Raw genomic sequence first — 115,613 nt, 5'->3', positions numbered from 1 at the left:
CTTCACCTGCAGAGGAAACACAAATCATTCATGTGCACATCAACTGAGAGCTGCAGAGGTCGTGTCTGATGTGTTGGACTAACATCCATCTGAGACACAGCTTTCATCAGTTCACTACAAAAAGTGTCACAGAGCCGCGTTCAGCCTCCAAATCCTCCATTACTGTAGTCCTACAAAGCAGCAGGTCAAACATGGCTGCAGAGAGCAGCTTTATTTATGTAACAATCTCTTCAGGATCATCAGCAGGGGAGGAGTTAGAGTGGGATGAAAAAAAGCTTCCAGCTGGTCAGACATCATGTCAGGAAGTGATACACACTTTCAGTTTAATCATACTTCATAAAAAATGCCCAAATAAGCACCCAAAGGAGTTCTACAATGTCTGCCATGCTACTGGACATCCGTTTAGAAGGATTTGAGCCAATGAGGTTCCAGATTTCAGCAGCTTTTTGACTAACACAACACATCAATGACAACTTCCTACTGTTGTTATTTGCACTTTTTATTTGTTATCACTGCACACCGTCAGGACTCAGTGAGAGGCTTATTTAAGGGAACAGGAAGTTATTTTAATGTAAACCATTATGTGTTCCACCACATAACATTGCCACCCATTCTATTTGTGTTCAATATTTACTGCTGATGTCTTCCATTTGAAAAGATCTGAAACTAGCAGATCAAATAGATCTGATGAAGAAATGTTGCTGCAGACAACACTTGAAGCCGGAAGTGAAAAACCAAGCAAAAACAGGACTGCATAAATCCATCCTACAGGATTATTGGAGACTGACAGCAGCACTCAGAGGGAACCAGCAGGGGGCGCTGAGTCCTGTTAAATATTCTCCATGAATTCGGGAGAATATTTAACAGACAAACATGAACTCTGATCCTTCATAAAAAAAAACTTCAGAGTCAAACTGGAGTCCAGCATTTGAAGCAGGTTCTCATATCAGGACTCCAGTTTGATGGTTTTACTGCGAGCCTGTTCAGAGTCGACATGAACACTGAGTGTGACTAAACATCACAGCACAGTCACACTTCCTCTGTTAAAGAGGATCAAACAGTGGCAGATGTGTGAGGAACATTTTCTTCAGCACAGTCTGATGAAGACGCCCACACAGACTGATAGTCTGATGTGATGATGTGAGGAGAACAAACCTGCACACTCTGTTTGAAAGGCTCTGAGCTGGATGTTGGAGACTTTGTTGTTGCTTTGGAGTCTTTATCAAACACCAGACGTCAGAGAAAAAACAAGTCTTTGTGTGTTCTCTGCAGAAACACGCTAACAAACAAAGAGCAGCTGCTCTGTGACAAAGAGGAAACCTCAGAGATGATGAGCTCACCCGAAACCCTGGCTGATTTTGACCCACACATTTTCACACCTTGGCTCATGTGATTAGGTAGAGGATCATCAGGGGTCCTTTGTCCCTCTTTGGGGGGAAACTCCCACGGGGTTTAAATCTGGGACTCTCCACCATTTTACCCTAGAACTGAAGAAGCTTCTCGGATGAGAGGTGAAACGTCTTCAAGCAACCTAAAGAAGTCCAGACGCTTTTCTTTCCAATCTCCTTAAAAAACCTCAGAGACTGGAATGAATCAAAGTTGCACTTACTCAGCTTTTTCCCATGAACTTCTTCAATCTGCAACTTTCAGCTGTTTGGACCAGGTCTGTGTAGAAACAGAGAAATTCCTCTGCTTCTTCTCCGTCACCAGTCCTCTGTGTCTGCAGGCTGCATCACATTAAACACTTCACACCATCAAAGAGTCTTATGATCTGGCTCACAGGTCAAAGATCAGCTACCACACTCTGATATATAACCTACACTGTTTATAGCAATTCGCTAATAATTTTCAAAAGTGTACAGCCTGAATGTGGGTGTGTCTGCAAGCTTAAACAATTTAAACATTAAACACTTCAAACAAACTATAAAAGAGTCTGAATCTGCAGCTCACAGGTCAAAGATCAGCTGCTACTCTCTCATGTGACTTTAGATCATCGTACCTTCAACAAATGTGCATCATCATCTTGATCTTTTCACTCTATACACATTTCACTTGTACTTGTGCTCATGATTGAATATATTATCCAGCAGTTACATAAACTTGACTCTATTCATCATATTCCTTCATTTCTGCTGCGTATCAGTGCTCAACAGTTTTTCCACTGCATTCCATAGCTTTATTTTCCAGTCAGCATATGTGACCACTGTATTTCAGATGTTGTAAATAACAGAAGTCATCAATTGGGAATGGTTGGTTATCTCCTGTAGTTGTGTATTAGCTAGCTTTAAGCTCCAGCTAATACACTGTTAGCTAAAATTGAATGTTTTAATTCCTTCCATTTCTCAAATATTCCCTCAGTTCATGGGGATGAGGTAAGTTCAGAGTTTGAAATAATGTACCTAAGATACATGAAATGTTTGACACTCTTTAACTTGTTTTCTCTGAAATGAATGAGATTCTCAGAATCAGAATCAGAATCAGAATCAGAATCAGAAACTTTATTGTCATTGTCATGAGAACAACGAAATTAAGAATGGTCCCCGATCATTGCATCATCCCTAGCAATATCAAAATATAAATAAAACAATAAAATTCAATAAATAAAATAGATAGAATACTTAAAATACTAATAAGATATAACAGTAAAACATTCACATACATTCCCACACACATGCTTCAGACCGTGCATAGATTAACACAAGAGTGGCGTGATGGACATTTTTTTGTAGTATTCAGATGTGTTATTGCAGTTGGATAACAGCTGTGTTTGAGTCTATTAGTCCTTGCTCTGATTGCCCTGTACCGTCTGCCTGAGGGCAACAGTTCGAACAGGGAGTGGCCAGGATGTGAGGTGTCTTTTATGATGTTTTGGGCCTTTTTAAAACAGTGGGCGTTGTGTAGAACTTCCAGTGTGGGGAGAGGGCAGCCAGTGATCTTTTGGGCGGTGTTAATGATCCCTTGGAGTGCTTTCCTCTGAGCCCCTGTGCAGCTAGTGTACCAGATGCATATGCAGTAAGTTAGAACACTCTCAATGGTGGCTCTGTAGAAGGACACCAGCAGTCTCTGTGTGATGTTATTCCTCCTGAGAATTCTCAGGAAGTACAGTCTCTGTTGGGCCTTTTTCAGCAGCTCGGAGGTGTTCACACTCCAGGAAAGGTTCTCCTCTATATTGACTCCCAGGAAGCGGAAGCTTGCCACCCTTTCTACACAGTCCCCATTTATGAATAGTGGTTGGATCTCTGCCTTTTTCCTTCTGAAGTCTATTATGAGTTCTTTGGTTTTTGAAGTGTTGAGGAGGAGGTTATTGGCCTTACACCATGACGTCAGCTGCTCCACCTCGTCTCTGTACGTAGACTCGTCTCCCTTGGAAATGAGCCCCGCCACTGTGGTGTCATCTGCAAATTTCACAAAGATGTTGCTGTGGTGGCGAGGAGTGCAGTCGTGTGTGTAGAGAGAGTAGAGCAGTGGACTGAGCACACAGCCCTGGGGTGAGCCAGTGCTGAGACTCAGGGCTGAGGATGTGTGATGGCCAACTCTGACTCTCTGTCTACGGCCCGAGAGGAAGCTATTGATCCACATGCAGGTGCTGTATGGAAGCCCCAGGTCTTGTAGCTTGGCCACCAGTTTGTGTGGAAGGATGGTGTTAAAAGCTGAGCAGTAATCCACGAAGAGCATCCGCACATAGCTACCATGCTCTTCCAGGTGAGTTAATGCAGCATGGAGTGCATCAGTTACAACACTTACAACGACACATGTTTACCCACACTGAGGAGAGACCTTATCAATGTGACCTGTGTGAGAAGACTTTTAAAGCTAGTTATAGATGAGCTGCCTGTTGATGAAGCAGTTGATGCCGTGTTTCAGGATCCTGTTGCATCAGTTCTATCCCCATCTAATCAACAAGTGGGGCAGACTTCTCTTTGCCCCCATTTCTTTGACTTCCTGCATACATGTAATATTGTGTCCCAGTCACTTCCATTGTGTAACACAATTGACAAATTTGGTTTAGCATTTTCAGGTTCTAACGTCGATGGTCCCTTAGTCAGAACTTGTGACATTTTGTCTCCATTGGTATGTATCTCACTAATAAACTGTAGACCAGCAATAAATGTCAATATAGAGTATCAGATCTGTCATTTTGTCACAGTCTGCCGTGGCAGAGCGTGGGGTTGCGGGGAAAGTATGACCCAAATACAGGACTCTGATGAATGCAGTGTGTTTAATTACAGTGAGGTAAATAGTACACAACAATTGATCCCCATGCGTCCCCGACTCCCGTGCTCTTCATCTCTGCTTCCTAGTGTTCATGTACCCGGTGCTCGCTGCCCCCTCATTTCCGCAATCCTTTTGGAAAATACAGAGGCAGCCATTGGTACATCCACCACAGCAATAAACTCACACTTCTAGCCACAGTTGTGCTGGGAAACTGAAGTCCCACACGACAATCCAGTGTTGATGGGAGCTCAGCAACTCTGCTAAGTAGCTCCCCTGGTGAGGTTGATCAGTTGCAGGATACCAATACACCCACCAACTCACACAAACATGGAAACGAGGGACACATAAACAAGCCCAAGGCAAAACCACCAAATAAAAACCAGTACCCAAACACACGTAGGGCATCATCTTTCACTCGTGTGTTTTTTATTGAATTCTCGCATATACTCCACAACATAACAGGAAATTTCCTTTCAGAATCAGAATCGTGTTTATTGGCCAAGTATATGTGCAGACACATACAAGGAATTTGGTACCGGTAGATAGTGACTCTCAAGCACAGCAATGTAAATCTCACACACACACACACGTGTCTATATATACACATTACACATACGTACACATACATACATACACAAAGCTGTGTAAACCAACTATAAATAACTAATCTAAACTTATATACATAAAATACAGAAATGAAATGAGGTGGAATGAATACTACAGAATGTACATAAGGTGCAGCTGCAGTCTGGCAGTGGGAGCAGTGTGACAGGTCAACTGTTTAGAAGGGAGATGGCGAGGGGAAAGAAACTGTTCCTGTGTCAGGGGGTCCTGGTCTGCAGGCTTCTGTACCGTCTGCCAGAGGGCAGCAGATCAAAAAGTCTGTGTCCAGGGTGTGAGGGGTCTGTGATGATTTTCCCTGCCCGTTTCCTGGTTCTTGAGAGGTACAGGTCCTGGATGGAGGGCAGGGGGGCGCCGATGATCCTTTCTGCTGCCCGTACAGTCCACTGCAGTCTGCGCGTCCTGTTTAGTGGCTGCACCATACCAGACTGTGATGGAGGAGCACAGGACATACTCAATGACTGCAGTGTAGAACTGGATCAGCAGCTCCTGTGGAAGACTGTACTTCCCCAGTTGTCTCAGGAAGTACATCCTCTGCTGGGTCTTTGTGAGGATGGAGTTGATGTTGGTCTCCCACTTCAGGTCCTGGGAGATGGTGGTACCCAGGAACTTGAAGATCTTCACAGTCGACACAGGGCTGTCTGATATGGTGAGGGGGAGCAGAGTTGAGGGATGTCTCCTGAAGTCCACTGTCATCTCTACAGTTTTAAGAGTGTTCAGCTCCAGATTGTGCTGACTGCACCAGAGTACCAGCCGCTCAACTTCCTGCCGGTATGCAGACTCATCACCATCCTGAATGAGGCCAATGACAGTGGTGTCATCTGCAAACTTTAGGAGTTTAACAGCCGAGTTCTTGGAGGTGCAGTCGTTAGTGTAGAGGGAGAACAGTAGTGGTGAGACGACACATCCTTGAGGGGCACCAATACTGAGGGACCGAGTTTCAAAGGTGATCTCCCTCAGCCTCACTTGTTCAATTCAATTCAATTCAATTTTATTTATATAGCGCCAAATCACAACAAAAGTCGCCTCAAGGCGCTTCATAGATACAGAGAAAAACCCAACAATCATATGACCCCCTATGAGCAGCACTTTGGCGACAGTGGGAAGTAAAAACTCCCTTTTAACAGGAAGAAACCTCCAGCAGAACCAGGCTCAGGGAGGGGCGGGGCCATCTGCTGCGACTGGTTGGGGTGAGAGAAGGACGACAGGATAAAGACATGCTGTGGAAGAGAGACAGAGGTTAATAACAGATATGATTCAATGCAGAGAGGTCTATTAATAGATATTGAGTGAGAAAGGTGACTGGAAAGGAAAAACTCAATGCATCATGGGAATCCCCCGGCAGCCTACGTCTATTGCAGCATAACTAAGGGAGGATTCAGGATCACCTGGTCCAGCCCTAACTATATGCTTTAGCAAAAAGGAAAGTTTGAAGCCTAATCTTGAAAGTAGAGATAGTGTCTGTCTCCTGAATCCAAACTGGAAGCTGGTTCCACAGAAGAGGGGCCTGAAAACTGAAGGCTCTGCCTCCCATTCTACGTTTAAATACTCTAAGAACAACAAGTAGGCCTGCAGAGCGAGAGCAAAGAGCTCTAATAGGGTGATATGGTACTACAAGGTCATTAAGATAAGATGGGGCCTGATTATTTAAGACCTTGTATGTGAGGAGCAGGATTTTGAATTCTGGATTTAACAGGAAGCCAAAACAGGAGAAATCTGCTCTCTCTTTCTAGTCCCTGTCAGGACTCTTGCTGCAGCATTTTGGATTAGCTGAAGGCTTTTCAGGGAGTTTTTAGGACTTCCTGATAATAATGAATTACAGTCGTCCAGCCTGGAAGTAATAAATGCATGAACTAGTTTTTCAGCGTCACTCTGAGACAGGATATTTCTAACTTTAGAGATGTTGCACAAATGGAAGAAAGGAGTCTTACATATTTGTTTAATATGTGCATTGAAGGACATGTCCTGGTCAAAAATGACTCCAAGGTTCCTCACAGTGTTACTGGAGGCCAAGGTAATGCCATCCAGAGTAAGAATCTGCTTAGATACCATATTTCTAAGATTTTCAGGGCCGAGTACAATAACCTCAGTTTTATCTGAATTAAGAAGCAGAAAGTTAGCGGCCATCCAGGTCTTTATGTCTTTAAGACATTCCTGCAGTTTAACTCATTGGTGTGTGTTATCTGGCTTCATGGACAGATAGAGCTGGGTGTCATCAGCATAGCAGTGTAAATGTATGCTATGTCTTCTAATGATGCTGCCTAAGGGAAGCATGTATAATGTAAACAGAATTGGTCCTAGCACTGAACCCTGTGGAACTCCATAATTAACCTCAGTGTGTGAAGAGGACTCTCCATTTCCATGAACAAACTGGAGTCTGTTAGATAGATATGATAGAAACCACTGCAGTGCAGTACCTGTAATACCTACAGCATGTTCTAATTGCTCTAATAGGATATTATGGTCAACAGTATCGAATGCTGCACTGAGGTCTAGCAGGACAAGCACAGAGATGAGTCCACTGTCAGAGGCCATAAGAAGATCATTTGTAACTGTCAGGGACCAAGCAGTAAAGCATAAAGGACACAGGTGGTTTTAATTCAAAAAAGGAGTTTTATTGACCCAAAAATATATTTAACAAAGCCAAAACTTAAACAGGCAGACCAATAAAAGAGGTCAACTCAATAGACTAAACTCAAGATAATAATTAACAAAACCTCAAACAAACATATAACAAACTGACCTGCTGAAATGACACACGGGGGAAACTTAAATACTGGTTTAGCTAAACCAAATGACACACACGGGGGAAAACAAGATGGCTGCCATATAACCAACTAATACAAAACAATGAAACAAACATGAAACACCCCCCAGGCAATGAAGCATGTGGTGCAATCCAATTAGGCTGTCAGTGGTACTTCAGGTCTCGCAGCCCTTTGCCACACCTTTTGCCAGACAGGAGAAGCCAACCCCCAGGTAACTCAAACAAAGATAGATGTATTAATATAACATAAAACAGAACTTTGACCTTGCAAGGTTAATATGTGTGCACGCCATATAAACATTGGAAGGTGTGATGGAAAAATAAATACATTTAATAAAGAAACGATATTGAACAATAAATAGAATATTTTAAAGTAGTGACTGTAAATTAAACTAAGGTGAATCAACTGGTGGTGAGGTGTGGAGCTTACCATGTGTGGCATGCCATCACACACCTCCCCTCTTCAGAGCTCTCGCTGGAACAGCGAGAGAGATAGTCAGCAGTAAGGTTCTCCTTGCCTGATACGTGGTGGACAGTGAATCGGAATGGCTGTAAGGCCAGGTACCAGCGGGTAATTCGCCCATTTGTGTCCTTCATCTGCTCAAGCCACTGGAGTGCTTTGTGATCAGTTTCCAAGGTGAAGTCTCTTCCCAGTAGATAGTAGCGGAAGGAGTCCAGGGCCCACTTGATCGCTAAGGTCTCCTTCTCTACTGTGGAATACCGAACTTCCCGTGGAAACAGTTTCCGGCTGATGTAAGCCACTGGATGGCGGCCTTCCATGGTTTCCTGAAGGAGGACAGCTCCCAGGCCCCGATCTGAAGCATCAGTCTGTAATATGAACGGTTCATCAAAGTTGGGACTGTACAAAACCGGTTGCTTACTTAGTGACTGTTGGATGTCATGAAATGCTGCCACTGCCTCCTCTGTCCACTGGATGTAATTGGGAGAGCGTGATCCCGTCAGGTCTGTGAGCAGAGCTGCCCTGTTGGAGAACTGAGGGATGAAACGACGATAGAAACCTGCCATGCCCAAAAAGGATCTCAGCTGCTTCCTTGTTTGGGGCAGGGGGGATGATTCCATGGCCTCGATTTTGCTGACCTGTGGCCTGATAACCCCCTTGCCGATGACATGGCCCAGGTATTCTGTCTCAGCAGCGGCGAAAACACACTTTGACGGATTCAAACTAATACAAAACAAATTAAATTAAACTAAGGTGAATCAACTGGTGGTGAGGTGTGGAGCTTACCATGTGTGGCATGCCATCACAGTAACCTTCACTAAAGCTGTTTCTGTGCTGTGATGAGCTCTGAAACCTGACTGAAACTCTTCAAATAAACCATTCCTCTGCAGATGATCTGTTAGCTGTTTGACAACTACTCTTTCAAGGATGTTTGATATAAAGGAAGGTTGGAGATTGGCCTATAATTAGCTAAGACTGCTGGGTCTAGAGATGCTTTTTGAGTAAAGGTTTAACTACAGCCAGCTTGAAGGCCTGTGGTACATAGCCGATCATTAGAGATAGGTTGATCATATTTAAGATCGAAGAATTAATTAATGGCAGGACTTCTTTGAGCAGCTTTGTAGGAATGGGGTCTAAAAGACACGTTGATGGTTTGGAGGAAGTAATTATTGAAGTTAACTCAGAAAGATCAATTAGAGAAAAAGAGTCTAACTTAACATCAATGGTACTAAGAGTAGCTGTAGATAATATTACATCTGTGGGATGATTACTGGTAATTTTTTCTCTAATGATAAAAATTTTATTTGTGAAGAAGTTCATGAAGTCATTACTAGTTAACGTTAAAGGGATGGTTGGCTCAACAGAGCTCTGACTGTTTGCCTGGCTACAGAGCTGAAGAGAAACCTGGGGTTGTTCTTATTTTCTTCAATCAGTGATGAATAGTAAGATGTTCTGGCTTTGCGGAGGGCTTTCTTATAAAGCAGCAAACTATTTCTCCAGGCTAAATGATGATCCTCTAAATTTGTGACACGCCATTTCCTCTCCAGCTTACGAGTCATCTGCTTTAGGCTACGTGTTTGAGAATTATACCATGGAGTCAGGTACTTCTGATTAGAGACCTTAGTTTTCAAGGAGCTACAGTATCCAGAGTCGTACGTAGTGAGGAGGTGAAATTATTAACAAGATAATCGACCTCTGTTGGAGTAGCGTTCAGATAGCTGCTCTGCTCTATGTTGGTACAGGGCATTGAAGATGATAACAGTGGGTGGATTATATTCTTAAACTTAGTTACAGCGCTTTCAGAAAGACATCTACTGTGATAAAGTCTACTCTCCACTGCTGTGTAATCAATTATTGTAAATGTAAATGTTATCAGGAAATGATCAGACAGGAGAGGGTTTTCAGGAAACACTGTTAAATGTTCAGTTTCTATGCCATATGTTAAAACAAGATCTAGAGTGTGATTAAAGTGGGGTGGCTGTAGCTCAGGTGGCAGAGCAGGTCAGCCACTAATCAGAAGGTCGGTGGTTCAATCCCAGGCTGTCTCCTGGCTGCATGCCAAATATCCTTGGGCAAGATACTAACCCCGTGTTGGCCTGCTGGTGGTGGTCAGAGGGCCCGGTGGCGCCAGTGTCTGGCAGCCTCGCCTCTGTCAGTGCGCCCCAGGGTAACTGTGGCTACAATGTAGCTTGCCATTACCAATGTGTGTGTGAATGGCTGAATGTAGTGTAAAGTGCTTTGGGGTCCTTAGGGACTGAGTAAAGCGCTATACAAATGCAGGCCATTTACCATTAAAGTGGTGGGTGGGTTCTTTTACATTTTGAGAGAAGCCAATTGAGTCTAATAACAGATTCAATGCCATGTTGAGGCTGTCATTTTTAGCATCTACATGGATGTTAAAATCACCCACAATAATTATCTTATCTGAGCTCAGAACTAAATCAGATAAAAAGTCCGAGAAATCAGACAGAAACTCTGTGTAAGGCCCAGGTGGACGATAGATGATAACAAGTAAGACTGGTTTCTGAGTTTTACAGCTGGGGTGGACGAGGCTAAGCATCAGGCTTTCAAATGAATTAAAAGTCTGTCTGGGTCTTTGGTTGATTAATAGGCTGGTGTGAAAAAATTTCCTTTATAAATCCTTTGTAAGGTATACCTGGTCGTTGCTTTAGTTAAGGTCACACAAAGTACGTAACAATTAGTGGATGGTATGTACATAGCCCTGGTGTATGAAGATAGGAACACAGACTGTAAGCTGTGTTCAAGGTCATGAACCACTTTGTGTCCCTTCATTATCACATTTAGTTTACTTATGTATTCATACTATTTCATTAACTTGATTTTTGACTAACCTTTGTTTCTTTTACTTCTTACCTGCCATGATCCCTGGAAGTTGCCAGACAAAAGGTGGTCGACAGGTTTTGAAGCTGTTAAATACAAAAAGGGATAACTGGACCGCACTACCACTTCCTGTTGAATGGGAGAATGTGTGTTTTCTTTAATTAACAACAAAGTATTTGTACTTAATTAAATATTTGAGATTAGGGTTCAGTAGTTTTGATTTTTTTCTTTGGTGTTTAGTTTATTAACAAACCAGACTATACTGCATTGTTTGTTGTTTACAATTGTGTTTTGTTTAGTTACCCCTCGTGTGTCATAGTGGTCTGATCAGCCTTGTGTGTCATTTCATGTTTAATAATAATAATAATAATAATAATACATTTTATTTGAGGGCGCCTTTCAGAAATCCAAGGTCACCTTACAAAAAACACAATTAATAAAAGGAACAGTAGTCATAAAATACATAAAATAAGTTAAAATTACAAAACAGAGCGTGACAACAGATAAAATCAGCATTAAAGCGAATAAGGCAGTTTAAACAGATGTGTTTTGAGCTGTGTCTTAAATACGGAGAGGGAGTCAATATTTCTGAGTGCAGGAGGAAGAGAGTTCCAGAGCCAAGGAGCAGAGCGACTGAAAGCTCTGTTCCTCACAGTGATGAGGTGTGAGGACGGAACAGTAAGATGAATAGCAGATGATGATCTGAGAGGGCGGGAAACAGTGGTGATATGGAGCAGGTCACACAAATATGAAGGAGCAGATTTATGGATACACTTGTATGTAAGAAGTAAGATTTTAAAATTTATCCTGGCTTCTACGGGCAACCAGTGAAGCTGCTGAAGAACTGGGGTAATATGAGCACTTAACGGAGTGCAAGTTATGACCCGAGCTGCAGAATTTTGAAGAAGTTGGAGTTTATGAAGGGACCTTTTAGGGAGACCAAATAGGAGGGAATTACAGTAATCAATACGGGACGTAATAAGACTATGGACAAGGATGGCAGCAGCATGGGGGGTAAGGAAGGGGCGGAGTTGGTGAATATTACGTAAATGGAAGTAAGCAGACCGTGTTATGTAATTAATGTGAGACTGGAATGAAAGAGTATTATCAAGTATGACACCCAAACTCTTAACCTGAGGGGAGGGAAGGGTGGGAGAACTTTCAATGTTAATGGAAAAGCTGTGGGATTTGGTTAAGATAGATGGTGAACCAACAAGTAAAACTTCAGTTTTATTACTGTTTAGTTTGAGGAAATTGGAGGAGAACCAGGATCTAATCTCCATAAGACAGTCCGAGAGGGAGGAAGGTGGGAGGGATGAATTGGGTTTAGAAAGAATGTAGAGCTGGGTGTCATCGGCATAACAGTGAAAATTTATATTATATTTTCGGAATATATGACCAAGAGGAAGCATATAAATAATGAATAAAAGAGGCCCCAATACTGAACCCTGGGGCACACCAGCAGAAACAGGAAAGAGAGCTGAAGAATGGGATTTAAGTTGGATAAACTGAGTGCGGTCTGAGAGATAGGAGGTAAACCAGGCAAGGGGGGTATGACTAATGCCAATGGAAGCTCACCGGTTCAGGAGAATATTGTGAGAAATGGTATCAAACGCCGCACTAAGATCAAGAAGGATGAGGATGGATAGGAGACCAGAATCAGCTGCCATCAGAAGGTCATTGGTAATCCTTAACAGAGCAGTTTCTGTGCTATGATTGGGGCAGAAACCAGATTGAAATTGTTCATAGAGATTATGGTCATTGAGATGTAAATGAAGCTGGGCGGCGACAACTTTTTCAAGAATTTTTGAAATAAAGGGGAGATTTGATATAGGGCGAAGATGATCAAAGTTATTGGGGTCTGCACCAGGCTTTTTGAGATTTGGGAAAACAGAAGCCTTTTTCGGTGCTTCAGGAACAATCCCAGTGTTCAGGGAGGAATGAATAATATTGGTTATGAGAGGAGCTAACGAGGGAAGACAGGCTTTAACTAACACAGTAGGGAGAGGGTCAAGTTGACAGGTGGATGACTTAGATTAAGTCATCCACCTGTCAGGTGAGTTATGTTTGTTTGGGCAGTCATTTGGTTTGTTAAGTTTGCAGTTCAGTTTTGTTTCCTTGACCTCTTTTATGAGCTCAAATTTATTAGTTTTGTAAATATAATTTTTGTAATAATTCCTGTGACGACTCCTGCTCTTGCAGGTCCATCACATATTTGAAGAAAAAGATTTTAAATTCAATATTAGATGTGTCAGCAGTGCAGCAGAATCACAAAACTATGGCCATTTGTTTATGTATTTATTATTATTTATTTTGTATTTCAGCAAAGTATTCAAAGGAAGAGGTTAACAAACAAATGTGGGGGAGTCAGGGAGATGAAAAAAGTGGACAGGAGTGTTGTAATGCTGGGTGTACAGCAAAGGAGAAGGCTTATAGTGAGTAATGAGCACTACAGATGCAATGTTTGTTTTGAGTAGTGGCAGTTATGGTAGATGAGTTTAAATTCCTGGTCTCCCATCCAAAGCAAGGGACTGTGCCCAAGAGTGGTGAAGGAGAGACGCAGGCATGCAGGGTTGAGTGGGTGGAGATGACATCAGGGGCATTCAGGACCTGCTACAATGTATGGTTTGGAGATTGTGACACTGACCAAAGGAGGTGCTGGAGGTGGAATAATAATAATAAATAATAAACTTTATTTATAAAGCACACTTAAAAACCCAGGGTATGCCAAGGTGCTTAACAAGTAAAATAGAGTATAGAAGAGCTGAAGATGTTAAAATTTTCGTTGAGAGTGATCAGGAGGACAAAATCAGTATATCAAATGGACAGCTCAGGTTGAGGGGTTTGGTGACAAAGTAAGAGAAGCAAAACTGAGATTGTCTGGATATGTTCAGAGGAGGGATAGTGGATATATTGGACAAAAGATTCATGCAGGAAGCAAAGAGAAAGCCTTCATAGGAGGTTAGGGATGTAGTGGATGTAGGAGGACAGGCAAAGGGTTTGTGTGACAGAAAAGTATGCTAGGGATCGGGTGGCATAAAGGGAGATGATCTACTGCGTCAACCCTGTGGAGCAGGGAAATTATTTTACTGCTATTGTTAAATAATTGTCATCATTACCATTGCATTAATAATATAATCTGGAGTTTATATTGCATTCAGGGGTTGAACAGTGTGTGTCTTTCAGAAAAGCTAAAAGTCACAGGCTGACAGGAAACAGGTTTGGAGAGTTTTGCAGAAGTGGAAGTTATTTTGAGCAGCAGGCTAAGACGAGGCTTTAACAATGTAACAGATAGCTTTAAGAAGGCCTTAAGCAGTTATGACTATTTTATACACAATGCATATCTGTGCTTATTAAAGAGTTGGAGCTCGGTCAATTAATTGGGGGTCGGAAGCTTTGTTCGGCGCGATGTTCGGACAATCTATTGTGCAAGTGACTTGGAGCCATAGAAGGAATTGCAATACATGCTTACAAAACACTTATATATCAGATCATTTTATATTAAGCTTTTAAGTAGAGGTTCTTGGTTAAAACATTTATTTAATAGAAGACATACACATAGTCTCAGTGAGCCTCTGGTCTAGTGAAAGCTCAGAAGTGCAACAGGTGAATTGAGAAAGAGCATTTGAGGACGAGACACAGACAGTTAAGAGGTGACACAAAGAGCATGTGAGGTCAACACATACACACACATTAGTCAGATTTATTTAGAGGAGAGATTAGTTATGTCTCGACAAGAAAGAGGAACAATTCACTTTAAGATAACGGAAAGTACCAGCCATGAAAATAGAAGATGATCTTCTAGGTGAAAAGTCATTCTGGTGTTGATCTGATCTATGTATAAAATGTATCTGTGACGCATGAAGGGGCGTCAGTAAATCAAACCCTGATGCTATAAAATATCTGTTCATGCTTTGATTAAGTTGAGGACTACTGGCTGTCTGCGTACAGAGTGTCTTCCCACACGTGTGTTCATTAAAATCATTGTTTGACCAAGAGCTTCTGGACCAAGAGTGGTTTGTACTCTCCTTCCTCAATTTTGAACCTTAACAACCCCTAAAGGGAATAGCCAAAAAAAGACGAAGAAAGAAAAAAGACATGACAGCATTGTATGTTTATACACTCGTCTTTGAGTACAGCTAATCTAAGATACTTCATGTGCCTTTTAGAATTCAAGCAATACTTCATCTGTTAGGATGCAAGCCTTCTATAAATGGATCAGATGCTGCAGTTCTGCATGTGTACTAACTGTAATGATTTCTACAGTATTATAGAATGATACAGAAAATGCTTTCATTTTATAAGCTTACATTACACAATTTCCACATTCAATAACACATATTGAAAAAACTATATTTTTACAAAGCTGCTAACAGGGTTACTATAAAATAGTAAAATACAAAGTAACATGGGAAACAAATTCAGCTCACTCGCCATCTAGTGACTGATACCCTTCACTTTATGGATTATCTCTCTTTAACAATGATCTTCAACACAGATATGTGCAGTGTTGGGGAGTGCTGGGGAGTAATGGAATACATGTACCGGCGTTACGTATTTAAAATACAAAATATGAGTAACTGTATTCCATTACAGTTACCGTTTAAAAGGTGATAATTAGAATGCAGTTCCTTTGTTGAAATAAATGGATTACATGGCAGTCTTTTCCTGTTTAATATGTTAGGCTATCCCCTCTCTAATTCTCCAACAAAACACACAATTAGAGGCTCTAATGTAAGTGTCCTGTTAATGTTGGTGGCCTCAGTTACACAATGGACCCGGAGCCAGCGCAATCACCAATTTACATTTAGAGAAGAAAGGGATGGGTGAAATCTGAGCGTGCAATGCAAACTTTGTTTGCCAGCAACCAATCTGCTCTCAGCGTCAAAAGACTCCAACCTAAAGAAATATCTGGAAGTAGGGCTGCCACGATTAGTCGACTAGTCACGATTATGTCGACTATCAAAATCGTCGACGACTGATTTAATAGTCGACGCGTCGTTTGAAGTTTTGTAAGATCACAAAAGACGCAGGAATAAGTAGTAGGATTTAAGAGTGTAATAACGGACAAACAGAAGATGGCAGCACTGCATGTACAAGGATGCCAGCTGCCGTTAAACCCCGAAGAAGAAGAAGCTGTGTCCCAGAATTCATAGCGCAGCCCAGCTCAGTTTCCAACAATGGCGGCAGCTAGTTAGTTTTAATATTACTCTTATTATTCGTTCTGGGTCACAAAATAAACGTTTAACATATTTCAGGCGAGAATGTAGCTGTGTAAACCTCAAATATCTGCTCAGTTTATCAAGACACCACGTATTTTCAAAAGCGCTCCGACGTTTTCGGAGACGCCTGTTACCCACTAGCTCGATAGCTAGCCGGGGGCTAGGCTAACTAGAGCCGCGAGAACACCGGACTCCCGGCTAATAGTTTTCAAACCCACCGCCAGCTTTCTCTCTCAGGTTAAACATGACATATGAGTCACTGAGATAACTTAAAATGTTATCGTTTGGCTTTTTTTAGTATTTTATTTGTTCCTGAGTAAATCGGTTTGGCTGAGACTAAAGTTATAGCAGACAGCTGATTATCAGAAGTGTGAGATGCTCGAGAATTTACTCCGGTGTCCTGTTATATTTTAGATAGCAAGGAGATTATTAAACTTCACCGAAACAATCTGCAAATTTCAATAAAATTTAATAAACTATCATCTTGTCTTTATTTTTAGTTTGCACATACCTTAAACACTTAAAGCTGTAAGCTAATGATAGTTATATAAGAGCAGATGCTGCTGGTGCAATAAGCTGTACGTTTTACGTCCAATGGATGATGATCTGATTGGTCGACTAATCGCAAAAATAATCGGTGACTAGTCGACTATCAAAATAATTGTTTGTGGCAACCCTATCTGGAAGTAAGTTGTTTTTTTTTAAAAAACTAACATTAGCCTACTGCAGCTAGCTTGTTTTAGTTCTGGTAGCTACCTGGATTATGTGTGATTTACTACTATTACTGAAGGCTACTCGTCACCAAGCTAACATTGTTAGCTGGCGTTAGCTGAGGTTAGTTCATAGACAGTTAGACTTGCTGGATAGCATTAACAACCTGCTAGCTGCAAATGTGCACTTCTGAATGCAGTCTATGAACTAACCCCAGCTAATGCCAGCTAGCAATGTTAGCGCGTTTGCGAGTAGCCTTCAGTAATAGTATATTTACGTAGTTGTAAAAAGCATGACAATATTATGTAATCCAAAGTACTTAGAATACATTACTCACACTGAGTAACTTAATAGAATACATTGCAAACAACATTTTGGGGCATGTATCCTGTAATCTGTAGTGGAGTACATTTCAAAAGTAACCTTCCCAACACTGGATATACGTGTGTTAGCATCTCTGCCTCGCTCTTTGTTTACATCATCCTATTCCATCTGACTGTCTTTGCCCCCCTCTGGCATGAGATTCAATTCTTCCTCTTCCTCTTCTTCCAGCGTGCAGTCACTCATTTGGCCCCAAAGTGGAGCCAGTCTGCCCTCTGCTGTCACACCCATTGGCTGAATGATTTGTTCACTGAGTAAGAAACAGCATATACATCATTATAAATGAAAGCTTCTCTTTAACCATACTGTGTGTTCTGCATTATTAACACACTCACCGTGACAGTCTGTTGATCATACTGATGAGGTGACGTGCCTCCTCTTCTTTCTCTTCGTCCGTCATGCCCTCCATTGGATCAGGCTGGTCTGCTTCTACCCGGCCAGTCACCAGGTTAATCTTGGCTTTGGCCTCTCGGTACTCTTCTGTGTCTGAGTCTGAGTCGCTGGAGTACTGGCTGTTACTAGAACTCATTCTACCATTAAGCAGTCCCCGAGCTGCCAACAGCCCTGCAGCATTGCCATATCCAGTATATTTGACAAATCGGCTGACTGTGAAGGGAACACAGAAGAAAGTGTTTCCATATGAAATAATTTCCTACTGTGCAGTGAGTGTTTCCATGTAAGTTTCTGAAATGTGTTTTATCTTTTGTCATATTTATTTATTTATTTTTAATTCACTTTCAATTCTAAAGTGTTCCCTTGTTTTGTGTGTTTGTGTTTGCATTCCTGGCTCCTTTCCAGCCTTGTTAGTATTTCTATTGGTTTTACCTGTGAGTGCCAACAATAAAGCTGCCCTTTGAGCTACTTCCTTTATATTCAGTCCTAAACCTGCCCGTCAGTATGCTTTAATAGGTGTTAATAGGTATTAACAGAAGAGTGGAAGTGATTGAAAAATTAAAGTTATTACAGTTTTCATGGTTTGTTTGTTTGTTTGTTTGTTTGTTTGTTTGTTTGTTTGTTTGTTTGGATCAGGATATCAGGGACAAGATTATAGATCTGCACAAGGCTGGAATCGGATACAAGACCATTAGCAAGAAGCTTGGTGAGGAGGTAACAACTGCTTGTGCAATTAAATGGAAATGGGAGAAATATTAAAGACCATCAATTACCCTCAGTCTGGTGCAAGAGCTTGCTCCATGAGAAAGTTGGTGGATTAGACCAAAAGTACAGGGTGGACCATTTATATGGATACACCGTAATAAAATGGGAATGGTTGGTGATATTAAAGTCCTGTTTGTGGCACATTAGTATATATGAGGGGCAAACTCCTCAAGATGGGTGGTGACCATGGTGGCCATTTAGAAGCCGGCCATCTTGGATACAACTTTTGTTTTTTCAATAGGAAGAGGGCCATGTGACACATCAAACTTATTGGTAATGTCACAAGAAAAACAATGGTGTGCTTGGTTTCAACGTAACTTTATTCTTTCATGAGTTATTTACAAGTTTCTGACCACTTATAAAATGTGTTCAATGTGCTGCCCATTGTGTTGGATTGTCAATGCAACCCTCTTCTCCCACTCTTCACACACTGATAGCAACACCGCAGGAGAAATGCCAGCACAGGCATCCAGTATCTGTAGTTTCAGGTGCTGCACATCTCGTATCTTCACACCATAGACAATTGCCTTCAGATGACCCCAAAGATAAAAGTCTAAGGGGGTCAGATTGGGAGACCTTGGGGGCGATTCAACTGGCCCACGACGACCAATCCACTTTCCAGGAAACTGTTCATCTAGGAATGCTCGGACCTGGCAACCATAATGTGGTGGTGCACCATCTTGCTGGAAAACCTCAGGGAACGCGCCAGCTTCAGTGCATAAAGAGGGAAACACATCATCATGTAGCAATTTCAAATATCCAGTGGCCTTGAGGTTTCCATTGATGAAGAATGGACCCACTATCGTTGTGCCCCATATACCACACCAAACCATCACTTTTGTTGTTCCCACAGTCTTGGAGGGATCCATCCAATGTGGGTTAGTGTCAGACCAACAGCGGTGGTTTTGTTTGTTAACTTCACCATTCACATAAAAGTTTGCCTCATCACTGAACAAAATCTTCTGCGTGAACTGAGGGTCCTGTTCCAATTTTTGTTTTGCCCATTCTGCAAACTCTGTGCGCCGATCTGGGTCATCCTCGCTGAGATGCTGCAGTAGCTGGAGTTTGTAAGGGTGCCATTTGTGAGTAGCTAATATCTGCCGAAGGGATGTTTGACTGATGCCACTCTCCAGTGACATGCAGCGAGTGCTACGCTGTGGGCTCTTGCTGAATGAAGCTAGGACAGACACTGATGTTTCTTCATTAGTGACAGTTTTCTTGCGTCCACATTTTGGCAAATCCAACACTGAACCAGTTTCACGAAACTTAGCAAGCAGTTTGCTGACTGTAGCATGGGAGATGGGTGGTCTCGTAGGGTGTCTTGCACTGAAATCTGCTGCAATGACCCGGTTACTGCATTCACCAGATATCAACACAATTTCGCGTTCAAGTTCCTCACGTGTTAACCTCTTCGACATGTCAATGGCTGTGAACAAAGAGAAACTTGTAAATAACTCATGAAAGAATAAAGTTACGTTGAAACCAAGCACACCATTGTTTTTCTTGTGACATTACCAATAAGTTTGATGTGTCACATGGCCCTCTTCCTATTGAAAAAACAAAAGTTGTATCCAAGATGGATGACTTCTAAATGGCCACCATGGTCACCACCCATCTCGAGGAAAATGGCCCACCCTGTACTTAAGAGGAGCACCAAGGTCTTAGAGAAGACCTCAAGAAGATGTGGAGGGTGAAGGTAACAGTGGTCCCAGTGGTAATCGGAGCACTTGGAGCTAGGTGAGCGGATCCAGCAGATCCCAGGAACAAGTTTGGAGATCTCTGTCCAGAAGAGCGCAGTCCTAGGAACAGCTAACCTACTGCACAGGACCCTCGGCCTCCCAGGCTTCTGGTAGAGGACACAAGCTTGAAGGATAGACTGCCCGCAGGGGCGAGACAGGAATTAAAGAAAGAAAATATATATATATCACAGTGATAGGCATCCAAGAACAGGTCTCCAGTAAAAAGAGTTAGACATAACCAGGCCCCAGATGTTCAGGTACTCCATGAGCATCTGGCAGCACAAATGACCCAGCTGCTAATGGATGAGACACCCAGAATGGCTAACTGAAGGCCACAGTTCTGTTACCCAAGGACCTCCAGAAGCGACCAGAAGGGACCAAATACCAATAGCCTGCCTCAGTACCACATGGAAGCTCCTGTCGGGCACCATAGAGGCTAAGATGAACAGGCACATGGCTCTCAATACATAAGCATGGCATAGAAAGGGATAGGCAGAAACACCAGAGGGGCCAAACATGAGCTGCTGGTAGACCGAGCAGTCGTCCTAGACTGCAGTACCAGACTGAAATGTGCACTGCCTGGACCGACTACAAGACAGCCTATGACTCAATGGCCCACACATGAATCCCCGCATTTCAACTTTATTTAGTTATTTATTTAATTTTGTACTTTTCCGAGTGTTTTGATATTATTAGGATGATTTAAGTTTAACGAGTTAGTTCTGAGTTCATTCTTGCCACGTCTCTGAGTTTGCCCGTCAGACAATCCAGCACATAACAGCAGGGTGCAAGAAGCTAGCAGGCAGGGCATACATGGAACGCCATAACCAAGTGGCCGGCATAGTGTACAGAAACATCTGTGCCGAATATGGCCTGGAAGTCCTGAGGACAAAAGGGTGGTGGAGAATGGTCGAGCTAAGATCCTGTTGGACTTCCAGAAACAGACAGAAAAAAATGGTGATGGCTAACCAACCGGACATAGTGGTGGAAGACAGAAGAAAATGGCCGTAGTGATCGATGTAGCGGTTCAGAATGACAGCAATATCAGGAAGAAGAAACACAAGAAGCTGGAGAAATACCAGGGGCTCTTTTTTTTTTTCCAGAGAAGACACTTTCACCTGCCAACCATTCCATACATAACTGCTTACATCTAATAGTATTGTCTGCTGTTATTGTACTGCTAATTTTAACATTTAACATGTTAACTGAGGCCTGTAAGATCTGAGATGTAGCTCCTCGGTTTTTCTGGAATTTCTCAAAGCTTGTCTGACCTTGGGGTAAATTGGATAGAATGTCAGCTCTTGGGAAGAATAATTCAATTCAATTCAATTTTATTTATATAGCGCCAAATCACAACAACAGTCGCCTCAAGGCGCTTTATATTGTACAGTAGATTGTACAATAAATAATAATAATAATAATCTGCTCTAAGATTACTGCTGATGTTTGTTCTTCTTGGCACTGTGTTAACTCGCACCTGACTGTATAGAGTCCTTTGAAAACTTGACTTTTCCCATCACTACAGTTAGTCTTGCAAACTGCAACTATACCATTTTCTTTGCAGAGCACAAACAGCAGTTCAGCAGCACAATCCTTCACATCTGTGTCAACATGGGTCATTAGGCGGACCAGCTGGCCTCTGAGGGAGCTGTCCTGCTCAGGTCTGATGGCAACATCCCTCAGTGGAGGTAGGATCTATTCCAAATGTTGAGGTTAGATAAAAAATTGCTGATACAGTTTCCATTTTGTACTTTTTTTTTCTTTTTTTTTTACCTTTTGCCGTATGTAGTGACGCGTCTCCCTGTGTACCCGAGAACTCTCAGTCAGTAGATTCAGTACAGGTGTTAGTTTCTCCTTCAGCTTTTGGCCCTGTGTACAATTAAACAGCTTACATATGTCACTAAAGATGAATAAAAACTGGGTAACACTATATAATAATATAGTGTTAATAGTGTGATAACACTATTAAGCAATAGTAAGGAATTAGTAAGTAGGGATGGGTATCAAAAACCGGTTCTTGTTGAGAACCGGTTCCCACTGTTTCAATTCCTTGGAATCGTTTGCCATTTTTGCAAACGATTCCCTTATCGATTCCAGTCGCCCCGAATGACGTCACCACGTTGCGGAGCGTCATTTACCTGGCAGGAAACATGGCGGCTCAAAAGTTTGGTTATACTTTACGAGAACGGATGACAACAGGGCAACTTGCAATACTTGCAAAGTAGATGTTTCATTTAAGGGAGGAAACACGACGAATATGCAAAAGCATTTGCTCACAAAACACGCGATGACCTGAAATGAATGTCGTGTTTTTAATTCCGCTCCGGACTCGTGAATCTCAACCCAGCAGCAGCGGTAACGTTTGCACGTCCTCTCCCGTTAATGCGGCAGGTAAATAATCAACAACAGTGCATATTATGTTAGCGCGATCTGCCTTATTACAAACCTGCCATCACTGTGCATTTAGGTGACCATGATGAGACAGAGTCTGGCTCAGATGCTGGCAGTTCTCGCTGCAGTCTACCGGTAGCGTCTCCTTTCAGGCCGGGATAGACGAATGTCACCGAGCAGTGACTCAGTTTGTGGTCAAAGGCTTGCACACATTTGTCACAGCAGATGATTTTCGGTAAGTGAATGCGTTTAATTGTAGGCAGGGACATTACTGGATATTCTTGTGTAATTGCTACAGAATCATTTATGTTATACTTTGTTATTGCTACAGAAGAATATTTATTTTATTATTTTACATTTACAATTTTTGTTTCCTGGGGACCCTGTGACACCCCACTGAAGAGCCGTAGGCTGGATCTCTTAAGATCTCCCTGTTGGGTTTGTAAGGCCATGTAACTCCAAAATTTCTATCTTGTTCAAAGAGAAGATATAAAACAAAGTTCTAAGCTAATCGACCTTAGTGTCCTCCTTTTTTAAAAAAAAGAATCGATAAGAGAATCGAAAAAGAATCGAATCGTTAAACAGAATCGAAACTGGAATCGGAATCATAAAAATCTTATCAATACCCATCCCTACTAGTAAGTGCTTATCATCACCTCATCATCATTACCTTTATTTATAAAGCACTTTTAAACAACCACAGCTGACACAAAGTGCTGTACAGTGAGAGCAACGACTGACTGACCCCCACATAGAGTGAGTTACAGTCGTCCAGGCAGGAAGAAATAAAAGCATGTATCACCGTTTCAAAGTGCTGCCTCGAAAGAAAGGATTTTACTCCTGCCATTTGCCTTAAATGATAAAAACTGGACTTTACCACTGCTCTGATTTGGTTGTCCAATTTAAAATCACTGTCCAACTTAAAACCAAGGTCGATAACAACAGGTTTAAAATAGACTTCCAGGGGTCCCAAATCAACAGAGGAGGACTCGCAGGAACCACTGGGTCCAAACACCAACACTTCTGTTTTCTTTTCATTTAAATTCATCCTTTATAAAGCATTAGTCCTTCTCAGTGTATCATTTATAAACAGATATAAATGTTTTTTCTTGATTAATAAGCTCATATATAACATGTTCATGTTCAAGTAAATAATTAACAGAGGCACATTTATATATATACAATGATTAATGACATGAGCTCATTGTTGTTCAGTGTGTTAATAGATGTTTTATAAATATTATCTATAAAAAAATATGTAGTTGTTAGGTTAGTATTTTGTGTGACCTCATGTAAAGTGAGGACTATTTTTGGCTTATTTTTAAATGAAAATGAAAGTACCTCAAGATTCAAACAAGTCTCAGCTGTCTTCACAACACAAAATGACACAGACAAAGCACAAAGAGATACAAATTATACAAATATATATTGCCAGATGCAAACGTGACCCACCTGAGGTTTGCAGAATACTGAAATGTAGAAAGGACCAGAGTCTGAATCAGTTTGTAAGAGGTGTTTAAGAGAGAAAGCTACACTGAGCTGGAGCCGCAGCAGTGAAACTTAAATATACTACAACTTGTTCATTTAAGCTAAAATAGGAATAAGGTTATTACAAATCAGTAGTGAAAATTTGACAGAGTTTCACAAACAGGTGTAAAAACCATAAACAAAGCGTTCATCTTATTAAACTGATAATGCAGGAAAATGTCTCTGGGATGTTTAAGAGTTCATTCCTGAGGTTCAACGTTCCTCTGGTTCGTGTTTTGTTAGCTAGTTTTAGTCAAGTCAGCGTCAGGTTCAGTTCCAAAGTGCTCCTGAATTAAGCAGAATAGTTAGGGTGTCTGAGCTCAGCTTAAATGAAAGAAGTAGTGGATGGTCTCTGTCTCGTTCTTCTCGGGGTAAGGATGTGATCAAGTTAAGAGGTGGTTCTCCATCATCAAGGAGAATTATCTGTGTCATGAGAATGTAATGGAAACTACTTTAATGACATTTGGACTTGTTTGTGAAGCTCTGTCAGTTACTCACTACTGATTTTGATAACTTTATTCATATTTTATTTTAAATGAATAAACTTCAGTATATTGAAGTTAAGCTACTTCTAGCTACGTCGCTTCAACTGCTTAGTGTATCTTTGTCACTTAAACCACTCTTAAAAACTCTGGTTCAGCTGTATTACCTCAGATTATAGTGGATTATGTTTGAATCTGCAAATAAATATTTGTTTATTCTTTATCTCTTCATTTTTCTGTTATGAAGATGAGCTGATACTTATTCAAGTCTTGAGTTACTTTTATTTTATTTATAAATGCTTTATAAGGCAAAAGCATTCCTCACTTTAGATGAGGTCACACCAAATATCTACCTAACAGCTACTAACTGTCTGAAGTAACTGTGAAGTACACTATAGAGATGTCCAAATTCATAGTTTCATGGTCCCCATGTCTCTCTGGCTGGCTCACGCTGGCTACGGGTTTTGTTGTTGTTTTTTATGCCTTTTCTCCTCCTCTCTGCCTGGGTGGAGCTCGTTACGGGCTCTCGTTCTTTGCCCACGCACCTGTGTGATTGTCTCCACCTGCTGCTGATCTGGCTGATTTCCCCAGCTGCTATTTAAGGCAGTGGCACAGAGCAGCTCACCGCTGGAACGTTGAACCTCCTGAGTTCGTGCTCTCGGCATTCTCAAAAGATTTCCCTGTGTGTATGTTGCTGTGTAACTAACAGTGAATTCTGTGTGTAGATATCCCCCTTCTGGACCAAATCACGGACCCTTCCTGGGTGTGGCGGCGTGAGTGGAGTTTTGGAGCGAGTGCGGCTGAAGAGGAGTGAGTGTGTGCGGAGGAGCTGTGGCGGTGACTGTGCAGAAGAGGAAACGTGTGTGTGGATTACCCCCTCTCTCCCCTGGAGCCCTGGTCCCCCCTCCCAGCTCACTGTGTATGTGTATATATATATATATATATATATATATATATATATATATATATATATATATATATATATATATATATATATATATATATATATATGGTAGGCCGGAAATGTGAAATTAGACGGTCTAGCCTTCAGATCTGCGTCACCAGCTGTCTCGTTGGAGTTTAATAAACTCGGACGTCTGCTCCTTGCTATCTAAAATATAACAGGACACTGGAGTAAACTCTCGACCATTTCACACTTCTGTTTAATCAGTTTTCTGTTTGACGTTTATTCAGCTGTGTGAAAACTACAACTTTAATCTCAGCCAAACTGATTTACTCAGGAACAAATAAAACACTGAAAAAAGCCAAACAACAACATTTTTAAGTTATCTGAGTGACTTACAGCGGCTTGCAAAAGTATTTTGCCCCCTTGAACTTTCCCACATTTTATCACATTACAGCCACAAACATGAATCAATGTTATTGGAATTCCAGGTGAAAGACCAACACAAAGTGGTGCACACGTGAGAAGTGGAACAAAAATCAGACATGATTCCAAACATTTTTACAAATAAATAACTGCAAAGTGGGGTGTGCGTAATTATTCAGCCCCCTGAGTCAATACTTTGTAGAACCACCTTTTGCTGCAGTTCCAGCTGCCAGACTTTTAGGGTCTGTCTCTACCAGCTTTGCACATCTACAGACTGAAATCTTTGCCCATTCTTCTTTGCAAAACAGCTCCAGCTCAGTCAGATTAGATGGGCAGCGTTTGTGAACAGCAGTTTTCAGATCTTGCCACAGATTCTGGATTGGATTCAGATCTGGACTTTGACTGGGCCGTTCTAACACATGGATATGTTTTGTTTTAAACCATCCCATTGTTGCCCTGGCTTTATGTTTAGGGTCGTCGTCCTGCTGGAAGGTGAACCTCCGCCTCAGTCTCAAGTCTTTTGCAGACTCCAAGAGGTTTTCTTCCAAGACTGCTCTGTATTTGGCTCCATCCATCTTCCCATCAACTCTGACCAGCTTCCCTGTCCCTGCTGAACAGAAGCCCCCCCCCAGAGCATGATGCTGCCACCACCACATTTGACAGTGGGGATGGTGTGTTCAGAGTGATATGCAGTGTTAGTTTTCCGCCACACATAGCGTTTTGCATTTTGGCCAAAAAGTTCCATTTTGGTCTCGTCTGACCAGAGCAGCTTCTTCCACATGTTTGCTGTGTCCCCCACATGGCTTGTGGCAAACTGCAAACGGGACTTCTTATGGTTTTCTGTTAACAATGGCTTTCTTCTTGCCACTCTTCCATTAAGGCCAACTTTGTGCAGTGCACGACTAATAGTTGTCCTATGGACAGATTCCCCCACCTGAGCTGTAGATCTCTGCAGCTCGTCCAGAGTCACCATGGGCCTCTTGGCTGCATTTCTGATCAGCGCTCTCCTTGTTCGGCCTGAGTTTAGGTGGACGGCCTTGTCTTGGTAGGTTTACAGTTGTGCCATACTCCTTCCATTTCTGAATGATGGCTTGAACAGTGCTCCCTGGGATGTTCAAGGCTTGGGAAATCTTTTTGTAGCCTAAGCCTGCTTTAAATGTCTCAATAACTTTATCCCTGACCTGTCTGCTTTGTTCTTTGGACTTCATGGTGTTGTTGCTCCCAATATTCTCTTAGACAACCTCTGAGGCGTCACAGAGCAGCTGTATTTGTACTGACATTAGATCACACACAGGTGCACTCTGTTTAGTCATTAGCACTCATCAGGCAACGTCTATGTGCAACTGACTGCACTCAGACCAAAGGGGGCTGAATAATTACACACATCCCACTTTGCAGCTATTTATTTGTAAAAAATGTTTGGAGTCATGTCTGATTTTCGTTCCACTTCTCACGTGTGCACCACTTTGTGTTGGTCTTTCATGTGGAATTCCAATAAAAGTGATTCATGTTTGTGGCTGTAATGTGACAAAATGTGGGAAAGTTCAAGGGGGCAAAATACTTTTGCAAGTCACTGTAAATATCATTTTTAACCTGAGTAGCGAAAGACCAGGGGGGCTTTTAAAACGATGTGCAGGGAGTTCGCTGTTCTCACCCCAGCTAGCTATCGAGCTGGTGGGTAACAGACGTCTCCGAAAATGTGGGAGCACTTTTGCAAATATGTGATATCTTGATAAACCGAGCAGATATTTGAAGTTTACACGGCTGCTTTCTCACCTGAAAATATCTTTAAAGTTTATTTTGTGACCCAGAAAGATTAATAACAGTAATATTAAAACTTAGTAGTGGCCTCCATTGTTGGAAACCGGAATTGGCTGGGCCACGCTATGAATTCTGGGATATGGTGGGACACGAAGGACACACCCGACCCATCCTTCAAATTCGGGGAATAGGAGGGCACATTAGTCGGCTGCATTCGGAGGAGTCTACGAATTTTGGACAGCCTTCGTCGTGTCGCTGTGACATGCGGCCTCAGGAGGATGCGGCCCATGAATTTGGACACCCACTATGAAAGGAGTATTTATAAAACTCAAAAGCACTGAGGTCATATCTTAGTCATTCTATATATATATATTTGCATTTAAATACTTTAATTATTTACTTAGACTTTATAAATGATGGCATTAACATGTTATATGTTAATGCCATCATCGCTTACTTTATTTGGTAAAGTAAGAGATCCAATTTGGATCGGTTAGTTACTTTTTATTATCTATTAAATAAATAAGCAATATAATCTGTCAATAACCACTGTAACCATAACCATGCTATAGGGATGACATCATTCTGATGAAATAATGAAAATCCTTCACTGTCAAGCTGTTGTAGGCAAACAAAAGATTCCTTGCAGGTGTAATACAAGGAGATAAAGCTTCTGCTTTTCAGAATCATTTTATTTTAAAGTCAGTGAAGTAGATATTTTGTGTATCACGAAAAATACCTACTTTGCATAATGGTTCAACCATTCTGTATTTAGGTTTTAGTAGATGATAAGAATTCTGGTAAGCCATCGTTTCTATAATCCTCGGTTATAGAAAAGAAGGCTTTCCTGGTATGGTTTAGTTAAGGTTTAATTATTTGTTACTTCAGGAAATCTTAAAGTTGATCCTGATTTTTCATTTTCATCTGTAAAGCTCATCAGACAAAACATACCAGCACTGATATCCGTATCAGTCATGTTGTCAAACTAACCTATGCAGTCACAACATGTGTTTCCTTCACCACATATTCACTTGCCCTGTTTAGCCGTCGGTTCATAAAGAGCAACAATTTGTGGACACAGTCCATGTTGACCCCTTCGCACTTATGGGATGCTTGGTCCACCTGGACAGACACCAGGACATCCAGACATGTCAGTGGCAATGCTGACAGGACATTCACCGTGTGCCTGTGGACAGAAGTCATAACACTTTTTAGATCAACTGTAAGAATGTCATCTAGGTTATCAATAATCACTCCAGTATCTATTATTTTAGCCAAAACCATCTAAAGCTTCAGAAATACTAGTCTGACCCTTGGAGTTCTTCTAATGTGTCTTCTCCTTCACATGACAGGAGCAGGCAATGGCGCAGCACAGCCACTAGGTGTCGATACAGGGCAGCATCTTCCTAAAACAGTTAAACATGTATAAGATGCAAAGTTTATAACAACTGGGCATTGGTCACACCTCCTCCTCTCTGAACCTGAAGCATGTGCATCATTTTTTCTGTGTGCTAATCTAATGTTTTTTAATTGGAAAAAAAAATGTTTCCTGCAATGAATTTGTTAATATACTTTTATCATATCTTCCTTTTCCACTGGATTTACAGATAATATAGGACTGAAAATATTTATTTTGTTTTGTTTTTAGCAGGATTTATGTTTTTTCTGATTTTCCCTTCTGATGACTAAACCAGGGGTAACAGACCTAGAGCAGCAAGGCTTACTGCTAAATGGCACAGATGTCAAAATGCCCAAAGTTACAGTGAGATCGTTTGGGGAACATTCTCAAATTTACTTTCACATTTGCTCTTAATATTTATATACTTTATTTATTTCAGACAGGTTTAGTCTATGTGATAAACAAGAAGAAAAATGTATATTGAATTTGTAAAGGCCAACAGTTTCAAAGGGAACCATAGAGGCAGAGTAGCAACACCTTTGTATTTTCTGTTTGTCAGATATAGACGGCTTAAACAGAGTTTACTTGCCATAGTTAACACACTGTATGCTTTTGTTGCCTCTGCAAGAACTTTGAATAAACAACCCTGATAATGTGAAAGTGGCATCATCAGGCTTCAGCGTAGGACAAGAAATTTCTATCTAAAGCCTGTTATAAGTTTTTTCGATGGCTGAAGCACAAATCACACAGCAGAAACGTAATTCTCACCACTCTAAATGCAGTTCTCAAATCAATAACACATTTCCACACACACTTCACTACCAAAGACATTTTCACTGTGTTGATGCACCTCTCACTTAAATCTCACAACACATTAAAACTGCAGTGTGAGATATGTAACTGAAGCCATACTGGCTTAACAAGGTCGGCGTCAGGTGTTGAAGGACCAGAACACTCTGACTATATTCTCAGATTGTGCATATTTCTCTGTTTCCTGATCCATATAGTTTCACAAGCATCAATTTTGTAAAGTTTTAAATAAATCCTTCACATTTCTTTTTTTCTGAACAATTTTTAACCCACATTAGCACTATTTTCAAAGTCAGTGAGGCTTTAATAAAAGGAAAAAGCAACTCAGTATCAACGTCCTGAAATGGTGGTAAAAAGTTTTACACAAGGTTGAAATGATTGACTGACTTTACACATTTTGACATATGTGAAAAAGATCTTGATTTTTTTGGTTGTCTTTGCACAGATGAGTCTGCATTAGGAAAAATGCCTGAACTGTTGTAAAATTTGTATAAAGAGTGGTGAGAATTACATTCCTGCTGAGGACAAATCGATCAAGAACAACTGCAAAGAGTAGATGTGTAATACTCCGGAAATATATATAAATAAGCTCAATGAAAGATTACTGAATACATTACAGGAAGGCAGAGTTGAGGCAGAGTTGACAGACTGAGGAACAAGGCTGGAGATTTGGGGCGTGTCCTGCCTGGGCTCAACTTATGTTGAACTGCTGATCAGTTAAATATGATTCAGTTCCAGCCTGTTGCCTTGGTCTACCTCCCTGACCAAACTGAAGCTCTGCTACTGGACGTTCAAAGCTTATTTATCAGTGACGGCAAAAGAAAAGGATACAACACGTGCCCCTGCCCAACTTATTTTTTTGGCATGGCTTTCAATTAAAGCTTTGAGTGATTTGCAAATCAACTAACAGCAACGTAAATGGCAGCAATAATAATGTATTACACATTTTTTAAAATCCCATTAAGAGACAAAACCTAGACATTGGTCACCTCTGAAAAAAAATATAGGATTATCTTAAAGTGGACACGGTATTGTAAACAAAATAATTTAGTGATAATACCTGAACAAACATTCAGATGTTAGCAATATGATGTTAGTTTCTTTGATTTAGTTATTAAGCTCCAGCTAAATTGGAGGAATCCCCCAGCTAATCACCTCATCAGGCTCCTGCCTGTGGAACATGTGAGTGATGTTGAAGAGTGTCTTGAGGATCTCAATGACCTTCTGGGACACCTCCATGGAAATGGGAGGTTGTTTACTGTCGGTAAGCACCTCATATTCCACACCCCAGCTCACAGCCAGGCACTGCTCCAAGGCTTTGGTCAGCAGTGACACTCCCCGCTCCTGACAAGAACAAACAAACCACTGAGCTTTAAGGCAGATGTGAAGCACGGTTCTTTGACACTCTTGATTTCAGGAGACCAGAAAACATGCATGTTTGTCCTGATCAGCATATAAGGCCTACAAGGGCTTGGAGGTGGTGTGACTGTCTGTTTGTCTAATAGGCTTTGTAGGTTTAGTTATGATGAAGAAATACTTAATCAAATCTTAATTTTATTATTCCTAAGATTTTAATGTGACAACAATCTACAGTCAGCTGACATCCACTGCTCTGTCACTCTATTGTGAAATGATTTCTAAATAAAATGCTAAAGTTTTGGTCCACTTTCAGTATAACTGGAATATTAAATGGCTCCTGTAAATAACAGTATCATATCTAACAATGTCAAAGGACATTTTGAGAGACTTCATGTGTTTGAAGCAATCATGGTCACTTTAGATTGTCCAACATGAAAAGCCTGTCACAGATGTCCTTTGTCAACTCATAGCTTGTTGCTCATAAATGAATACCATACACACCCAGGATAAAGAAAGTGTGACTGCATTTAGTTTCTCAAGATCACCTTTTTTATTGCTAGAAAGCAATGATACCATGTAATTCCATCCTTGATAGGTTAGAAATCATTTACCTGTTGCAGCTGCAGCCTGAGTTCAGGTCTCAGGGCTGTGAGTAAGAAGAGTAGCCTCAGCTTGTAAAAGTGGCAGCTGAGTGGCACTTTACTCCAGATCTCCTCCTTCAGACTCTCCCACAAACCTTGCAATAGCCTTTCATGAATATAGGAATCACATTTTCAGGCAAGCAGTTGAGCTGATTAGCGTCACATCCTTGTATATAAAGAATAAACAGTATTTGAATATAACTAGAAAAAATAGTTGCAAAGATTGTAAATGATTTAGGAGAAAATAAGTGACAGCCAAGAATGGTTTTCATATGAGTATTTTGACATTGCATCCTGTAAGATGTCTCAAATGTATCATTCTGATGTTTTTGTTTGCCTTCATTTGACATTTTTATTGAGACTTTATTGCCAATCGTTTTCTTAGCAGAGAATGAAACTTGTAGCTTGGAAGGCAACTTTACGACCAAGTCGACACATTTTTAAAAATGTCACCTTAGTGCACTGGCTCTCTCCTGTGCCCGGGGGCTGTTGTAGATGACATTACACAAGACTTTCAAGGCTTCCTTCCTGCACACCTCTCCATCCTCCTCTTGTTCCTCACTGTTATCTTGTTGGGTGTCTTTTTTGCCACGGGAGAGCGCCACATGCACTCCATCATGTTTCTGCTGATAGCAGTGATTCACTGAACCACGTGTGGCTGGAGAGACAGCTCCTTCAGCAAGAACAGAAAATGAAACCACAAAGCACCCAGACGGGGCAGTGCCGGCTTCTGCACCCTGCTCACAACTACTCACAGCTCTAATATGGGTTGTGCTGCATGATCTGCCCACGTCACCTTCAGCTTCCTGATTTTCTTGCTGTAGGCATGTCTGTGGTATGGCGATGCCTCCCATGTGTGCTAATGTGAGAAGGGCACTATCAGTGACCATGTGCCCCAGGGCCCTACGGTCACGGGACAGGATACGCAGTGTATGCAGGCAAACCCGTAAAACTGCCGGCTGTAGCTGACTACCAATGAAGCACAACAGGGCTGCAGACAGATCCTGAAAAAGTAGTCGGGGGGGGAGATGTTACAGTGAAGAAGGTTTAGAATGATGAACTGCAAGGAGAAAAGACAAAGAATGCAAAATGTGCAAATACAGGGATGAGTGTGGCAGACTTGTGTTAGCATACACAGGGACATGTAGCCATAAGAGTAGACACACAGGGGTATATAATCACTGGCCTACCTGCCGGAGCAGAAGCTCTGCATTCTCATCATCTGAGTCAATGTCAGAGTCGGAAGCAGGAGCACAGTCCCTGAATTTTTTCTTCCTGAACTAATTACCCAAGAGAGAGAGAGATAACACGAATCACTGCAAAGTCTGTTTAATGCAACACAAGAAGCTCAGCGTGTTTATAGTTTGAACATTCATTCAGGCTTCATCTGAGATTCACTGCTGAGGGAGCAGTGCTGACTGAGTGATGATTATGACATGGCTGCATGATAATAAAGACAAGTACACATGACCACTTTTTTAGTCATGCTGTATTTGGATATTTACATCCTCTTCACTTTATATCCTGCAGCACTTGCACTACAGTACTACACTAAAGTTATAATACCAAAAAGCACTGAAGTACTTAAGACAAATACCACATCCTTTTATTGTGGTAGTTGTATGTAAGTTTAGTGGTTTCACTGAAAACTACAAGATCATTTAAGCAAATATCTCGATGACATTAATTCGCAGCGTACAGAGAGTGTAGAGGAAAAAGAATAGTTTGTGTAGCTCTAGCATGTCTGCACAGTGAAGGTCAGCGCTGCTAATGCTTAGTCATGAGGTGTTCAAGCAGCTTTGAGAACATGCTGCTCTAAATATAATTAGCAATCGCTTTTGGAACTCACATGCACACACTGGTATTATTTTGGATTACTGTTATACTGAGTCAGCACTCGCTCACTCACTCTCTCTGTCTCTCTATCTAATTATAATTAACTTTAAAGGTGCTTTATTCGCATGGGAGTTCCTAAAAACAATATTGTCAAAACGTCAAAATATAATTTTTTAAATAAATGTTAAAGGTATGTTGATATATACTCGTGTGGTAGTAGTATACTAGTGATGTATAATACAGTGCTGTTCTAAGCTTGATCGGGTGTGTTTGAAAGGAGCCAGTTAGTGTCGGCACCAGCTGATATACAGGACGCCTTTGGGGGAAAGCAAGGAGGCTGGATTTAAGGTGATTTTAAAAAATGAAGTGCTTTCTTTTGAACTATCATTATCAGTGGGTATATGCCTGGTTGGTGGTTTGCACTGTGCATACTGCATGTAGAGGGAACCCCATGATCGGCTACCATACAGTGCAATGGCCAATATATTTTAATTGGAATTTGGAAGTCAGAAACTCCTTGTATCTAGATAAAGAAATCAGTTTGTTTGCGTCCAGTTTTAAGATCACACCAACATGCATATCCTATCAATTTTCTATCTAGTGTACATGTTTGCTAATTAAAAAAAATCAATGCCCCAAACCTCTTCCAGTTGTTGCTGCTGCAGCCAGATAGTCCATGAACAGTGACAGAAATACATGTAAAAAGTAGAATTGATATTTAAGCATTAGAAACAGATGAAGACTGAGGTGGAGGAGGACAGCAGAATCAGCACAGATGAGCTGGAAAGAAATTCATTTGAGATGGGACTGTTAATCATTCAGGTTCAAATTTTACCTTTATTAACTGCAGTTCATAAAAATTGAGGGCTGCTAAAACGTGAGGATGAAAAACAAAATGAAAATAATAAAGAGGAACTTTGTCAAAGGGTACACAACAGACCAGAATTCCCAGCAGTTAATAGTCTGGTTTTTTGCCCTTTTCTTGTTTTTTAGTTTGGCAGCAGAACCCCTCACAGAAGCAGCAAGAGAAATTCAAGCAAACTGAAAATCAGCAGAAATAATCCAAGAAGACTTTTTTTGTCTATTCCAGATCATCTAACGTATTCCCGAGCCTCTGTTTGTTGGTGGGTTGGGATAATCACTGAGCACTTGGAAAACCATGTGCTATGAAGATAGGAAAACTTTTCTAAAAACAAATAGCAAAGAATCAGAATACTCCAGTGACTGCTATAAGCATGCTTTATAATATACATTTAGAGATCACGCTAAGAGTCAAAACACAACTGACAGGGTGCTGACATGAGAGTGGCTGAAGGCTATGGCAAAGGAAATATAGACAAAAAGAATGAAACTACTGGAGAGAAGCACACAGAGCTGACCTTTTGCCTCTCCTGTGCCTCAGTGTTGAAAAAGAAGCACTCTGCATACTGTGGAGAAATGAAAGAACACAAGCAGTTAGGAAAACGGAGAAAAGCCAGATCACAGATTTGCACTGACAAAGTGTCCTAGAATATAGGAACATCAGTCAAACTGCGATTTGATAATGGCAGTGCCAGTTTAATTTCAGAAAAACAATATTTTAAGGATACTCGTTTTTCATATCATTTCTTATTCATTCATATTCATTTTTTTCTTTCTTTTTTCAGAGAATAGCAGGTTCACAACATAGATATATATATAGATAATACATATTTTTAATAATGACATACACTCTTAAAAGAGCAACTGGAAAAACTGTTTTTTGTCAAAGGTTGAATGATTGAACCAGAATTCCTTCAGCAATGCAGCATCATACAGGTGGATCCTGCTGGAGGCAGAGCAAAAATAGGGACTAAGGTGTTGGCTCTGGCTCAAAGACCGGAGCTGGCGAGGCCACTCAGACCAACACGGGCACCATGACAGGAACTAGAGGGGTCAGCTCTGGTTCTGGACTAGCCAGGCCAAGAAAACTAGCTGCTGTGACAATCAACACTGACTCAGTCTCTGGGAAAACCGCTAGAAGCCACCAGATTCTAAATTTGTGCAACGTCCAATTTATAATGCTAATTAATTGTGTCTAATATATTAATGCAAAGTCACTTTTAAATAAGAAGAAACCTGATTTTTTTGCTGAAGTGCTGTAATGATTATATGATGATAAGTAATATTTAAAATTTTTAGCTTACAGTGTCGAAGGTACAGAAAAACTGTTTCCATTGTTGCATAAATAAATACTTCTATAGCAACACAGTAATTGTAACAGAGAATAGTGACCTGTGTGTTGTAGCTGTTGAGCAGAAGCTGCACGCTGTCCTGGTCTCTGCGGACGATGCTCTCAATAATTCTCTCTATGTCTGGAACCATGCTTCAAGCCTCAGCACAAAACAGGATGAAATCAAAGCCAAATGCAAACACAACTAAAAGACGATCAGACAGGACAGAAATTTATCACCAAAAATAAGTTTCAAATAAAAAGTTTTAACTAAGTATTTTAATGAACTTTGATAATGAACTAACTTCATTCAAATATGATCTGAGATAAAGTACAATCATTAAAGCACATGTCAAATTTGACAGAACAATATCTAATAAAAAATTCAGTGCTTGTATAAATACATTTGCACGATAACCATATACTGGATTTTTTTTGTTGTTGTTGTTGTATCTATGAAGTGCTGAACAACACTGAAGTTTCCTCTGAGTTTTACAACAGTAACCCAGACATCTTTCACTCACCTGCTGGTGTAATAAAGAGAAGGACACACAACCACTGGCAGCTTCTTATCACCGAAGAAACCTTTGAAGCAGCTAATCTTCTTTCTCTTCTCTCTGTCCTAGCCCCACCCCTAATTTCTATAAGCTTTGGATTTACAGCACTACAACCACACAGCACACTGATGAACTGTGTCATTCTCTCTCTACTGCACACTTACACCCCACAGTTCGGTCTTCCCATGAGTGCTTGATTCGGTCGGTGTTCCCAAAAAGGTTTGCCATATCCTTTTCTCTCACTGACCTGGAGCTTTGTCAGTATTCATTTGCATATTGTGGACTGCTTAGGTTTAATGTCCTTGTGTATCATGTTTAGAGAAACAGATTACAAAATAATCCTTACTAGGACTCTATGCTGAATTGGATTTGCATCACACGATTCCTGCTTGAGATACAAAGTTCCTGAGAGGAAGATAAATAAACTGTACTCCACCCCATGCTTTCGAATGTCTGATGGATGAACTATTGTTAGAGCTCTCAACAAAGAGTAAGGCTAAATTACAGAAAAAGAAGGAACACTGCTGCCTTGTACAGCACAACTGAACAGTTGTTTTAAAGTGATGCTATCTACAGTAAACTTAAATACATCAATTCAAACGTTTAGGCAGTGCCTTTGCATTAGCTAAAATCCACTTAGCTATGATGCAAACATTCTTGAAAAGACTTCAGCTCAAGGCTATTGATTCATTGGGGCATTTGTTATTTTCAGAGTTTTAATGCAGTATGTCCAATACAGCAATTGCATGTACTGAAGAGCCACTGGAAACTAGAGGATGAAGTAGCTGTACAATATTTACAAATCAGACTCTGCAAGAATATCCTCAGAGAGTTCAACTTATAGGAAAACTCAGCAGCAAACAGAAAAAAAATATGACATTAAATACTGATATTAAGGGTTTATCATCATTTTAACTCATACTTCCTTTAAGAAAGCAGTACTTCATTCTTTTTGTATTCTTCTTCATTAAGGGAATTAATCCCAATCATTCATTATCTCCTGAAGAACAAACAGAAACATCATGATTTGGTTTTAAATATATTATCGTCCTGCTTTTTTCTGATGCAGATAGAAAGAAAAGACATTCACACTGTCTTTTTAAACCTCACTTTCATCTCACTAAACCATTCGTTTTAGCTTAGCTTTGCATACGGGCCATTTGGTTTTACACCTATAAAACATTTTTCAAAAATGTGAACTGCAAACAATTCCATCTGAGAAAAGTACATTTAAAAAATGGATTTGTGTAAATTATACAAACCACATTAAATACATATTTTACTTACATACTTACATAAAAGACAGCTTGCACATATATATCCATGCTGTGTAAGTCCTGACAAAAGTCAGCTTTGTAGTTCTAATCAAATAATCTTTCATTGACTTTTGGGGAAATCCATTGCTTTCCAATAGTTCACTAGCCTTCATAAATTGGTACAATAGTTGGACACAGCAATAAAGCAAATACTTACAATGGTAACCTTCCCTTTAAAAAAAAATAGGGGCCACTCTCGTTGCATTTCTGGCGTCCAGTTTCTGATTGCTTTGTTTCACACATTCTGAACACCTCCACCTACTTAATGCTGCAGGTGGATGTTTGTTTTTGGAGGCAGAGGTTGTGATCGTCCTTTAGGTCTTTGCACTAAGAGTAAGCAGTTCCATGAAAGAACTGAAGAGGCTCTCAAGCCAGCCTTGGTTCGCCATACACTGCTGCACCACCTCCTCCTGGCCAGGGTCCTCCGCTGCCTGCTCTATATTGTCTGTCTAGTCAGAAAACAACAGTTATGTTACAGTATCATGGCTAATGATAATGTCTATACAGTGTGTGTGTTCACACTTATACATCAGTGTTGTCACTCTGTAGTTCCAAAGAAGCTACAAAGGACTGGGGAGCTTTTAAATTTATGCGGTTAGTAAGTAAGTCAAATTTATTTATATAGCACTTTTCACAGATAAAGATCACAAAGTGCTCAACAGTCAAATCAGAAATACAAATAATAATATAACACAATGATCAAATTAAATAAACGTTTGTTTGTATAGAAATGTCTTCAGCTGCTTTTTAAGAGTCAACGGAGTCTGGACAGTGTAAAGACAATGGAAGAGAGCTCCACAGGCTTGGTGCCTGAAAGCCCCGATCCCCATGTGCACGTGGGACCAACAGGAACTTCAGTAACTTTGTTAAACCAGCCATATAGGTGGTTTATGTTATATCATTTATTGTATCCCTAATATAATACACACTGGGTATTATAGCAAAAGTGCAGCAAAATCCTTACCTCCTTCTTGCAATGCAGGAAGGTGTGATATTTGTAGTGGTGAAGAGAATGATACAGACTGTATATCCGGCAAATGTCAATCGAAAGTTTCATATCCTGAAAATGGTGATAGAAAAAGAATTGAGTTTCTTTCTACTAAAGTCTTTCATCTTAGTAATTACAGTATTATTTGAAAAAGTACAACTAATGATCAAAGCAACACAAGATTATTATTAGATATTATTATTAGACTCAATTGGCTTCTCTCAAAATGTAAAAGAACCCACCCACCACTTTAATCACACTCTAGATCTTGTTTTAACATATGGCATAGAAACTGAACATTTAACAGTGTTTCCTGAAAACCCTCTCCTGTCTGATCATTTCCTGATAACATTTACATTTACAATAATTGATTACACAGCGGTGGAGAGTAGACTTTATCACAGTAGATGTCTTTCTGAAAGCGCTGTAACTAAGTTTAAGAATATAATCCACCCACTGTTATCATCTTCAATGCCCTGTACCAACACAGAGCAGAGCAGCTACCTGAACGCTACCCCAACAGAGGTCGATTATCTTGTTAATAATTTCACCTCCTCACTACGTACGACTCTGGATACTGTAGCTCCTGTGAAAACTAAGGTCTCTAATCAGAAGTACCTGACTCCCTAAAAACTCCCTGAAAAGCTGTTAAGTCTAATTGTTGAATGTTGCCATTGTGTTTCTTAAATTTGTACAGTCTTAGTTTAAGCAGTAGGATCAAAGCCATTCCTTTGATCCTGACCACCTCTCCAGCCACTCTGTGCTGGGGGAGGTTTTATTGTAGATACATCCTAACTTGAAGATCTGTTTGATGTTTGGTAGAGCTTCCTACCCTTTGTATGGTTTCACTGTGTTATCTTTGGTAAACCATACATTGGGTGTGGGGGAAGACTACCCTCTTTATGACCAAGGATGTTGTTCCTGCTTTTAGGTTTTATGACCCTTTGATCAAACACACACACACACACACACACACACACACACACACACACACACACACACACACATTCTCACATAACACCCACACACACACACTTACATACAGTGCCTTGTCTTTGTAACCAAAGGGGGTTGCAAGGGGAGGTGTTTTGTTTACTATTGTTTGAAGTTTGTCAATAAAAGGCGGCGAGAGGAGGCCACCAGCGTGGTCATTTCAACGTGCTGGTCACAGACGAGAGGCCTCCCTTGCGCAAGAAATCGATCGAACACTGTTGCCTTGCTTTTCTTTCATGGGAATAAGTCCTGGATACAGCGGGGTCTGAGTTTAGACCCAACATTTATTTGGTCCTTCGGAGCCGGAGCCTAACACATTGCATCCACCGAGGAGAGGGAGAGGACGCCACCGCAACGTCTGGGATGATTGACGTAAAGCCCTGGTGTTTTTGGCTTGCCACCAGGCCGGGAAGTTTGCGCCTGACCTCCCCTCGGGATGGATGACGATTGACGGGATCCAGAGACTCTTCCCATGAACGTAAACAAACAGTGAGTACAGAAGGCCTTAGAGAGCGTCTCTATAACCGCGTGAATGAATGTGGGATCCTAGAAACGCGTCACCGTGATTCTGCGTGAAACGTTTGAGTCCGGGGGAGCGCTGGTCACGAGAGCGCACGTGGACCCAAAACATTAGAGAGCGGCTACGGGCTGTGCGTTAAACGTGAGTCCGGGAGCGCGCTAGCCGCGTGAGAGAGACGCAGGCTTCTCCGCCGTTTGGGGCGTAGAGAGTTCTCCGCCATTTGGGGCGTGGAGAGAACCTAGGTTCAGAGTCCGGAATCTCCGCCATTTGGGGCGTTGGAGAGTGTCCGAAGGTTGAATTCTCCGCCATATGGGCGTTTGAGAGTTTTCAACAGAGAGCGCTAGCTGTGCGTGCAAACGCAAGCGATAGGCCTATGTTGTGTGTGTGCGGGCCAGACGTGGTCTGCGTGAGTGTGGCTGATAGTTAATGGAGAATAAAATGTGTAAGTCTGCCTTAGAAGGAGATTTAAAATTTATGCAGAAAGTTTTACCAGGCAGCACGCAGTATGTAGGTTGTTGGTATAAGAAATGTGGATTTGAAGGGACATTAGTGGAAGTTCAGTGTAAAATGCTGGTAGAAAGAATATCTGTAAGTGTAGCTGGTAAAACAGGTAAAGCGAAGCAGAGGAAGGAATTGCAGTTAGCAATTGCTAAGTTGTGGCTGGAGCAGGTTCAGAAGAGGGAAGAGCAAGAATGTTAGCAGAAAGTAGAGTCAGAGAAGAGCGTGAGAGAGCAGAGGTAGAAGTGGAGGAGAGATTAGAGGCATATTAGGAGCAGCATTGAGTCCAAGACAGACTTGGCAGGGTAGGAAACAGAAAGTAAAGTTAGTGAACACAAACGTTACAACTACATATCCATCCCTGACACAACACAAAAAAACAAAAAAAACAAAACAAAAAAAAACCATATGGTGTTTCTGTAACAGAGTGTGAAGATGAAGAAAGTTTTTCTCCTGATCAATTCCATGAGTGTGAGAGTGTCTGACGTCATGGTGTGTGTGAAAGGTATCCAGCTGGGGCAGACGTGATTCTGCATGTCACCTGCCCAGTGGACAAAAAGAAATAAAATAGTTGTGTGGATGAATGATAGCACGAAGAGTGTTTGGTGTTTCTCAGTCTGAAACAGCTGTAATGCTATTTTCTGTTTTGGAGAAAAGTACAGTTAAAGAAAAAAAAACAGAGAGAGATGTGTGTTGTTTTAAGCAGTGATGAGAATAATGAAAGTGTGATGAGAGAAGAACACAAAAACATACTGAAAATGCATTAACCATACTAACCCTACATGCATATACACATACAATGATACTCATGAGACCAGACAGCATCTTAAGCATGAGATTCTGTTTGTCATCTTGTCCAAGTCACTAGTAAGATGAAAGTGATACATAGACTAGTGGACTGAATATTATAGGAGGACAGATGGTTGCATTATAGAGGAGGAAACAGAATGCTGATGAGAGGTCTTAAATGAGTGAGTTGAGTGAGCTGATTGTGAGTTTCTGGTGTGTGAAGAAGTTTTACCATGGCACACATTTAGTTACATGAGAACTAAAACTTATTATGTGCTAAGACAACAGGGTTATGCTGTATGTTGTGTGTATGGCTGATTGGATGAATGTTTGAGATTAAACTGGCTGTTTGATTTGTCTTTTGTTACGATTTATCCCCCTGGCATGAAGAACACGTGTCATGATTTAAACAAGGCCTATCTTTCCTTTATTTTCTTTGATTTCTTTTATTTTCTTTCTTTTATTTTGTTACTTTCATGGTGCACTGAAAGTTTTGTTTGATGATCTCTGTTTGAGCAGATCTGCACGATTAGAACCGAAGCGTCGTCGAGAAAACTGTTGCAAAGTGAGCTTCCCCAAAATTAAAATGGGCTCTTATTTGGGACAATCAGGAAACAAATTCCTGTCCAAAAGGATTCAACGAGGAAATCCAGTCTAAATTATTTTTCTTTTTGAAATGACGTTGTTTTGCTGAGCGTGGAAACGGATGCGACGATAATTTCCACAATTAGCAAAAGAAGGAATCACTGAGTGAATGAGTAAGAGTTTTAAAATAAATGGGAAACTGACTGACTGACAAAAGCTGACAAGACTGACTGACTTAACACCATTGTGTGAAGTCAACCCCCACTTGACAAAGGTGTGGATGTATCTCTGTGTGTGTCTCTGTTACAGGAGCAGAAAGATGATAGCAACATCTGAGGTTGCGTGATGATTTAACCTTTTAAATGCCATTTTTATGTTTGTGAATCTATCAGAGGTGTGTTATTCATGGGCTTGTGGTACTCACAGAAGTTACTGTGAGAAAGTGTGTACACACCTGCGCAGCGCTAACATTTGCATTTTTTCTTACAGCATTGCAGTTTTTCATGTGATTTGATGATGTGGTTTTTAGCAGAACAACTGGTGGATGTTTGTTTCTTTATTTCAGGTTTTGTTTTCTTTAAGAGTGCATGTAGCATTCAGCAGAAGTGGACAAGGGACATGAGTAAAACAAATAAGAGATTACGATATTTATGGAATAGTTTATTATGGGCTCATTTGCTGGCCACTTTTGGACCCATAATAATATATGAGTGGAGTGACTTTGCTTAAGGGAAGTCACCGATTACATTAATGTTAACTGAGCACATGGGATGATCCATGTTTGAGGCGAATTATGGTAACAATAGTGATTTAATGATTTGAGAAAACCTGCACATGACACTTGTCTTGCTGATGCTGAATGCTTGTTACCCTTGTGATATACTTGTTTATAAGTGTGAAGTTTGATTTTACTTCAAGATCTTGTTTTCCAGGCCATGATGGTGAGTATGCAGGCTCCTGGTGGAGCCAGTTTTTAAGACAGGGATCCAGGTTTGGTGAGTTGACGCATGAGAGTGTCCATGCGTCAAGAGGTGGGGTCCAGAATTAATATTAAACAATGTTTACTATTATTGTTGCAGTGATTTGTGTGATTAGCTGTTTATTTACAAGTATTAAACCTATGCAAGTGGTGCATCCATGTTCAGATGAGGCTTTGATGGCCTATAAGTGAAGTTCACTGATTATAATGTGGAATGACGTTGAGATGTTAAATAATTTGGAACAAATTATGGGAAAAAGTAGAAGTTTAATGAGTTTAGAATAAACCTGCAATGATACTTGTCTCTGTGATGCTGAATACTTTATTACTCTTATGATCTATAGTTGGTTGCAAATGTGAAGTTGTTTTAATTTTAAGACTTTGTCTTCTGTGATACAGGAGCTGGGAGCTAAACAAGCTGAACATTTAAGTGCTGACTAATGTTTTACACAGGGTTACAGCTTGGAGTGAAGCTGCTCCAAGGGACAAACCCTGGAGATTGTTTTAGGGAGACTGTGCGACACTCTTTTACATGTCTCATTGGGGAGTTGACACATGGCGAAAGCCGTGTGGCGAGAGGAGTGTCATTTTTTCAATTTGTAGATGTCGTGAGATGCCATGACGAGAAGGAGTGACTGAGAGGATCGCCCACAAAATGGAACTTGAGGGAGCGTGCCAAGCTCCAAAAAGTGACAGCGCAGAGGAGGTCCAGCGATGGACTTGTGGTTCTGTGAACAGCACAAATGCAAGGTGACTGTAAAATAACTAACAGCACTTTTTCCACAAGTGAAGCCAGTAACTTACTATCCTAAAAGATTAGCTCTAGTTGCTCGTGCTTTACCTCCATGTGTGAGATCAGTATGTGCAGCAGCTTAAGCTGTACAATGTTTCAATAGTTTATTTCACCTTTTGCAATTGTTAGTTCCACACAAGGTAGATGTCTACTACTGCAGACTAAACTTACATTTCTGTCACCTACAAGACACTTGTCTTTAATGTTACTGTTACTCTCACAACCACACATATTACCATAAAGTGGTGCAGAATTCTGAATCTGTCCAACCCTTTTTGCCAACGGAGGAGGGCACTTCTCATGAGTGTAGAGAGCGCGAGGAGAAGACGTGTAAGCTGAGGGATGACTTGATAGATGTGCCACTCGTTGAGGGAAAGGTTTGGTTTGTTGATGATTTGAGTTTTACGATAGTAGAGGGACAGACTAGAACAGGTTTTACTGTAGCAGACAGTGAGAGAGAGTTATCTATGTAGGACAACTAGCATGTTTCATATTTGCTTGAGCAGCAGAGATGCTAGCTTTAACGGAAGCGTAGTATACATTTGCTACTGTACATTTCTTTGTAGTGCAGTGAGTGAGACGAGGTGTGACAACCTCTACAGGGAAACCTGCAGAACACACCAAACTCTTGCAAATTCTGCTGGATGCAGCGTTATTAACCAGTGGAATTGCCGTTTGTAAATGTGCAGCACACATGTGAGGGAAAGATCCGGTTGCATTAGGGAAAGTTTTTGCAGATAAGATCGCAAAAGAGGCAGCTTTAGTTAAACATGGTGTTAACCTTTTATCAGTACAGCATTAGCAGACATGCAGGCCCACTCACCTACTGCAGGACAATAGTTGTGACTTACAGAGGGAGCAAGCTTGCAGGATGATTTTTTATCTGTGTGATAAACCAGTACTGCCTAATAATTTGTATAAGACTGCTGCTATTTTGAGCCATTGGCTATGCCATGTCTCAAACAGGAGGGAGATGAGCAGTCGTTATACTCACTCTAGGATTATTAAATACTTTTAAAAAAAAACTTTTTTGCAGAGAGAACTAATGGAACAGTAAAGTTAGGATTTAGGAAGACAGGCAGGACACGGTTAGACTGTATAGAATAAGTACATGAGGATTACTCCAACAGAGAATGGTCTGACTCTTTGAGATTATACATGTTAGAGCATTTAGAGTTCCAGTCTTCTGTAGTGATGATAGAAAAGCAGAAGAGAGAGCATATTAGCAGATTAGATGCTTGAAAATGTTTAAAAGTAAAGTAGTCATGAGAACAAATGATCTGCCAGATGATTCTGTTTCTTCGCAGGAGCAGAGCCTGAAGTCTGGAGATTGGATGATGATAAGGCCATGGAGAGGAAGTGCTGGTCCAGTCCATGGTGGGAAGGTCCATATCGGATGCTGCTGACGACGACCACAGCAGTGAAGATTGCCGGAAGGAACACTTGGATATATCAAGCGCACTGCAAGAAGGTGACACACATCCAGGCCAGCTCGGAGTAAGTGGCAGGAAGACCGGGAACAAAGGGGGGGGAAAGCCTCCAGGGCCCCTCGTCTCAATCCGGTGAAGAAACCAACTGAGCCACAGGTACTCATCAGAATGGCTGGGAATGTGCTGTGCATCTTCTTGTGCCTGTGGACCCTGAGTGGGATGACAGGAGCGCATTGGGACAGAGCAAATCACACCCAGTACCCGCATGGGTTTTCAACCAACTACTGGTGGCAGTTTAAGAACACAACCGGATAGCATCACTTGGAGTGAGACAGTTTGTTTGGTTGCTTTAGCAACACATCCAGGAACACTGCCAACTTTTCAACTGCTCTGAACCTGAATGGAAGGTTGATTCACCAGTAGCTGGGAAGGTGAACTGCTCTGGTGAGACAGACCTGCTCGTCTGACTCAAAGAATATGACTTGTTGCAGGACATTATACAGTTAAACGAACTGGAAACAGGCCAATTGCCTATGTGTACGAAGGACAATGGATTAGCCCAAGTTGGAGATTAACCATGGAACATGGCAACATCACCTATTCTTTTGTCTTCTGCAAGAAGGATGTAAACAGAGAAGCCTTTTGTCTACATTTACATCATGAACACTTGAGGTTTTGAGCCAAGAAGATCAAAACAGCTTGATCCAATTTCCTTTACAAAGCTTTTTCTGTGGTGATAACAGGACAGGAGAAGAGTTGTAAATGCAGATAATTCACAAGTTGACTCTAACCCCCACAGGATGCCTACAGTGAGAAGATTTGGGGGGTTGATAGGAGTCAATAAAGAAGGGTGTTGACTTGCTGCAGCTTTGAAGTTAGCTGAGAGCCATATGGACAAACAATAAAGTCAACTGATGCGTTTAAATACCTATGTCTGTATACAGTTGGATTGTAGTGACATATGATTTTTGAGAATGATGATTCTTCTTGTTTGACCTTTGACATTCAGTTGTTTACTTGAAGAAATACATAATGAATTGCACGACAGGAGTAGATCCGCCACAAGGCTGGATAGCTTGGTTACCGTCTGGTCCTTGGTGGCATCTTCTTTTGAAAAAATTAATTCCTGTTTTTGGACTGTTGATACTGATTTGCTTATGTATAGGATGTAGTTTACTGTGTATGAATGAAATCTATACTGACACTGTCCAAACAAAGGGTGCATAAGTTGAAATTTAAGAACAATGACAAAAAGGAGGGAAATGTTAAGTCTAATTGTTGAATGTTGCCATTGTGTTTCTTAAATTTGTACAGTCTTAGTTTAAGCAGTAGGATCAAAGCCATTCCTTTGATCCTGACCACCTCTCCAGCCACTCTGTGCTGGGGGAGGTTTTATTGTAGATACATCCTAACTTGAAGATCTGTTTGATGTTTGGTAGAGCTTCCTACCCTTTGTATGGTTTCACTGTGTTATCTTTGGTAAACCATACATTGGGTGTGGGGGAAGACTACCCTCTTTATGACCAAGGATGTTGTTCCTGCTTTTAGGTTTTATGACCCTTTGATCAAACACACACACACACACACACACACACACACACACACACACACACACACACACACACACACACACACATTCTCACATAACACCCACACACACACACTTACATACAGTGCCTTTTCTTTGTAACCAAAGGGGGTTGCAAGGGGAGGTGTTTTGTTTACTATTGTTTGAAGTTTGTCAATAAAAGGCGGCGAGAGGAGGCCACCAGCGTGGTCATTTCAACGTGCTGGTCACAGACGAGAGGCCTCCCTTGCGCAAGAAATCGATCGAACACTGTTGCCTTGCTTTTCTTTCATGGGAATAAGTCCTGGATACAGCGGGGTCTGAGTTTAGACCCAACATAAGCCTTCAGTTAATCCAAAATGCTGCAGCAAGAGTCCTGACAGGGACTAGAAAGAGAGAGCAGATTTCTCCTGTTTTGGCTTCCTGTTAAATCCAGGATTCAAAATCCTGCTCCTCACATACAAGGTCTTAAATAATCAGGCCCCATCTTATCTTAATGACCTTGTAGTACCATATCACCCTATTAGAGCACTTCGCTCTCGCTCTGCAGGCCTACTTGTTGTTCCTAGAGTATTTAAAAGTAGAATGGGAGGCAGAGCCTTCAGTTTTCAGGCCCCTCTTCTGTGGAACCAGCTTCCAGTTTGGATTCAGGAGACAGACACTATCTCTACTTTCAAGATTAGGCTTCAAACTTTCCTTTTTGCTAAAGCATATAGTTAGGGCTGGACCAGGTGACCCTGAATCCTCCCTTAGTTATGCTGCAATAGACGTAGGCTGCCGGGGGATTCCCATGATGCATTGGGTTTTTCCCTTCCAGTCACCTTTCTCACTCACTATGTGTTAACAGACCTCTCTGCATTGAATCATATCTGTTATTAACCTCTGTCTCTCTTCCACAGCATGTCTTTATCCTGTCTTCCTTCTCTCACCCCAACCAATCACAGCAGATGGCCCCGCCCCTCCCTGAGCCTGGTTCTGCTGGAGGTTTCTTCCTGTTAAAAGGGAGTTTTTCCTTCCCACTGTCGCCAAAGTGCTTGCTCATAGGGGGTCATATGATTGTTGGGTTTTTCTCTGTATGTATGCTTGTAGGGTCTACCAGAGGTGGGACCAAGTCATTGTTTTGCAAGTCTCAAGTAAGTCTCAAGTCTTTATCCTCAAGTCTCAAGTCAAGTCTCAAGTAATGTCAGGCAAGTCAGAGTCGAGTCTCAAGTCACTGGTGTAAAAGTCCGAGTCAAGTCACAAGTCTGAAACTTTGAATTTCAAGTCCTTTCGAGTCTTTAAAAAAAAAACAACGAAAAAATAATGTTGCAGTTATGCTAAATGTAAATATTAGACCATGTAATTTTTTAATCTGTGTTTTTCTCAACACATGACAAAATAGTGAACTTAGAAAATATACACAAATTGTGAAATTGCACCTCTTTAGAATGCAGCTCAATTAAACCTAGCTCCAAGAATAATTTTCACCGACAGTTCTGAGATAAGCTGCATGTTATTCTTGGATGCGGTTGTAGGACCGGCTTTAAAATCGCATGACAAAAATATCATACATATTAAAAAAAACTGAATCACCAACGTAGCCTGGAAAACATTTGCTAGTTAGATGAAGTCAGCTATCTCATCTTAGCATATTTATATGCATATTTATAATCATACGGTTCTTGGAGTGAGTGCACACACTCATGAAGTTTAGTAACTTCTGGTCACTGCAACAAGCCCAGGTACAGTTTACTGACGGATGGGTGCAGGACCTTGAAATGCACCGTGTAGAACGAAAGACCATCGTACGTATCATAAGTTTACCAGTCTCACAAATCGTCTTCATAAATACACATTCGTTAACCGTTTATTAATAGGACCTTTGAGCTCAACAGTAATTAATTAGTAGTGGAAATAATTTCTGGTACCCATCACAGAAATGTAGCAGTGACAATAATATTGTATGCTGTAATCGTACTGGGCAATTAGTGATACAAAAAACCTGTTTTATCCTGTGAATAAAAGTATATGTTTTTGTCAATGTACCATAATAACAGAAGCGAAACGCAATATTGTGTCAGGACAATTCACTATTTATGCACAATAAACAAAGGAGCATAGCGCGACAATTTCTGTTCAGCGCCAGACTTGCTTGTAACCTATATCACCAATTATGTTATGAAAATGACGTATTAAGTACTAAAAGACACTGACCTTTGTGTAAATGCTTGGAGCAGACTAACCTGTGAGCTGGAGTGTTCTGGGACGTTATATTTGATCTTTGAATGGCTGCAATCCAGACCATCCGTCGCGTCTTTGTTACTTTGGAAACATGGCTCGAACAATTTCTCTTCAACGACGTAATCCGATAACAACCGATCTCTTTACCCGTCGGCTTCCCGTGGCTGTCATGCGACCGGCTATTGCAGTTAATAATACAACGGCTTCTTGACATTTTTGTGTTTCTTTTTATCGCTGTATAACTGATTTTAATTGAAAGCCTGCGTGCGCTAGTACCACTTGCCACGAGTTCCCAGAATCCTTTGCGGTTCTACCCGTGAATGACGTCACATTTTCAATCTCTATATAATATGCATGTTAAATTTTATATTTGGGGTGAAATATCAAGTCTTTTCAAGTAAACCGGTTCAAGTCCAATTCAAGTCCCAAGTCATTGGTGTAAAAGTCCAAGTCAAGTCACAAGTCTTAGAACATTTTTTCAAGTCAAGTCTAAAGTCATAAAATTAATGACTCGAGTCTGACTCGAGTCCAAGTCATGTGACTCGAGTCCACACCTCTGGGGTCTACTGTACAATATAAAGCGCCTTGAGGCGACTATTGTTTTGATTTGGAGCTGTATAAATAAAATTGAATTGAACTGAACTGAATTAAAGAAAGTTGTACACATAGTAGGTAACCTAAGTATTTAACAAAACTGTGATGTTTCTTAACCCTTGAGGTGATGTTGTGTTTAATTCAATTCAATTCAGTTTTATTTATATTGCACCAAAGAAATAAAACTGAAGGTGAAACTCAAGGTGCTTTATAATGTAAGGTAAACAGCCCATAATACCACAGACAAAACCCCAACAATTGTATGAACTCCTGTAGACAAGCACTTTGGTGACAGTGGGAAGAAAAATCCCTTTTAGCAGAAAGAAACCTCCGGCAAAACCAGGCTCAGGGAGGGAGAGCTACCGCTACCAGCTGAGGGTGAGGGGAGGAAGACAGGACACAAGATTCATGTTTCCTTTTTACAAAAAATGTAACAGTTTCTTTCATTAAAATTAAAAAAAGGTCCCTCTGGTGATGGTGAAGGGTTTTATAGTTAACAAAAACTAAACCTAAACGTGTTAAACTATTTATTTAGTTAAAATAAAAATAAAACCTATAATTTTTAAAATAGATTTAAACTAACAAAAAATGTTTGTGAAAAAGTCAATAGAAATATCCTTAGTGTCTACAAAAGGTTATATGCTTTTCTTTTACTGATTGTAATTGTACTGACTGTACTGAACTGTGTGGATTTTTCTAAATCTTGCCTCTGACATATGCCCTGCACATAATAATTATTAAAAAGATTCAGACTAACTGGTGTGATGATGTACTCATGTAGTGTGCAAAAGTTTTGAGTCCATTATTTCTTTATCGTTAGGAAAATGGGAAATGCATTATATAAGGTAAAACCAGAGTTTGTACAATTCTAAAGAGCTTGACAGTCTGTAAATATTTGGTTATGACCACCTTTATTCTTCAACACAGCCTCACAACACAACTCTCTCAGGCAAGCTACCCTGTATTTCTTTTAAGTCGTCTTCAGGAATGATTCTCCAGGCTTCTTGAAGGACCTTCAAAGTTCTTCTTTGGATGTTGGTTGCGTTTTGTTCAGGTCTCTTTCAAGACCATTACACACTGCCTCAGTAATGTTGAAGTCACTGTCATGCTGAAAAATAAAGCTGTTGCCAATAAGTTGCATTCCAGATGGTAATGTATGGTGGATGAAAATCTGACTGTAGGTTTATGGTTTCATTATTTCGTCAATTTTGACAAGATCCCCCAAACCACTGGCTTAAATCCCTTTTTATACTTGAATGATCCATAGGTCAGTGTTCCACAACCAAAAAAATATTTCCTCTAAAAATGGACTAAAAATTAGTGAAAAAGCAGCCAAGGTCAAAAGAAAAACTTTGAAAAACCTTCAGAGCGATTAGACAGCTGTTGGATAACAACAAATTGCCTTTCAGCTTGTAACACCAGGCACAGGGTATTGACTACATAAATGTGCAGCGTCATAGCTTTTTCTCACCTGCTGCTTAGGAATGCTCCTCTTGATTTGGTTGAGAGTCTTGCGGTTGTAGCCCTCCCCACCAAGGTGAACTTTGACAACTCCAGATTCCACAGGATCTGCTGTCATTTTGGGGAATATATGTAAAGCCTCCTGGATGATGAAAGTAAATTGGCGTCATGAGACAAAGGTCACGTTTAGCTTAAGGCCACAAAGAATCAGATTTCTGCAAAGAAATGTTTTCAGTTAACAAAAATGTATCTGGTTTAACACTTAGACTATGGGGAATCATCTTCAACAAATCTCTGAAACAAAGTGATTTAAGAAGTGCCAAACAAAACCAAAACAGAAGAATATGAAGCTTTACCTGGTGCTGAGCACTCATGTTGACTCTCCTCAACAACTTCTTCTTCTGTTCACTGAGCATACTATCAATTTTCCTCATGGGCGGGAGGTATAATTCATCTGATGTGTTAAAGTAGTAGAACACTCATTTACTTTTAAACCTTACATTTTAATTCATGTCACTGCAATTTTCAAAAGACTCTTGAAATGATGCCAAGTAATTTAATTAGTAGTTTTCCATACTGGGTACACTAAAAATAACAATAAAGATGGAGCATGCTGTCTTTGTCTTAGCAACTTATTTGCACCATTTTATCTTTAATTATTAAAAGGTCTTAAAATTCTTGAAATCATTTGCATGGGTCAGCAGTTCATCCCTATCATAACCACCAAGACCTCGGACAGTCTGAGGACGTGGTTAAATAGAGTCATTCCATCTATTTAAGGGAAACAAAACTGAACATAATGCATACGAGATGAAGGCCTATCAAAATAAAACAGGAAGTAACTAACACTAGGACTAGGACTAAGATATACTGACTTGACATAATTAAACATGGAAACCAGATGAAAATGGAGAAAGGACAAAGGAGACCACACAGACACGGGGACATAAATGGGACATAAATGGGACATAATGGGGAGACAGAAAGGAATCACAAAACAAGATAATTTAGAATACAAAAAGAGAATAATACATCACAATGGAAAATAACAACCTACTAACATTACCAAATAAAAAGGCTTAACACAAGAGTTCTGAAAAAAGGAGCCAAACCCCACAAAAAACTCAAAATACCCAGGACAATGACGGGTTATTGTTTGTTTTACTCTATCCCTCATTTCAGTTATGCACTGTAAAATATAATATTGTGTTTAATTAAAAATATCAAGTAGACTGAGCTCAATTTTTATCAATTTGTTATTAGAACTCAGTTTAAACTCCTAGGACCTGCGTCCACATATGTGGACATCACATTTTCGGTTGTCTAGACCAAAATACTACATTTTGCTCTACAAGGGCCTGATCCACTTACGAGGACATTATACTGCCACTGTTCTATCGAAATTTTAAACAAATATCCTCATATGTCAATCTCATTTTTCTCAGGAACAAAAATTAGGTAAAAAAAAAAATCTGGTAATTCTTTGTTTTTACATTCATCAGGTGCCAATCAGCCCAAATAGCAAAGAAAGCATGCTGTGGAAGAGTTCGGGTCTTAGGAGGTTAAGTAAGTTACCAGTACTTTTTATTCAAAAAGCTGATAAACTAAGTTTATTTGAGTTGTCTTAAATTAGGAAAACTAAGTAAGCAGGAAATGTTGCTTCTCAGTGAGGAAGAATAAAACGATATGGTTTGAAAATGCCATGTCGTCCCTCACACAGCTCAGTCCACATGTTCATGATGCCTGCTTTTTTTCTGGAATATGTTGAGCAAACCTGGAGAAGCTTCAGCTCAAGAGATCATTATTGTCATTGCTGTGATTCTTTACGTGATACTCTGACTTGGTGAGTAAATGTTTACTCTTATTCAAACTGTTTTTGTGGCTTCTCTCAGTTTAGCACCAGGTTTATGAACTTGCTAGCTAACTGGTGTTAGCCTAGCATTGCTGCTGCCTCTGGGCTCATGTTACTTAAAAATTAACCCCACAGCTTTAAAAATGTTATATGAAAAGCTCTCTGTGAAATTTTCTGTTGACTGTTTGAAACAGAAACGTGAGCAGCTACTTGATAAGATAGGGTGACCATATTTTTTTAATGGTGAAATTAAAAAATGTGATATAGGCTTTTACAAGTCAACAGGGGCAAAAAAATAACATAAAAACCTCTGGAATTAAATAATGGTACAGAAATAAGGCCTCATCTGTATAAGAAAGATTACCAGTACCGGGACGGTACGAGGGAAAGTTTTTTGCAGTTTGTCTGCAAAGCTGCAGTTGTGCTTTGGCATCTTTTAAACACCACTAGGCACTGCTGCATGCTGTCTCTCCCGTCTGTGAGCACAGAACAACAACTCACAAAGCAGCAGCTCAGGGATGGAGTCACACATATGGGTCCTCTGTAGGAAAAGCCGGACATTTTCATTCATCTTGAAAATCCCCCTGAATGCCCCAGACAGAACATGATCTTTTCCTGTCTTCTCTTATTAGACTTGAGATATGACTGCACTATGCTGTTGCTGACGACCCCAGTAAATTCTACAAGACATGCTGTGTAAGTAAATACAAACACTGAGAGTTTGGTCTGCATTTATTCAAAGATCATATCCCATAGACTTAGTTTAGAGGGACCACACTGTCTGCACTGTATATAGTGAAGTCTGCAAGTTTTTGAACAGTGCAATTTGTTTTGTGCCCAAATTATTTTCCAGATCATCAGAATGAAAGTTATTGGCCATGTTTGCAGAGCCCTTTTTAAAAATATGCTTTCATAACATTAATGTGTGTGGGGTGGTGGTCACGGCTATCCAGACTGACAGGTGGGACACTGAATGCCAGCTCTCCGGTGGGGACGGAGCCTGAGGTTGTCTAAATTGGGGTCTATTCTATAGTAAATGAAGAAAAAATGTTTTAAGAAAGCAAATATGTTGGTGTTCTAAAAAATATGTTTGTTTGCTTGCAGGACACCAGGAGAGATGAGTCCTCCGTCAAAGATTGTCAGTGAAGATGGTCGCCTGCAGGTTCAAGCTCATTGCATCTCCAACCCACATCCACTGCCACTGTACTGAAGGGAAGTTAAAGACTTTCTTCTGCACCTACATTTGGATCACCTCGATCCATGATAGTCATTCAGGCAGTGATGCCTGGACTGGAAACAAGCCATCCTTAAAATATTAGAATATACCAGCTCCTGTGTTGGAATGAAAAACAAATGTGTTGTTTAAACTACAGACAATAAATACATTTTATATTGATTATATCAGTAAGGTAACTTTCAAAACAAAGTTGTGGTAGGCCTAAACTTAGTTTCAGAATAATTAAATCTGAGACTTTGTTTCATTGTAAGATTATAACAATGATGGTAATATAACTGTTTGTTGTTCAGCAGAACAGTGTCCAGCATGCTGGCTCATATACCTTTTTACATTTGAAAATAAAAGTTGGGCTGATTTTAACACCATCACAAGAAGTGATGTTAAATGTTAATTATTCTTTTGAATCATACTTGCATTCAGCGTTATATTAATATAAGTGTTGTACTAGAGATGTCAAATATGATAAAACATAATGCAGGGCTCTAGAGTGCGACCAATTTGTTCGCAAATGCGACCAAATTTTTCAATGGTGCGACTAAAAAAAACCCTAGGTCACACCGGTGCGACCAACTGTTTGAGTAAAAAAAGAAAAGTCTCCATGTGGTCAACAACAGACACACATTATGCCTCTATCGTGATCTAAACCAATCAGAGATAGTCAGGAGCGGGACCTCTCTGATTGGCTGTGGTCCTGTTGAAAGTGCAGGTGGATAGAGAGAGGTGGGTAGCTTAAATAAAGCAGTAAAGCTCAAAAACTATTTCAACAACCACCAAACAGTAAATGAGAGCAGGTAAACGGATTCCACACAAAGACGTAAACACAGAGCGGACCTGACGCATCAGAGTCAGTGAGCTGTCGGCTTTCTCACCCGACGGCCCGTACACGGACACGCCGTCGGGGCTGAAAGCCGACAGCTCACTGATTCTGATGCGTCGGCGGGTCCGTGGTTTGTGTTTACGCCTTTTTTTGTGCTGGATTCTGAGCTGCAGGTTTTATCTCTCTCCAACCAAAATTCACTGAACCAGCAGCAAAACAAGATCCAAACTACAATTCACATTTGATAAATGTCGTCAGGAATTCCCTCCGACTTTTGCTGTTTTGCTTCCACCACAATAAAAATCACACTTCATGCACAGCTCTCTCTCTCTCTGTACTTCAAGAACAGTTTCCCGTCTCAAATCTCAATTTTTGCATTATTCATTCACTTATTACCCTACCAGTCTACCGTCGTTTACAGCACAGTCTGCTGCTGTCTTTCTTTTTTCTTTTTTTTTTAGCTTAAATGACAGACAAGAATATACTGAAGAAATGTATACTTTTTAAAATTGTGCAAAATTGCAGAATATTTTTAGGGTTATCTGCTACAAAAAGGCAAGCCAGTAAAATCTGCTTCATGTTTTTCTGTTTATCCTCAGTTACTTTGACACAAAGGCCTCTGCTGTGATGCTCACACCTCTGATAAAGTCTCACATGTATAAGTACTGATAAATGATCAGAAGCAAAATTGAATCAAACCGGGACCTTGTGAATCGGAATCAGATGGATTATAGAAATCAGTGATGATACCAAGCCCTAGTGAGTAGCCTAGGCCTGACAGAATGGATGTAGCTGTGGGTAATGAGAAAAGATGAAAAGAACGATTGATAACTTTTTTGTTAAGTTAAGGCCTGATCCGTCAGAAATTCATAGCCAGCTCTGATACAGAGCCATCAATCTCTGAGCGCTGAAAAAGCAGCAGTGTATCCAGAAAACACAATATATGCTGCGATAAATGCACTGCTCAAGAGTCCCCTCTAACACTGCCTTTCTGTGGCAGGCAGCAGCAAACAGGTCGTCAGAGGAGGTCAAGATGATGATTAAGTTTAGCATTGTCTCGCTCTGCGGTAGAGTATCACTTCCTGATCTGCCATGGCTGACGGCCTGGGGGTCAAGGTCCACCGAAACACAGCATTCCACCCGCAAGCTAATGGGATGTGCGAGCGGTTTCACCGGTCACTCAAGGCCACACTCCGGCTTCCTTAACAGGTGACGACTGGGTCGACCGTCTTCCTTGGGTTTTGCTGGGATTGCGTAGTGCGGTTAACGAAGACCTCGGGGAATTCTTAACTGAGACATTTTGGACTTTGGCAGGAGGTTGTCTCTGTTGACAGACTTAAGCCAGCACATGTTCTGCAAGATGATCAGGTGGTCCCGGCCCAGGCCCCTCTCCACGGCCGCCCACCTGCCACCGGGCTGATGGATTCTGCCTTTTCCCCTAGGAGCGCCCCACAACCAATGGAGCCCGAGTTGTCTGCAGCTTTTTCTGACCGCCAGTGCCAGCCTTGCTCCCGGGCTGGGTTTCCCTCAGCCAGTTCCCCACCCCCCCGGTTCAGCCGTTCAGGCCGTTTGCTTAAAGGGACTAGTTCTGCTGGTTGTTAGGGCATGTGTGGTGGACCACTAGAGGGCTCCACTCACACCCAGTGTTGAGGAAGTGTGTGTTGCTGTGTTTTGTGGCGCGATGTGTTCAGTTGATGTTGGAGAGGAATAAAGAAGGAGTGAGAATTAAGAGCTCTGTGTCGTATATGCTTACCTCCACAACATGACTTAATAATTGATCAACAAATCGATTTACTCTGCCTTACAGAAACCTGGTTGCAGCAGGATGATTATGTTAGTTTAAATGAATCAACACCCCCGAGTCATTCTAACTACCAGAAACCTCGAAGCACAGGCCGGGGGGGAGGTGTGGCAGCAATTTTTCACACCAGCCTATTAATTAACCAAAGACCCAGACAGACTTTTAATTCATTTGAAAGCCTGATGCTTAGCCTCGTCCACCCCAGCTGTGAAAATCAGAAACCAGTCTTACTTGTTATCATCTATCGTCCACCTGGGCCTTACACAGAGTTTCTGTCTGATTTCTCAGACTTTTTATCTGATTTAGTTCTGAGCTCAGATAAAATAATTATTGTGGGTGATTTTAACATCCATGTAGATGCTAAAAATGACAGCCTCAACATGGCATTTAATCTGTTATTAGACTCAATTGGCTTCTCTCAAAATGTAAAAGAACCCACCCACCACTTTAATCACACTCTAGATCTTGTTTTAACATATGGCATAGAAACTGAACATTTAACAGTGTTTCCTGAAAACCCTCTCCTGTCTGATCATTTCCTGATAACATTTACATTTACAATAATTGATTACACAGCGGTGGAGAGTAGACTTTATCACAGTAGATGTCTTTCTGAAAGCGCTGTAACTAAGTTTAAGAATATAATCCACCCACTGTTATCATCTTCAATGCCCTGTACCAACACAGAGCAGAGCAGCTATCTGAACGCTACTCCAACAGAGGTCAATTATCTTGTTAATAATTTCACCTCCTCACTACGTACGACTCTGGACACTGTAGCTCCTGTGAAAGCAGATGACTCGTAAGCTGGAGAGGATCATCAATTTAGCCTGGAGAAATAGTTTGTTGCGTTATAAGAAAGCCCTCCACAAAGCAAGAACATCTTACTATTCATCACTGATTGAAGAAAATAAGAACAACCCCAGGTTTCTCTTCAGCTCTGTAGCCAGGCTGACAAACAGTCAGAGCTCTGTTGAGCCAACCATCCCTTTAACGTTAACTAGTAATGACTTCATGAACTTCTTCACAAATAACATTTTAATCATTAGAGAAAAAAATTACCAGTAATCATCCCACAGATGTAATATTATCTACAGCTACTCTTAGTACCATTGATGTTAAGTTAGACTCTTTTTCTCCAATTGATCTTTCTGAGTTTTGGAATGGTTAAAAAGCTATGTAGGGAATAGGCAACAATATGTACAATCAGAATCAGAATCAGAATCAGAAACTTTATTGTCATTGTCATGAGAACAACGAAAATAAATGAATATAAATCTAATTTGATGGATATAGCTTGTGGAGTACCTCAAGGTTCAGTACTGGGTCCAAAAATGTTTATTATGTACTTAAATGATATCTGCAGAGTATCGGAGATTTTAAAGTTTGTAATATTTGCAGATGTTCAGGTGTGGAGTTGCCACAGGTTTTGGGGATGATCACACAGGAATTAACGATATTAAAGAAGTGGTTTGATATAAATAAATTATCATTGAATCTAGATAAAACCAAATTTATGTTGTTTGGAAACCAAAAGAAAAACATCCAAGTAGAAATATGTGTTGACAATGTATATTTAGAAAGAGTAAATGAAATAAAATTTCTTGGGGTGATCATTGACCACAAGCTCTGTTGGAAGCCACACATTACTTATGTTCGGGGGAAATTGGCACGGGGCATTGCCGTCCTGGGGAAAGCAAAGCATATGTTGGATCAGAAAGCACTGCACATTTTATACTGTGCTTTACTACTGCCATATATGAGCTACTGTGTAGAGGTCTGGGGAAACACATACAAAAGTAACACACAAACAATAACTATAATACAGAAAAGGGCCATTAGATTAATAAATAATGTAGGGTACAGGGACCATACAAATGCACTCTTTGTCAAAATGCAAGCTATTAAATTCCAAGACTTGGTGAAGCTTAAAACAGCACAAATAATGTATAAAGTAAGAAATAAATTGCTTCCCAAAGAAATCTGTAAATTGTTCATAGAAAGAGAAGGTGGGTATAACTTAAGAGGGAAATGGAATTTAAAAATACAAAGTGCTAGAACAACTTTAAGAACTATGTCAATCTCAATTGCAGGAGTTAAATTATGGAACAGTCTAACAGAAGAAATAAAAGACAGTCAAAACATAAAACAGTTTAAAGTAAAATATAAAAACCTAATTTTAAATAAGTATAAGAATGAAGAAAACGGGGTTAACCCAGGACGGTAATGTTGCTGGTAATGGTGTTGCGGTTCTTTTTTGTTTTTTTGTTTTGTTTTGGTTTGTTGTTTTTCCATAACTTGTGTATCTGCAAATATACACATTCTGTATTTTTCATATGAAAGAAACTATACTGTGGTGGGGCTTGCTAATTTCTTGTTTTTGATTTATGTATGTTATGTTTTGTTTTACTTCATATGTTTCATATGTTGTTTGTTTAATTTAAGACAAAAAAAAATTAAATGAATGAGAGGTAAAACTTGAGGGGGTAGGGACAAATAAGTAAATACTTCAGCCTACTCCTTTTCAAACAAATAATGGAATGATATTTTGTAATGATTGTGAAGGCACATGTTTGAAATGTTTGAAATAAAAATGAACTGAACTGAACTGAACTGAACTGAGTTAACTTCAATAATTACTTCCTCCAAACCATCAACATGTCTTTTAGACCCCATTCCTACAAAACTGCTCAAAGAAGTCCTGCCATTAATTAATTCTTCGATCTTAAATATGATCAACCTATCTCTAATGATCGGCTATGTACCACAGGCCTTCAAGCTAGCTGTAGTTAAACCTTTACTCAAAAAGCATCTCTAGACCCAGCAGTCTTAGCTAATTATAGGCCAATCTCCAACCTTCCTTTATATCAAACATCCTTGAAAGAGTAGTTGTCAAACAGCTAACAGATCATCTGCAGAGGTTTATTTGAAGAGTTTCAGTCAGGTTTCAGAGCTCATCACAGCACAGAAACAGCTTTAGTGAAGGTTACAAATGATCTTCTTATGGCCTCTGACAGTGGACTCATCTCTGTGCTTGTCCTGCTAGACCTCAGTGCAGCGTTCGATACTGTCGACCATAATATCCTATTAGAGCGATTAGAACATGCTGTAGGTATTACAGGTACTGTGCTGCAGTGGTTTGTATCATATCTATCTAATAGACTCCAGTTTGTGCATGGAAATGGAGAGTCCTCTTCACACACTGAGGTTAATTATGGAGTTCCACAGGGTTCAGTGCTAGGACCAATTCTGTTTACATTATACATGCTTCCCTTAGGCAGCATCATTAGAAGACATAGCATACATTTTCACTGCTATGCAGATGACACCCAGCTCTATCTGTCCATGAAGCCAGATAACACACACCAATGAGTTAAAGTGCAGGAATGTCTTAAAGACATAAAGACCTGGATGGCCGCTAACTTTCTGCTTCTTAACTCAGATCAAACTGAGGTTATTGTACTCGGCCCTGAAAATCTTAGAAATATGGTATCCAGGGGCGGATCTAGAAGGGTGGCATGGGGTAGCAAGTACCACCCTAAAATGATCCCTTGCCACCCCAGTTTTGCATATGACAGTGTTGTTTATTAAAATAAGATAGCATTAAGAGTTTGAGCGTAGTTACTGTCAACAGTGAATATAAATACTAAAACTGAATATATTGGATAGTGTCTCCCCCTCCACCATTAACAAATGGTTCAGCCCATAGCAGGACCGGCTTTTTTCTTATTTTCAGTAGCAAGCGATGCTTATGATTGTGCCAGAGCACATTCTGAACAACACCATGGGAATTTCGCTTTTTACACAGGTGGGTGGATGTTACACTCTGGAAATGGAAGGAAGGTGAGTGTTATTAACCCTCTGTGGTCCACAGACACGCTGCACCTCCAAATCACATGACTGATGTAAGCTGATACAGCAACAAGCTGCAGCCACGCTGAGTCTCTGTTTCAGCCACATTGAAAATTCAGACTTCAAAGTTTTTAAATTTTAATTACAGGCCAGTAAATCCAGAGTTATGATCATATATATAAGCCACACTTTTTTCTAAATACTGTCGTCACGTTTTTGTGTGGGTGTGTTTTAAGCGTTTTCTAAGGACAGCGCGAAAACAGTAAAGAAAGAAAAAAAGCCACCTCTTTCCTATCGGTGGAAAAATGCACCATGTCGACCAATTAAAAAAAAACAGTCAACACGTAGGATTTGGTTGTTTAGGAAGAGGGAAAAGGACGGTAACGGCAGTGAGAGAGAGCGAGCGAGTGAGAGAGAGAGAGTTTAGATGTGGGAGATTTGTGACATTTAGTGTGGAGTGTTTACTTAGTGTTTTGTGTTGTTGTTCTGTTGTGTATTCGTTTTGTTTTGTGTGTCAGTGAGGGCACTAATGAATGTCACAGAGGCACATTTGTAAGCACTGTCACTAAGTAGAAAACCAGTGATACACCTGCTGTTGTCAGGCCTGCAGGTTTGTCCCTGTGCTCTTCTGTCTGTTGGTGGACAAACTTGTTTTTTTACTGGCACACATCATTTGTAGGGCATCTTATTGCAACACCTGATTGTTCTCTTATTTTAATTTTCGTAATATGTTTAAATGGTTGTAGAAAATGAAAGAAACGGCAGGTGTATTGGCTGCATTTTTAGATAAATAGTTGTTTATGTTTACAAAATGTACATTTTATATTTGCATTTCAAGTTATAAAAATTTACTGTTTTTTTTTTTTTTTTACAGTAAAAAAATACTAGTAGGATTTTAAGTTCTTTGTGTGGTTTCAGATCAGTAACACTAATGCAGTATGTCAGTGAAAAAACAACTAAATTCAGTTGAGCTGAAAAGATACCAAACAAGGCAACGGGGGAAAAAATAAAATGAAACAATCTGAGGGTGAAATACAAACGTAAACTCAAAAGGAGTCAAAAGTGGCCGGTTGTATTTCAGACCTCAGAGGGTTAATCCAACAAATCATGAAAAATTAGGTTTAAATTTTTGTTCATGACAGTGCAGATTTCTGACATTTTGTGTAATTTAAGCTGTAACAATGTGATTGTTTTCTAACAGTGTGAAACATAAGTTAGACTTGTGTTTGTAAATGAACCGCCCCATGTTGTGTAGCTTTCTGGATTTTATAATTGTTGTGCTAAATATTTATTTATTATACAGGCTATACAGTACATAACATCAAAACTCACATGTTTTATGTAACTAAAGTGTGTAATTATGTGGGCTACAGACAATAATTAAGTTCTAGACTATATTTATATGAAAAACGTGTATACTTACTGCATTTGAATTATTCTAACCATATGTAACCACCTGCATATGTGTTTGGAAAAAAAAAGGCTTCGATTTTGCCACCCCATTTGATTTCTTTGCCACCCTCATGCCACCCTAAGAAAATTTCTCTAGATCCGCCCCTGATGGTATCTAAGCAGATTCTTACTCTGGATGGCATTACCTTGGCCTCCAGTAACGCTGTGAGGAACCTTGGAGTCATTTTTGACCAGGACATGTCCTTCAATGCACATATTAAACAAATATGTAAGACTGCGTTCTTCCATTTGCGCAACATCTCTAAAGTTAGAAATATCCTGTCTCAGAGTGACGCTGAAAAACTAGTTCATGCATTTATTACTTCCAGGCTGGACGACTGTAATTCATTATTATCAGGAAGTCCTAAAAACTCCCTGAAAAGCCTTCAGCTGATCCAAAATGCTGCAGCAAGAGTCCTGACAGGGACTAGAAAGAGAGAGCAGATTTCTCCTGTTTTGGCTTCCTGTTAAATCCAGAATTCAAAATCTTGCTCCTCACATACAAGGTCTTAAATAATCAGGCCCCATCTTATCTTAATGACCTTGTAGTACCATATCACCCTATTAGAGCACTTCGCTCTCGCTCTGCAGGCCTACTTGTTGTTCCTAGAGTATTTAAAAGTAGAATGGGAGGCAGAGCCTTCAGTTTTCAGGCCCCTCTTCTGTGGAACCAGCTTCCAGTTTGGATTCAGGAGACAGACACTATCTCTACTTTAAAGATTAGGCTTCAAACTTTCCTTTTTGCTAAAGCATATAGTTAGGGCTGGACCAGGTGACCCTGAATCCTCCCTTAGTTATGCTGCAATAGACATAGGCTGCCGGGGGATTCCCATGATGCACTGAGTTTCTCCTTTCTAGTCTTGTTAGATTGTTAGTTAATCATTTACAAATGAATATTGTCTGTATGGACAGCAATTTTGCCCCCTTAAAAGTGCACATGTGAAACTGGTTTTAAGCGATGCTGTTGAAACATTTGGGTGCGCCTAACTTTTGTGCTGGTGCACCTAAGAAAAAAAGTTAGGCGCACCAGTGCAACTGTGGCAAAAAGTTAGTCTAGAGCCCTGTAATGTGATTTTTTTTTAAGTAAGTTACCACAAATTGTTATTTAATTTAGTTGAACTTGAAATGTTTGTCAGTGGGTAAACAATTAGTACTGCACAGTCAGAAACATCAAGTTATTCTTAGTACTGCATACTTGCAATGAATGAGTGGTCCTAACAGTCATAAGTAAGCTTTACTTAGTGTTTTTAAGGCAACGAGTTTGCATAGTTTTTTTGATTTCTGGGAACTAATTAGATTTTACAGGGTGATGCTGCCCTGTGTTCCCCATGCCTTGTTAAGTTTTCACATGTTAGTGTATCCATTCTTTCTTACTTCCTGTTTTATCAGTTAGTCTTGAGTGCACTGTCTTGTTGCAGCTCTGCTCCCCAGGTGATTCATCTCTGCTCCAGTCACCCTTCTGTATATTTATAGTTGCTGTCTTTCTCTTAGTCTTTGTCACATATTGTCAGCCCTGTGTTTTATGCTTTTTTTCCACCTTCTGTAGTTTCTCCAGGCTCTTGGATTTAGTTGCCCTTTTAATTGTTTTCCTTGGACTGTTCTGCACATACAACTTATAGGTACTCTTTAAGATTTATTTGAATTAATTTGATTGGGGATTGGTTAATTGGTAACTCTAAATTGCCCATAGGTGCAAATGTGAGTGTGAATGGTTGTCTGTCTCTATGTGTTAGCGCTGCAACAGACTGGCAACCTGTCCAAGGTGTACCCCGCCTCTTGCCCTAAGACAGCTGGGATAGGCTCCAACCCCAACCCCACCCCCGCGACCCTGACAAGGATAAGTGGAAGAGAATGGATGGGTGGATGGGTGGACAACACCGAAGAGAATGGGTCAACGTTCTTCTGTCAATAATATAGCAACTCCATCTACTTAGTTCAACGACTGTTTTTGCCATCAAATGCAAAATGAGCTAATATATTTCACCAAATACTAAAATGGCTCAGTTTAAACATTTGATTTGTGTTGAAATGCTGAATAAAAATGTGAAATTTCCAAATACTGCATTCTGTTTTTCTTTGCATATTACAAAAATTCTTGGAATCATACAGACAGACATGCATGCATTCTCCATTTTCTTGGAGAATGCTTTTCTCTGACTTAAGACTACAGTGTAGTTTGAACTGAGTGCTCACCATCTGTGTCCTCTAGGGCTTGAATCATATCAGGGTCAAGTGCTGTGCTGACCAACATCTCCACATAGCTCCTGAACATGTCCCTCATGGCTCGACTGTTCACTCCACCCCGCGCAGGCCCTAAAACACAAAACCAGCTGCACAGAGGCCTGGACACAGTAATCGTTGGTTGAAGGCAATGGGTTAAAAATAAATGTGTGCATCATATGCACTCAAAGAACAGCTGACCTTCATCATCACTGAGTAAGGAGTAGTCGGACTCAGATGAAGAGGACAGCACCGCCTTCAACCATTTCTTCCTTTTCTTGGGTGGAGGCTCAGCCTTGTCCTTTGAAGTCTTGGCTCTTCCCTGAAATGCCATCTTTATGTCTCCTCGGTTCTTCTCTTCTTTTGATGCCATTGTATAATCTCTGTTGACTTGCTCCATGTTCTCCTTTCTTTCTTTTTCCTGAGCTTTCTCCTTTTCTTTCGGCTCACCATCTGTCTCCATGTCCCTCTGCTGTCTGTCCTTCTGGTCTCTGTGCCTCTCTCCCCATTCCCTCTCCCTAAGTTTTTGTTCTCTCTCTCTCTCCTGTTTCTCCTTTTCTATCCTCTCCCTCTCTTTTTGTTCTCTCAGTGATCTTTCCTTTTCTTTCCATCCTCTCTCTTGGTTCATCCTTTCCCTCTGCTCCCTATCCTGTTTTTCCTTTTTCCTTTGCTGCCTCTCTTTAAGTTCCCTTTCTTTTTTCTCCTTCTCCCTTCTTTCACTCTCACTTTCCATTTTCACATCTCTGTGACCCCTCTCATTTTGTTCTCCACCATCTTTTTCTTTCTTGTGCCTCTCTTCTTCTTGTTCTTTGCGATCTCTCTCCTCCTTCCTTTCTCTTTCCTTATGTTCCGTTTCTACTTTTTTCCTTGTTTCTCTCTCTCTTCTTTCTCTTTCTCTCTGCTCCATTAGCTCTCTTTCATTCCGTCTCTCCTTGTGTCGACTATCTATTGGAGGTTGGCTCTGATTGTGAATGGTCAGCAGCTGTTTAGGTAGAGGCTGGCGTCTGTCAGTCAGTAGACATGAGGAGAGACACTAACTTAATTGGTGTTTGTCTTAAGCACAGGCACATGAAACATAGATTAATTAAAATGTTGAAATTAGTCACTGAATTGTTTTTGTGTGGTACAGTCTATGTGTGTTGAGAGTTCATCAACAAGTTTTATGGGAGGGGGGAGTTTGGGCCTGGTAATCCAGGGTAACCTTGATGCAGGCCAGTTCTGGTTACACTTTCCACTCAGTGTCTTTCTCTCGCCTTACCTCAGAGTCAGGCCAGCTCTGTGCCATGGCTTTCGTGAACACACTCTGACGTAATCTTTTTTGTTGACATTCTCCAAGAACTTCACATATAAACGCTGGTAGTGCACTTTGGCATCACCAAAGTAACCCAAATACTGAGAGAACAGACAACAATTAATATGTCATAAAGAGATATATTTGTAAAAATTCTAATGTTGCAAAGAATATAATGATCCATTCTACAGAAAACTGCTTTAATGTTACGTTTTAATAGGCTGAGAAGAGAAAAACGTCAAGCATCAAAGAGACTGGCTCTGGGAACAATACCAGGTCTGTGTTGAACTGTTTTGAACCCAGAGCTGTCCACCAACAGTTTATGTCCTTAAACATAAACTACGTCTTTTTGAAAAACTCACGTTACTTGTTGCACAGAACTGCCTTTGACCATCTTTGATCTCTGGGCTGAATTTCTGGAGCAAAGCTTTTTGCACCCTCCAGATAGGTGGAGGCTCTCGGCCTGTCTGCAAGGCCATCTAGTGATACAGACAGACAGTCAGCATATATTATGGCTGGTAAGTTATCTATTCAGAACACATACTTCCTGAGGCCTGTGGCATGACTCACCTTAAGAGTACCAATGTCCTCAGTTCGCACCACAAACTCATCCCGCTCACGGAAGATTCCCTCACCTCCACTCTCACTGTCTTCTTCTTCACTCTCCCCAGCGATGGCAGCATCAGCCTGCTTCTTTGCCAGGTGAAGGGAGGTAAGACGCTGGGATTGTGGGGCCTCCTCTGGCGTTGGAGGTGATGGTGGGTGAGAGGACAATGAAGAGGGTGAGGAGGATAAAGTGGAAAAGTAAGGCAACCCAGCTTCAGGTTCCTGATCCTGATCAGAGGATGATGGGGGAGGTGTGGTGGATGGGGGCGGGGTCGATTGGCCGAAGGGAAGGTTGAACAGCGGTGACGATGGGATGACTGGTGGCGAGGTGGAGGGGGGTGGGGAGGTGGCTGCAGTTGAAGCCTGCTGGTAGGAGGATTGCTGCATATGCTGATCAGAAGAAAGATCACTTAGACTGACTTCTTCCTCATTCTGTTGGACTGGTGGTGGAGAAGGTACAGAGATTGACGGGGGAGGGAGAGGCGATGGTGATGAGTATGTGAGCGGTGAGGAGGAGATGAATGATGATGGAGGTGCAGGAGCAGGCACACGTCCTGATGGTGAATCTGAAAGAAAAGGCACAGGGTGAGTTTATAATATTACTTGAAAAGACTTCGGGCATACCGGGCATTTGCTCGGTGGCCCGGTGACTTTTTTTTTTCTTTGTAACGGCATAAACAATGAAAGGTGGTGGATTGGCCAGATGCTGGTCGGTGTGTAAAAATAACTCAGTTGTTTGGTGGTGGCTGTGGCGGTGCTCAATAATAATAATAATGATGATGGATTGCATTTATATAGCGCTTTTCGGGGCCCTCAAAGCACTGTACAAATGCCACTATTCATTCACTCTCACATTCACACACTGGTAGAAGCAGCTACAGTTGTAGCCACAGCTGCCCTGGGGCAGACTGACAGAAGCGAGGCTGCCATATCAGATTCACTTCCTCAGATTCAGTAACATTAGCAAGTGGTGGAGGCCAGCAGGTGGATGAGAGAAAGGGGAGGCAGGAGGACAGACCCGAGGTGGCCAAGATGTCAGGTGAACTGAACTTCAGGTAAGAAGTTATGACCTGCAGTCTATCAGGTTCAGATATAAACCAAGTTTAGGTGGAGTTTATTTTTGTTGTGCTGAGTTTTTACAGTCAGTTACAATAACTCGTACTGTGTGCTAGCTAGCATGATGGAGTTTCTATACAGCTGGGTGGTGCTATGATGTTACTGATAGTGAACTTTATTTAATTCATAAGGTTAGTTAGTAGAGTTGCCAACCGTCCTGTAAAAAGACGGAATCGTCTCGTATTCAGAGAAAATATTACGCGTTTCGTGTTGAGGTGAAAAGGAACACAGTTTGTCCCAGACTTCAGCTACAATGAAAAAGACACAAAGCTGGAGTTATTCTGTGTCTTTGCTGCACAGCTGCCTCTTCTTCTCTCATTCTCTCCCCCTCCCTCTCCTGTTTCTACTTCAATCATGAAACTGATCAATGATCAGCTGATCGTCTCTCTTGTTTGTTTATCGCCCACTTTGCGCCAGAAAGAGGAAACCAGCGGTTGTCGCGCTAAACAACAGCAGCACGTTTAAGCTTGATCAGCTGTTGTTAGAATTTATTTAATATTAATTTCTAGTATCAGCTGATGTTTGCTGGAGCCACAGCTGTAAAGCTGCTGGTCATGATATCGGTTTAGATATCTGGTGAGAGGGAAACATGAGGATGAAACCAGGAGATGTCCTTACTGAATCATCAGAGCTGAGCAGGTGATGGAGAAACAGGTTTACCTTTTAGGTCACATGAATGAGTTGAAGTTATGAACTGTTTCTGAGAGACAAATAACACCAGGATCCTTTTCTAAGCAGCTGACAGCTGGTAACTGTGCAGGGGCGGGTCTAGCAAAGTGTTGCCAGGGGGGCAGGTAGGGCATTGACAGGGAGAGGGGGCACAAAGAAATACTTTTCTTTCTTATTCTCATTTAAAATGTCTCGCTTTTATTAAATAATTATCTAAATCTTACAACCAAAGTTTTTATCTGATGTAAAATGTATAGAAATCATACATATAACATCGAAGCAGCTGGAATCCACAGCTGTGCGTGTTCATGGAGCTGCATGTTCACCTGCTGGACGTCACTACCTGACAAGTTTAACTGTCTTCAGAACATTGCAGAGGCCTTATTGACAGTGTTTGGCTCTACATGTCTGTGTGAGCAGATTCTCTCATATGAGTCCTCAGGTAGCCTCTGAATGCTGAACACTGGGAGACCTGTGTCTCTGAGTGGGAGACCAGAGATCACATTAACATATGTCTCTGTATTAACAAACATGCCATATTGGCCCAGTTTATTATTCTTATCATTGTTGTGAGGAGACCATAAATAGCATTTACATTTTCTGTTGTACAGTTCATTTGCTGTTATGGATAAAAAGTGTCTTTTTCTTTGTTTCAAAATAGCTGATAACTATTCGCTGACAGCTGCCAACATCTGTCAACAAATATAATTCTATAAAGTTGTTCTATATAGTGTGTAACTGTTAATACAGAGCGTTATTACATTTATTGCTAATGCAATCATATGGCACACTGACTTCTGAGGAAATTTTAAATGGCACTCATTATCAGAAAGATTGCCGACCCCGGATCTAGAGAATTTTGTCGTGTCCAAATTCATGGGCTGCATCCTCCTGAGGACCCGGCCTTCGCGGTCTATGTGGGCCGGGTCCTCAGAAGGTCGGGTAGACCGGAAGCCTTCAGATTAGCGTCACCGCTGTCTCGGTGGACTTTAATAAGCTCAGCCGTCTGCTCCTTGCTATCTAAAATATAACAGGACACTGGAGTAAACTATCGACCATCTCACACTTCTGTTTCAGTTTTCTGTGTGACGTTTATTCAGCTGTGTGAAAACTATAACTTTAGTCTCAGCCAAACGGATTTACTCAGGAACAAATAAAACACGAAAAAGCCAAAAAATAACATTTTAGGTTATATAAGTGACTTACGTTTAACCTCAGTAGTGAAAGACCGCGGTGATCTGAAAATGATGTGCAGGGAGTGTGCCATTCTCGGCAGCTGTAGTGACCCTCGACCTCCTGGTCAGCTATCGAGCTGGTGGGTAGCAGACGTCTCCGAAAACGTCGGAGCACTTTTGCAAATATGTGATGTCTTGATAAACCGAGCAGATATTTGGAGTTTACACGGCTACATGCTCGCCTGAAAATATCTTTAAAGTTTATTTTGTGACCCAGAAAGAATAATAAGAGTAATTTTAAAACTTAGTAGCGGCCGCCATTGTTGAAAACTGGAATTGGCTGAGCAGTGCTATGAATTCTGGGATATGGTGGGCCACGAAGGACACACCCGACCCATCCTTCAAATTCGGGGAAAAGGAGGACACATTAGTCGGCTGTATTTGGAAGAGTCTATGAATTTGGACGGCCTTGTGACATAATTGGTCTACAAATGCGGCCTCAGGAGGATGCAGCCCATGAATTTGGACACGACACATTTTTAGAAATTTGACAGTGGAGACAATGTTTTAACAGCGAGACACTAACATCTACATCCAAGCTGAAGTTACACATGTGTTAAATGGAGGCCATCTCACAGATGAGCACCACAGAACGTAACTACAAACTGAAGCTGTTAAAGAGGAAATAAGAGGACAAATATAAATACCATCATGGCCCTCCATAATCTGCGTGTCAGTTGCTGTATCCTCCCTCTCCTGCTTTTCCGCTGGTCCCTGCAACATATTGTGTGAATGCCTGATGTTTTCTTCTTTGCTTGCCATCTCCTCGCCTTCCTCCTTCTTGCTGTTTTCTTCTTCTCTTTCATACTGAGATCCTACCCCCTCCATGTCCGACAGTGTGGAAATCATTTTTTGTTCCTCACGTGTGTTTTGTTTACTTTGTGTGTTATGCTGAGTGTGTGCAAGTGCCCCATCTTTTATGCTCTCCATACTAGGAATGAGGGGAGAATTGGTCTTGAGAGGCGGGCTGAGCGACGGCTCCTGTGGCGTGGGTGGAGAAAGCATGGGTTGTGCTTTGACTACTGCAGAAGCCACTGCAGCAGCCAGTGAGTGTGGAGTGTCATAGAGGGCAGAGATTGCAGATGAGATGCTCTTCTGCAAGTCCTGGTTCTTATTTACTGAATCCTCCTCATCAGAGGAGAAAGAGGGGAGAGTCTCCAGGTTTCTTTTCAGTTCATCATCCAGAGGTTTGCAGGGACTTTGGCAGCTACTGAGGGTTAGGTCTGGCCCTTCACCCGGGCTGCCATCGCTGAACTGTCCTGGAGGCTGCTGGGGAGAAGTTGGTGGTAGGGGAGGAGATGGTGAGGATAAGCATTTAATTCCTCCCCTCATAGAGGAACAGGTTTCTTGGTTGCCTCCATCATGTCTTGGTTCAAGGGCTGGCTGTACTTTACCTGTCTTCAGAAAATCCAAAAAAGAGGCCATGAAGCTTGGTTTGAAGTCCAAGACCTTCTCGTCAATCTGTAAAAAAGCAGAAGCTAATAACTGATGGTGTTATGACATAATAATTGCCAGCATTCACTTAGAAAGACTACAGTGGACATCTATTCAAAGGCTGTTTTCTTGTATTTGTGTCAGTGTGGATGGTATACTTGCACATAAACCACTACTTTGGACACTGATGTGTCCCTCCATACACATCAGTTGTTCACCTAAGTGGCTGCATTTTCAACTTGAGAGATTCTGCAGGTCTGATTCTGCAGATCTTTGCTCCCCACTGCTGTCAGACTCCAGAACAAAGACTTTGCAGATGACCAAACACACACATCCACACATGTGAAATACAGTGCAATTTTACTTTTTTCTGACAACCTACTATTTAATTCAGTTGTATATAGTGTTTAATGCAGTTGTTTAAAATGTTTAATGCAGTTGTATATAGTATCCTATTCTTATTATCTTATCCAATTCCATTATTTTTCTTAATTTTTGCTACTGTAACTTTGCACTGTCCACTTTCTGCTGTGACACAACAAATTTCCCACGTGTGGGACTAATAAAGGTTATCTTATCTTATTTTAAGGTAAATGACAGATTTGTAATTTGATCCATAAAGTCCAAACCCTCCAAGTTTGCTATGATGTCATAAAACAGAGTATTTTGTGTCAAAGTTTACTTTCATGGGCAGAGCTGCGTAGGCCTCAGTGAGTGACTTTTACACAATATGCCCTTCAGCAAACAGTGAACCCACTCTGCAACTTCATATGCTTATCAAATATCTAGAAGAACATTTTACAAGCTAAGCTGTTGCAGGTGTGGCATCCCATTACTGTAGCACACTGCACTCTTTCGAACAATTCATTCTTTCACAACTGAAACAAACTGGCCAGGTAACTGACAACAGCTGAATTCAAATCATTGTATTGACCCGATACGTTTGTCCATGTATTGCGTATATAGCTCATAGCAAATAAAGAGACACCCTTTGTGCTGAATTTTTTACATGTGGACTAAACAACAATCTAACTTTTCCATTATAATAAAGTTTGTAAGAGCTGTGAAGGAGTTTTCCACTTTAGCAGTAAATACAGATCTTGGTAGTACAGCTTAACAGCCAGCAGATGGCACTAAGGTCTTGTGCTGAAAAATGCAGTAACTGGCAACAGCTGCCTTGGTGGCAGGCATCGCTCTCCTCTTCGTTTTGTAAGCCAGAAAAAGCTGGCTGTCAATCAGCCTCATCCACTTTCTTTCCAAATTATACAAATTAAAATAGAGTTGATGTTGTTGTTCTTTTGTTCCACTGCAGACTCTACCAGGGATCAGTGCCACATTATTTCACAGGTATTGTCTAAATGCCTATAACTACCTGATTTATGAAGAAATGCTTCTTCCAGAGGCTTGAATTTGAATAGATGACATATGAATTATATATGAAGCTCCTGGCTTTCCTCATTTATGCAATGGACTAAAGGAACTTACTGAATTTGAGAGTTTCTGCATAGCAGTCCAGGCTTCAGGATTCAGTGAATTGTCAGTTTCTTTCTTCCAACCATCCACCACCAGCTGTTTTACAGTTAAAACCGTAATGACAAGGGTAAATAAATATATAACAAAGGATAGGTCAAACCATTACAGAGAAAGGTTAAACTTGATACCCAGTTTAGCTATAATGAGTATTGTTATTGAACCAATACTTATTGTCTCAGGAAATTAAACACGAGAAAAACAGCAATGTTTTTGCTGTACTGTCCTGCAACGTCGTTGTCTTTCACCCATTTTGAAGGTGGAGTCCTACAGACGCCAAGTCGGCACTTTAACACTTAGTCTGTTTTTTTACTTGCAGTGCAAACAACATTTACTAAATAATAAGAGTGTTGCTTAAATGTGCAATTACTTTCATTTTGGGGGAGATTTCAGGCGTCCCTTATACTGAGAATATTGATTGTACATACAGAGCATCTTCCCGTTGCCATGGCAACTAGCTTTCGTTTCACTCTAGCATGAAACTCAAAGTTGAAACTGCCATGTAAAATCAGTCAGCTTCCACTCATGGTGACAGTTGTTTCTCCCACACATTCACAGACAACACTGAAACCTCAGCACAAATGATATTACATGACTACAAGGATAAATCTGTTTCTGCTCATTGTTTATTCTGAACTTCACTTTATAACATGGCTCATAACTGAAGGTCTCATTCCCCCATCTTAAAGTAGTTTTTAATGTGTTTTTAAAAAAAACATTTTTAATGTAGGCCATTTAATTTACCTGCAAAGACTTACTAATGGGCATACTAGAATAAAGAGTTACAATTCCAGTTTTTATATGAATGTCACGGACCCGGCTCTGGAGGACTCGGGGGTCCGTGACCAGTTTTGACTGTTGTTATTGTTGTTAGTATTATTATTATTTGGTGATGTGTGTTTTCTCCACAATGCTGTGTTAGTCTGTGTCCCACTCGTATGTATAGGCAGGGTGTGGGTGTATACGTGTATATGTCTGCGGGTGTGGCTGGAGGATGGAGCACAGCCACCTGCAGGCCTGATAGGTGTGGCCCTGCGAAGGACTGGCCACACCTGAAGTTCCTGCCACACCTGTTGGTGATCAGGGCTCGTCGGGGGAGCTACTTAGGAGAGTGTTGGAGCTCCCACCGGCGCGGGATCATTGAGTTATCGTACCAAGTTAGTGTGTCAGCATATGTCTGTGTTGTTCGTATATGCCCGCCGAGGGTTAGTGTTGACGGCTGCCTCTATGGTTTCCCTGCAGGAGGAAGAGTGGTCCAGAAAGGCAGCACGCACGGGGTGTGCGGAAACACAACAGCGGGGAGCACGAGCACGAGCACAGACGTCGGAGGGAAGCACGCACACGGGGTTCAAGGGAGCAACGGGGAGTTATTGTGTTTACAGTTTTTCACTGTGAATAAAGAGCACTGTTTGCATCGCAGAGTCTGCGTTTTGGGTCCTCCTTTCCCCACATCCCCACGGTCTGCCAGCCAGACCGTGACAATGAATGAAGAAAGAAATTATACTGTCAGTAATTATAAGTAGTGTTTGATTTCCATGCATTTTAGCAGAATAATGAGCAACATTGTTGAGAAGAGCCAGAGAATTTTCTCCCTCAGATTCATTTTCATGACAAAAAGAAACAAAGAAGAAAAGAATGGGTATAAAAAAGAAAAGCAAAGAAGCAGACAATAACATAAATGTACAAATAAAGAGAAATATAAATAAAAGTACTGTTTATTATTATGTTAATCAGTTTTGTTTTTTTATTTAAATAAAAAAATTCTTCTATTGAAGTCTTTCTTCATTCACAAACGTTCGGTTTTTGTAGTTTTCTTATGGTGCTTTTGAAAGTTGAAGTTGAACAATATTTATTTAAAAAATTAATTTTGCTCTATTGTTCTCACTCTCTCTGTCTCTCATTAGACAGGCAAAGGCCTTCATCACATTTTTATATATAAAACATATATGTTGTATTATAAAAGGATAGTGGAATAGTCAAACAGCCGTCAGCACACAAAGAAAATGAATATTAAATAAAGCTGTGAAAACATTAAATGACTCAATAACAAATTGATATATAAAAATGTACACACATAAGGTCGTTTGTATCTACAAATACAGCATATTTACAGTGTAAGATGGAGAAAGTTAGACACTAATTAAAATTACTTACAGTGTTATGAATGTCTCATTTCTGTAAAACACCTCAAAGTTACCCACTACTTCATTTCTTTAAAAATATTGTTACCTGCTTATTCTACTAAACCTATCAGTAAGTATTTATGGACCAATTAAACGACAAAAAAATCACAAAAGGTTCATACTGGTTATGTGATTATTTTTTTAAAGCAGAGGATGGCAGATTTTATTCTCCCTATGTCTCTGAGCTCTTTTTTTTAAACTATTTTCTTGTTCACTAAAACAAAATCCACTCTTCAGATAATTATGTTTTCACTTAAACAGTAATTTCTTTTGTTTACAGAATTAGTCATCTGGCTTTCCCATAAAAAAAAAGTCCCCCCATTCTTAAAATATAATCTGACTCAGGGGAGAAAACTTTCACCTCCGGCCTGCCTCGCACTGCGAACTTCCATTCAAATTTGCAGAATGACACCTTTAGACATCTGTTTCCAAAATGTTATAGTGTAGCAGATAAAATACACTTTTATCAGACATTTCTATTGCAGCTTTTATGAGAAGCCTCTTTTCTTCTTAGTTTTCTTTACCTCCTTAGCTCTCTGCTGATGTATCATCATCTCGTCTTTTGTCTGATTCCCCTCATTTCTGTTGTAGTCAACAGTGGTAGTGGGACCAGGACTCAAGCCCAGAGATGGTGCCGACCCCACCGATCCCTCAGAGAGAACAGGCTCACTGCTGGATAGCGAGTCTGTCCTCAACAAGGACTCTGGTGGAGACATAGTGGCAAGGGGCAGTTTGATCTGAGAAAAAGATAGGTTATTAAGAAGAATCCAAGCTAAGACAGGTTTTACCCTGCTTAGGATCATGATTCCAGATTTACATACCAGATTTTCTGCATTACCTTAAAAGTTCTGACTGGATCTTGCTGTGGCTGGTGAGATGTATGCTGTTGTTGCTGATGATGCAGTTGAGGGTGGGGACAGGAAACATGTTCTTGCTGGTGATGGTGGTGATGTTGTTGGAGCTGCTGATGGAGATCCGCCTGCTGCCTGTGATGTTGCTGTTGATGATGTTGGCTGCACTGTTGCTGTTGGTACTGTTGCTGGTGATTATATGAAAGGGTTTGTGTTTTGTTCATATCCCGATGCATTTGCACTTTTCCTTCTTCCCGTCTGCCTCGCCCTCGACCTCGGCTACGCCCCCTCCTATTTTCTCCAGCCGCAGAGCCCATCAGGCACCTACAGTAAGGAGGTTCTGGAAGAGGACGTATACGTGGGCGACCTCGTGGCCGAGGAGGTCCTTCACGTTTTGGTTTAGTTGGTTTCCTGCCCCTTTTCTTAGGACCATCGTGAGGGGGGGGTTGCGAAGGGTGTCCAAGAGAAGAGTAGCTGGAGGGGTGGCAAAAGGCCATATCACCTATTTGTGGGCTTAGTCCACTTATTCCAGAAACCCCACCAGGTTTTCTACAACTGGACACCAAGTCAGGCAGCAAGTCAGGAAGCCGGCGATTGTTAAGGCGAATATCTGCTGGAACATCAGCTTTATCTTCGTCGTCCCCAAATTCATACTCCTGCGCATAGTTTTTCTTTGTTTGAGGTTGTGGCTCACGTCGCTGTTTAAGCAAGTGAAATGAGCTGGTCCTCAGCAGTTTTTTGGGCCGAGAGGAACAGAAGATAGGAGAGGTTACACCAGTGCTGTTGGAATTTTCATCCACTCCCACAGTTGCTATCATCTTGTTGACTAAGCTATCCTCTTGAACTGCTGAATTCAATCCCATAATGGGAGTTTGGGATTGGATGAGGCCAAGCTGGTCAGTATTCACAGTGGAAGGAAGCTCATGAGTCTTCAGACAGTCATGGTCTAAGTGCAGATCACCATTTCCTGTTCTTGAAAGTCTTTGGCAGTACTGTCCAAATCCTTGATTGCTTTGATGACCAACCATATTATAGCCCTCTGCAGCATCTCCTGATTTTAAAGCCTCCATATCCTCTTGTGTCGGTCCGTGACCCTGGCTGAGGTTTTCTTGAGCACTGTGTCCTGCCCCCGCACAGCTTGATTTGTATTCAGATGAACAAAACAGATCCTCCATCTCAGGAAAAACACAGTCTGGAAAGCAGATTGAGGTCAAAGGTGCACATTGCTGCAGTTGAGCTTGAGTCTGTCCTACTTTATCTGTCTGGCTTACTGTCTCAAATTGATGCTGTTTGAGCTGCTCTAACTGTGAGTGTGAGAGTTGTGTTTCAGGATCTGTGACCTGGGATTGCTGTTGTTGGGGTGTTGCTAAATGTATTGTCATCTGTTGCAAGTGTGAATGAGTTATCTGAGTGGTAACAGACAGTTGATGATGAGTGTGCTGAGTGTGTTGCAGAGCATGGGTGTGGGGGTGGGTCTGAGGTTGGTTGAGATGGCTCAAGTGTGAAGGGGTGTATAAGTCCAAATCTTGTTCAGAAAGGAAGTCATGAAGATCCGATTTTGTTTGTTGAGGATGCTGGTGGGTGTTAAGTCTGTGCTGTTGTGTATGTCTGTCTCCTCTATCTCTTTCCTGTCCTGTCACAGTCATATCAGCTCCACTTCTGTCCAGAGATTTTCCACTGTCTGTACCATTGGCCTGAGAAAGTGATTGATCTAGCATCTGTAGTGGAGATACTGAACTCTGACTGGCTCGTGTTTGATATGTTGGATGGGTTCCACTGTAGTGGGTATCTAGACTCTGTGAGGACCGGTTCTGTACATGGGATTCCAACCCAGCAGACCCTGCTCTTCTAACTGAACCCATCATAGCTTGCTGGTGTTGCTGCTGTTGGTGGTGGTGCTTCTGTTGCTGCTGTGGGGCTTGTTGGGAATCCAGCTTGTTTTGGATAGTGTGAGAAGGGACAGACTGTAACATGTGAGTTTGCTTGGGATGGTCTGGTGACATATTCATCAGAGTGACAGAGACATGGCTTTGTCGAGTTTGCTGTACATCTGGTGCATAGTAGGCATTGTCATTTGCATCTGAAGGCTTCTTAATCTCTATATGAGAATGGCTTTGTGGGAGGGAATTACGATGACTATGCTGAGAATGTTGAGAGTGATGTGTATGCTGAGTGTGCAGAGAGTGCTGGGAGATTTGAGAGTGCTGAGTGTAGTGCTGAGAGTGTGTGGACACATGTGAAGTGCTATGAGGATGCTGGGAGTTTGGGTGCTGTATGTAGGGATCACCTCTTCCATAATGGACCGCAGAACCCATTAACTCATTTTGCTGATGATGCGAGTGGATGGCATGAGAATGAGAATCAGATATTCTTCGCACCCCTGAAGTATTTGACTTTGACATGATCGTGTCTGACCTGGCCTGCTGTTTCTTCTGTGATATTTCTAATGGTCTGTCTAAGCTCACTGTATCATTAATTGCCATTCCAAGACCAGAATTGCTGGTAATGTTATTGGTACAAATGACACTCTGAAGCTGGTAGAGCTCTTCTGATGTCTTGTTAAGATCGTGTGTCATTCCCTTGCTCTCCCCATGAAGGATTGGTTGAGACAGTTGCTCAGAATGTGGGTGATGTTGGGAAAAATGGGAATTTGAGCTTTGGGGACGTAGTAAGTGGTGGATAAGGAAATCTTCACTGTTTCCTTCGTCTTGGGATTCCTCAGCCCCCAGCATGTTTGTGGCCTCTGTTTTGGTGTTCGGGGGTGTTGACTGGTACAACTGGTTCCGAGCTTGTCGGTTATCAGGGAAACCTTGTGGTGAGGACATAAAAGTAGGAGCTGGGATCGAAGAAAAGTATTTATTTGCCCCTGAGCCTCCAGGGGACTGTACAGGTCGAGCAGCTACAGGAGAGTGCAATCCTGAATAACTGATAGTAGAATTGGTTGAAGGTGATGTACTAGACTCAGTCAGGTGATAGGCGCTACTGCCTTCATTACCAGCAGCCCCGTTCCCAGTTACCGCAGAGCCTACTACACTGTGAATACCAGGTCCACTCCCAGCTGATCCACTCCCATATTCAGTGGATGGAGTGTGTGGTTTTCTGAGAGATGTTGAGACAAAACTTGAGTCTTGAGCAATTATCTCTGCAGAGAAGGAGCGTTCACCAGAGCCTACACCCATGAAGTCTTTCCCCCCACTGCTCCTTGCTCCAGTGCTCAAATCCCGGACATGGGGTGAGTTGAAGCCATCATAATGCACATTCATGTGTGTAGATGGTGGCAGGTTGGGGGAATACGACTGAATGTGTTTCTGGGGAGGGGTCTGGTTTGGCAAGCTCGTGCTAGGTTTGGTCACAGATTGAGAGCCATAGGTGGACAGATATTGACTGGCTGCTGCTTGTTGTACAAGGGATGATGACACCACTGGGAGAAGAGGTGGTACTAGTGCTGACTGAGGTGTGGGTTGCTGAAGAGAGGGAGCAGACAGAGAAATAGTTCTGGTCTTTGAGCTAGAAGAGGATAAGGAGGTGGTGGAGGAGGTTGGTGGTGGAGTTTGTGGGGTATAGGAAGAAGACGAATAGTTACTTGTGGAGCAGGAACTTTTGGCACCTTTAGTAGTAGCTGAAGAGGAGGAGGGAGTTGAGGAGCTGGATAATGATGAGGTATAGGCTGTTTGGATGACAGGTTGATATATCTGGGATTCCATCTGTGGTGAGGTCTTGGGGTCAGAGGATAGGCTCAGTTTCCCCAGTGGACTGCAGGACACACCAGAATGCTGATAATGGCTGACTAGCTGGTGGTAGCCAGATGAACCACCAGAGCTGGCATAGGATTGTGATTGTAGGGTTGTGGTGTGGGCTGAAGATGAGCGAGGGTAATGCTTGATCACACTATCATGGCGGGAAATTGCTGTCTGTGGAAGTGGCTGAGGTTCAGGAAGAACTGCAGGTGGCAGGGCTGCCATCGATGAGGACATCGATGAGGACATCGAAGCATTATATAGTTGAGAGGATGAGTTATGAAGCTGAGAGGGCAACAGATTAAAGTGGGGAGGGGACAGGTGGCAATTGGAGGAAGTGGAAGGGTCTTGGGTCTGGGGAGTTGCAGATTCCTGGGAGCCCCGGAAGGCAGTGCTCTGGGAAGACAGCAAGTGATCAAAGCCCAAGCTGGACTGAGAGGATCTTTTGATATGTACCAAGGGATCATGTGGGGATATCAAGCCGTTAGAAGTTCGGCTAAATGTAGTTGTATCCTGCAGGGATAATGAGGGAGTGAATGATCGTCCAGAAAAAATGCTAGGATTCTGGTATGCAGAAAGGGCTGAGGAGGAGGGAAAGGAGCTTGAACCTGGAAGTGCCCCTGAAATAAAGAGGTCCGTTGGGGCCGGTGTATGCATGGCTACAGGACACAATATTACATAGAAAGTGTTGGTCAGTCTAAGTCATTGAAAAAATGAACTTCTTTCAAAAGTTCATTTTTGAAAAATTGTCATTTGTTTTACTTTTATTTTGAGACTACAGAAATTTTACTTTTTGCTTATAGAATCAGAGAAAATACTTTTAGGACTGAAATTTGACTTCGTTTTATTTTAAGTTTAAGAACTGGGACTGACAATAGTTTGTTTTTATTTTTTTTTTAATGTTGTTCCTACAACAGGCTGACACTCACCAGTCTGCCAAGAGGATGTGCGGAACTGAGAGAGAAGGGAGGAAGCAGAGGGTGAGGGCTGTGGAGGCCGTGAATCCAGAACTGAAATCAGATTCATGACAGAGGGGTCGGGACCTGAGGGGCTGGCATGATGGAGACTGGAGTCAAACAGCCCTGACAGACCTTGCAACAAAATACAAACCTCAGTTACTTGATATCATAGATGATATAAACAGTTTAGAAAATCTTCAGACTTTGAGCTACCAACGTATCGCACAAGAGCAAACTGGGTTTTGGCATAAAAAAATAAAAATAAAAATACTGATGGTATTTACAAAAACCCACACAGAAAGCAGGTCTGGCCCGGATCTGGTGTCAAGTCGGCACTGCTGGCTGACTTCTGGCATGTAAAGACATATGTCATCCAGATATGGGCCAGGCCTGGCAATGATGCCACTGTCTATGTGATGGCTTGCCACATCTGTCTTGATTGTGGTTTGGTTTATGTGGCCAAGGCTTATAGAAAACAGGTCTGGCCCAGATCTGGCGTCACACTGGCACTTCTGACTGACTGATGTCATGGTAGGGTGTATGTCAACCAGATGTGGGCCAGGTCTGGCAATGATGGCACTATTTATGTTCCTATTTTCCCATTTTAGTTAGAAGACCCAAATGCCTTGTTGCAATACTATACTGCTACGGTAGCCAATGTTTCAAATGCAGGTTTGACAGGTTTGTGAGTGTACACTTTATCCAAAACCTAGTGAGGGTTGACTCATGTTTACCACTGGGTGGCTGTAGCTCAGGAGGCAGAGCAGGTCACCTACTGATCGGAAGGTTAGTGGTTTGATCCCTGGCTCCTCCAGTCTGCAAGTCAAGACTATGAATAAAGTTAGGAAGCACTCAGTTTAGATAAAGTGTGTGGTTGGGTGAATGTGGCATTTTGTATAGAGCACTTTGAGTAATCTGGGAGAGTAGAAAAGTGCTATAGAAGAATCAGTCCATTCACTGTCTGAGCAGAGTTTCGTCATGTTACTTTTGCACTATTATGTTCCAGCACATGTTGTTATTACATGGCTTGATTAAGGTACACATTAGGCTGACATCTGGGGCCAGAGCTGAAACTGTTCTGCAACTGGCCTTGTGCTGGCTCATGTGTGGGCCACCTCTGGCAGACCAGATCTGGGCGACCAAAGGACCATCATTCTTTGCGGTATGTGGGCCATGTGTAAGCACATTGTGTGGGTCAGATCCGGGCCATACCAATTATGCTATGTTTGAAGATGTGAGAACTCTGCAGAAAACTGTCTTTCTCAAGGCCCAAAATACAAGGAGGAGACTGATAGGTTTTGTATTGTTGATTGTCATTTATGCTTAGAAATATTTAACCATGTATGCTTAGAGGTTTATAATCAGTTGTGTAGTGGTAGGCTGTGTGATCTTTAACAGACTACAAAGCCTTGGTGTGTATTCCATACTAGAATGCACACCCACAGCCTGGAAACATGGGAGAGATCCTATCTTCTCTTTATTGATTTATGGTATAGCAAACACACGTATATTTCTTTAAGTAGAAGAGCCTTTTGTTTAGATGGACCCATTGGACTCCTGGCACCAGCTTTGGGGAGTCTTCACAGGGTCACATCTTGACCTCACACAAATCACACACACACACACACACACACACACACACACACACACACACACACACACAGTATTCTTTGTTCACATGTGTACCTATGTAAGATGTTATATGTTAATGACCCTATGCATATTCATGTAACCACAATAAAAGGAGTGCTATGGGGAGCCTGGCTGAGAGTCTGACAGAGGTCAAGTGGTGGAACGACACTTGGCTCCAGGCAGGTCTCCCTCATGTATGAGTAACAGAAAGAACTTTGGTGCCTTGGGTCTTGCTTTTTGCTGCGTAGCAGATTGTCCTTAACGTTCCAGCGAATAGGTTCAAGCTACAAACCTATCAGAGACTATTTAAACACCCAAACTGATTTGAATTTCTTGTGTTTGTGACACAAGCATACAGTGTTTGTGAGATACAATTTACGGCTAATTGCAGCGAGATTTAAAACCGAAAAATATCAAAAACAGTGTACTGATTACTGATTTTTGTGGGATATACAACATAGGCCATGGAGCTTAGCTGTTGTAAAATAAAACTGAGAAGCATTACACAGATATGGTTATGAATTTGTATTTCCATACATAGCCTGCTTTTCTTCACCTTTTAGAAAATAATACTACTTCTCTATCTCCATCTTTTGCCCTTGAGTTTTGTTTTTTATTCCAAAGAAAGAAAACAGTTTGATTTTTTTCTCCTTTTCCGTTTGGCATGTACATTTGTACTCCTTTGTTCCTTATAGTCCTAGTCCAATCTGTCTAGTAGTCTACCTTCTTAGTGCCTACCATCTGTGTGCTGAAAAAAAAACACTATACCCTATGGACGGAATCAAAACAATAAATCCAATATGGTAGTCAAAATATAGGAGTCATATCAAAACTGTAACATACCATAAAATACTAAGATTTATTTATATAAACCACTCTGCATTTGTACGTTATGGTTTGCATATCAGTTCAATATATTTCAATTTTCAATTCAATTTTATTTATATAGTGCAAAATCACAACAATGGTCACCTCAATGCATGTTATATTATAAGGTAAAGATCCTACAATACACACTTCCCTCCTACAATATCCTATAATTACTTCCCCTCCCTTTCCAGTTCAGACATTTATTTCACGTTTCTTTTTGTGTGGGTTATTTCTATTTACAGTTTTGTTCATATGATGATAGAAATAACACTGTATAGTTCACTCGAATATAATATTTAAAACTTGCATTTATACAATGCACAACCAAATCCTTACCTAGTGTTCGTCCACCCCAAGCTCCACCCCGTCTTGAGCTCCCTGGGTGATGACTTGCTGCATAGCCTTGAAGTGGGTGTGGGGTGCCATAGGTTTGACGGTGGAGTAGTTCTGACTCTGGGTGGTATGAGCGGCTCCCATACACGAGGCTGGGGAGCACATGGTTACTGAATTTGACTTAAAACTTAAACACAATTGCTTAAGTACAACTATATTCCATCAGAAGAAATTAAAAGTAAGTACCAATTAGCATGGCAAACAGAGTGCTTTAAATATCTTGGAGTCATAATACCTAAGGATCTTGCAGAACTATTAGAACGAAATTACTCACCAATACAAAAGACAATTAAGGAAGATATAGCGAGATGGAATCTAATTCCATATTTAAGTTTATATTCGAGAATAGATTCAATTAAAATTAATATACTTCCTAAATTGTTATATTTATTTCAAACATTACCAACAGAAATTAACCAGAAACAATTTAATTAAATCCCCGGAGAGCAGCCATTTGGCTTTTCTACCTTTAAAACCCGGAGAGCAGCCAAATGGCTTTTAGCTAAGCTTTAGCTTCAGCCAAGTGGAAGCTAAATTGGCTAGTCATTCATATGTATATTAGGTTGTTACCTGGGAATTCTGGAGGGAGGGGAGTGTGTCAATGAGGGGGTGGGGGAGCTGCTAAAAGCTGTGAACTTCCTTTTGTGTTCGTCTGATGCATTCTAAATCATCCAGGGAAATAAATCTCCAAAAGTCACCAACTTGGAGTGTTTCAGTTTGCCATCTTAGGGAGAAATCAACACACATGGGTGTATGTCCTCTGTTGCTGAGATTTATTGATAAAAACAGTACAAAAAACCAACCATTTGTACACATATTTACAAATGGCCTGCTGAGTGGTGCACGGAGCATGTTCATTGGTTTATGGACCTCCCTGAACTAATGGCATTTATTGCAATTGTCATCTTGCGGGGGGTTAACAGGGTTCCATCTCTAAATGACTGCTGGTCAGCAAACCTGGGAAACCCACAGATAATTGGAACTATGGCACGAAACCGCTTCCAAGACATCATGCAACACCTACGCTTTGATGACAAGTCCACCCGCAGTGATCGAGCAAAGACTGATAAGTTCGCTGCAATTTCCAGTGTGTGGGGATCATTTGTCACCAACTGCATCACGTGCTACAACCCTGGTCTACATATCACCGTTGATGAACAGCTTTTCCCATCAAAGACTCGGTGCTGTTTCCTGCAGTATATTGCAAGTAAACCTGACAAGTTTGGGATCAAGTTTTGGGTGGCTTGCGACCTAAAATCCAAGTACATTTGCAATGTCTTCCCATATCTTGGCAAGGACCCCAATCGTCCTACTGGGGAGAGACTTTCTGAAAATGTAGTAATGAGGCTGATGGAACCATTCCTAGACAAGGGCAGAAATGTTACCACGGACAATTTTTTCACATCGCTTTCACTTGCGCAAAAACTTCTTAGACGGAAAACCACCATCCTCCAAATGTACTTGGATTTTAGGTCGCAAGCCACCCAAAACTTGATCCCAAACTTGTCAGGTTTACTTGCAATATACTGCAGGAAACAGCACCGAGTCTTTGATGGGAAAAGCTGTTCATCAACGGTGATATGTAGACCAGGGTTGTAGCACGTGATGCAGTTGGTGACAAATGATCCCCACACACTGGAAATTGCAGCGAACTTATCAGTCTTTGCTCGATCACTGCGGGTGGACTTGTCATCAAAGCGTAGGTGTTGCATGATGTCTTGGAAGCGGTTTCGTGCCATAGTTCCAATTATCTGTGGGTTTCCCAGGTTTGCTGACCAGCAGTCATTTAGAGATGGAACCCTGTTAACCCCCCGCAAGATGACAATTGCAATAAATGCCATTAGTTCAGGGAGGTCCATGAACCAATGAACATGCTCCGTGCACCACTCAGCAGGCCATTTGTAAATATGTGTACAAATGGTTGGTTTTTTGTACTGTTTTTATCAATAAATCTCAGCAACAGAGGACATACACCCATGTGTGTTGATTTCTCCCTAAGATGGCAAACTGAAACACTCCAAGTTGGTGACTTTTGGAGATTTATTTCCCTGGATGATTGAGAATGCATCAGACGAACACAAAAGGAAGTTCACAGCTTTTAGCAGCTCCCCCACCCCCTCATTGACACACCCCCACTCCCCTCCCTCCAGAATTCCCAGGTAACAACCTAATATACATATGAATGACTAGCCAATTTAGCTTCCACTTGGCTGAAGCTAAAGCTTAGCTAAAAGCCTACCAGCCATTTGGCTGCTCTCGGGTTTTAAAGGTAGAAAGGTAGAAGCCTGGCAGTGCTACTGGTTAATGAATGGGATAAAACTTTGTCAAGATACATATGGCAAGGAAAAAGGCCCCGAATTAGATTCAAAACCTTACAACTTAACAAAGGAAAAGGGGGGTGGGGCTTACCTTCTCTTAGGGATTATTATTGGGCAGCACAATTAAGGCCTATGATATGCTGATGTAATCCTTCATATGACGCTCAATGGAAAGTTATTGAGGAGAATCTGACCTCCATCCCCATATAAGCTATTATAGCAGACAGAAGCTTGCAAAATTTAATAAAAACTATTGAAAATCCATGGATCAAGTTGACTTTTAAAATTTGGGAAACAGTAATAAAAGAATATAAACTAGAAGAGGATATAGCAGTTCTTAAGTGGTGTGCATATGACACACATTTCGCTCCAAATAAATTGGACACCAGATTCAAAGATTGGACAAATAAAGGATTAACAGCTTTATGTATGGTAATGGAGGAAGGCAGACTAATTAGTTTTGATCAAATGAAAGATAAATATTCATTAGAAACACAGGATTTTTATAGATGTCTACAGATGAGGCATTTTGTGAACAAAAAGATAAAAGCTAAGGCTGAACTAAGTAAACAGCTGCTAGACGTATTTAAAAGGGCAGTTCAAATAAAAACAGAGGTATTATAGGTGACCTCTATAAAGGATTGACAAATATGAAATTACACTTGACTTTATATATTAAAACAAAATGGGAAATGAAGGGAGGAATAGAGATAAAGGAGGAAGAGTGGACAACAATATGGGCATATCAATGGAAATGTAGCAGCTCACAGAGCTGGCGGGAATTTGGGTGGAAATGCCTGATAAGATATTTTATTACACCTCACCAAAAATCTCACTATGAAGGCAACCCTCCCGCTTGCTGGAGAAATTGTGGAAATACAAATGCAAATCACTATCATATTTTCTGGGACTGTCATGTTATTAAAACTTATTGGAAGGGAATACATGCAGCGATACACGAGACATTTGGAAGATATTTACTTTTGGAAAGTAAAACTATGTTTTGGACTTATGCCAGCAGGATGGACAAAGAACGATAAATACTTGTTTAATATTTTACTGGCAGCAGGAAAAAAAGCCATCACAAAAAATGGCTTTCTTCAGAGAGCCCAACTATGAACACGTGGATGAACATCACACTGGACATTTACAGAATGGAGAAAATGACAGCAGATGTGAACTACAAGAGCGACCTGTTTGTATCATGATGGAAGAAATGGATGGACTACATTAGAAAACGCAGGCCAGTTTTTGATTTTGACGGTGTTAACTACTAGAACACTAGAGGAAATATTAGTTATATTAATGGAAACAAAAACACACTCCCTACTTGCTTTTTGCTTTGCTTCTTTCTTTCTTTCTTTCTTTCTTTCTTTCTTTCTTTCTTTCTTTCTTTCTTTCATTCCTTTTGTATGGATATTTTAGTTGTTTAAATACAGAAAAAAGAAAAATACATGTAGTGACAAATTGTTGAAGTTGATGGTATGGTACAGTGATTCCTAAATGTCAATTTAAAAAAATAATAATAAAAAAAATACGCATTTTATTTCAAGTTAATCATTTCAGCTGAGTGCACTCTCTGTGTTGCTGTTTATTTCAAAGTGATCAAACAGCTCTGAAACTTTAAGTTGGATTTGTTTAAACACTAAATATTATGCACTTTAGTATGTTGGCAGATTTCAGTGAATAATTTTTATTGACTGATAGATAGTGATGTGTGCTCTGTTTTCCAGTGGCTGCAATTCCAGCAGTGTAAAAGAGACTTTGTCCCGGTCCTGACCCAGAGTTTTATATAAGACCCAAAATATCCTTCCTTCTGAGGAATTCAGTTTCCTTCCTCCTGGGACACTTGTGGACATGCTCTACCTTGTTATTTCATTATGAATGGTAAAAATAAAAGTCCATCAGACGTGAAGTCGTTTTATGTCATTTATTTTGGCACGTTTCATTACAACACTTCGTGGACTAGTACAGCAGCAGGTACAGGAGTTTGTAGTGTCTTTGATCTCCGCTGACAACGGTCAGAGGGAGCCACAGTGACTCTAGTGTGGCCGAGGTGTACCCAGTCATGATCACACTGCTTTGTCTAAAAAGATAAAGATGTTGTTTCCATTACCTAAGTTTAAACAGCCCTGCAGTCTGTACTGGGGTGGCAGCTGAATGTGTGCCTGAAGTACAATTATAGCATCCAGTCACTATCACATTGTTGCATTGCAATTTTTTTTTAAAGTTTATAAATGCTGTTTGATTCTAGCTATGCTGCCACATAGCTACAACTAAGATAAGCGTGAGATCCAAGTTGTGCAGTGTACCAGGAGCACTAAGACATGCAACTACAATTGTTAATGTGTCATAATTATAAGTGAATATTAGAGATGGCACGATACCACTTTTTTATGTCCGATACCGATACCGATATCATGTGGTGTGCTGGGGGAGCAGCACAGCAAAGAAGGACTCATCCAGGCTGGAGAAACTGATCAGGAGGGCTAGCTCTGTGGTCGGCATGAAGCTGGGCACTCTGGTGACAGTGGCAGAGAAAAGGACATTAAAGAAACTGATGGACATTATGGACAATGCTGGGCATCCTCTGCACACGGCCATTAACAACCAGAAGAGTCTGTTCAGTGACAGGTTGCTTCTCCCCAAGACAAGAACTAACAGACTTAAAAACTCCTTTGTCCCACACGCCATCAGACTGTTTAACTCCTCTCTGGAGGGGAGAGGGAGGGGAAACAGGAGGACAAAGGAGGGGGGAACAACTAAGCTGTAGTGCCTCTGCACCTCACTGTACAATACCTTGTGCAATACTTTTTGTAAATAGTCAACAGTGCAATAGACTCAATACTTGAAATGTGCAATTCACTTGTATTTTTATTTTTTATTCCTATTTATTCTATTTATCCCCTTTGTATATTTTATTTATATTTGTCTCTGTATTTATATATATGTGTGTGTGTGTGTGTGTGTGTGTGTGTGTGTGTGTGTGTGTGTGTGTGTGTGTGTGTGTGTGTATATATATAACAATTCTGTAACTGTAACTTCGGTCGTTGCTGTGCTTTTTTTGGAAGTCGAATTTCCCAGAGGAACCCACCCGAGGGATTAATAAAGTTCTATCTTATCTTATCTTATCTTATCATAAATTTGGATATCTGCCGATACCGATATGAATCCGATATAGTGTTTTTTAATCAACAAAACTGTTTTTTAAAATATCTTGCTGCATTTTGCAAGTCTGCAAGTTCATACTCAAGTTTAAAACAACAACTACACTAAAGCTATTCTGTTATACCTGTATACAAAAAAAATATTTCATAGTTCAGCAATACTGATCAATCTAATAAACTTAGACCTACACCATCCTCCCTATTCTGGTATTTTAAAGAGTACTTAGCGTAAATATTAAGCAACCTAACTAATAGGGTTCCAACTCCCAGCAACAACAAAATTAAATAAATAAAAAATAGGGAACCACCCCTCACGCGCCACCTCATGATGCTTAATCGACGTAATCAACCTTAATTTGATGCAGTGTGAAAAAAAATGCACAGAAATCAATTATTTTTCAAGAAATATTAAATAGATTCAACATCTTTCTTCAACAAAATTGCAGACTGCACAGATGGTACCTTCCCAAAGTAAAAAGTACTATAGCTTACTAGGGTATATATATTAGACTTAATAGTCACTATATACAGTAATTGACTTCTATTCATTTTACATCAAATTAAAACTTTGGGTGTCAGATAATTATTTATTAAAAGCTAGACATTTTAAATGAGAATAAGAAAGAAAAGTATGTCTTTGTGCCCCCTTTTCCCAGTTAATGCCCTATCGGCCCCCCTGGCTAAACTTTGCTAGATCCGCCCCTGCACAGTTACCAGCCGTCAGCTACTTAGAAAAAGATCCTGGTGTAGAAATTAATATTAAATAAATTCTAACAACAGCTTATCAAGCTTAAACGTGCTGCTGTTGTTCAGCCGCTGGTTTGCTCTTTCTGGCGCAAAGTGGACCAAAAACAAACGAGAGACAGACTCGCGACAGAAAAGCCGATCAGCTGATTTAAGCAGTTTCACGATTGAAGTAGCAGCCGGAGAGCGAGAGGCAGTCGCTTGTTAAGCTTAACGTGGGAATGCTTTACAAACATTCAGAGATGGACTTACACACTTGCTTTACTTCTCTCGGGGATAACTTTGTCGGAGATGAAATGCCAGGTTGCTAGCGAAGCTCCACATGCTATCCAGACCACCGACAGGTCCTGCATGCCACAGCTGCTCTATCACGTGATGCATACGTTCTGAGGTGAGTTACGGCGTGTTGCAAGTTTTGTGAGGTGCTTTCGTGATATTTAATGGATCGGATTACATTTTTTATTTTTCTCCGATATCCGATCCAGTAATTTAGGTCAGTATCGGACCGATACCGATACGTAATATCGGATCGGTCCATCTCTAGTGAATATCTGGACCTTGTGTATGTAAACATGCAGGATCCATACAGAGCCACTACCCTTCTCCCCACTAGGTAGATGAGATCACAACCTGGTCCTGTCAACACCTCTGTATAGCCCCTTCTTTATTAGTTCTTACTCGGATCGACTCACCACGGCTCACCACGACTCGACTTAGATCGACTGGTTTTCTATTACAGTTAAGTACCACCTAATGTACATAGTTATTGTCATAGCAACCCAGTCAAGCATCGCGTATTTAATATGCAACAATAGGTTTTCAATAGGTTTAGTACTGAACCCCCCCCCCCCCCCGAGTCTGCTGCTGGAAAAGGTACCAATGCTACGGAAGACATCATGTTTAGTGCTGGCACCAAAGAAAGCCATCCCTTCCGGCCTTAATAACTTCAGACTACTTGCCTTGATGTCACATGTCATGAAGCTGTGTACCCATTAACGGGTTTCGCGACCACATAGTTGCACTCCTGTAGCAGATCATACATTATTCCCAGTTCCATGTGTTTCACCACCTCCACCTTGCACAAGTGGCTTACAAAGATGACACTGACTAAGAACACAGGTTGGCAAGGTTAAAACATATCAGAGTAAAATTCTAACAATGATAGTTACAATTTACAATTAGAATGTCAGCATTACTGAGGGACACATGCATACCTACAGCTACAATGGATTGGAGACTACCTGCTTTTTTCTTCACTTTTTAATAAAATCCATCCTGAACCTGTCGGTGAGTTTATGGTGCAAAAACCAAACAGTGGCCAAAAACAGTCTGAGGTTTACACTGTAAAAGGAAAGATCACTTGGAAGAATTTAATGTGATTTATTGAGATTGAGAAATTCATTTAGACGGAATCCCAGCAATGGGGCCCGGCCGGGCACAGCCCGAAGAGGAGACATGGGCCCATCCTCCCGCAGGCCCACCACCCGCAGGAGGCGCCATAGGGGTCGGGTGCATTGTGTGCCGGGTGGCGGCCAGGAGCGGAGGCCCTGGCGGACTGACCCCCGGCTGCCAAGACTGGCAATAGGGACATGGAATGTCACCTCTCTGGTGGGGAAGGAGCCTGAGTTAGTGCGTGAGGTTGAGAGGTACCGGCTAGATATAGTCGGGCTCACCTCTACACATGGCTTGGGCTCTGGAACCAGTCTCCTGGAGAGGGGCTGGACTCTGTCTCAGTCTGGAGTTGCCCCTGGTGAGAGGCGGCGGGCTGGGGTGGGTATTCTAATATCCCCTCGGCTTGCTGCCGGTACGTTGGGGTTTTTCCCGGTGGACAAGAGGGTTTGTTCCCTGCGCCTTAGGGTCGGGGAACGGGTCCTGACTGTCATCTGCGCTTATGCGCCGAGTGGCAGTTCAGAGTACCCAGCCTTCTTAGAGTCCCTGGGGGGGGGGGGGGGGGGGGGGTGCTGGAGGGTGCTCCACCTGGAGACTCTGTTGTCCTGCTGGGAGACTTCAATGCTCACGTGGGTAATGACGGCGAGACCTGGAGGGGCGTGATTGGGAGGAACGGCCTCCCTGATCTGAACCCGAGCGGTGCTCTGTTATTGGACTTCTGTGCTAATCACAGTTTGGCCATAACGAACACCCTGTTCGAACATAAGAGTGTCCATAAGTGCACGTGGCACCAGGACACTCTAGGCCGTAGGTCGATGATCGATTTTGTAATCGTATCAGCAGACCTGCGACCATATGTTCTGGACACTCAGGAGCTGTCAACTGATCACCACCTGGTGGTGAGTTGGATCAGGTGGCGGGGGGAGGACGCTGTACAGACCTGGTGCACCTAAACGCGTAGTGAGGGTGTGCTGGGAACGTCTAGCAGAGGCCCCAGTCCGCGAGATCTTCAACGCACACCTCCGGCAGAGCTTCAACAGCATTCCAAGGGAGACTGGGGACATTGAGTCCGAATGGACCATGTTCAGCGTCTCCATTGCCGAAGCTGCTGCATTGAGCTGCGGCCGCAAGGTGGTTGGTGCCTGCCGTGGTGGTAATCCCCGAACCAAATGGTGGACACCAGAGGTGAAGGGAGCCACCAGGCTGAAGAAGGAGTCCTATCGGGCTTGGTTAGCCTGTGGGACTCCGGAGGCAGCCGATAGGTATCGACAGGCCAAGCGGAATGCGGCTCGGGCAGTGGCTGAAGCAAAAACTCGGGTGTGGGAGGAGTTCGGAGAGGCCATGGAAAAAGACTTTCGGACTGCCTCGAAGAGATTCTGGCAAACCGTCAGACGTCTCAGGAGGGGAAAGCGGTGCTCTACCTGCACTGTGTATAGTGCTGGCGGAGCGCTGCTGACGTCGACTGAGAAAATTGTCAGGCGGTGGAAGGAATACTTCGAGGACCTCCTTAATCCCACTGACACGTCTTCCGAGGAGGAAGCAGAGTCTGGGGATGAGGGGAATGACCCGCCAATTTCCAGGGGCGAGGTCACTGAGGCAGTTAAACAACTCCTTGGTGGCAGAGCCCCTGGTGTTGATGAGGTCCGCCCCGAGTTCCTGAAGGCTCTGGACGTTGTAGGGCTGTCCTGGTTGACACGCCTCTGCAATGTTGCGTGGAGATCAGGGGCAGTACCTGTGGACTGGCAGACCGGGGTGGTGGTCCCCATCTTCAAGAAAGGGGACCAGAGGGTGTGTTCCAACTACAGGGGGATCACACTCCTCAGCCTCCCTGGGAAAGTCTATGCCAGGGTGCTGGAAAGGAGAGTTCGTCCGTTAGTCGAACCTCGGATACAGGAGGAGCAATGCGGTTTTCGTCCTGGTCGCGGAACACTGGACCAGCTCTTTATCCTCTCCAGGATACTTGAGGGTGCATGGGAGTTTGCCCAACCAGTCTACATGTGTTTTGTGGACTTGGAGAAGGCATTCGACCGTGTCCCTCGGGGTGTCCTGTGGGAGGTGTTGCGGGAATATGGGGTGTCTGGCCCATTGCTACGGGCCATTCGATCCCTATACAACCGTTGCAAGAGCTTGGTTCGCATTGCCGGCAATAAGTCGGACTCGTTCCCGGTGGGTGATGGGCTTCGCCAGGGCTGCCCTTTGTCTCCGGTTCTGTTCATAATTTTTATGGACAGGATTTCTAGGCGCAGCCAAGTGGCGGAGGGCTTTCGCTTTGGTGGCCTCAGAATCTCATCTCTGATTTTTGCAGATGATGTGGTTCTGTTGGCTTCATCGGGTGAGGGCCTCCAGCTCGCACTGGAACGGTTCGCAGCCAAGTGTGAAGCAGCGGGAATGAGGATCAGCCCCTCCAAATCTGAGGCCATGGTTCTCAGCCGGAAAAGGGTGGAGTGCCCACTCCGGGTCGGGGATGAGTTCCTGCCCCAAGTGGAGGAGTTCAAGTATCTCGGGGTCTTGTTCGCGAGTGATGGGAGAAGGGAGCCGAAGATCGACAGACGGATTGGGGCTGCAGCTGCAGTAATGCGGACGCTGCACCGGTCCGTCGTGGTGAAGAGGGAGCTGAGTGTAAAAGCGAAGCTCTCAATTTACCGGTCGATCTACGTCCCTACCCTCACCTATGGCCACGAGCTGTGGGTAGTGACCGAAAGAACGAGATCGCGGATACAAGCGGCAGAAATGAGCTTCCTCCGAAGGGTTGCTGGCCTCTCCCTTAGAGATAGGGTGAGAAGTTCAGCCATCTGGGAGGGGCTCAGAGTAGAGCAGCTGCTGCTCCACATGGAAAGGAGCCAGCTGAGGTGGTTCGGGCATCTGACAAGGATGCCCCCTGGGCGCCTCCTGGGTGAGGTGTTCCAGGCATGTCCCACCGGGAGGAGGCCCCGGGGAAGACCCAGGACACGCTGGAGAGATTATATCTCTCGGCTGGCCTGGGAACGCCTTGGTATTCCCCCGGATAAGCTGGAGGAGGTGGCTGGGGAGAGGGAGGTCTGGGCCTCTTTGCTTAGGCTGCTGCCCCCGCGACCCGGCCCCGGACAAAGCGGATGAAGATGGATGAAGATGGATGGAATCCCAGCAGTGATTTAGTACAGGACCCTCCGGAGTCAAGAACGCTGTTGTTTGAGACGAAGAAGATAGAGGCTTGAATAGAGCTCTAGCTGAGGTGTTTGAAGGGGAGAATGTGCGGAGCCCAGATTTAAACCTTGCAAAGCGAGTTTGATTGATGATTGGACCAGAGTGATGATGTCAGTATTGAGATCGACAGTGTGGGAAAGCAGTAGAGGTGTAAACCGAAAAGCAGTCAAACACCCAGGAAAGCAGGTAGATGAGTGATTACAGATCTTCCTTATTGAACTTAATCATAAGCTTCATTATTGTTTAAAGAGGTTCATATGGTTGTGACTAACCACTAGTAATGTTTAACACTAATATTTTCACTATTGTGTGTGAAGTGTTAGAACATTCCCTCTGTGTGATCAGTAACTAAATATGAACTACATATGCCTTGTATATGTCTTCACTCTTTTGTTCTAGGACAGATTTCTGACCCTGAGATGATGGTATCTGGAACCAAATTAAGCCAGTCTGAGAAGGAACTGATTCTGTCTCATCCTGGGACTGTCCCACGTGGTTCCCCCATGACGTACCACTGTCCATCCATATGTCCAGTGACCTCATCCTGTACCACATGGCTCCACAGTTCCTAGACTTTTCTTTGATCCAGCACTTTTTCAGAGGTCCATTTTGCCCAAGTTTACATCTGTTTATGCTTCTCTACTCCCTTCAAGTTTGACTACAAATGTCCTGGGAAATTCAGAAGGGAACCAGGCAGCAGTCTGTATGTCTTGTATGGGCACGGCAACGCAAAGCATGGCTGACTTCCAGTCATTTTCAGGAGCTATGCTGTTGCCACAAGGGGTATGAGGAGCAGGATTCTGCAGTAAAGACCCCAGCTGCTGAGATGTGTGTTTTGATTTTATTTGCATGATTTGTATTTTTAATATTTGTTTTGTAGTGTTTTAATCCACTGTGGACTGGGTGGACAACGGACAAACTGGTTAACACCTGTTGAGGTGTGGGTGTGCCCTGAGGTGGCCTATCAGCTGCTGAAAGGACCTGTTAAAAAAACTGTCCGAGCACAAAAAAGGGATGAGGGCCCAGACTCTAGAAAGTAGGAGCACGTATAAGCCAGGTGAGAGAGAGAGAAGGACATGCTGCCTGATCACCAGGTGAAAAGGCTTGCGTGAAGATGGGTCCACCAACACGGCACGGCCATCGAGCAGTGGGAAACAACGATCGACACCAGGGCAGAGGTAAACCTGTACCTGTGTCTGTGAGTACTGTTTGTCATTCGCTGGCTGCAGCCCTATTGGTGGTGAGGGCTCCTATGGAGATTAGCCAGGCCAGGGGTTTTTCAGGACAATTTTATTGAGGGTTTGTGTTGGATTTTAGTTTTAAAAGAACATTTGTTTTATTGTTTAATTTTTTAAAATGGGAATAAATTTGTTTGATTAGACTTGCTCAGTGTCTTTGCCCTGGGCTCTGATTCAGACCTTCTGGTGTGACATTCAGGCCCACCAGCTTTAGCGTGTTAAATTCCTTTATAGTCGCCTCTGTTTGGGCTTGTTGAGGTGAAGAGCAGTATTTAAAACATGACGTGTCCAGGAAGCTCACGTCAACATACAGAATGGCTATGCCACTCTGTGCCATTCACACAAGGACTACTGTCATGGTTCTGGGTCTTTGACCCACTGCTTTGTGTTTAGAGCTTTTAAACCTTGTTAATTCTTTATTGTTCTGAGTTTTGAAAAAATTATTTATGTTCCTTGGTTTTAGTTTTATACCTTGGTTTCCCTGTGTTTATGAGTTATGCTTATTCCATATTGTTTTCGCTGTGTATTATGTATGTCTAGTTTAAATGTCTTACATTTATCAGTTCCCTTTAGCGCAGTGGTTCTTAACCTTGTTGGAGGTAGAGCAGGGCGATATGGCCAAAAATATTTATCACGATATATATTTGAAAATTTGCGATAACGATATAACCGACGATATAATTGATGCGAGACAAAATACAACTCCACAACATTACTAGCGCAAAAAGACAACCTTCCATTTATTTTCACTTAAACAAGAAGCTGGTTTTTATGTACATTAAAGCTTTATAAAAATGTAACAGTGCAAATGCAAATTCCTTGCTGAAAGTTTAACCAAAAGGCATTTCCAGTAGAAATGGGCTGACATATCCTGAGCATAACCATGTATAATATCCACTGAAGTTAAAAAGAGGTGCTTTGCAACATTAAACTGCAGTGTGCAGTACGTATTTTTCGCACCATAAGGTGCACGGGATTATAAGGCACATTAAGCGAAACAAAGCAGTCAGATAAATCAAACTTTATTAAATTCATTCTTCTTGCTTCCTCCACTTCTGTACCATTGATTCATTAATGTTGAATTCTCTGGCAGCTGCTCTATTCCCATGTTGTTGCAGTATATTAATGACTAACCTCGTATTGTGGATGGATTATCTCAGTTGTTCTCCTGACTGAAGTTTGGTCCGTTTACAGTATCCTGCCATGCGATTGCATTTGTCTCTAACCATGAAGAACCTTCACGTTAACTTTTATAAGTGGAAAAGTGTTAGTGTTCGTCCTCCAGCTTCACTGTTTATGTTATGCTAACATAGCTGTGTCGCTAGCGATTACGTAGCACATCATTATATACCAGCTAGCCCAACTTCAGTAACCCTACAAACGTCACTGCTGTTTAGTTTCCTGTCTTCATTTATGTTGGAAGTGATAGCAGAGCTGTACGTTTGATTTTTTTCAGAAATCTCTCCGTCAGAACATGCAATATCATGCTTAGGTAACTAGCGAAACTAGCGAGCTAACTTCCGCTAGCTTCCTGCTAACTTCTAACTCCGTTAAATGTAATAACTTTTGTTTTCATGGATGCCTGGAAGTTAAACTTTATAGTTACACCTGGTAAAGCAGCAATGCTGATCGTTTTATTAAAGATGAAAGAATTTAGACAGTTTTTAACTCTAAGTGATGCTGCAGTGTTGTTTGACCTGAAGAATACGGAGTTTAGGACCCAGATTACTCCCAGATTTAAGAGCATCTTAGTCCGACAAATATGACAATGACAACGGCCGCTTGCATGTTCTGCAAAAAAATGTGCTTTGTTGTGTATCTGACGGACAAACACCAAACCAGTTCCACATCACTGAAGTTGCACCATTTTTACAAACCAATTCTGGTTCATTTGTTTCACTCAACAATCGGCCATGTGCGTATGAAAACAAAGGCACTGCGCATGCGCGTTTTACTCCCATTCTATCGCGATATTTCATTTTCCTATCGTTGCCTAACATTATACCGGTATTACCGTGAACGGTATAATATGGCCCAGCCCTAGTTGGAGGTACTGAACCCCACCAGTTTCATGCAGCCACTGAACCCCTCTTTAGTGAAAAATAAAATATGATTTTTTTCAAATTCAAGACATTCATGCTTTTTACTGGTGCGCAAAATGAGCCGTGCATGTCACAGCGGAGGCTCTGCCGAACCCCTGAGACCGACTCACCGAACCCCTAGGGTTCGATCAAACCCAGCTTAAGAACCACTGCTTTAGTGTCTCCCTCCTGTCCTCTTACAGTGACCTCTGTATTTTGTCATTTCGTATCTTCCAAGTCCGTCATCTCTTTCTTTGTTTACCTGTTGTCTGTGTCAAGCTTATGTTTCTTAGTCTGTCAGTGTTTCTGTTTGCTGTTTTATTTTGATAGTCTCTTGTCATGTGTGCTTTATGTTCAGTTTGCTTCCCATCTGTCGTTTTGTCTAACTCCCAGCTGACTCCACTCACGTAATCACCCTCCTGTGTATATATTATGTCAGTCTGCCTTTGTCTCCAAGAGTTTGCATTTGGATCCTCTACTTGACCACTACTGGCGAGTTCAGGCCAGAATGGCAATTATAGGACTGGTATGACACAACCTTGTCACTGATACCCGAAACAAGCTTAACTGTGGAAAGAGTTTGATGAAGTATTTATTGTTGAATTGAAGGCTAACTTAGACCTGTACTATTATAACACACTCATGCATTTGTACTTTGCACTAAATTGAACTAAGCTCTTGCCTTTATAACCTCTCACCTTTTCCCATGTGGTTATTTGCTAAAGACACTACAATCAGCCATTTCAATGTTGTCCTGTTTTTGTAAATTAAAGAATGCTCGTCACTGTAAGGTCAGGGAAGAGGTTGTCTCCAGGGTGATCTCTGTGCAGTCCAACATGAACCTGACATTGGCACACCTAGAATTTCAGGGACATGGCGGGCTTGACTTTTTCCCTGCTTCTCTAGATATGAAGTGAGAATGAACACAATGCAAAGATAATTGGCCCAGGTAATGGTATTTCTCCTGACTGTGGCAATGCACAGTTTAAACATGTAAACAAGGAGTTGCTCCTTAATATCAGCAGTACCCTTCATGGAGTATATCAGAAACTCATCGGTTCATGTTATGCTTTGGGGAAGGGTTAGGGTCAGGCAGGCTTTCTCACCTACCTTCTTTGTTTTGGTCCAGTACACTAGTTGAGAAGTAGATTATGCAAAAGATCCTAAAGACACTTGGATGGAAATTTAGTGCAGAGTTTTATTTGTCCATCTGATGCATACTATTGGCTGAACAGGGCAGGAGATGGCAGAACTACGTCTTCCAACCTGGTTTCCAGGTCTTAGATTCCCAGCCTCATCCGCACCTGTGGAGATAAAGAAATTAAATACAATAAAATAATAGTCTTGGCATATTTCCACTACCTGTGAACAGACCACAGAAGAGCAATCATAACCAAAACATCTCGTTAACAACATGCCTGCAGATTCCACTCCCAGAATCCCCAACAGCTAGAAAGCAGCTGTTACAATGCAGTAAACTGATGAAACTGATAATTCACTTCAATTCAGTTTGGGTTTGTTTGTTTTTTTCAGCTAGCGCCAAATCCCAACAGTTGCTTCAAGGCACTTTATATTGCAAGATAAAGATCCTAAAATACTACTAAGATAACATATTTACAATACTTGACAAGTGAATGTCACTGAAATATGTATGTGGATTGATTAAAATCTGTGAGTGCATGCATATTACCTAATTAACATGGAAGACTCCGAACAGGCTAGTTACAAACGTACTGCTAGATACTGCTACGTGAATTTTGTGAACAAGTTATGTAACAGATGAGTTGTTGTTTGGGCTGAGAGGCATTTAACAGTAAATTATTTAACAGTACATATAACATTACCATACACATTGAACAACCTAATATCCATGAGGCAAAAGCTTACCAGCGGATGGGTGTATCACGCAGTCATGATCCAGCTTCACAGCAGTAGCAGCCATATCGCTACCTTCACCAGGCTAAGATGACGCAGATTGACGTTTATTCGTCATTTCATATAATGACTGCTTTTCAGTGGTGGAGTAGAACTTTTTTAAGAGAAAAGGCTTGGGACAACACTGCTTTTTTGACAACTGATTGTGCAGCCACTGAAATAATCTTCTTTGCTTATTGCATTTATGTCTATTGCATAAGTGCAAATTCAGCACCTCCTGTCTTCTGATCACTTGTATCTATTTCTTCTTAACGGCTGTCCCAACCAGGAATGAATGAAAAGATAAGTAGGGCTGTTTTTGTGTACAACAAGAACAGCCTGGCATGCTGCAAAACTTTGATATTTACACGGTGCCATTTCTTCTGACCTGCAAAGAAGAAATCTACTATCTACTTATCACTACATATTAGGATGTCCTGCTGCTTGTTATGAGCAACTTCCGATAAAAAAAAAAATGTGAAAAAGGTCTATTATGTGATAATGCACTGCAGGTTATCTTACAAAATAACGTGAAAGTAATGTAATAAGTAATGTAATAAGTACACTACTTTCTCCAGTGAGAAATTCAGTAACATGCTGCATTACTTTTAGGAAAACTAACAAGTAATGTGAATGAAATTACTGTTTGTTTGTTTGTTTTAGTAAAGACCCCAATAATATTCATGACATGACAAGTATAAGTGTATTAACAGTTTAATTTGATTCTATTGTTGTACACCAAAACATTTGATTACATCAGTAAAATTCATAAAATTGCTACATTTAATCTGTATATATAATATACTTTTAAAAAAAAAGTATATTCTCGAAATATAAAATTTCTTCATTTCAAAATGTCTTCTTCAAAATACTTTTCAGGGGGCTTTTTAAATAGTTTGGTAATAACGAATTGCAAGCTTATAAGTAATTCAAGCATGGACCAGGTATTCAGAATGGCTATATGAAAGTTGTTGTACAAAGAATGTTCCCATCCCTACCTGCCCACCCATGAGGCCTACTACACAGTCAACAAATCCACACAGTGTTTATCTTTAAAAAAAATCAGAAGAACAAAAAATAATGGTAATGATAACAAAGAATAGAATAGAATAGAATAGAATAGAATAGAATAGAATAGAATAGCCCTTTAATGTGACTGTACATGTATAACAAAATTATAGGTGCTCGACACCAACGGTGCAAGAATAATATTTTTTTTAAAAAGACATCAAAAATAAATAGCCAACAAAAGCAATATATACAGTCTAGAGGAATATATACAAAACAACAGAAAGGCAAATAAGATTAAAAGGGTGAGTCAACTATTCCCGTACCTTCCAGTCTACTACGAAACATGTAGCAAACTTTTCAGCCATCAACTTGTGTGGCACAGATCGGAGATCTTACTGAAGACTTCCTTTCAGCAAAGTCTTCCCTTTCAGAAGTTCTTCAAGTAAAGTAGACAAACTATCTACACTATCTTGACAAAACGTCTGAAGTCTGAGGTTGACAGGAAGCTGGATCCTCACAGGGTGCCCCAGGAGTGAAGGGGATGCTTAGGAGGCCAGTGAAAGTGGAAGCCAGACGGGACACTGGCAACAGCAGAGATGGACCCCCTCAGAAGGCTTGGCTGGCGGGCAGTGTGAAAGAGGCCAGCACCAAAGATGGGACCCCTCAGGAGGATAGACCAGAGAGGAGAGGCTGAGGTGGAACTCATCTGATGGTCGAGCAACTGCATCATAAGAGACCCTCTGGTCCAGGACCTCTGGAGACCAGGAACTATGTCAAAGAAGACCCTCTGGAGGCTTGGCTAGGGACTGACATCAGCAGAGGTGATGGGGCACCGTGCCTTAGCTGGCAGCTGATGACGGCGACAAGGAAACAGATGATTTGGAAGGAGTGTGGTGATGATGGAGGAGGCAGAACCCCTCCAGAATCTTGGTAAATGGCCTGTCATTGAGGCGCAAATCCTTGTGCTCTGGCAGTGTTGAAACCACAGGTTCTGGCAAGGTGGGCTCTGGATACTCGGGACACTCTGAGGATGCAGGATACTCAAGATACTCAAGGGTGCTGGAGCAGGACATGCAGCCAACTCAAGCAAACGGGATACTCCAAGTACACTTGGAGGTCGCTGGAGATACCAGTTGAGGTACAGTTTTTATCGAGACCCCAACACAGAGAAACAGTGTCTGATTTCGCCAGCTCAGGAGCAGAAAACAGTTTTTAACAACAAAACTCAGAATTAACACAGACTGGCTTAGAAAATAAAGCCTGAATTTTCATGTTGGACTCAAAGATACCCAGCTCGTTTTCACAGTCACCAGGCTGTGAACACAAAACACAGCTAGTTTGGAAAAACAAAGTTCATTAACAGATTGGAAAGCTTGGATCACAGAAAACTGTTTTAATTTCAAGCTCAGTCTTAGTACTTGAATACTCTTAACAGAGGACACCAGTCATGGTACCATTGTGTGGCAGGCAGGATCTGGACCCAAATGCAGGGCTTGGAAGACAAAAGATAAACTCAAAGGCTGGCAGGGCAGCTGGTGGTGATCGGACAATCAGACACTCCCTTTATCAGGAAGTCAGTGGCACAGGAGGGAAAGCCGTCCCAGGAGTTGGATAGCAGAAAAGCTGCACCAGTAATCTCACTAAAGAAAGCTCTAAATGAAACATCTCCAACTCTGCAACACTGTGTATGTGTACGTGTCCTTGTGTCGCTGAAGTAAAACTAAACATAAGACACAGTGAACAAGAATTACCAAGATAAAAACAGGAAGACTCCACAAAGTATTACTGGACCCCAATATAATGCCATCCAGAGTAAGCAGAGACATGGTGGGGGAAAAAATGAATGGTGGCTCAGAATTAAACACATATTTTTCAAGCTTAAAATACACCAAACAATTGACAGATAACACATCTGCATAATCATTTCCAACACTCTGAAGGCCAGCGAGGACAATTTGGATGCTCTCCAGGAATACACTGACTAGTGCTTCGATGTTAAGAAGGCACAGAGTTCCTCTTTCCAAGAACGAGACACCATGTTCAGAGAAATTGCCCAGAAGACTCCCCGAAAACAACATCACCACCCGGTGAAGACATTGGCGACATCCTCTTGTCTCTGGTCGAAATTCTACACCGGGAATTGCAATTCCCTTTGAATCGTTGGAATTTAGCCACTTGCTGCTGACCAGATCTCGCTACAGGGTCAATTCTCTAAAAGTGTCACCCAGGTCAGTGAAGAAACTCAAAACATTTTTCTTCTTTTTTCTCTATGTATTATTGTAGGGTCTACCTTGTAGTCTGATTTGTCATAACTTCTCCGTTTTGTGGTAAGCTTTTCTTTGGCTGTCACTTCTTCACCCTGACCTGTCTTATTTGGCTCAGCAGAACTGAAATATATATCCTGCTGCTTTTACACAGGCACTCACATAAGCTCAGTGATTCTCTGCGCGATCAACCTCTCACATGTTTAAGCTGCAGGAGATTTCACTTGTCATGTTTGCATAGTAAGCTAACGATTAATAAGACGATGTCAGAGGAATTGGTGCGCAAATTATCATCACTCACAGATCAGTGCTGTCGCTCTCTATACACAGTTCGCACGATTGCAAAGTGAAAGCAAAAAAACAAGCGCAAATTCAAACGCGATTTCAATGTCACATATTGACAGTGGCTCATCGATGCCAATGACATAATTACCCAGCTACATTTCCGAAAGAATGCAAAAGCATTGACATATATTTTTCCTTCCTACGATAGGCCGACGGGCAGGGAAGAGATAGATTTTGGTAGCCCGACTGGAAAAATCACTAGCCCCGGGACGTCGGGCTAGCGATATTGCAAGCCCTGTATCTGATTGAGGAATCACTCATCTTTGGAAAAGAGAGTTTATTACAGAGAAATGTCTCTTTCCAAAATAAAAGCTATACTATCCGCTTCTTCTGGGCTATATTCTCAGCAGCATAAGGAGAATCCTGTGCTAACGGCTGTCTAAATGACTCGGCTAAAGTTAGTAGCATGCTTGTTGTTTTTGTCTTTGCACTAGGATGATGTCGGAGTAAATGTGCAGTCATATTCGTTGTGTTCCCACTAGTGCTGTCAGCGTAAATCTCGTTGAAATGACGTTAATGCCACAACACAGCAAATCTCCGTTAACGAGCTAACTGCGCTAACACACTAGTTCCCACCAAAGTAATTGAGCATTGCGTGGCACATCCAACATACTGTTTTACTTTAGTCCATGACGCGCTGGAACTCATGTGCAATTAATGACTTTGCAATGCACAGCCATGTCTTCACTTTAGACCTGTAGTCAAGACCGCCTAAACCAAGACCAGAGGGTATCGAGACCAAGACAGAGACAAAAAAAGTCTTTAAACTGCAGCCAGCTGCTGCTTCGTTTACGGGTGTCAGGCACATTTATGTGTTTTTGCTCTCGCACAGCCCTCCTCACCGCTGTCTACTGTCTCACTCATTCACTGAGAGGACAGACGCACGCTCCACTTGACTGTCGCGTCTCTCACCCTCTCTGTTTTTCACATAATGATATTATCCTATATCCTGGCATCTGATTGGCCACAATATGGAGGGATTGGAGCGTAGCTGAGTCACTAGGTTATTCTGTTTAGATGTTGCATATTAGATTGCCCCTCGTTTCCTTACCCCTTGTGTCCCCCCTCCGTGTATCTGTGAGTTCCCATGCCTCATTTCTCCTCCTTGTGTTTTCCCCAGCCTGCTATGTCTGTGCTCTCCCTGTGTTCTCTCTTCCCTTCCTGTCTGTGTCTCTGTGTACTTCCTGTTTTACTTTGATAGTCTCCCGTCAGTGTACGTCACGTTGTGTTTGCGCCTGCCCTGTCTCATTAAGATTATCAGTGTCACCTGTGCTCCCCATGTGCTCCCACGTCCCTCGTTATCCTTCTGTGTATTTATGTCTGTGTCTCCCTCAGTTCTGTGTCACGTCCTTCCTCAAACTGTGTGACTTTCCCTGTGTCTCTCCGAGTTAGTATTTCCCAGCTCCGTGAGCTTGCATTTGGGTCCAATTCCTTTTTTTTTTTTTCTTGCCTGTCCCGTTTGGTTCTTTTGCATCAGAATTATTGTCTAAAGGCGAAGAAAGATGCCCAACGGATTTACTTTACCAAATGGACCATCCCGGCCTTGCCGTAATGGTCTATTTGATTCACCTTTTTTTTTATTCCACTTGTTAAATACAGGACAGACTTGAGTGGGGAAAACAAAGGGGAGAAAGAAAGGGAAAGAAAAACAGCGGGGAAGAGGGATGGGGATAAAGGGCAAAAAACAAAAACCAACAAAATAAGCAGACAAAAAATGCATCTATCAATCACCTGGATCACCTGTTGAGAAAGAAAGAAGAAAAAGAGAGCAATACAATAAACAACATCACGATGATCTATGGGAATGTAACAGTAAATACTAAATATTAAACATTATTGTGCAGCACGTAAGATCAACAGAACACAGTGTGCTTTGAGGTAGGAGCCAAAAAGGGTGTAGTTTGTGGGTGTGATCACCCGTGTGTACACCTGTGAGCATGGACGCGCTTGTTTTTTGTTTTTTAAAAGGTTCCTTCATGTAATGATCTGCTAGAGGGTGTGGGGGGGGGGGCCACAGCCCCGTCCTCCAGGGCATGAAGCAGGTATGGAGGAGATCAAAACTCCAGACATCCAGAGGCCCCCAGAACACAAGAGACCAAGGAAGACCAACAGAGGGGCAGCCGCGCCACTGTCCCAGAAAGAGCTGAGGAGAGTCCCAGATGAGGGCTCACTCAGCAGCCGCGGAGCAGAAGCCAGGGGGAGTTGCAGTGACGCGCCCGTGAGCTCCGCCGGCAGCCAGCCGTGCCTGAGTGACCGAGCCCCAGGCCGAGAGGCCGGGGGCACCCCACCTCCGAAGGTGCCCGAGCGAGCCCCAGGCTCCAGGCCCCGATAAGCAGCCACCAAGGAGTGAGCCGGTGGCAGACACAGGCATTTGGGTCCAATTCCTGCCTGGACACAGCGTATCATGGCACAAATATGCATCAGCCAAAACTGTCTGCAGAGAACATAATAATGACAGTACCAGGGCCCACTAGGATGACCGTGACTCATGTGACAAACATCAAGTCATGCACAGCTCAACACAGAAAATATTCTTGAAATGACAACTTTAGAAGGAAGGCATGTTTTGGGGGAGAAGTGGAAAGTGCTGAATATAATCACAGAGCACACAGAGAAAAGTACTAAACTGAATCAATTTCAGCTTTCATTTTTCATGATGTATATTGTATTAATAATTAAATTTCATTATCTGTGTCTTTACCAGACATTTGCCACACAGGTGTAGATACTGTAGGTTCAGTGAATGCTGAAATTGCACTGATTGGAATATACTGGACATTCAAAGCTAAGATTCAGCGCACTGTGTTGGAGGCTGGGATTGGATGACTTCATCATACAGTATATACAACCTTTGATCATCGTTTATGTCCAGTTGAGAATGAATCTGTGCACTCACATATTAAATGAACTGAAATCAGTAGTGTGATCTCCAGTCTTGATATAAGGAATGAGAGACTAAGGAGCTTGGAAAGAAAAGCGTCTGGACTTCTTTGAGTTGCTTGAAGACGTTTCACCTCTCATCCGAGAAGCTTCTTCAGTTCTAAGGGTCAAATGGTGGAGAGTCCCAGATTTAAAATTCTGCTGAAAAGAGGTGAATCAGCAGAATTTTTGCTGGAAAGAGGTTTTTGCTGAAAACAGCTGAAAAAGCTGGGATTTGTGCTGAAAATAGTTTAAAAAGTTTAACTGTGAACTGAAAGAAATGTTGCCATAAGCGGGATTTGAACTCCAGCCTCCCAGTCTCAGAACGGCTGCTCATCTCACTGAGCTAAAACACAGCTCAGCCCAATACAGACTTGCGGGGTGGGTGGCTGTAACTCAGGTGGTAGAGCAGGTCAGCTACTAACTGGAAGGTTGGTGGTTCGATCCCAGGCTCCACCAATCTGCATGTCAAGTGTCCTTGGGCAATGCATCCTTTGGAGTGTGAATGTGTATGAATGTTAGAAAAAGTTCTTGGGTGAATGAATTAGTTGTATGCTCAGAGTAAAAATGTGTCTATTATGCTCTATAAGAAGCAGTCCATTTACAGACTAGTGAAGAAACATTAGTCATGAGCTCCAGTCAACAGATGTCTTATTACGTGTCTATTATGAGTGGCAGGCAAACAAGGAGGTGCTGCGTGCACCCATTTCACTCTAGTCCCAGGAGGAGACTAACACTGAGAGGAGTCAAATGCAGCATCTCGGGGGAATCAAGAATAAGTGCTTTTCAACGGAGAGTGATTTTTTTTTATTTCACTGAAGGGATTCACTGAAAAGACACTGGGAACAAGAGTTGTCTGATGTAATGTTTACACTGCGAGACACTGAAAGGCTGCTGTGTACATGTGTACGTTATTACATGAACATCTGACCAAGACTTTACTTCTGACTTCATGTCGTTACATTTAAAATATGAAGACAAATATTATACACATGATGGCATAAGAATCAGTCTTTGCCTTGTTTTTATAAATCTGTATCTAATCTATTGGAATCACAGTCATACTGCCAGACTTAATAAGAGCCGTTGCTAACAGAGAAGCGCTCTGAGACTGTTGTTGTTGCCAAGGCAACCACTAATGTGCAGCTAGGCTAACAGGAGCTTGCTAACTTTAATAAGACCGTGTTTTATACAACAGCACAGCCATATAAGGAATCAGCTGATCACTGCCTGCAGCGGAATTTCTTTGCTTTTTCTTATTTAAGATTGAAGTCACCGCCTTATTGGGCAGGTTGGTAATGTGACGGGGACAGGCTGTCTGCTCCGGAGAAATGTGCTGTCAGACACTGGGTAATGCTCAAGATGCCTAATGATAGCGGCTAATGTCAGCTTAATAGTAGCTGCCAGCCTGTGTGTTGTAGTCAAACAACCGCACTGGGTTCTATTGTTAATGAATTAGTTTCTCTTTTACAGAGAACTGGCAATAGTGCGTTAGTTTCACTGAATAAAGGCTCGTGTATCCATGACTGCGCTGTGTTTGGCACAGTGTTTCGTTTGCATACACGCTTTCATGTGTGGACTATGCCCGGTGACCGTGGCTGTCATGCTTGTGTTCGTGTGCAGCGGAGACAATGCAGTGATGAACACTGATGTACTCATACATGTGTGTGTATGTGGGGGGACTGTTTTGGTTTGTTCAATAACGAAACCGTCCTCTACCAACCCGCGGTTCACCCCTGTCCGTCTTCGCATCACTGTTAACCTTCCCCCCAATAAAATAACGGCTGGCTGTACCCGAGACTGGTGGCCGTGCAGCCGGGCTAAATACTCGGCGCAGTCAGCGCTATGCCACGGCATTGTCAGAGCCTCTTAAGCTTACCGGCAGTCAGAAAACAGCGCTCCCCATGCTTCGGCCACCGAAGCTTACCTTGCTTTGGCCGATCTCTCGTAACTCCATCCCGTCCCAGTCCCCAGATCTCCGAAGCCCGAAGCGGGATAATTCCTCTCCATGAAAGAAAGAGCTGGATGAAGATGCACAGATAGTGAGCGGGAGGGAGGGAGGGATATCTTCACTTCCAGCGCCAGATTCTGTTTATTCCTCTGCTTGACAAGCCTGTAGACTGAGTGGGGATCGGGGGCGGTGTGGGGAGCCGCGGCGGACAGGAGCACCTCCTCCCCCCTCCTCTCCCCGTATATTTAACTGTCTATTGTCTCTCGTGTTAAGCCGAACAGATGCTCCACGTCGCAGCTTTAGTAAGAGAAATTATATTCACGCTGCTCCGATAGCTGCAGCTTACTCGCTCTTTTTGCGTTTTGTTCACATGACGCCATTTTTAAGAAGAATGACTTGGCTGGCGTGATCGCCTTCTCTCTTACAAGCATGCACGCCTTCGCAGTGTGCTGTAGACCATTGTAAACACAAAACAAAAACTAAGCTTCTACAGCAGTTTTACCTTTCTATGACAAACAACACAAAGGCTGCAAACATGTCCAGAAGAACTTCCTCGTGATTCTAATTTAATCTACTACTTGCATGCTTATTTGCTGGCTTTGCAAGTCACAACAAGTTATACAATGACTGGAGGCATGTGAAATTGTTACATGATTTATTATATAAAATGCATCTTGGTTTTTCTTGAACACAAATGCACAAACACAGCACAAAAACGAAGTCTTAAGTGATCAGACTAGTGACAAATGATTAGCTACGGTCCACTTTGGGACTGTCTTTGAACTGCACTCCTAAGGAAAATATGTATATTTTAAAAAACAACCAGAAATTTTCCCCAAACCATCAGTGTCAAGGTTTCACACAGTGACCTGCAGGGCTTTCATTCATTGTCACCTGGATCAGCAGATACCGACGGCGCACCCCTGTGGTCAAAGACAGGAAGAAAAACTTTGTGAATAGCAGCATGATCAATGAACGTCCAGCTGTTTCCGTTCCTATGAAAAAAAAGGTTTTTAGAAAGACGGGGGTGCAGTTAGTTTGAAAGCAAATAAGAGAACTGAACTATTTGTGCAACATCTCTAAAGTTAGAAATATCCTGTCTCAGAGTGACGCTGAAAAACTAGTTCATGCATTTATTACTTCCAGGCTGGACGACTGTAATTCATTATTATCAGGAAGTCCTAAAAACTCCCTGAAAAGCCTTCAGCTGATCCAAAATGCTGCAGCAAGAGTCCTGACAGGGACTAGAAAGAGAGAGCAGATTTCTCCTGTTTTGGCTTCCTGTTAAATCCAGAATTCAAAATCCTGCTCCTCACATACAAGGTCTTAAATAATCAGGCCCCATCTTATCTTAATGACCTTGTAGTACCATATCACCCTATTAGAGCACTTCGCTCTCGCTCTGCAGGCCTACTTGTTGTTCCTAGAGTATTTAAAAGTAGAATGGGAGGCAGAGCCTTCAGTTTTCAGGCCCCTCTTCTGTGGAACCAGCTTCCAGTTTGGATTCAGGAGACAGACACTATCTCTACTTTCAAGATTAGGCTTCAAACTTTCCTTTTTGCTAAAGCATATAGTTAGGGCTGGACCAGGTGACCCTGAATCCTCCCTTAGTTATGCTGCAATAGACGTAGGCTGCCGGGGGATTCCCATGATGCATTGAGTTTTTCCTTTCCAGTCACCTTTCTCACTCACTATGTGTTAACAGACCTCTCTGCATTGAATCATATCTGTTATTAACCTCTGTCTCTCTTCCACAGCATGTCTTTATCCTGTCTTCCTTCTCTCACCCCAACCAATCACAGCAGATGGCCCCGCCCCTCCCTGAGCCTGGTTCTGCTGGAGGTTTCTTCCTGTTAAGAGGGAGTTTTTCCTTCCCACTGTCGCCAAAGTGCTTGCTCATAGGGGGTCATATGATTTTTGGGTTTTTCTCTATGTATTATTGTACGATCTACTGCACAATATGACTGTTGTTGTGATTTTGAGCTGTATAAATAAAATTGGATTGAATTGAATTGAATGTGTGATTGCTTTCTTCATGCCATCACACACATTTGGTATTGTTTGAAGTATCATTTCATTTTCGATGTGCACATACAACACATACCATACACTTGCAAACACCACTGCATACACCACTTTACACCACTCATATAGACTTTCTCGCATCATGATTGTCATTGATTATCATACTATAATCAGTGTAGTGCATATATGGATGGTTCCATGTTCTTCATCTTCTAGATAAGTGGACCAAAGTTATTTAGACATTGCCTGGGACACCGAGTGCCAATATCTATACAAATATTTCAAATTTGTATGCCATTTCATTTACTGCAAACATGAGTACATTTGACAGTTAAATTAAACACTCATCTGCAACCTGCTTGCTTTCCCTTCTTTGTAATTGTGTCTTTACTCAATCAGTTTCACTTGTGTTGAATTTGTTACACCTGTTTCCAATTAGTCACCTTCCCGTGTATAAATACACAACATGTGTTGTGCTTCTCTCACCAGAATGTCTTAGTACTCTTGGTAGTCAGTCTTTCCAGTGTTCCTTGTGTGTGCACGCTTTGCCTTCCACTTACCCTGAATATGGTGGTGGTGGAGCATCGTGCTGCCCACTGTGGTTCAGGGCATCGTTGTAGCTAGGCAGACCGGGTGCAGTGATCCCACCTAGGGGCACCGTCTCCGGAGCTGATGTATGCCCATCTACTGCAATTTGTACTGGAGGTCTGGAACAGCACACAGCACAACACGCCAATTTTAAACCCCTTTAGTTGCTGTATTGCTAATAAACAAACATAAAAACGTGAAAATGTTTATACACTATATTGCCAAAAGTATTTAGTCGTCTGCCTGTATTTGGTCATGTAAACTGGGCTAAAATCCCATTTCTAATCCATGGGTTTAATATGATGTCGGCCCACCGTTAGCAGCTATAACAGCTTCAACTCTTCTGGGAAGGTTTTCCAGAGAAGGTTCAGGAGGTTTCGACCATTTTTCCTGAAGCACATCTGTGAGGTCAGACACTAAGCATGTGCCCTGCCTTAGGTGCCACCTATTCCTAATCCTTATAGGTATAACTGAGTGATTTGCATAAATTAGTGCTGTTTCTTAAATTTGTAAAATCTGTGACAAATTGTATTGTTTAATTTTTTAGTCTGTTAGTGTCTTGGAGCAACTGTAACCTACATCATTTCCTTAGTGATCAATAAAGTTTTCTGATTCTGGATGGAAGATGAACAACTTTAATAAGTGACCGACGCGTTTCAGCTTGTGACCCTGATGAAGGCCACAAGCCGAAACGCGTTGGTCAATTATTAAAGTTGTTCATCTTCCCTTAAGTGTTGCTGGAGTTCCTGCTTTGTGAATTCTTTCATCCTCTCCATGCACCTTGGAAGCAGATGAAGTTGTGCCAGAAATCTTTGCTGTGATTCTGGTACAGCTGACTCTACTCACCATTAAAGCAAAAGTACTTAGGTCCAAAAAAGGAGAGTTCTAGTCCCAGTGAGCCTTGATGGGGTGACTATGGCTCAGGCGGTAGAGCAAGTCATCTAGTAATCAGAAGGTTGGTGGTTCAAGCCCTGGTTTCTCTGGTCGACACATAGCCACATATCCTTGGACAAGATACTAACCCCAAGTTGCTCTCTGATGCATCCATGCTACGACTGTGAGTTCTGTATTTTTCTGTCATTTAAAGTTTTTTGACTTGCTTCAATTTTTAGTGAGCCATACCTGGGTTTTGTTCTTTCATTTTTTAAGGTGACAGTGGTTTGTCCATCTCTTTTGGTTTAATTACTAATAAAAATATTAATGAACTTTAATAAACAATTCTGCCCTCATGTCTCCTTTTTTCAACCCGGACACTTTGTGTTACTTTCCCACATCCCCTGGACCTTTAAGGGAAAAATAACAATAAAGAATTATAAATTTGCACAAACTCTGGATTAAGATTAAGGGATTAATATTGTCTTCTTGTCTACTTTGTATTTTTTTTAATGGTCTACTGGTTTTTAAAAGACTTTACTGGGAAATGTTACTGGTGTCGGTTAGGGTGTCACTTTGTTCCACATTTCTCTGTTACCAGATGATCCACATCGGAGCAAACGTACCGGCCAGACCTCCGTGCACCCTTTTTCTTGGCTTTGTAGCAGTACACTCCCAGCACCGTGGCAATTACAGCAGACACTAGTACAGCCAGGATCCCTGCCACCAGACCTGACACGTCCAGTCTGTTTGCACTACCTTCAAAGACAAACATCATCACCCCACTCAAAAAATGTTTCTTCAATAGTTCTCCTGTTACTCAGTCAGACAATCTGTAGCCAATCACTACAGCAATGACTTCAGTCGTGATACTGTTGGAGGTTTGAAGACGTAGATAAAACAGCAAAATTAGAAAATATACAAAATATACAATCGACAAAAAATAGCAATATGGAAAAAAGAAAGTGTCATCCCAACTACTACAAAAAATACATTCGTCATTAGTATGCACATTTGAACAATGAAATGAAAAGGTTAGCATAGTGATGCTAAAGTATTACCTTGATTGGTGTACGTTTTCCAAAATTTTTCCTAGAAATGGAAGCAAATGAAGATTAAATGAAGAGGTCACCTTGAATAAGTTAAGTCAAATTGCTCAAATACTAAGAGAAAAGGTTTTGTATTTTAAATATTAAAATAAAAAAAAAACATGTATATTTAGGTGATAAACGTGTAAATAATTGTTAAATTAAACTGATAGTTTTTCATTCTAAGACTCCAGATTAAAAACAGGTTCTACAGTCAAAGAAGAGTCACCGTCTTCGCAGTGTCCTCAAAAATCTCTCTGGCTTCCTCGTAGTTGCAAATCTCTTCCATGCACTCCCTCTCCACATCACCAGGCACAACCAGCTCAAAGTCCCAGCTGTTATAGAGCAGTGAACGGGACAGGAAGGATGCAGCTTCTGTCTCATCCACCAACACTGGATCTCCTACAGGGTGTAGTTCACTGTCACTGATAATCAAAAACATAACTCATACGGACATCAAAAGTCAAACTCTCTAGTCTGTTGTCTAAGCTCCAGATTTCCCGTAGTATCTCTGACCCCTCTTTTTATGGTTCATGTGGCGAGGGATGCATTCTCAAATGTACTCAGGGAGCTTCAGCCATCAGACCCCACCAAACACTCCTCAGACAGTGGGATACTGGGGTTTTCTGTGATTCTGTTTAAAATCACAAAGCTGGTTTTGACTGCTCCATCGCTGGATGAGTAACTTGGCAAAAAGTCCTTGTTGCTTTCGAGCTCAGATGTCCATTTCTGCTCTTCGTTAGTTTTTGTATTCCTGTGCGTGCTTAGTCTAGTAATGGTGATTCAAATTGTAATCCTTAAAAACTCTTGTGCTCTCCACAAACAAAGCTTTGACTTCAGTAAACAAGTACTTATAAGTGCATTTCCGGAGCTCCCAAATTCACATCTCTGATAATCGGTTCCAACACATTTACAGTGAAGCGGCATTTCCTTGCACACACATATGTAAATGTTAAAAAAAATAGCCGTCAACAACAACATTGTGTTATGATTTCACACAAAATCACAAAAAACAAACTGTGAAAGCTGAGAGTGTCTGGTGGCTGAAACTGGACAAAACTGGATTATTTACATTTGAATGCTAATTTTCTGTGGAGGTCCATCATGGACCTGCTTTAATGCCAACGGGAGATTTTCAGTGTGGTAGCAGTCTCCCTATCAACTTCTAAAAATGTATATTATGAATTATAATTGTAATTATTGTTATTAATAATAACGTTGTTGTTGCTGAGTATTTCTGACACTTCTGATCTAATGAAGGTATAATTCACACACACGCTCACCAAAATTAGACCACAGAAGATTAGAAAATGCTGCCTGCTGTGATAAGTCTTGATTTCTGCTGCAACATTCAGATGGTAGCGTGGTATTAAGGTATCTGTGAAAGATCCTTTCAGGATTCTGCTTCCTGTGGTGCTCGGTGCTGTGGGACTGTTAGTTCCAGCTGACCAACGTTTAGTTTCACGCACAGCCTACCTGGAGATTCATGCTGACAACCACAGTCACTCCAGAGGAGCATCTTGGCGATGTGGGGGAATGAGACATTTGTATTGTGTATATGTGGATGAACAACTGTGTGATGCTAATGTTTCCAGTACTTTTTTCAATCTGTACCACAAACAATCCAAGTGAGCTGTGCAGGCCCAGCGTACTAGAAAGATCAACCTAACGTGGGTCATACACAGAGGTAGGATGGAGCATTAGGACTGGTTGCCTTTCTCCTCCTCATGGCGCCCTGCTCATCACCACTGTGTTTATGTGCTTAAAGAGAAATCACTTCCTTGTAATGAAAACTGATTCTGAAGTACAACTTCACCAGCTCATCTACACAAAGCAGAATGTATATACACCATATATATATATGTTTGTAGATGGTATAGCAGCCGTGGCCGTTTGTCTTGAAACAGCTGTAATCTACACATTTCAAAATTTTGACTTTATTCTCACAACAATGTTTTGTTTTGCTTTTTTCTTAATGGCACCCTAATACTCCTTCATAGGAAAGCCAGTGGTGCTATATAGAATTTGTTTTTATTGTTATTTATTCTAAATCCTGCTACCAAGGAGCTGCTTCTAATTTCACTTAACATCTGATGTTTAATGGCAATAAACTACTCAGATTCACAGAAGAGCAGTTTCGTTTTCCTCTAGTCGTGCTGTTGTTGCAAGGCACGTTTGTGTAACTGAAGCATTACCACAAATTATAAAGCAAATTTTTATGAAGTGACAGGAGACAGGTGTGGGTTACCTGGTTGGTGTCTGTACGTGACGGAGCAGTGGGCCATCTGCACGAGGGACAGTCCGTTCATCCACAGCAACAATAACGCGGCTGTCGAAGCACAAAGCTACACAGAAAAAGTGCAAGAGCACCTGTGAAAACACTTGTAGTTAGAAGCCCGAGTATGAAGATGCTCCTCCAACACTGACCTGTCCAACACAGCTGCTCCATTTGGCTCCAGTTTGTTCCATCTGTCAAAGCTTTCTTGAAGAAAAACAAACGTATTTCTCTTGGTTTCACCAAAAACAGAGCTAATAGTTACTCCACTTCATTGCGCACTTTATTGCGCTGAGACGATCAGGAAACAATAAACCTGTCGGACAGCATTGCACCTGAAGGGAGGAACCTCCACAAACTGGTTTCACTGTTTACTCACAATATGCTGTCTATGTCAACATGTCCAATACACAAGCAACACACGTCTGCCTTGTAACTATAGAAGCGAGTGTAGAAACAGCCTTTAACCTGCCGTGCCAAGCTAGGGTATCCCCCCATCCCCTGCGTCGGGAGCGCGCACAGGGCAGGGAGCGCGGATCCACACGAAGTGTGAAGTTTTACTGAAACAGTGAAACACTAGTGTCGGTACGTCACGGCAGGAAATGATACATTTATTGTTTTCATGTGGATCATTTCAACAAACCGAGGACGGACGTCTGCGTGGACTCTCAGCGAGTAAACCCCCGTGTTCGTCTATAGAAACGCGTCTTGTTTGTCCATATTTTACATATGTGATCATCACTTAAGTTGTTAACCAACAACATGCAGCTCCAGTCATCGCTTGTAACATCAGCTCCAAAACGCCACGGCAAAAACCACAGGGTGACGTCACCTGTCTATGGGCGTTAGATTAATTAACAACCATATAAATATTTTAAATACCAAATAATGTCAGACAATATTTTCACGGACCGGCCTTTAAGGCGGATAAATACAACAAAATGATACGACCGAGACAAAAACTCTGGTATTTTGTAAATATCATAATAAACGTGAATTCACTGTGTAATTGTGTAACTTTATTAGCATCTTCCTCCTGAAATGCGTCAACAACACTGAGTAACGTCCTCCTCTCCGCCCCTTAATGCTCTCTGGTCGCTATGGTAACGCGTGCATATTTCTTTCAAAATAAGACGCACAACTACAACACGGAAAAAACCCAGGGGAACAGAGTTAACGATAAAAACCCTGAAAACCATACATTTCACACCAGAGCCTCAACTCTCGCGGCCCGGTACCAGTCCGTGGCCCGGGGGTTGGGCAGCGCTGGTCTAAGGAGCTTGGAGGGAAAAGCGTCTGGACTTCTTTAAGTTGCTTGAAGACATTTCACCTCTCATCCAAGAAGCTTCTTCAGTTCTAAGGTCAAATGGT

General features: G+C 41.7%; 3 protein-coding genes and 3 long non-coding RNA genes across 16 annotated transcripts; 3 read left to right on the top strand and 3 right to left on the bottom strand.

The window, feature by feature from the left end:
- Positions 1–13,574: 13,574 nt before the first annotated feature.
- LOC113021484 (chaperone Ric-8A) lies at positions 13,575–36,730 on the bottom strand. Of its 4 annotated transcripts, none has more exons than XM_026166228.2 (14): positions 36,367–36,620; positions 35,905–36,047; positions 35,031–35,078; positions 34,293–34,310; positions 33,006–33,095; positions 32,269–32,819; positions 31,786–31,921; positions 30,971–31,159; positions 28,918–29,012; positions 28,642–28,792; positions 21,889–21,984; positions 21,666–21,810; positions 17,554–17,824; positions 13,575–17,468 (listed from the first exon to the last, which is right to left on the bottom strand). In XM_026166228.2, exons 2-14 carry the CDS (start codon positions 35,992–35,994, stop codon positions 17,321–17,323), a joined length of 2,028 nt encoding a protein of 675 aa, XP_026022013.2. In that variant the 5' UTR covers positions 35,995–36,047; positions 36,367–36,620; the 3' UTR covers positions 13,575–17,320. The 4 variants fall into 4 exon arrangements, with proteins under 4 accessions (XP_026022013.2, XP_080156773.1, XP_080156772.1 ...); XM_080300647.1 differs by lacking the exons at positions 13,575–17,468; positions 17,554–17,824 and adding an exon at positions 18,193–19,802 and having other exon boundaries at positions 32,269–32,488; positions 32,612–32,819; positions 36,367–36,730; XM_080300646.1 differs by lacking the exons at positions 13,575–17,468; positions 17,554–17,824 and adding an exon at positions 18,193–19,802 and having other exon boundaries at positions 35,905–36,003; positions 36,367–36,728.
- A 355-nt stretch (positions 36,731–37,085) lies between these two features.
- On the bottom strand, positions 37,086–107,783 carry prr12b (proline rich 12b). 6 transcript variants are annotated; one of them, XM_080300643.1, is made up of 16 exons: positions 107,370–107,486; positions 98,100–105,563; positions 82,813–82,961; positions 79,945–80,106; positions 75,266–79,674; positions 74,952–75,164; positions 69,928–70,741; positions 66,225–66,826; positions 66,017–66,133; positions 65,622–65,755; positions 64,565–65,367; positions 64,337–64,456; positions 51,489–51,586; positions 51,143–51,274; positions 38,680–38,775; positions 37,086–38,164 (listed from the first exon to the last, which is right to left on the bottom strand). In XM_080300643.1, the coding sequence occupies exons 4-16, from the start codon at positions 80,039–80,041 to the stop codon at positions 38,030–38,032; spliced, it is 7,770 nt and encodes a 2,589-aa protein (XP_080156769.1). In that variant the 5' UTR covers positions 80,042–80,106; positions 82,813–82,961; positions 98,100–105,563; positions 107,370–107,486; the 3' UTR covers positions 37,086–38,029. The 6 variants fall into 6 exon arrangements, 4 of the variants coding, with proteins under 4 accessions (XP_080156769.1, XP_026021985.2, XP_080156768.1 ...); XR_013908740.1 differs by lacking the exon at positions 98,100–105,563 and adding an exon at positions 50,630–50,779 and having other exon boundaries at positions 38,125–38,164; positions 107,370–107,783; XM_026166200.2 differs by lacking the exon at positions 98,100–105,563 and having other exon boundaries at positions 107,370–107,783.
- Positions 39,348–46,954, top strand: LOC145428449 (uncharacterized). The gene is made up of 2 exons (XR_013908747.1): positions 39,348–40,185; positions 43,021–46,954. It is a non-coding gene; the product is annotated as an uncharacterized LOC145428449 (long non-coding RNA).
- LOC145428447 (uncharacterized) lies at positions 52,338–54,586 on the top strand. 2 transcript variants are annotated; one of them, XR_013908745.1, is made up of 3 exons: positions 52,338–52,975; positions 53,617–53,680; positions 54,089–54,586. It is a non-coding gene; the product is annotated as an uncharacterized LOC145428447 (long non-coding RNA). The 2 variants fall into 2 exon arrangements; XR_013908744.1 differs by having other exon boundaries at positions 52,338–53,680.
- On the top strand, positions 73,218–73,663 carry LOC145428448 (uncharacterized). The gene is made up of 2 exons (XR_013908746.1): positions 73,218–73,401; positions 73,487–73,663. It is a non-coding gene; the product is annotated as an uncharacterized LOC145428448 (long non-coding RNA).
- A 248-nt stretch (positions 107,784–108,031) lies between the features above and the next one.
- Positions 108,032–114,739, bottom strand: prrg2 (proline rich Gla (G-carboxyglutamic acid) 2). 2 transcript variants are annotated; one of them, XM_026166268.2, is made up of 7 exons: positions 114,395–114,739; positions 114,216–114,312; positions 112,197–112,369; positions 111,941–111,971; positions 111,506–111,638; positions 109,979–110,125; positions 108,032–108,316 (listed from the first exon to the last, which is right to left on the bottom strand). In XM_026166268.2, the coding sequence occupies exons 1-7, from the start codon at positions 114,434–114,436 to the stop codon at positions 108,274–108,276; spliced, it is 666 nt and encodes a 221-aa protein (XP_026022053.1). In that variant the 5' UTR covers positions 114,437–114,739; the 3' UTR covers positions 108,032–108,273. The 2 variants fall into 2 exon arrangements, with proteins under 2 accessions (XP_026022053.1, XP_080156774.1); XM_080300648.1 differs by having other exon boundaries at positions 112,197–112,392; positions 114,395–114,568.
- Between the last annotated feature and the right edge of the window lie 874 nt (positions 114,740–115,613).

This window comes from Astatotilapia calliptera, chromosome 4 (genome assembly GCF_964374335.1).
Source record: "Astatotilapia calliptera chromosome 4, fAstCal68.1, whole genome shotgun sequence".
NCBI classification, from domain to species: Eukaryota; Metazoa; Chordata; class Actinopteri; order Cichliformes; family Cichlidae; genus Astatotilapia; species Astatotilapia calliptera.
This window is presented reverse-complemented; position numbering and strand designations above follow the sequence as displayed.

Coding starts and splice junctions, on each gene's coding strand:
- LOC113021484 (XM_080300646.1), bottom strand. CDS start 35,994: ATGGTTCCAGACATAGAGAGAATTATTGAGAGCATCGTCCGCAGAGAC. Junction 32,820..33,005: donor CAGAGCTTCTGCTCCGGCAG/GTAGGCCAGTGA, acceptor CTACTTTTTCAG/GATCTGTCTGCAGCCCTGTT. Junction 21,985..28,641: donor TGAACCGACGGCTAAACAGG/GCAAGTGAATAT, acceptor AATTGTACACAG/GGCCAAAAGCTGAAGGAGAA.
- prr12b (XM_026166200.2), bottom strand. CDS start 107,452: ATGGAGAGGAATTATCCCGCTTCGGGCTTCGGAGATCTGGGGACTGGG. Junction 82,962..107,369: donor GAGAGATCGGCCAAAGCAAG/GTAAGCTTCGGT, acceptor TGTGCTCCCCAG/CCTCGTGTATGGGAGCCGCT. Junction 66,827..69,927: donor GATTATGGAGGGCCATGATG/GTATTTATATTT, acceptor CTTTTCTTTCAG/ATTCACCATCAGGACGTGTG.
- prrg2 (XM_080300648.1), bottom strand. CDS start 114,416: ATGGAGCAGCTGTGTTGGACAG. Junction 114,313..114,394: donor GGAGCAGCTGTGTTGGACAG/GTCAGTGTTGGA, acceptor TTTTCTGTGTAG/CTTTGTGCTTCGACAGCCGC. Junction 112,393..114,215: donor CACGTACAGACACCAACCAG/GTAACCCACACC, acceptor TTTGATTATCAG/TGACAGTGAACTACACCCTG.